The following is a 144179-nucleotide window of genomic DNA, read 5'->3' on the forward strand; positions in this document are numbered from 1 at the left end:
GTGAACGAGGGTCCAAGTGAATGTCTTTTAGAGGCATAAGGTGTGAAAGCTAGAAATAATGAAGGAAGAACTGATGGTTGCATGTGTAAGTCGGAAATTTGCACTAGTTGACCTGAACTGGAGAAATCAGGACATGTTTGTCAGATGCTGATTGGGGAACATGAAGTAACAAGCATCCATAGTATGAACATTATCCATCAACCCAGGTTGCTAAGCACACACCATTAAATTTAACATTCAGAATTAGCAAGTCATTTTCCCAAATGTTGATAAGGTAATTGAAAAAAGCAGCCAAATGATGAAATTGTGTTCTATCCTAATTCTAAATGTCTGCTTTATGAAAATGTCAATAGCCTCCCCATATGGGGATGCCCAAGCCAAAGTATGCTAATATACTAAAGGTCCCTCCCCACAAAAGGAATGGCAGTCAAACTACACCCTCACTTTCTTCATCTTAAAATTCATTTTTTGCTGCATCCATTTCGGCACATTATGGATGAAGGGACATCCCTGTTCCTGATGGTGCTTGTGTGTAGTGGGAGACCCACTTAGCCACCCTTCCTACCTCAGTGTGTTACCCATCCCCTGCCACAGTCAAATGCAGTGGTACAAGGCACAGGTCCAGATACCAAGATTGTATAATTGCCTCCTAGTCCTTTCTGAATGCATTTTTCCAAAGAGGTGTCTAGCTGCATTGCTTCTGAGCTAAATCAGTGGTCTGGATACAGGGATGACCAATCATCCATGAGGAGCCAAGATAAGGGGGTGGATGTGAGTGGGTATTTCTTTTGATTTGGCTACCTCCCATATAAGGGGGAAAATTATATGAATAGGAAAAAGGCCGTGACCACAATTTCTTTTTTATACCAACCTCAATTATACTTCTGCCATACACACTGGGGGTTGCTGCCTTTTTCAGCCAAGTCTAGCTTTACAAACCTTGAAGGAATGACTTGTCTGATTAACCATTCATGGACTTTGAGCACAACAATTTTAATGTTTAACAATTAAAAAAATTCAAGTGTCAGTTGAAACGAGCTGAGGGCTGCCATTGTTTATGAATAGGGTACTGTGTATTCGGTTGCAGCATGTGAAACTACTCCACACCCAAACAGCAGCAGGAAGTGTATACTACAGGTTGTCTTATCATTGTAACTTTACAGTTTCAAAAGCATATACAACCAATTAACCCCCACCCCAAAGCGTATGGTGTACATACTGTCCAAGGACCAAGGACATTATAGGTACCTGGTTGTGGTTGTTCTAGCACTGCCCATTATCAAAACCCATTTTGTGGAAGCTTCATTCTAGACATCAGTAATATTGATCACTCCAGACAACCATGAATAGAAAAGAAAATACCAAACAGAGAAATTAAAAGGCTACCCTTCCATTGGAAAATGACCCTAAAATTCTAGGCCTCAAATTCTGAGGCTCGTATGACCAACCCACATGTCAAAAATCTGACTGAATATTAACAATAAAATAAAATCTATCAAAAGAATTAGTTTCAGACCAAAGAAAAAATGACTTGTCTTCAAACTGTAATAACAATCCTTGACTAGGCTTTCACAGCATGGTTCCAATCAATCAACAGAACAAGCATTTTGTACATATATCAAAGGTAGCCAAAAAAACAAAGGCATAAAATACACTCCCACCCATTCCATCCCCACATACTCCACTCCCATTCACACCTCTCCCTTTGAGTTCCTGGACGACGGGTCTGCATCTTGCTCACCGACCTGGATCGGAAGCAGTGTTGCAAGACAGGGCACATCCAAAGCAAGGCCTTTTCATTAGATCGGCGACACCCCTCTCTGTCTCCTCATGCAGAAAAAGAGAAGATGGGAAGAAATCACTTTGGAGCTACAGGGAGAAGGATACCTAGTCCTTTCTCCATCCCAATTTTGTCCCTTTTACGACTCGAGTCGAAAGGCTTGGTGGCAGCATTCTTTTCCCCCACCACAGGGTTCGGCAAAATGAGAAAATGAATATTCAGAGAAGTGGTACAGGACAGCATAACGGAGGGACAGTCGCAACACAATAAAGTATCATCACCTGTCTAGGAATAGAGATGTCCTCTACCACACAAAATGATGTGTGGGTCCGGTCCATAGGGCCGCCCCACATAGAACCTAAAGTATCAGCTGCATGCTACTGAGGTTTTAACACCACAATAACATGCAGCCAACAACCCAGACAGGGTATTTTATAAACTACAAAATAAAGCACTAAGAGTAATAACGGGATGCTTACACAATTTATGCTAGAGCCCTCAACATCACAACCATCTCGTGTCACAAGCACTACCAGCTAAATCTAATCAAAAAGATGATCCAAAGAGCTTCCCACTTGAACGGGTGCTGCTCTGTTCAGATGGCAAGAAGACTCGCGCACGCACGCACACACACCATACAAGAATTTAAGAACAAACTAGATACAAAAATTGGTCACTACGAGCATAGCTCCCCTTCCCGTATAATACAACTAGGTAAACACACACACACAAGAAGGACGACTTCTAAGAGCTGCACATTAAATGGGTACAACAACCCACTCCTCAAGGAAGTGCTAAGTCTTATGCAAGAGAGGCCAGGTGCAATGGATTGATTGATTGATTACTTGAACATATACAACCTACCACCTGTACCGGAATACATCCACTCAAAAAATACATTCACACCTAAGTCACTTGCAAACTCTTAAAGACAGACCACTAAACTAGACACTTCAACATGCCACCAAACACCAGGAATAAAAATCCTCAACAAGGATAAACCTGGCCTTGACTATGCAAGTTTTGGTCTTTGTATTATAGAATGGATGGATATTCATTACAATCGGTACAGAGAATGACCAAATTATACAAGGTATTAGAAATTTATCATTAAAACACGGTTTTAGGCATCTGAACTTAATCTGGAAAGACGAGTGCAGGTTAATCTAATGGATGTGTCAAGGGAGAGGCAGGCAAGGTCATCAAGTAATGGATTTAGGTTGGACAAGAACTGGTTTACCAATAACAGTGGTTATTGACTTAGTAACCATGTAGTGAGTACTGAAACAATTGCTTGTTTTAAGAGATTAGATAACTATGAGTAAGGATAATAGGTGGTAATGGACATAGAACTGCCTAGTGTAGGCCTTATGGTCTCTTCCAATCTCCCCCGTTTTTTGTTCTTGCATAAGAACCACATTGGACTGCTAACTTTGAAGGATCGAAGAGAAAGAGGTGATGTGATTACAGTATTCAGGTCGCCAAAGGGGATAGACTACATTGAAAAAAAGAGATCACTTGATGAAGGGTGGGAAGGCTTTAAGAGGTCTTACCTTTCTCGCCCGACGCCTGATAGAGCCTTGTCAGCTAGCGAGCCTCGTCCCAGATTTTTTCTCCATTCCTCTCTATTTTGATACCTTTCCTCTTCTACCAATTGCAGATCTTCACCTCTTTCTAGCACTTCCCCGACACCCTCAATCCCTCTCTTTCTCTGGGTGTACCAATTGGTAGACCTTTAAGAGGTCATAAGAACAAATTAAGGAAGACTACATGTCTAAAGGATGTAAAGAAATACATTTTTCCATATAGATGCATAAATACTTGAAATATATAAGAACAGCGTTTCTTAACCTGGGTTGGAAAGCTCCGAATTGGTGGTAAAATATAAATCCCAAGCTCTTCTTTTTCTCGGGTTTTCTTATATTAACAATAATGACTTGGATTTAGTTTTGAGGTATCAACAAAATAAATCACCAATTAGCAGTACTTCACTTTCCTCTATCCATCAAGTAATCAGATCTTAATCAGAGACGAGGGTTGCCGGACTCCCTAAATCTGACAGGTGCAAGGGTCGGAGGTTAAGAAACGCTGATTTGGGTGATAAAGTCCAAGCTGGAACAATACATTAGATATAATAGAATATAATCATGATAACTGGAAATCAAGTATATACTCAGGGGTGCAACTGTTTATAAATTTGAGGCTTGGTATGATATACTGGAGAGTAGGAGATCCAACGAGTATTGCTCCTTTCTTGTATACTACAATTAAGGCAAAAACACACACACAATTTGAAGTAAAAACTATGGAGTATAGACCAAGTCGGAAGTGTACATGAATTTGAGGTTATGATAAATTGGATGAGCTTACGAGCATTACTCCTTTCCTGTATTAGGTAAATACACACACACACACACACACAATGGACATTAGTGTGTACAAAAACCATAAGAGCAAACCACCACGAGATAAAGACGGGATACCACGATCATAGCTCCCCTCCCGTAAGATACAACTAGGTAAATACATATACACAAACACAGTTGGCAGTCATTCAGTAAAGACGCCTTCAAAAAGCGCAGTGATGTAGTGTTATGGAGAAGTAATAACAAGGGGTCCCTTCAAACGATAGTTAAGATGGAAAGACGCAATTAACGTGTAAGAGTCGTGGATGATACTTAAAACGAACAACAGACAAAGTAGAGATAATAATATATATGAATAAGATGTGACAGTAAACAAAATAAGAAACTATAGATTTAACAAAACAACAAAAGACAAGTGAAAATTTTGTTATGAGGCAACATCAAAGTAATCTAAATTGGTTGTTGTCAAAGAACATCAAGAAGACGAATGTAACAATTTATTACTGGAATCAGGAGATACAAAACAAGGGAAATCAAGAACTAAGTAAATGAACGAAGCATAAAAAATATAGTAGACGAGATAAAGAAGACAAAAGAAGAAATTGCATCAATGAGATGACACAAACTAAATTTAATTTGAATGAATCAATAATTACGAAAAAAAAACATTGCAATTAGATTTAGAAGAATTAGAGAAGGAATAAAAAATTAAAATAGGAGAAAAAGAATTGAAAGATACTGTAAAGCGAAACAATGAAGAAACTGAGAAAATATAGAAATTCAACAAGGGGAAAAAGGGTGGTTATCGCCAAAACAAATACTGATAAGAAAAACTATAGAGAAACAAAAAGAAGAAATATATATTGAAAAGGTGATAATGGTACTGAAATCTAAAGATATTGGGATAAAAGAAGCAGCTGACAAAAATTCTATTATGGCAGTTTGATGGCCGGAAGAAGACATACCGAAAAGAAAGGAACAAAAAATAAAAGAAAAACAAGCCATAGAAATAGCACAAAACTATGATGGGAAATAAGGGAGATACAAGTGAAGGAATAGAAGTTTATAGACTTGGTAGGCATGAACAAGGTGATGCAAGATATAAAATAACAAAATTTAAATATCAAAATACGGCATTCAAAACAACGAATAACACGGGAATTAGCGAGTATAGAAAAATTATGAAGATATGGGTAAGAAGGTATAGAGGAGAAGAGAGAAAATAAGAATAATAGTACAAGAAACTCCACCCTCCAAAAAAAAGTAGGCCTACCTAAAGAGAAATTAAATCAAATAATTTTATTGAAGAGTAGTAGATTAGAGTTTCGTGGTTATTTCAAGGGAGGGGGCATCCATAATGTGGTTAGTCGAAATAAAAGGAAAACATTGAAGCTCATATAGACGGAAGAGGAAAAATAAAATGAGTAAGTGTCAAACATATATCAAACTAAGAAATGATCATGTAAAAATACGCAGAGATGAAAAGAGAAAATATGAAAAGGACATAATAGAAAAATGCAAGGAACAACCTAAACTATTTTACAGGCATGTAAATGGTAAACTAAAAGACAATATACAGTATATATATATATATATATACATATATATATATATATATACATACATATATATATATGTGTGTGTGTGTGTGTGTGTGTGTGTGTGTGTGTGTGTGTGTGTATTACAAAGGATTACAAAGGAGGAGCATGCCGACAGGAGACCTTTTGGTCCATAACTAGCTCGGATGCGGAAAATATGATAATGATAAATAAATAAACAAACAAATGAATAAATAAAAATCATAATAATATAAATAATGATAAATGAAATAGACAAATAAATGTATAGGTATAGTTAGATAATAAACGAACAGGTAAATAATAATAGAGTGCAGATAACTAATAATAAATGGAAATCAAGCAAATAATAATAAATAAACAAATAATAATAAACAAATAATATGAAATAAATGGCAGGCATTGCAGCATCTTGCTTAGATGTTTATCTGAATAAATCTTAAGATTCGAACTGAACTACATTGCACTGTCTCTGCAGGAAGTTTATTCCAAATTAAATTGAACTACTCCTTTCACTGAATTGGGTGTATTGAGTTATCGTTTCCATGAACTATATATACATACATATATATATATATACATATATATATATATATATATATATATATATATATATATATATATATATACACATACATATACCAGAGGCTTTTTTCCTCCTTACACGGGAGGTAGCCAAAAGACAAAGGCATAGAAACCACTCCCACCCATTCCATCTCCTACATATTCCACTCCCCTCCACCCTCTTCCCTCCCTCTCATCTTGGCACCTCCTGGATGACGAGTTATCCCTGCATCTTGTCCACTGCCCTGGGTCAGAAGCAGTGTCGCAAGACACAGCACATCCACAGCAAGGCCGCTTCGTTAATTCGGCGACCCCCCCCCCCCCCACTCTCCGTTCCCTCATGCAGAAAAGGAGAAGACGGTGGGAAATCCCTTCGGGCAGCGTCAATTTATGCCTCATACATACTCCCTCACCAAAATCCCCTTCCCACTCCCCCTTTTGCATCACAGCATCATCCATACACAACCTTTTTCCATTCACCCCTGTTGTCTGTCCTCTCCCGTCCTTCCTCAACAGACATTCCCCTCTTTCCCAATGCCCCTTTTACCCCATCCATCCATCTCATCCTTGGTCACCCCCTCATGTTTATTTCTTCTACCTCTGCCTTCCACACCTCTTTTACTAATCTTTCTTCACTCATTCTTTCCATGTGTCCAAACCATCCCAATACTCTTTCATCAACCCTATCTTCCAACTCCCTTTCCACCCCTATTCTCCCCTCACCTCCTCATTTCTCACTCTATCTAGCCTAGTAATCCCTATCATACTTCTCAAGCATTTCATCTCAAATATATTCAAACTCCTCCTCTCTTATGTTCCATATTTCTGCACCGTTCAGTGCTGTTGGCACAATCACTCCTTCATACAATCTCCTCTTAGCATCCATTCCCAAATATCTATTCCTCATTACACTTTTTAATCCCCCAAGGTATTTACTCGCTTCTCTCAACTACATTCTACCTCCACCCCTACTCCTCCTTTTCCTGCCACATTCGCACCCAAGTATCTAAAACTATCCACTTCCTCCAGCCTCTCTCCCTTAATACTCACTTCAAGCCTGCTGCCATTCTTTCCCCTTGTACATCCCATCACCTTAATTTAACCCACATTTATCTTCAATTTCCTTTCGCACACCTTCCCAAACTCTGTCACTAACTTCCTCAATCCCTCCTCTGATCCTGCTACAAGCGCAGTGTCGTCAGCAAACAACAACTGGCTTATCTCCCACTTTTCTCCATTTTCTTTAACCATCTCCAATCCCTGACCCACTACCCTTGTATTCACCTCTCGCATCACCCCATCCATGTATAAATTGAACAGCCAGGGTGACATAACACATCCCTGACGAAGTCCCACCTTTACCTCAAACCACTCACTCTCTCCATTTCCAATCCTAACACAAGCTCTACTACTTTCATAAAAACTCTTGACTGCTCTTAACAGTTTTCCTCCTATCCCATATATCTGCAAAAAAATAAAATAAAATAAAATAAATAAAACCACAGTGCCTCCCTGTCTAGCCTGTCATAAGCCTTTTCCAGATCCATAAAAAAACACCCTTACCTTTTCCTATAGGTTTCTCACATATCTGTGTTATCACAAAAATCTGATCGACATAATCCCTACCTGTCCTAAACCCACACTGTTCTTCACCAATCACTCCCTCTCTTCCTCTCCTAATCCTCTCAATCAAGACCCTCCCATAAACCTTCCCAACTACACTTAACAAGCTGATCCCTCTGAAACTACTACACTCACACTTGTCCCCCTTTCCCTTGTAAAGTGGAACTATACGGGCACTCCTTCAGTCCTTCAACATTCTGCCCTCTCTTAAACAAACGTTAAATAACCTCACCAACCAGTCCACCATAACTGTGCCTCCTTTTTTTCAGACATTCTGCATGGCGTCCATCCAAATCAGGTACCTTACCTGCTCTCATCATCTTAACAACTGCCTTTACTTCAACTTTCTTTATTTCTCCTCCATTTTCCTCACTCATCACTCTCATTTTCTTAGCGCTTCCCACTGCAACTACCTTTCCCTCCCTATCCTCATTCACATTTAGTAACTCCCTTCCTCTTACTGCCATCTCTTCCATTATCATCTCTCCATCTGCACCTTTTACCTTTTCTTCTCTACTTGATTCGCCTCCTCTTCCTCTTTTAATATATTTCCTCATCTTTATTTTGTACCTCTCATCTGATTCCCTCGTCCTAATTTGTAACCAATCTATGTAAGCCTGCTTCTTCTCTTCTACGCCCTTCTTTGCTTCCTCATCCCACCACTCACTACACCTCCTCCTATTTCCTCCCATCCTCTTTGTTCCACACACCATCTTTGCACACCTTATGACTCCCTCCTTGAACCATCCCCATTACTCCTCCACTCCTAGTTCTACTCTATCCCTCACTTCCTCCCACTCCTCTCTCAGCTTCTTCTTATCCTCCTTCTCCTTTTCTTTCTCATTTAAGCAGTTCACTCTAAGTACCTCCCTACCCTCTGCCCTTTTCCTCTTTCTCCACCTATTTTCCACTCTCAATTTACCTTCCACCAAAAAATGATCTGATATTCCCCCACTCTCTCCCCTTAGAATATGTACATTCTTAACTCTTCCTACTATACTCCTGGTTACCACTATATAGTCCATTAACGCTCTATCTGCCACCCTTCCATCCACCACCCTCTCCAATGTGTACTTATGCTTGATTTTCTTCTTTAACACTGTATTTGCTACCATCAACTCTCTTTCGAGACACATCTCCACCATCAATTCTCCACTACGATTTTTTCCTGGTACTCCACACTTCCTAATCACTCCGTCTATTGCTTCGTTTCCTACCCTAGCATTAAGGTCTCCCAATACAACTACATTGACATTTTTCCATAATCCCTCTATGCACTCATTTAAATTAATCCAAAAAGCCTCCCTTTTCTCTACGCTCTTCTCACTACCAGGCCCATATGCATTTACAAAAACCCACATCTCCCTTCCCAGCTTCACCTTCATCCACATTAACCTTGAAGAAACCTCCTTCCACTCCACTACACGCTTACCTATCTCTTCACTTACTGGTATAGCCACCCCTTCTCTCCTTCGTCCTCTCTTCACTCCTGAGAACCTCCCAAATACACTCCCAAACTCACACTCGCCCCTCCTTTTCAGCTTAGTTTCACCCAATGTCAACATATCCATCTTTCTTCTCACAAACATACTACCTATCTCCTCCCTTTTACTCTCATCTGTACCACATCCACGCACATTAAAAGTCCCAAACCTTAGGGTACTGGTTGGAAAACTCCTAGACCCTCTTATGCTTTTACTTTTTTTTTTTTTTTTAGGAATGTCCGCTGTGGGGCTACAGGTAGCAGGATTCCTAGTCCTATCCCCCGTTTTTTTTGTCGCCTCGCACGACTGAAGTGGGAAGCTTGGTGGCAGCATTCTTTTCCCCCACTACAGGGTAGGCGAAAAAAGGAAATGAATATTCAGAGAAATGGTACAGGACAGTAACAAGGGGTGAAGGGACAGCATAACGGAGGGACAGTCGCAGTATAATAAAGTATCATCATTTCTCTATGAACACAGATTTCCTCTATCACAGACAATATGATGTGTGGGTCTTGTTCCTAGGGGCCCCCATATAGAACCTAAAGTATCATCTGCATGCTACTTTGCCATGATAACATGCAGCCAATACCCCAGACGGGGTATGTATGTATATATATATATATATATATATATATATATATATATATATATATATATATATATATATATATATATATATATATATGTATTAGTTTACATCCTAACATTATATATGTCGGTGGTTCGGAGTTGTATACTGGTCATATCACGTACTGCTTGGTACTCGTTTGGTTAGTGGCATGAGTGCACACCACCTACTGCTCATACCATAGGACTACTGACTGTTTATCGACCAGCAGCTCGTGACAGTCTATGGGTTCCAGACTCGAGTAGTGAGTCACGAGTGAGTCAAGGCGACTTGCAGTAGAGCTCGACTGACTCAGGCCGCGATGGACTAATACCGCGGTGGTCCGCCTCACCCCGTACGGCTGGAGAGAGGTTTGAATGTGAATTACCAGGCCTTGGTATGTGCATTACTGTGAGCATACACCATCTCATACCACAGGACCACTGGCCTCCAGACTGCGTACTTCGACCTCAAGTTTGTGGCTCATGTAATGAGAGTGACAAGATGTCGTAGTGACTCAAGCCGCTCAGGGCAGCGTTTTTTTTTTTCGTTTTTTTTTTTTTTTTTTCATACGTGCTTTTTCAGTCGGACCAATCAGCGCTTATGTTGTTATTTCACATGTCGTTGTATATATATACATAAAGGATTACAAAGGCAAATGATCATTTGCCATTCCACACAGTTTTGTATCATCAGCAAATTTTGAAACAGTAGATTTTAGTCCATGGTTTATATCATTCATATATACTATGGACAGAAGTGGCCCAAGAACGGAACCCTGAGGAACTCCACTTGTAATATTTTTCCATCCAGAAGTTTTTCCATTTAGAACAACTCTCTGTTTCGATCATTCAACCACACACACACACACACACACACACACACACACACACACACACACACACACACACACACACACACACACACACACACACACACACACACACACACACACGATTCGGTGGCGCAGTTGGTAGAGCGATGAACTACTAGCATGGTGGTGCGCGTAGTGCTTGGTTCGAATCCTGCCCAGGGCCGAAATTATTTCGGTACAGCTGCGCTTCGGGTCGTTACTCTGACTCTCGTGGGCGGGAAGTTGGGTGTGTGTGTGTGTGTAAGGTCATAGCATTACCCATAGATCGGACCTACGAGCTCTGAGCTCTCTTCCAGGAGGGAAATAGCTGTCGATCACGAGTCCAGCACGTGATCCAAAGACCAAAGACCAAGTGAATACACACACACACACACACACACACACTCACGCATATATATATATATATATATATATATATATTATATATATATCTATGTATATATATATACATATATATACACATTTCAACAAACACAATGCACTTTAATTCTAAGCCATCAACATCGGGAGATCCGATGGAGTAGCCACATGTAGAAATTGAAATGCAGTACTACATGCTAGCTTCCATGTAGCCACATGTAGAAATTGAAATGCAGTACTACATGCTAGCTTCCATCGGATCTTCCGATGTTGATGGCTTAGAATTAAAGTGCATTATGGTTGTTAAAATGCATCTCTAACCACTGGGACCCATTCAGTGTTGTACACTGTACATACATACACTTTCCTAACTTAAATTCACTACTTGAATTTTCCATATCATTTGACCTCATCCTAAAACTTTTGCCTAATGTCAATATATTCATCAGTATTTCTATTAAAGATGTAATGAGTCGGTAATGTTTTATGTGGTCATTCATGCCAGAAGCCGATTTTGCGACCGTACTTCGTAGTGTAAGACAGTTTTTCGAATTGTATGAAAATTCCAACTGGAGAAAATATTGTAAACACTGCATGTAAACCAATCATTGAGTGGACGCCACGAACATCAATTTACAATAAATTTCGAGTTCTTGGTAAGAATAATGATTGATGTTTATATCTACTTATTGTGGTTTTATACGCAAGGTGTACTTTTTATGTATGTCATGCTTTTGATAAATCATGAGACATTACTATTAAGGGGATGATAACGGAAACAAGTCAGGCACTGCACAATCTTAGATGATGCCAAGTTACACTTTAAAGATAAAGGTAAAAAAAATAAGTGCCATTGGAATTCAATATGGATAAATGCAATAATAAAGTTGAAGGGTTTATTTTGTACTTAAATGCATGAGTTGTTTTCTTTTTCTTTTCTTTATTCATGCCAAGGCTATTTTTTTCCAAGGAAATTATTTTCAGTAAATGTAAAATGGTGCAAACAAGTAACAATAGCATAATTAATTTTGTAGGATAATAAAATTGATTATTTGTCATTGTCTGCAATATAATGTTTGAAATACCTTGGATTACTACAGATTCACAAATTAATTAGTTTATATTTGAGAACAGTACGTGTCCTAAAGACTACCGATATTATTTTTTTCAAGTTCTGATGTACTGGCAGGCATAACATCCTAGCCTCTAGTTTCAATATCCTACCCTCCATATCACACACTAGTATGCCATAAACACGGGAAGTCAATATGAAGTGATTGTAATGTATGATATCCATGGCATGCCCTGGTATTTCAAGTGTATAGCAGTCTTGGCTGTGGAAGGGTCAAGTCACAAGTGTGGTATTTTATTGATTATGTTAGGGTGATCATAGAATGCTGAAATGATGAACAAGGAAGAGAGAGGATATGATATAGATGTAAATCAAGAGTGGTCATAAATGAAGAAATGATGTGGCCCTATCATAGGGATTTCTTGTCTATTGCATATATTTCTTGAGTGGATGTGGGTGGAAGTAGTCACCCTATAATGATATGGTAGGAGTAAACTAGCTCTGGCTGTCTGGTCTTGCTGTGGAGGTGCTGTCTTTCTGCATTGCCTCTGACCTGATCAGGTGGTGGGAGACGAGGATGATTTCTTCCTCCATGCGGGGTATAGATAGGAGGGACAGTGAATGTGGTTTGAAGGAGGAGTGCAGGGGTTGGTGATGTATGATTTGATTTGGCCACCCTTCCTTTAATGGGGAAAGGACATTTTTGTATAAGTATGTATGTTAATCAGATTGATGATAATGATTGTTACCTCAAGTTTCACTGGCTGGAAACCTACAGCTCCACAGTGGATGGCAATAGTCTGTGGGCCTTCTTATTGATCTTTATTGTCTATTGTGGTATATGTAAGACCACAAAGTCAAAACCACAACCCTTCAGGCATTTACAAGGAAAAATAGGCATATAGCAATTTTAGAAAGTACTTTGCCTGGTTAATGCCGATCTATCATGTGCTAATGAAACTAGGTCTCAGTTTTCTGTAAAATTCACTGAAACAAGGTGGGTACTATATAATCTCATATGTACTATATTTGGGATTTAGTGCCTTACCTTCTGCACATTAAGAATGTACCATAGCTGTTGCCTGTATTCTATCAAATCTGAGACAACATTAAAGACATGGACAACTGACATTTTCATAACAGTGATGTGTTTTTAGTATCACATAATCATGAATTAATAGTGTTATTCTATCAGTTGTGGTTTTTGGATGTTTCAGATTGATGACATTACAGCCTGAGCATGGAAGCTATTTGCAGTCTGAAGAGGCTTCACCAGGCAAATTTTGAAGAATGTTTCATCAGTCAAGAGAGAAAAACTGAAAGATTAGTAGATATTGGAGAACTAGGGCTTGAGATGTTAAAATATGCTTCCCAGACAAGAGATAAACTGCTTAACACATTCAACAGGCCTACAATCAATTGAATCCAAGCAGTGTCATCATCAAAAGTCAGTCTTGGCACAAATCATGTTTTTCATCCTTCACAGGCAGGTTTGAGATTCAAAAGACTACAAAACTGCAAACTTAGCACATCAGTCATAAAGCTGAGAAGCTCAACTACATCGGTCATCTGGGATTTTAGTATCTTCTGCCAGGACCCAGAAATGAAAGGAACATTATGTGTGTCAACACATTCAAGATGAGTGACTAGATTCTAGATTGATCCCAATATGACCAAGTCTCATTCATGACTAGCTGGTGTTGGTGATCTGTGATCTGATCACTACAGAAGGAAAATATCATCCAAACTGCTTTAAGAAGTTCCAACAAAATGCATTGAAAACTAAACAAATTTCAGAAAAAAAAGCATGTTAGACCAGAGAATCAGCAAATGAGGGACATGTCATTCATTTGAATGAAGTGTGGAACAGATACTATGAATTAACAGTGAAAGCAGATGTAGAAGTACCAACATCATTTCAAACTAGAAGAGTCACATTCATAGAGCAACTTCAAAACTATGCACAGGACTTTGAAATTATTACAGTGCCCAGAAAATTTGAATATATACACATTACAGAGCTCATTTCAGAGGGAGATGAGTCTTACATAATCCCTACATATCAGTCCTCAGAAAAGAGATTTCTAGAGTTGATCCATGTAACATTGAAAAAGAAAGGAGACATTCTGGTGCACCCAGTACACTGGTTTGTTGTCAGTGAAGATGAAATGATAATGTGTGTTCCTGAGAGTCGCTTCACATTCATTTACTTGATGTTTGATGGACAGCTTGGAAAGAGGCCCAGAAAATTAAGAAATTTTATTTGGCAGGAAGGAAGCTGACACTCAGGATGATTGGTGGTAAAAACTGGACTCCCAAATATGTGAGGCTGGCACCTTACACCAAACAACACAATCAAAGCTGATGCACTTGTTTTTCAACATGAAAGAATGTAGCATAATGGAATTTGGAAAAAGTACAAATAAAGTGTCGGGACAGTACAAAATTGGAAACAAAGAAGTCAAAAAAGTTGATTCAGAAAAGGACCTGGGAGTAATCATCTCAAGTGAGTTGACACCAGATAAACATGTCAATAAATTATTTGAAGAGACTTGTAACTTACTGAGGTCAATGAAAGTGGCCTTTGACTACATAGATGAGGAGATGGTGAGAAAAATAGTTTTACACTGAGAAGACCTAAACTAGAACATGCTGCAACACTATGGGCACCTAGTGCAAAGAAGAACATAAGAAAGTTATAAAGAATACAAAGAGCAGCGACAAAGTTGGCGCCTACACTGACAAACCTGATATATGAACAAAGATTGGAAAAATTACATCTGTCATTACTGGAACAGAAAAGAGAAAGGTGATTTGTTGACCATTTTCAGAATTATGAAAGGGATGGAAATTCTCAACAGACGACTTATTAAAGTAGGACAGAAGAGAAACAAGAGGACAAGAAAAGAAAGTAAAGAAAGACAGCTACAGAAGAGACCTGAAAAAGAATAGCTTCCCACATAGAGTGATTGATGTATGGAACAAACTGAATGGAGAAACAGTGATTGCCAAAACTATACACAATTTTAAGAATAAACTGGATGTGGAGAGATATGAAAACGGGTCACTATGAGCATAGCTCTTGTCCCGTAAAATACAACTAGGTAAATACAAGAGACGCCATCACTGGTTGTTGCAGATTGACACTGCTGTGGTAGAGAAAAGGCTGCAAACCATGGATGCAGAAACTGGAGCAGACTCTAACAGACTTTATTCATGGGAGATTCATCCATTTTACATGCAACAGCATCAGCATACATGACAAAACTGGGCAACAAAATCACTTTTCATGCCATGCAGAAGACAGGGTGGCAATGTGGCCCAAAAGACAACATGATGGTCTTGAAACCATCAAACAAGGAAATCCCTTAGATGCCAAATGGGATGGAGAAGCTCCTTCATGCTGTAGTTTTACAAGGAAAGGCCTGTTCAAAATCAGTAGAAAACACAAGAAAGGAATGGCTCAAAAAGTCAAATGAGAATGGATGAGCTGCAAAAGCTACTGTCCAACACATTGCATTTGTTGTGAAGCATCAGGATGAAGAAAACATAAAGGAAGGCTGGACAAGTTTCAACCAAAGACACCATGAAATGTCACCTGAAATGATAATCATTAATTACATGACCATTATTCAGGCACCTCCTCATGACCTAGATGCATTGAATACTGATATGATGAGATGCAAGCATGTGGCCATAAAATTAGGATAGCATCATGTTGTTAGTGGATAAAGCATTGTTTTCTAAGGTGATGAAACTTACATAGGCAAAAGTTGATAACAATCAACTCTTGATATTTGCAAGGGTTAGGGGACACAAATCCCCATGAATGTTAAAAAAAAACATGAATAATTGCAGCTTTCTTTAAAAACACCCCAGGACCATCCATTTACATATACAGGGTGTATAACATTATATATATATATATATATATATATATATATATATATATATATATATATATATATATATATATATATATATATATATATATATATATATATATATATATATATATATATACACACACTTTAGAAGCTCGCTGGCTGAGCGAGTTAGGGAGTCGTTACTTGCAGCGAAGGTCGAGGGGATGGCGTTTAGAATCCTGCCACTGGCGAAGTTGAACAAAGGGCATGGTTCATTAAATTCCATGCTACAAAGCCCTCTGTAAGGGGCACAGCCCTAGCCTTCTGATGGGAGGAGTTTGTGACGTTAAACCATATCATCATCATATACACTTTGTAGATCCTTTGAACATATTTATGAAAATAGATACACATTAAAAAGATGAGGTGGTAACATGAGTGGGGGTTGTCTTGGATGGCAAGTGAGCATTGCCTCTTGTATCTCCATGCTTCCTGCACCCCTCTCCACTCACCACTTCCTGCTGCATGCTCTATTGACTGCTGTAAACAATTACAGCTGATATTGGCTTGTATTGTACAGTATGGTTCTGGCACTTAGGGGCTGCTCCAGCAGGTAATTTAGTCACCTTTTGGGGGGCTATCATGAAAGATATGCAGGGTAGATATCACAGTACATACACAAGATACAAACACTATGGTGGTCAGAGCTTAAGTGAGGGAGAGCAGTAGTGGCCTGGAAGCACGTGAAGGCAGCGTAGGGTAAGTCAGCCTACAAATAACTACAGTACTACCTCTCATTAATGGACGTTAATTAGCTGTGTTTGCGGTGTTTTCGCTGTGTTTCCGGTGTTTTTGTTGCTGTTGTTTAGTGCTGTGCAATCACTATGCCACCCAAAAGCCACTCCAAATCAATGGATTATTCACATCAACAGACACCGTTACCCCCCTTTTAGTCCATTAATTAGAGGTAGTACTGTATATTTAACGTTTGTTGATATTTGCAACCTTGCCCATGGTTTTACCTTTTAGTAATCAAATCTGTAATTGTTAAACCTGAGAATATTCATGGTTGACTGTACCAGGATTGTCTTATTGTCATGCTATGTGGGCTGCACAGTGCCATGAACTTCATGCAAGTCCGTATATATGTCTAATCATCAGGACTTGGGAGCCTAAGTATAAGGTAGCCTATTGGCCCCAAAACTTCTGAGCAAGTTATGGAACATCTTACACCAAAGGAATGAAAGGACATAAGATCACTCTCCAAGCTCTGTGGAAGATACTTCAGCTTCGGCTGGTTAGCTTCATGGAAGACAAAAATCCAGACCTTAAAGACATGTTTCTTGATACAATGGCACTATCAAAGAACTTGTTATATGCTTTGCTACAGGAGAATTTGATGTGGTCATGCAAGCTCTCATTGCAGCCAACAAGAACCCAAACTTCATGTTTTGGTGGGGCTATATACAGATGATCCACATACTCCTGTTGTTCGCTTGTGCTCAGAGGGATGGAATCTGGGATATGCATCTCCATGCTTTCCTGCAAATGTTGCCATATTTCATGCACTATAACCATGTGGATTTTTCTCATTGGGGAACCGTCTACCTGAATGAGTGGCATCAGTTTCCACATGAGATCAAGAAGGAGTTTAAAGCTGGCAACATTGTTTTGAAATGGACCCAGACCAGGAGTGGCTTGGCTGTATTGGCAAGAAATGGGGTGGTATCATTGGTATCACAAAAACCACCTCAGCCCTTACCAGATGGGATCTGCCTTTCAATCTTTGAAATCAACTTACCCATGAACATGTTCCTTTTGGTCCTCCAAGGTTCCATGACACAACAAAAAGCAGAATGAAGTAGGATTCGGATGAAGATTGATTGCTCACTGTCTTGCAGAGATTTGCCCAGTTTGCAGCTAACCTGCCCAAGGCACTGCAGAACATTGCACACCAAAATTATCTGTTGACAGCTGCAAAGAAAGGGTAAGATCACTTTGATGCCTTTGTGGAGGAGAGGCTACTGTCAGCTGAAGAGAAAAGTTTGACTTAAAGGGACAAGCTACTGCAAAACAAATATCCGATTTTAGCTTCTCTGAGTGAAACAATTGGATATGTTTGTTTGAAAGATTATTTTTTTGAAGGAATTTGGAAATTGTGTGCATTCTTGTTTTTTTGTGATGATTAAAGATGATCCACTCACATTCACAAAACTTAGACTACTGTCACAATTATATGTGGTTTTTCATAATTGACTTGAAAATTTTTGAAATGCATGGATTTGTTTTAATGAGGCAGGGAGTGAAATTTTACCACCCATATTATTATTCATTCTTTGTGTTATATGCAGGTAAGTTAGTTTTCGGATGCCATTTTGTAGTTTTCATTTTGTGATGAAACGTTGAATTTTACAGCTTGGCACATGGCAGATTAGATTCAGAACCCTAATATAATACAGAAATAGTTTTTTTTTTTTTAATATCTGACTGGATTTCATCCTAGGTGATTTTCACATTTTCTCTCTTGAGTATTAGTGTGGTACTTATTCTCTGTCACTAACTGAAAGTAATAGAAGGAGAGCAATTACATGTAAAAAGGTGGAAGAAATATTGTTGAAGCTGAAAGAGGGAGCTTGAGCTTGGTCCACAGACTTGAAGTATCAACCACTTGGGGCAGAATCTCCAGATGGAATGAGTGGGTCAATACTATTTGAGGATGGGCAGCAGGAAGAGGATTCTTTCTGCCATCCATCTTTCAGGACTACCACCATCACAAGCTACAGGTACTGTCAGTCATTGGTCCCTGTTAGGTTAGGTTAGGGTGAATTAAAGTATCACTGTCATTGATACCACTGTCATTTCACAAGTTCTCTAAAGCTTTTCATTATGTTAATGAAAAGTTATGTGAGAAATATGTATCTGGAAATGGATGCAAAGAGAAGACTATATGATTGGCTGATTATGTGTATGACACTCTATGGGGTGGAGACTTGGAATTCACAGGAGGCGGAAATGCGAAATCAGAAATTGTTTGGGAAGTATGTTGGGGTTTATGAGGATGAATAGAGAGAGAAATGAGGAAGTGAGAAGGAGAGGGGGTTGGAAAGAGAGCTGGTAGATAAAGTTGGTGAATACTAGGATGGTTTGGGGATATGGAAAGAATAAGTGAAGAGAAGAAAGACTAACAAAAAGGAGTGGAAGGCAGAGGTGGATGGAGTGAACTTCAGGAGAAGGCCAAGACTGAGATGGATGGATAAAGGGAAGGAGGCCTGGGGTAAAAGGGAAATGTGTTGAACAGGGAAGGAAGAAGGCAAGAGATAGGTATAAGTGGAGACAATAAGTTGATGCGACCCAAAGAGATTTTTCCTCATCTTCTCCATTTATACATGAAAGGATAAGGAGGGAGAGTTGCCATGTGAATGAAACAGTCAGGGTAACCCAACATAGGCTGTCTTGCTACGCTGCTTCTAACCCAGGGCAGTGGACAAGATGCAGGGATGACCCATCATCCAGGAGCCAAGATAAGAGGGGGGGGGCAAGGTGGGTGAATAGGAGTGGAGTATGTGGGAATGGAATGGGCGGGAGTGGATTTTATGCCTTTCTTTTTTTGTTACCTTGTTTGTAAGTGAGAAATAGCTAATGGTATATGTGTGTATGTATGTATATATATATTTTTATACTAATTATTATATAAACATTATATGTACTGCAGTAAAGTATTATTTCACTGTTTTTGTTATTTCTAATATCATTTTCTCACATATCTGTCTTACCACAAAAATCTGATCCATGCAACCCCTACCTGTCCTAAACCCACACTGTTCCTGACCAATTCCCTGTTCCTCTCCTAATCCTCTCAATCAAGACCCTCCCATAAGCCTTCCCAATTACACTTCGTCCCCTTTTCCCTTGTAAAGTGGAACTATACAGGCACTCCTCCAGTCCTCTAGCACTCTACCCTCTCTTAAACAAGCATTAAATTATCTCACCAGCCAATCCATCACTGTACCTCTTTTTTTTTTAGACATTCTGCATGACACCCATCCAACCCAGGTGCCTTACCTACTCTCATCTTCTTAACAACCGCCTTCACTTTATCTTTCCTTATTTCTTCTCCATTTTCCTCACTCACCAGTGTCATTTTGCTTCCCATTACAACTACCTTTCCCTCCCTATCCTCCTTTACATTTAGCAACTCCCTAAAATACTCTGCCTATCTTCCTCTTGCAGCCAACTCTTCCATTATCATCTCTCCATCTGCACCTTTTACCTTTTCTCTACTTGATTTGCCTCCTCTTCCTCTCTTAATTTCTTTCCAAAACATCTTTTTATTACTTTCAAAATTTTCTGTCATACTCTTACCCCATTTCACATCTCTCCTTTTTGCCTCCTATATCTTATGTTTTACTTCTCTTTTCTTTGTAATTCTGCACTGTATGGGCAGAAACATGGAACATAAGAGAGGAGGAGTTTGAATATGTTTGAGATGAGTTGCCTGAGAAGTATGATAGGGGTTACTAGGCTGGATAGAGTGAGAAATGAGGTGAGGATGAGAACGGGGTGGAAAGAGAGTTGGAAGATAGGGTTGATGAAAGATTATTGAGATGGTTTGGACACATGGAAAGAATGAGGTGTGGAAGGCAGAGGTAGAAGGAGTGAACATGAGGGGTGACCAAGGATGAGATGGATGGATGGGGTAATAGGGGCACTGGGAAAAAGGGGAATGTCTGTTGAGGAAGGATGGGAGAAGACAGAAGATAGGAGTGGATGGAGAATGGTTGTGTATGGATGATGCTGTGATACATGAAAGGGAGTGGGTGAGGGAATATGTGTTAAAAATAAATTGACACTGCCCGAAGGGATATCTCCCTGTCTTCTCCATTTCTGTGACACTGCTTCTGACCCAGGGTAGTGGGCAAGATGCTGGGATGACCCATCATCCAAGAGGAGCCAAGATAAGATGAAGGGATGGGAGTGGAGTTTATGGGGATGAAATGGGTGGTAGTGGATTTTATGCCTTTGTATTTTGGCTACCTCCCTTGTAAGGAGGGAAAAAGTCTTTGGTATATGTATGTATGTAATATTGTTTTCAGAAATTCTGACTTCAATTTCTTCAGAACTCTCCCCCAGTAGTCAGACAAACTGATGGTCAACATATAGTAATTTTGTTTCCATAAATACTGTAGTAGGTGTGTATGTAGTTCTCAATCTATGAACATTTTATTTATATATATTTTTAACATTACTTCACAATTCATGAATTACTGCAGTATGTTTGAATTATTGAATTCTCACTCTCATTTTTAAATTCGTTTTTCTTGATTAGTGGTATTAAATAAAAGTACTGTTTTCAACAAGTGTGATATTTATCCTTTATGATCTTCAGGGTGACCAGATTTTGAAAACTGGAATTACGGGACACCTAAATTGGAGAGGTATATGGACAATGTGTACGAGCTGTATGAAACACACAAAACAAGCTCACAGCTCCAGGACCTGCTTCCTTGACTTCTACATTTTTTATTATTTTTTTTTTTTTTTTCACTTGCTTTAAATGGAGGGGAGTGGAGTGTATTTAGGGATGGAATGGATGGGAATGATTTTATGCCTTTTTCTTTTTGGCTACCTCCCTTGTAAGGGGGAAGCCTTGGTATATGTATGTATGTATGCTTTAAATGGGTGTGTCCATTGAACATTTTGTTTCAAGCAGCAATGTATTACATATGTTGAAATATTACAACTTTGGATTAATGTATATCTTGCAGGTTTAAAAGGATGGTAAAAGTAAAAGTCACTTACCATGATATATTGAGTTTATTGCAGAAAAAATGCAGATAATGAAAACATTTTCATAATTCTATTTGTCAAATTGTTGCCTTTGAATTAATATACCTGTAAAATGTAAAACTTTCTCAAATTTTCATGTGAAGTGTCTAAAATCTTGAAAATATGGAATAAAGGCATCCCCGGGGTGTTGATACAGGACATGGGACAAATACTTTGAATACAGGACAATCCCATATAATATGGGACGTCTGGTCACCCTGATGATCATGATAACCCCCCACCACCCCACTATGTCATGTCAGGAAGTCCTTCAAAAGATTGCCATTGGGCAGTGATGTTAAGGTGTTGTTGATATTTATGCAAGAGAACCATGATGCAAATCTTCAAGTTGCTAGTGCTCCATCTTGATGTGTGACTGAAACATGGACACTAAATTACTTGAAGAGGCATCTTGACATTTTTAGTACCAAGTGTCATCAGAGACTCATGGGGTATTGTTGGTATGAGGGACCAGTGATAGGTACCTGCCCTTCTTCAAAACCCATCAACTTCCTTTTCTCCAGGAGGAACCCTGAGGGGGCTGACACTTGGTGTCTGGACTGGGCCCAAATTCAACTGTATTTATTACACTTTCGCAAATGGGAGCTGACTAACGACTGCTCTCCTCTTCTCACCACTTTCAATTGTTGACATAGAAAAAGATTATTTTATTCAGCTTTGGATAACCTCTGGAGTATTAAAAGATTGAAAAGCTATTGGGATGAACTCTTTACTGCCTAGCATGATGAATGTGGCACAGTTGATGATTCTATTCTAACACCAGACAGTTTTATTCAGCTTAGATAAGGAACCTGTGGGCAGTAAGGTGTGAAATGTAACTTTTAGTAGTATTGGGGCTCACCAATGCTTTGGATTTTTCCTTCAGCAGAATTGGAAAAAATTGGGTTTCTAATGGTGTTATTTTCTGATTTCATTGGAACATTGATAATTTACTTAATATCCCAGGTGATTGTTTTGATGCATAGTCTTGGGTAAATACAATAGAATAGTCATATTCATAAGAGAAGAAGTGTTTTGGTACTCAAATACCTGAATAAACTTGGCTGGTACTCTAGACTTACTTTATGTCTACCTGTTGCAGGTGAACAAGATGGAGAGCCATGTGTACACTTTCACAACAAATTCAACACAGTCATCATCACAGAATGCAGATCCTTCCACAATGAAAGAAGCCAAGGTAGAGGAACAGGAAGAGATGCAGTTACCATACAGCAAAACTGAGTATCCTGGACCAGATGGTGAAGTTGAAGATGAGTATGAGGATGAATACTCTTCGTCTCATAAGAAGCTACGGAGATCCTCCAAAATGCAAGGGAAGGCAAAGATTCAAGGACTGGGTTTCCAGAGAAGGCAGAAGCGAAAAATCACCCGTTCGAAAAGAAGATTAGGGAGCTATGATCCTCCACCTGTGGAAGTGTTACTACAAGAAATTAATGAAAAAATTGACTTTTCTAATGTATTGACTATGATTCAGGGAACTCCCATCATCAAACTACACAGTAGGAATCGACTATACCTTCAGTGCACGCGAACAGATGGCTCAGTCATTAAAAGGCATTTTGCTTGCAATGATCTCGGTGTTGAGGATCCTCAAGCATTGCAGACTATTCAAAACTTTGTTAATAGTGAAAAGGCGATAGCTTGGTTAGATACTGCCAGAAAAAAGGAGTTGAGTTTCAAACCAATAGAGGGTTTAGTTATTGGAACTCCAGTTTTAGCAAAAGGTTCCAAGTCAACACTCAGATTAAAGTGCATGTTAAAATCGGGTAAGGTAATTTCCAAAATTTTTCCTTGTAGTTACTTGGGTTCAAAAGATAATAATGCAAGACAAATGATTCAAGAGTTTATAAATAGTCCATCTTGCAAAAGTTGGTTACAAGAAGGAAATTGGATTAAAGTGGCTGAAGTTAAAACAGGTGTTAGTGCTAAAAGATATATAAGCAATGAAATTCCATTTGATGTTAATCAAGAGGTCTTTTGTACAAAGAACATTGTGGAAATTATTAGGGATGAGGACTGCTTAGAGTCATCAACTGTTACTTCAAAGTGGGGGAGCACACATCGAGCAGATGACCATTTCCAACTAAAGGAGGATGTAGAAAAGATTGGAGATAAAGTGGTGGTGACTATGTATCTCTATTGTGCATCTTTGTCTGATCAGTGTCAAACTCAGTGTGGACAGTTTATCAAAGATGTCACTCTTACATCTGATAAAGTTTTTACTTGCTGTGGACTAAAGAAAGAAACAAATCATATTTGTATCAATTGCCACACTGACAATGCTAAACAGTGGCACAATAATGGGGATGGGACCCACCTTTGTTACACATGTTACAATTATTATCTTAAACACAAAGTCCACAGAACACCCAAGCTTTCAGGAATACACAAGAGCAGAATTCATCATCCACACACAACGTGCCAATGGAAAATGAAATTTGAACTGAGATCTCTGGATATGACAACCTGGAATGTATATCAACACAGTTCCAATAATAAAAATCACAACATCAATAGCTCTGGTAAAATCAGGCCTACACTTGAAATGAAGGACCGATGGGATAAAATGAGAGTGTACAATAAATTGACACCTAAGAAGATATTCTCCACAGAAACCAGATGTGGATATGACAATAATTCAGGGCTTAAAAAGCCTATAACCATGAATACAATTAAAAGAAGAACTCGAACAATTAAAAAACATGAACTTGCTAGAAGTAATGCAGTTCCACAAAGTGAGGTTCCCTTGATATCTGCTGCTGATATTGGATGGGATACAGAGATAATTTTGGATGACACCTTCACAAATAATTGTCAGTATCAGCAGGGTGACCCTAGACTTAAGGGTCAAGCACCACAATCCAACAATATTCCTCAACCACCCAAACACAGAAAGCGGGATGACATCCTACATGGCCTCCCAATCTTGTGCACTGTGTGCATTGAACTAGGTTTCCCACCAGAGCAAATATTTAGACACAGCAAACTCAGCATCATTAACAAACATATGCGTGAGGTCCACTTTGGTTATGCTTGCTACACATGCTTCATGGAGAGAGGTCTCAATACAAAGTTCAGTCCATCAGAGTTAGTGCAGCACCAGGAGATCCACAATGCAGTTTTTGGTTTGCAAACTCAGCAAGTTCATCATGGTCCATGATCTTCAGAGTCTGTGCCTCAGGCACAGAGTATTACTTATACACACCATCAAATTCCTCGCCCTGCAGTAGTTTATCAGAACTTCCAAAACTCGTTCCCTACCAGCAAGGTCTAACTTGCTTTGTAGTTGGAACTGAATGAAATAGAACAATGGTCTAGATAACTTATTGTTATATTTTATCTATCAGTTTAATAACTTTTTTTATTGTAACAAATGTAATGGGTATGACACCCTAAAAAGAGGAAGGTAAATAAGGATTTACTGCAAATAGGAAGACTTTACCAAGCCTTTCCTTTGTTATAGAGTGCTTGGACAGTTCTGAAGTTAACCAGTGTCTTAGAAAAAAATTCTTGATCTCCAGGTTTGCACTGAGACAGACAGACAGGGAAGTAGCTTAGCAGTTACAGGAAGGCATTTGAGTACATCAAGGTGCACCAATGCTCTCTAGACTATGAAGCGCTTAATGGTGACCTTGGAACATTGTAGACTACTATAGTGTACACTATCATTTCATCGCCATTTCATCATTTTTGTGTGCATATATCATACACATCAAAGTCATCTCAGGTACTTACATTATCAAAGCAAGTTGTGAACAGCTATTTCTCATATAAGGAATAACATTTTCAGACTTGTAGAACCTCTTTTATAATTAAATTTTATGAAAACAGAGGCACTTAGTCATCTTTTACCACCAATCTGTAAGCACGGAAGTGAAATATGCTTAAAAAGGGCATGAATGAATTACTAAAGTGGTAAGTTGCAATGGTTGTGGGTATATATTTCAAAGCACAGCTCTACATGGACCAAATTAAATGCCTGTGTTAGCTGTGTAGATATTGTTACCAATTTCATACTAATTTCAGATCAGTTAAGTCTAGATGGACTAGGGTTCAAGGTCATAATCAAGATGAAGGGTTACATGAATCCCATGAGAGCCAATGGGTGGTAACTGTTGGGTCATTTGGTCTTAAATCCTCATGAAGCTCTGACTAAAAAGGCATCCATTGCCATGTCACCTCATAGGGTGGGTAACATCTAAAAAGTTTAAAAAATTATTTACCAAGAGGCTTCTTCCTCCTATTAGGGGAACAGATCAGAGGGGTTTGGTCTTAATATAAGAATGGATAATAATAATTACCTCAGATTTCACAAACTGGAAGCTCACTGTCTCACAGTGGCTGGAAACAATCTTTGAGCCATTCTATAAATATGGGAAGAAACTATGGACTGTTGTCTGTGTTGTATTAATGTGAGACTTTCTAGGTCATCAGCTGAAAGTAGGAGGAGGGGAGCACTTGCCAGTTATCAGCTCTCCATACATGAAAAATGTGGAAGACATACAGTTGAAATTGGTAAATATCTTGGGCCCAGTCCAGAGTCTTGATTCTCAACCCTTCATGGTTACAGCTGCAGTAGGAGGTGAAGGGGTTGATGGGTTTTGAGAATGGGCAGCAGGGAGGTGATTTTCTCCACTGACCATCATGCAGGGCCAGTACAATCAGGATCCTGTCATTGCTATTATGAGAATGGATGATGATATGAGTAGACCTCCTTGGAGAATGCACAAACTCATGTTACTAGGAGTAAGAACAAACAGTAAGCCAAGGAGAAGGTAACTGGATGGGGTGAACAAGGTCATAAGAGCTTTTGAACAAGTGTGGGTGAAAGAGTTGAACCAAGAACAGAGGCAGTATAAAATAATGTGCATTTTTCAAAGTTTAACTAAGAAGAAAAAGTGAAAACAGGCTATTAAAGGAGTGAGGAGGATAATGTTTTCCCATGCCTAGCCACTTTGCTTTGTAAGCAAAGTTGCTCATTGGTTGGAAAGAGAGAGAAAAAAAAAGGAAAGCAAAGAAAAATTTAATATTTGGACGGAGTAAACATAGCAATATCGTTGAAGAAAACATATCTGTATTCATTAGGTCCAGCAAAGTTTGATGTCTTCTGACCTGTTTTGATGAGGGGAAAAATTATACAAATACAGCGCAGACAAATAACCGTCATGACTTGTCATTTGCTGTATAGTTAGCAACAGTAAAGCTGGGTTCACATGAGCAACTTTTTGTGGTCTATGGCCGCCACACAAAATTGTCACCACAAAAAGATGGTGAGTAGGAGTACAGTGTAGCCACTCAGTAGTGGCCACAAATGAGATCAATGTCATTATGGATTTCATGGAAATGGCTATCTGTGCTCCCTTAGTGAAGATAAAGCACTGGGTGCATCTAGTAACAGTCTATTGCATGGTGCATTCCCCAAAATTTCTTTAATGTTCTTGTCTGTATTCCTTCACATTCAAATCATAAAGTGTTGGTCTCTTCTCCATCTCTGCAATCAATATTAGACAGTCAAACAACTCAAAAGCCATTCTTCCAACATACTGAAAAGAGTATTTGACATGATTGACAAGATATGACCGCACAAAAGCAGCAAGAGGCAGGGTGGCAGCAACTAATAGTGGCTCGTGTGATTCACCATGGTCTTGGATCACGTGTTGGACTTGTGATTGACGGCTATTTCCCTCCCAGAAGAGAGCTCAGAAGACCAATCTATGGGTAATGCTGTGACCTTATGCACACACACCCAACTCCCTACCCACGAGAGTTGGAGTAACGACCCGCAGCGCAGCGATACTGAATTTATTTTAGCCCTGGGCGAGATTCGAACCTGACCACCGTAGTGGCAGTCGAGAGATCTACCACTGCGCCACGAGTATGTATGCTGCCATTTGAAATAATGGTTTCTATCGCTGACCACAGTGGTGTGGTTGGAAAAATGGCTCTGCGTCCGCTACAGCTAGCAACTTTTTGTGACTGCTACAAAAAAGTTGCCCGTGTGAATGGAGTTGTATAGTTTATTTGTATGGTTTTCTATTTATTTATTGGTTTTATTATCATTGTTATTTTTATTTATTTGTTTATTTTGCCATTGATCGCAAAAAGTTGCTCTCGTGAACCCAGTCTAAATCATTAAATGAAGGTCTTGATATTTCCACATGACTGTACCCAGGAAACACCCGTATTATTCATTATGTGAAAATAAAATAATAAGTGTCAACACGAGATAAAAAAAAAAAAAAAACTCGTTCCACTTTTATTTTATAATTCACTTCCATGCGCTCCTTGTATCCAGCTAATTATATATATAATGTGTAGGGTATATATTTCACGTGCAACCACTGATTAAGATGAAATACTTTGCATTTATTTGTTCATTTACGTAACGTAAATTATTAATTTCATCTTTATTCGTAATTATACTATTTGGGTAAAGATTTGGTATTTTATTTGGATTTTTCTGATATACATCGATGATTCGAGCGAGTACAGTTTTTATGAATCCGTACCCCCTGCTGCTCCATTAATCCCGGTTTTATGTGTGTGAAGAGTGGTGATTTTGTGATAACTAAAGGTGGAGGCTAGTGCTGGGCAAATACCGCTAATTTCAATACCGGAATTACCGGTAAACAACAATGCCGTTACCGGAATAACCGGTAAAAGACTCGTGAGGTAGTAGTGACGTCCCAAGTTCGAGTCGCCTTTATGACTTAAATCTAAACAAATTTCATCCTACTATGGTGTGTAGTCACAACTCAAGTTTTGTAACGTCGTCACTATAAAAATCCTGCGCTCCGAGTCGTTACTCCAACTCTCGTGGGCGGGGAGTAGGGAGGGGGTGCGTGTAAGGTCACAGCATTACCTCCTCTCCCTCAGTGCATAGGCCTACGCACCAATCCCTCCCTCCCCCTCTCACACTCCACTTCCGTCTCTATGCAAGTGCAATTTCATACAAAGAATATATTTTTCACATAGAAACACAATTTCATAAAAGAAAAATAATTACATGCATCATTTTTACACATTACACATAAAAATTCATTTCCAAAATCACCCATTTTTCATTTAGTCAGGACAGTTTTTTTGTACAATTGAGGTTTTAAAGGTTTTGTGTGAGATGAATTGACATATGTAGGTCATTTTCATAATGTTTTTTTTTTACCAAGTTCCTCTTATATTAGGCTCAGGAACACACAATCTCAACCCTTTGAATTTGTCAGTTTTTTTCAATTGTTCATAGTTGTCATTTTTTATATTGGAATTACGTTAATTTTGTATTAGCAGGACTCTACGATCCCTATATTTATATTATAGTACCTTTAAATGGACAAAAAAAAACACGCATATATTTTATTTTAATTTTTTATTCTGTGTATCCATTTGGATACATGCCCACCGGAATCGCGAGCGCGCGCCACCTCCACCAATCTAGGGTAAGGCTCGCAAATATTAGTTACTTAAGACTACGCGAATAATAATTACATGCGTATCACTAACAAAATATGATTTTTGAATAGGACGTTACCTTGCGTCGTAGAGGCCACTTCAATGGGCACAGTGTTAATCCACCAGAATCTTTGATCGTCTCTGCCCGCTTATTCTTGTTTCTTCTTTCCGTGAGTATGTTGTGGTATACTGTATTCCCTGACCCAACCCATAGCTTATATATATATCCTTGTCAGTCATCACTCGTGCGAGCCTGATAAGTGTATTTGTGAACTTGTTTGTGATTAACTCCAATACAAGTACAGTACAAATAGATTGTAACATGCAGATGGTGTCTTTCATGAGCAACTGCGTACATTTATGTAAATATGCATATATTAATAAACATTAAATATAAAGTTAAATATGAAGATCTGGTAAGTGTGGAAACAGTGTCTCTCCAATCTCCCTGTTCTGTGAGCTTTCATGTCCGTTCTACAAACCAACGTGCCTTATTTCCATCCTCTTTCACTTCCGCTAACCATTTTTTAAACAGGGGATCCTTTAACCAGGCAGACTGAAAAGTTTTCGAGTAGTTTGACCACCTCTTCATTTCTAGATCACATAGGCTGACTAATCGAATACATACATTTTGCACTGAACCTCTGCGGGCCGAGATGCAAACAAAACGATCTAGCACGTCTGTTAATTTTCATATTCGAATACGTACATTTCGTACTGTGCATCTGTGGGCCGAGAAGGGAGCAGGACGATCTAGCACGTTGAATACGTTCCTGTTAATTTTCATCCTACGTAGGGCCGTCAGTACTGTCACTCAGTACCACCAAGCCGAAACCTGCTTACCGCTCTCTGAGTATTATGGAATAGCTTATCGGTTAACGGAGCCTAAACGGTAGCAGATTTTTTGCTGGTAAGCTACCGTCAAGGTTGTTACCGATAAAACCCGTAACTACCGGTAGCTGCCCACCACTACCGTCACTCAGTACCACCAAGCCGAGACGTGCTTACCGCTCCACGAGTGTTTAGTATAGCTTATCGGTTAACGGAACCTTAACGGTAGCAGAATTATTGCCGGTAAGCTACCGTCAAGGCTGTTACCGATAAAACCGGTAATTTTACCGGTAGCTGCCCACCACTAGTGGAGGCACACTAGTCATTTCTCGTGAGCATGCTACTCGCTTTTGGTATCTGCTTTGCTAATAAGCTCTTGCATACTGTACCCATGACACATGGAATGTTTTGCTGATGACTTTTTGGGTAACGACTAACGAAAACAATAAGAAAATTTCCCGTCAAGTATTCTGTTGATTAAAGTCTATTACTGTAGTCAAATGAAAAAATAACGCCTATTTCATATTGTCTTGCTAATAAGTGTACAGTGACAAAGATCAAGGATAGAAAAAAATATAATGCAATAATCATAATAATAATACGGGTGTTCTGTCCCAAAATCCCTAGACAATGGAAGAAGAAAAGGTGTAAACCAACATAAGAAATTCTCATACAGGGAATTAGAGAAGGGAGATAGCTACAGTTGGGAACTGAAGTCTAGGAAACTTCGGGAACAAGTCGGGACCGTGAACGCCCCTTCAATATAAAGACGTTGTTTCGAAAGACCAGAGAAGTAATACTTCTCAGAAAGAGAGTAGTGTAATACGTATAACGGGGAAAAAGGATAGAAGTGAAAATATGTGTGAATTGCTCATGACGTGAAGCGCAGACCCTAACCTATTTTTTTTTTACCATAACGAACAGAACTCGCGTTACACATACACTAGAAGTTATACAATGTATTTGAATTTTGAGTTTTCGCAGAGAGATCCACAACAAAAAATCAAGAGATACTTTCGACATTTATTACAATTCAGTGTCTCCACAATAATCAAATACTAGAGTAACACAATCAAGTGGGGGAAAATCCTACAAACATGTATTTCCTTAGAGAAATTGGTGAGAATTCCCAGATACAAGATTTGAATGTTTCTCATGTTATAAATGTACATGGTTGGAGACACCCGCCCTAGACTAATCCTGCGCGCACTGGTACATAAAGCTAAAATAAAAATGATACCTCACATCGCAACACTCCTATCCATTCTGATGATGTAGCGCTGGCTTGGTAGAATATCTTGATGGAGTACACTTGATAGAGGAAGATACTCTTGATGACCACGGATTTTGCTAGTCACATTGTTGGGGATGATGGGACCTAAGCTACGTCTGTTGTAAGTTACCCCAGAGTTCACGCGGGGTAAATCCATATATCTTGAGCACGGTTTACAATGTATGCAGTCTGTCCACACATATGCACTTTAGGAGTCATTTAACATGGGGACACGGTCCCCACGGCACAGAATCACTGGGATGCGACTTGTGATGACAGGCAGCTGGATCACTCCATCCGGAGTGTGTTTGGCGAGACGGTCGAGTACCAATTGACCAACGCCACGCTCGACACAGTAGCAACAGGGCATGATACAGGAGTTGGATGCAACTTTAGGAGTCTTGTGAGATAATTGTTTTAAGGAAAGGGACAGATGATTCTAAATAACCTAATTTTAGCTAGCTAAAATAAGTGGGAGACGCGCAGGGGTATGGAATGACGCGGGTTCTACAACAAATAAAGATGAAAACAAATGGTGATACATTGGCAAAAATGTATTAAATATAATAAAAGTGTAAAGGTACAATAATAATATAATATAGTGAATAAACTAAAGCCAATTGATAAATTGAGACATTTTGAAATATCATAGGAACCTTTGTCTGTTGGCTCCCAGTATGAGTGGCATGTGAAGACAAACTTTGGATGAGGTGAGATCATGTCCTGACTAATGGGAGAGAATGTGTACATTATTCTCACCTAATAGAGGAAATCGAGGATGCTTATACTCAATAAGGCATTGTCAACCGATTGGCGCTAAACTTTCGCAACAAAATGCTGCGGGGAAAATTGGACTCGAGTAATTTTGCTTTGCCTGAAAAGGCTTAGCAAAAATATAAAGAAGTAATCATTGGGTGCTTTAAGACTTTCAATGTCTTTACTGAGCGAAGGAAAAGTAGCTGAAGGGCCCAAAAGAAAGGGGTGCTTACTAGTCTGCATGTAAAGCGGAGACCAAAGCCTAAAAGGAAATGAGAAAAAACTAGGTAATGTGTCGCAATTCCGAAATTGTGACACGTTCAATTATATTTATACTTTACATATACAGTAAACCCAAAGGAATGGTGGCTCATTTGAGCACCTAGATGAGGAGGAAAACTTGCCATTGGGTCTTCCCAGCAAGTTTATTACTTTTCCCAGCAGCAAGTCAGTAACACGCTACTCACTTTGGATACCAAAAATGAAAGTGAGTAGCAAAATCAAGTAGCATGCTAGGAAGAAATGTCTTGTGTGTCGCCACATTAATGTCAGATTTGTTTAGATAGACAATATAAGTACTGGTAAAATGCTCTTCACCCTAGCCTAACCAGAACAAACTCATCTATAAATCATAACTTTTGTACTGTCCTCTATGTAAGCGTGAAATATGCGTGCGTACGTGTTTGGTATGTTGTGAACGGTGTTTAATATGTTTTGAACTGCGCATAGTAATGTTAGTAAGTTTGCGGACGACACTAAAATAGGACGCCTAATTAGCTCAGGAGATGATGCAGAGAGCAGGATGATCGTAACAAATTGTTCACATGGTCGGTGAAATGACAAATGAACTTCAATATCTCTAATTGTAGCGTGTTAAATGTAGGGCTACACAACCCCGAAAATATATACAGCTTAGATAACACGCTTTTAGAGTGGGAGTTCTAGTGAGTCCGGACCTTAAAACCAGGAAACAGTGCATTAGCGCCAGGAATAAAGCTAACAGAGCATTAGGTTTCATTGCTAGGACGGTAACGAATAGAAGTGCAGAGGTAATTATCAAACTCTATCTAGCGATAGTTAGACCCATCCTTGACTATGCGGTACAGTTTTGGTCTCCGTCCTACAGAATGAACATCAATTCACTAGAATCAGTACAGAGAAGAATGACCAAAATGATACATGGACTCACAAATTTGCCTTACGAAGAGAGGCTTACGCACCTTAACTTACACTCTGGAAAGACGCAGAGTGCGGGGTGATTTAATAGAGGCGTTCAAGTGGATCAAAGGCTTTAACAAGGATGATGCAAATAAGGTCATCATTTTAAAACAACAGGGCAGGGCTTGCATTAATGGTTTTAAACTGGACAAATTTAGATTTAAGAAGGAAATAGGCAAGAATTGGTTTACTAATAGGGTGGTCGACGAATGGAATAGACTTAATAATCATGTAGTAAGCGCTGAAACTATCAGTTGTTTTAAAAAACGATTAGACAACTTTATGGATGGGGATGACAAGTGGTGATGGATACGGAGCTGCCTAGTGTAGGCCTTATGGTCTCTTGCAGTCTCCTTCATCCTTATGTTCTTATGTTATGTCATGGAACTTTGCTGATTGCGAAATTTCTTCGCAAGCCACTTTTTTCCCCGTGAGATCTACTCCTCATGAGTGCAGGTGAATAATGCCTGTGTACCTGTTTTGTGTCCTGGATGGTTAGTCAACTGCACATGCGTGTATATGCTCGTGATCAATATATTGGCGTTTTTTTTAATGTCAGCGCGTTGTACCAATGTTACTACCTGTGTTAATGGTTAAATAGAAAATTACACATCTCTCTCTCTCTCTCTCTCTCTCTCTCTCTCTATATATATATATATATATATATATATATATATATATATATGTATATATATATATATATACATACACACACACACACACACACACACACACGATGCAAAACTACTGAAAAGAGTGAAAACTGAAGAAGATTGTGAATCACTACAGAGAGATCTAAATAAAGTACAGGAATGGAGTAAGAAGTGGGAGATGGAGTTCAATACAAAAAAGTGTAGTATAATGGAATTTGGAAAAAGCAAAAACAGAATAACAGGATCATATAATTTGGGAAAAGAAGGAATAAAAAAAGTAGAAAATGAAAAGGACCTGGGAGTCATTGTTATGAATAATATGTCACCTGAAAAACATATAAATAAGATTTTTGGAGAAACTTATAATTTAATAAGAACAATCAAAGTGGCATTTACATACCTGGATGAAGAAATGGTGAGGAAAATCCTAATCACCCTGATAAGACCAAGATTAGAATATGCAGCAACAATATGGTCACCAAGTACAAAAAAATGTATAAAAAAACTTGAAAGAATACAAAGAGCAATTACAAAACTGGCACCAACACTCTCAAAACTATCATATGAAGAGAGACTACAAAAACTTGGACTACAGACACTAGAGCAAAGAAGAGAGAGAGGAGATTTGATAGCTATTTACAGAATCATGAAAGGCATAGAAATTACTGATAGAGAGAATCTGATAAAATGGGATGACAGAAATACAAGAGGACACGGAAAGAAAATAAAAAAAGACAGCTATAGAAGAGATTTGAAAAAGAACAGCTTTCCACACAGAGTAATAGACAGTTGGAACAAGTTAGATGAGAAAGTGGTGTGTGCAAAAACAATACATGAATTTAAAAATTGTTTAGATAAAATGAGAAATGAAGACGGGACCCCACGAGCATAGCTCCCCTTCCCGTAATATACAACTAGGTACAACTAGGTAAATACACACACACACATATATATATATATATATATATATATATATATATATATAAATGTAGTAGCACATTTGTAAATGACACACGGGAAACCCACAGTCGGAGAAAATAAACTTCGAATAAAGAAGATTCCTATATTTCGGCTATCAACTGATGTAGCCCTCTCCAGGAAAGTACTTTCCTGAAGAGGGCTACAGTTTATACCCGAAATATAGGATTCTTCTTTATTCGAAGTTTATTTTCTCCGACTGTGGGTTTCCTGTGTGTCACATATATATATATATATATATATATATATATATATATATATATATATATATATATATATATATATATATATATATGTGTGTGTGTGTGTGTGTGTGTGTGTGTGTGTGTGTGTGTGATTCACCTTGGTCTTTGGATCGGATCACGTGTTGGACTCGTGATCGACAGCTATTTCCCTCCCGGAAGAGAGCTCAGAGCTCGTATGACCGATCTATGGGTAATGCTATGACCTTACACACACACCCAACTCCCCGCCCATGAGAGTTGGAGTAACGACTCGAAGCGCAGCGGTACTGAAATAATTTCAGCCCTAGGCAGGATTCGAACCAGGTACCGCCATACTGACTGTCTGGGACTTTACCACGCGCCACCGTGTGTATGTATTCTTGAAAATACTACTGGGCTGTTCTTGGTCCTTGAAGAAAAAATATAGTATTTTTTATGTTTATAATGGTTATGCATTTGTTTTATATACTCTTCTAACACCCAATCTAAAAATAAAATGTTTGACATCTATCGAGTCAATATGTGTGTATGGCAAGATCAGTAGGGTCGATGACATTGGAAATGATTTATCACTTAAAGTTCATATCCATATTGAGGGTAGCTGACTGGTGACATACTGTCCACTCATTGCTTATCATTAAAATTTATCTTTGATGAATTTCTGAAGGTGGCGGTCACGGCTTGGTTTATAATCAATTATTGATAAGAAGGACTAGGAAAGCTTTCCTCGACCTCCTTACTATGTCTCCTAACGTATATTCCTGGTAGGCCTATTTGTCTTTCTCGGTCATACACTCATCAATTTTGATCCTAGGTTTTTGATTTTCAACGGAGAATTCAGTCATGCTTTAAGAATAACTACTTACTAAATTGAAAGGTAAAATACCATTGAACCAAAAGAAAAATTGATAATCCTAGCTTAAGATATTGAGAAAAAATGAATTCACCGACTTCACAGCCACTACAGGAATTTAGTTCTTCGCTAATGGAATGAAATTCGTGCAGACTAACCCGCTCTAGGGTTGAGAGGACAGGAATTGGATGTGGGTGGTCATCAGTGGGCACAGATTCACCTATGAAGTGTTTGCCTCATATGTGTATGTCTTTTTTCGAGTTCTCGATGGTAAAATCTTCCCACACGCTCAAACACGTCGGTGACATTTTTCCAAGTCCAAATGTGATTTGGGAAAGCGGGCCCATGTAACCCTTCATATGCAGTCCATCCATAGCAGCAGCGTTTTGTGGCCGGCATTTTGAAAAGATAAATTACGTCGGATTCCGTCAAAATAGCCGATAAATATGTGTCAAGAATATAGGGGATGTGGGCCTGGCTGAAGGTAGACTCTGGAAAAGCTTGTTAATTTATTATAAAGTTGGATGCTTAAGAACAGGTAAAAGCTCGCTTCTGGCCCCAAGAGGAGCGGAGGGGGGGGGGGAGGACACGGCGATACTCGTCCGGTGATCCTCCAAGGTGGTCTGTCATCGACGGGTGAAATCCCGGTGGGTGAGTGCACGGCCTGGGTCTTCGACGGGTAGTGCGGAAGGTGGCGAGTGTCACGACGTGGTAGGTGGCGGGAGATTTCATCCCCCTTGTTCCCGAGGTCGTCTGTCAGACGTGACAGAATTGATACTCGCAACGTGGTGCTCCGAGGTGGTAGGTCAGTTGATGCACGACCTGAATCCCCGACGGGTAGTACAGAGTCGTCAATGGTAAGGCGTGGGAGGTGTCGGGAGATGGCTCCCTCAATTCTCGAGGTCGTCTGTAAAGTCCCAGCGGAGCTAGCCGATTTAGGGACTGGCTTATAATTTATAGAGGGCACTTAGCCCATGTAGGGGTGCTTACTGAGCCGTGGTGGGCTTGTGTACAGGGGAAAGAGTGGTTGTGTTAGATTTTTTTTATATGTGTGCATGTTTTTTTCTAGGATAGGTGAGGATAGAGATAAATGTAGAAAAGTTAAAGTGGTATCCCCATGGGAGGGTGCGACTTCCACGGAAGTGAGGGGTTGAGGTCGCCGGGCTTGGGTTTTCCGCCCTCGTCGGAGTTTTTGGAGTCTTGGAGGCTAACGCGAAGTCCCTGTCCTTCGTCCATTCCTCCTTCGGGTGGGAAGCCCATTGTTCCCTGGCGACTAGCAGAGGCTCCGAAAAAGGGGTGTATCGCTGGTTCTTAACCTCATGCGCAATCTTGCGGATTCAGGCCAGCGGTTCTCAGAAGCTGGCCCTGCTGCTTCTCCGACAAACAGATTATCAGCCATTCCCCGGATGGTGTTTGACGAATGCCGTCAACAGGCCCTACAGCATCCTTAACCAGCTGAGCCCGGCGTCAGGATCCTAACATGATGAATTGGGCTGGGTTCTCAGCATGGCTGAGGAGGACTGGGTACTTCGCAGGGCCTGATTCGGGGCGGGGCTTCCTGGGACGTTGGCGGAAGTTGGTGACAACACTCCACTCTCCCTCCCTAGAGAAAGTAATGACAGCAGTGTACGAAAGACGCGACGGTTCCTCACCCCCTACTCCTTCCTTCTGATCTACGTGGGAGGCTGAAGCAGGTGTGGGAGGCGGGAGGGGAGTCTGCCTAGTAGCCGGGTCAACGGCTGGGAGACGGTTGTTCACAGATGGGTCGGAGTCAACTTCTGGCTCCTGTGGAAGATCCCAGGAGGTGGTAGCCCCGAGGACGCTTGCGATGATGATGGTCGGAAGGTGTCTCGGGGGAAGTGTCCTCGTCTTCGGTGGATGAGAAGATGCTTCTTGGTTCATCCATGCTTGTATGAGTGTCCTTGACGGCAGGGCCTCGCACACTAACGAAAAATGTTTGTGAGTTTTTTTTTATCTGCTGTCTGAGTTCGAAAATGCGCGTTATCCACTGCACTACACTGTACCACAATCACTATACGTTTGTCTGAACGGCATTGCCAAAATCATGTCGACACCATGTTGGCATTCCGCGGCGTCACAGAACAGGGCGCGAACCGGCTGTGTCCCCATGAATGTTGAAAGACCTTGACACTTCCACAGCAATAGATATTCTAAAATACATATCATTGGTGAACTCCCGGTGACCCTTATATTCACCGGGATCAGGTCATGACCCTCGAATTAACTGTCACTTGGGAGACGCTCAGCACAGCTGGGGGCTACATGTGTTCCACAAGACTCGTTTTGTGGCGGGTTGGACCTCAGGGGCCGGTTTTGTCCGACCGGAAGCGGCCGGGTCATGACCTCAGGGCAGCCGGTGACTACCAGGTGTTCAGTCCCTGGGGACCCTCAGAGGCGCCGACGTATCGATGCTGATGAGTACGCGTCGCCAGTGAGTGCAAATGCCTCACAATGTGGATATTTTTATCACAAGAAAATGAATAGACCATTACGAGTGACGTAATCACCAAAAGTATATATACGCATTTACAAAAACCCACATCTCCCCTCCCAGCTTCACCTTCATCCACATCAACCTTGAAGAAATCTCCTTCCGATCCACTACACGCTTACCTATCTCTTCACTTACTAGTATAGCCACCCCTTCTCTCCCTCATCCCCTCTTCACTCCTGAGAACCTCCCAACTACACTCCCAAACTCACACTCGCCCCTCCCTTTCATTTTAGTTTCACTCAAAGCCAGCACATCCATCTTTCTTTTCACAAACATACTGCATATCTCTTCCCTTTTACTCTCATCTGTACCACATCCATGCACATTAAAGGGTCCAAACCTTAGGGTACTGGTTGGAATACTCCCAGACCCTCTTATGCCTCTACATTTTTTTTTTTTTTTTTTTTTTTTTTTTTTTTTAGGAATGTCCCCTTTGGGGCTACAGGTAGCAGGACTCCTAATCCTATCCCCCGTCCCGTTTTTTTGTCGCCTCTTACGACTCAAGTGGGAAGACTTGGTGGTAGCATTCTTTTCCCCCACCACAGGGTAGGCGAAAAAAGGAAATTAATATTCAGAGAAATGGTACAGGACAGTAACAAGGGGGGGGGGACAGCATAACAGAGGGACAGTCGTAGTATAAAAGTGTCATAATTCCTCTATGAACAGAGTTTTCCTCTATCACAGACAAAATTATGTGTGACTCTGGTCCGTAGGGGCACCCCATATAGACCCTAAAATATCAACTGCATGCTACTTTGCCACAATAACATGCAGACAATACCTCAGTTCCCTGTTACTCCGAGTAATAATAAACACAGAAAATGTGATCAAACCAGTTCACAGAATCCGGAGGTAATTCATGTGGTTGACATTATTTCAGAAAGAATAGAAGACTTGCAAGATATGCTGAGTGATCTGAACAAGGAAAGTCTCAAAGTAGGTTTAAAAATGAATAAGGCTGAAACCAAAGTAATGTTCAACACGAAAGTTCAAAGTAAAGAGATTATAATCGATGGTGAGTCTTGGCTTAAATCATCATAGAACGACTCAATTTCATCATCTGAACTCTGTGAAGTTGGTGCATAAACCTGAACTATTTTTAGAATGTATCTTTTGCACAGCCTAATCACAATCAAAGCTGCCCTGTCCGATAAACTACCGAATTTGACTACGTTACTAGCAACCTCTCGATTTATCAAGAATCCTAATCCACTAGATCTTTCTTTGTCCTTACCTCTATAGTTGAACAGGTGGTGACCATCTTGGAAATTGTATAAATTTTCTTCCGCTCTTTGGACTTTGCTCAGTCCTATGATGTCCCACTTGTTGTTGTCTAGTTCTTCCATTAAATTCTCCAGCCTGTGGTCTTCTGAGAGAGTTCTCACATTGTAAATATAAATCTTCATTTTCTTCATGCTGTTTAATGTCTAAGACTTGGATCTGCTCGGACAGTGCTTACTCACTTTCGGTGGCACACTGCCCGTAAGCACACAAGGCAATACGGTTTGACCTTTAGGAGACGATGATCCAATAGGAACGCCCGGTTTTGTTTTGTTTGTGTTATTCATAGTTGCTATGAAGGGGTTTTGGCAGTAATCTCACCTCCGTGCCAACTGGTTTCTGGTGAGATATTTCTCTGGTGTCACCTTATTCATCATATTCGGTGAAGCCCTAATATATCTACAGGGTGCCCAATGGTCCACGCCGTCATTATGACGGTACCCCATATATCTATATATAAGGAATTTCCCTGTTCACCATTAGGGACGTGCAAGTTAGCAGTGGGTCCTGCGACTGTGTGAGCTGCTCTTTGTCTGATCTTTCTTACGAAACCTGTTCGATATGGGTGACCCTGCAGAGATTTCCTCTCTATCAACATAGCTTTTGTAATAATTAAAATTCTCAAGCCTATCCACCATGTCAAGGTGTCAACTCTGTGTGTATATATATATACACACACACACACACGCCACGGCTCGGTGGCGGATTGGTAAAGCACTGGCCTCACAAGCCAGAGAACCGGGGTTCGATTCCCCGGCCGGGCGGAGATAAGTTGGGTTTGTCTCCTTTCACGTGTAACCCCTGTTCACCTAGCAGTGAGTAGGTACGGGACGTTAGTGAAGGAGTTGTGACCTTGCTGTTCCGGTGTGTGGTGTGTGAGTGGTCTCAGACCTACCCAGAGATCGGCAAATAATGAGCTCTGAGCTCACTGCCGTAGGGTGGTGTCTGGCTGTCTCGACAGAGACTGCAGCAGATCCGAGGTGAATATACATACACACACACACACACACACACACACACACTTCAGCGAATGGACGGCTTGGATGACGTTCTGAAGAAAACTGAAGTCTGTGGATCCCAACGCAAAGAGAAGTGCCTAGTGTTTTTACAGGGTGGGGGGGAAATTGCTCGTGGAGTAGTGGGAAAGTAGGGAAAGAGGAAAAGGGGAGGGATTACTGAGGGAAATGGAAGGAAATGAGGAGGGAGTAGACTTGGCCCAGCCAGACAAGCGAAAGGTAAACAAAAGGCTGAGTGAGGATGAAATGTCTAATAAAAATGTAAAGATTAGAAGTATAGAGAGGAGCAATACAGTAGAAAGTGACGAGAATATGTTCCAGGGATTTAAAGAGGGTGGGGGGGACACAACCCCTCCCCCCCGACTGATAAGACTAGAGGAGAGAGTTGATAAGGTGATAGAGGACTTGGAACGTAAGTTAGGTAATGTTGACTCCATTTTCCAAAGAATTGAAAGGTTGGAACAACTAGAGAAGGCAAACAGAAACTTAACTGAAGAAATAGAGGACCTAAAAAGACAGTTAGGAAATGTAAAGGAGGAGAATGAGAAATTGAAGAAGAATAGTAATGAAAACAGAGAGAAAATAGATACAGAAGCTAAAAATTGGAGGACAACCCAAGAAGGGAATAAGGTCTCATTCACTGACATAGTCAAACAGCAATTGAAAGAACATAATGAAGACTCAGTTATTAAAGTGATGAGACAGAAGGAGAATATAGTAAGAGAATTAGCTGACAAAAAGAAATGTATAATTATATTAGGAATGGAAGAGAAACATAACCCAGATAGAACCGCAAGAATCAAGGAGGAAAATGAAAGAGTAAGCAGTTTATTAAAATTAGTCCAGGAAGATGAACCAGAAATTATAAAGGAAATTGAGGAAAAATTCAGACTCGGAAAATATAGTACAGATAAGACCAGACCAATTAAGATTAAATTCAGGTCACAAACAACGGCAGAGAAAATTCTATCCAAAACAGGGAAACTAGCAACAAATGATCAATATAAAAAGGTATGGATAAAAAGAGAAATGAATAAGGGGGAAAGAGAGGCAGAAAAGCAGAAAAGACTTGAAGCTAAGGCAAAAAACGAGGAAAGAACGGAGTCAGAGAAAGAGAGATTCTATTGGAGAGTAGTGAACATGAAAATAAAGCAGTTCGACATACAAAAGAAAAACATAAGGGAAACAGAGAACACAATGGAAGTGGCAGAAAACTAAGAGCGTCTTACACAAATATAGATGGATTGATAACAGGATTGAATGAACTGAATGATTATTTGAAAGAAAAAGAACCGGACATAATGGGAATTGTAGAAACAAAATTAAAAGGCCCACTACCACCCAACAGTGTAGGACATGATGCATACAATTATTGGATTAGAAACAGAGAGAAAAAACAAGGGGGTGGAGTTATGTTCCTGACTAAGAAGGATATAAACGTGAAAGGTGTCATATATGGAAAGAATACAGTAGAGATGATTATGATAGAAGTGGAAGACGGAGATAAGAAGAGAAGAAAATTTGTGATCAATTATGTGCCTCCGAAAACAGCCTCATGGGAGGAGAGTGAACATAAAAGTATGTTAGAGGACACAAAGATAGCATTAACTAAAATAATGGAAGACGGAGGAAGAATAGTTATGATGGGCGACTTTAATTGCAAAGAAATCTGCTGGGAAGAAATGACAGTAAAGAGTGGTGATGACTCATGGGGAAATGCTCTACTTGAGATGATTACTGACCATTCAATGACACAATGGATACAAGAGAACACTAGGTATAGAAATGAAGAAGAACCATCGAGGCTAGACTTAATAATTACATCTGAACCTAGAATAGTGGACAAGATTGAATATAAAACACCAATAGGTAAAAGTGACCACATATTGATTGAACTGGAACTTAATGAAGAAAAATATATGAAAAGAAATGAACAATATAGAAAAGGAAGAATGATGTATGAAAAAACAAACTTTGATAAAATAAGAGAATTCTTTCAACAAGAAAACTGGGAAGAAATATACAAAGAAGAAACATCAGTGGAAGAGAAATGGAATATTTTGACAAAAATTTACAAAAAAGGAGTGGAAAAGTATGTCCCAAGACAAAAACAAGAAAAAGAATATGTAAAATGCTGGTACAACAAAAGTTGTAGGGAGTTAAAAGACAAAAGAGACAAAGCCTGGACCAGATGGAAAAAAGACAGAAGACCTGAAAAATGGAAAATATATACTGGTTATAGAAATGAATATGTACAAAAGTGCAGAGAGGAAAAAAGAAAATATGAAAAAGATGTTATAGAAAAGTGTAAAGATCAACCAAAACTATTCTACAGATTTGTAAACAATAAACTGAAAACCAAACAAGACTTGGAGAAATTAAGACAAGGAGGAGTTGAATACACTGAGGAAATGGAAATGGCAGAAATTATGAACAAACATTTTAAATCAGTGTTTACAAGGGAAAATATACAACCTGAAGAGATTGAGTGGAAAGAAAAAGTCCCCCCTATGGAAGAAATAGAAGTAACAAAGAATGAAATATTGACACACTTGGGTAATTTTGATGTCAGAAAATCGCATGGGCCAGATGAAATAGCAAACTGGATTCTGAAAGAATGCAGGAATGAACTGGCAGACAAAATACATAGCATAATAAGCAGTTCCTTAAAAGAAGGAAAAGTTCCAGAAGATTGGAAAAAAGCAAATATAGTACCTATATATAAAGGAGGAAATAAAGAAGAACCTACCAACTATAGACCAGTCTCTCTAACAAGTACAATAGCAAAAATATGTGAAAGAATTATCAAAAGTAGATGGGTAAAATACTTGGAAAAAAACAACGTACTAAATCCAAGACAATTTGGATTCAGACAAGAACGATCATGCGTCACCAATTTAATATGTTTCTATTCAAGGCTAATAGATATAATACAAGAAAGAGATGGATGGGCTGATTGTGCATTTCTAGACCTAAAAAAAGCTTTTGACAAAGTACCACATAAGAAGTTGCTTAAGAAATTAGAATATGAAGGAGGAATACAAGGTAAATTGCTAAATTGGATGGAAGACTTTTTGCAAGAAAGAAAAATGAGAGTAGTGATAAGAGATCAGCACTCAAAATGGAATGAAGTAATAAGCGGTGTCCCGCAGGGAACAGTTCTGGCCCCAATAATGTTTGCTATATATATTAATGATATGGATGAAGGAATTGAAAGCTATATGAGCTTCTTTGCAGATGATGCAAAACTACTGAAAAGAGTGAAAACTGAAGAAGATTGTGAATCACTACAGAGAGATCTAAATAAAGTACAAGAATGGAGTAGGAAGTGGGAGATGGAGTTCAATACAAAAAAGTGTAGTATAATGGAGTTTGGAAAAAGCAAAAACAGAATAACAGGATCATATCAATTGGGAGAAGAAGGAATAAAAAAAGTAGAAAATGAGAAGGACCTGGGAGTCATTGTTATGAATAATATATCACCTGAGAAACATATAAATAAGATTTTTGGAGAAACTTATAATTTAATAAGAACAATCAAAGTGGCATTTACATACCTGGATGAAGAAATGGTGAGGAAAATCCTAATCACCCTGATAAGACCAAGATTGGAATATGCAGCAACGATATGGTCACCAAGTACAAAAAAATGTATAAAAAAACTAGAAAGAATACAAAGAGCAATCACAAAACTGGCACCAACACTCTCAAAACTATCATATGAAGAGAGACTACAAAAACTTAAACTACAGACACTAGAGCAAAGAAGAGAGAGAGGAGATTTGATAGCTATTTACAGAATCATGAAAGGCATAGAAATTACTGATAGAGAGAATCTGATAAAATGGGATGACAGAAATACAAGAGGACACGGAAAGAAAATAAAAAAAGACAGCTATAGAAGAGATTTGAAAAAGAACAGCTTTCCTCACAGAGTAATAGACAGTTGGAACAAGTTAGATGAGAAAGTGGTGTGTGCAAAAACAATACATGAATTTAAAAATAGTTTAGATACAATGAGATATGAAGACGGGACCCCACGAGCATAGCTCCCCTTCCCGTAAAATACAACTAGGTAAATACAACTAGGTAAATACACACACATATATATATATATATATATATATATATATAAACACACATACACAGTAACGCGGACCACTCAAAGGAAATCAAAATAGGTAACGCATTGACGGAAATGCACCCAGATTTTTCGGTAACGCACTACCTGTCCGGCGGTAATGCGCCCAGCTCTGTCTATGAGACGAGATCTGCACAACTTGGCCTGCAGACATTAGAAAACGGGAGGGCGAGAGAAGATGCAATAGAAACATACAAGCTCATCCAAGTTTACGAGGCTGCCCCTTTCGCATTTTCAAATGAACAGGAATAACTTAAGAAGCCATTCCCTGAAACTATCAAAACCGAGTCACTGGGGGACATCAAAAGGAAACGGGTTCGCTTATTGAAGGCACTATCAAATTGTCGTAACTGCTTCCAAAAATAGGCTAGCCGTTTACAAAGCACGTGGCGACAAACACTTTGGTTTGAACTATAGTGAATAGATAAGATACTGACTGAATGTCTCAAGAGGTGGTAACATTGCAGGAAGTCCTCTTCATAATTCCCCACTATCTATTCATAGGTAAGCATTATTATTCTGTTCTCTGAAACATTATTTGTGGCGAAAACAATATAAAGAGGACCGCTGATAGAGGACCACAATGGAATGTGACATTCTACTGTGGCCCTCTATCAGCGGTCCTCTTATAGTTACAAAATTACATTGTATAAAAATTGCGAGGCTAAAGTACATGACATTCAATGTCATGTACTTTAGCCTCGCAATTTTTATACAATGTAATTTTGTAAATGTATAATTGCAAAAGAAATAAAATAAGATAGATAAATAAATGTGAAATGGGATTATGTACGCCACAGAAACCTCTTTTAGAAGAAAGCTTCTTTCACTCATTCTTTATTTTGAATCTGTTCAGTAATACGACATAATTAACTTACTGAAACGTTTCTCATCATGATTTACAGTGATCCTGCACTGAAAGATTCGTGTGGACGACAGGAGTTACTCTTATTTGAATCAAGCCTCTCGGTGAGTGGGTAGAACGAGCCCTTAAGATTTGAATTCATGTATTGTTCAAGCTTGGGCTATCTCACGCTATTCCATGTACTATATTTATGCATCGGATCAATTCAATATTTGGCACCTAAATTCATGAATAAGCACCTGAGATATGTTCAATTAATAGACACCTGAGTTTTGTTCAGTTCAAGATTAGGCACCTGATTTTGTTCAATTCAAGATTAGGCACCTAAGTTTTGTTCAATTTACGATTAGAAACCTGAGTTTTGTTCAACTCAAGACACCTGAGCTTTGTTCAATCCAAGATTAAACACCCGAGTTGTGTTTAGTTCAATATTAGGCACCATTTTTGTTCAATTCAAGACTAGGCACCTGAGCTTTGTTTGATTCACCATCTAATATTTAAACAGTACCAACACATAATAGACCTAGTCTATTCAAACTAACTCAGATGCATCTGCAAAACAGGAAACAGAGCACCTTATACCAGTGCCCCACACTAACAATTCCAAGACACCAACAAAATATATCTTCCCTAAGTGACTAGTTTGTTCTTAAGTTCATGCATGGTGTTTGCACACACTATTGTTTCATCTAATTTGTTCCAAACCACCACATTGTGGGGAAAAGCTTTTTTTTTCAGATCTCTTCTATAACTGTCCCTTTTGTGTTTCTTTTCATGTCCCTTTTTTTCTTCTATCCCAATTTAATAAGTCTTCTCAGTCAAGGACTTCCATGCCCTCATGATTCTGTAAATGGCCAACAGATCACCTCTTTCTCTTCTTTGTTCCAGGGTTGGTAGTTCCAGTTGAGACAATCTTTGCTCATATGTCAGTTTTGAAAGTGCTAGGGCCTTCTTTGATGTTGCTCTTTGGATTCTTTTTATTTTCCTTATACAGTATTCTTTTTTGTACTGGGTGTCCATAGTGTAGCAGTGTACTCTAATCTTGGTTTTTCCAGTGTGACTAGTATTTTCTTTACCATTACCTCATCCAAGTAATTAAAAGCCACTTTTATTGATCTTAATAAATTATAGGTTTCTCCATCTACTTCGTTTACCTGGTTGTCTAGGGACATCTTTGGTGATGATTAGTCCTAGGTCCTTTTCGGAACCAACTTTCTTTATTTCCTTTGCACTGATTTTATATTGTCCTGATATTCTTTTTTTACTTTTTCCCAATTCCATTATACTACATTTCTTAATGTTCAAAGCCACTTCCCATTTCTGACTCCATTCCTAGACCTTGTCCAGGTCTCTCTGTAGCAGTTCACAATCTTTTTCTGTACTTACTCTCTTTAGTAGTTTTGCATCATCTGCAAACAAGTTCATGTAACATTCATATATGTGTGTGTGTATGGAAACATATATATATATATATGTATTTACCTAGTTGTATTATACGGGAAGGGAGCTATGCTCGTGGTGACCCGTCTTTGTATCTCTCAGCAAGTTTTTTCTTAAAATCTTGAATAGTGTTTGCACACACTGTTTCTTTATCTAATTTGTTCCAAGTATCTATCACTCTGTGTGGGAAGCTGTTTTTTTCAGATCTTTTCTGTAATTATCTTTTTTTAGTTTCTTTTCATGTCCTCTCATTCTTCCACTATTCCATTTCAATAAGTCATTCTTATCTAAGATTTCCATTCATTTCATTATTCTATAGATAGTAAGTCTCCTCTTTCCCTTCTTTGTTCCAGAGTTGGTAATTCTAATTTGGACAGTTTTTGCTCATATGTCATTTCGGAAAGAGTTGGTGCTAGTTTTGTTGTTGCTCTTTGTATTCTTTCTAATTTCTTTATATTCTTTTTGGTACTGGGTGTATATAAACACACATACACAGTAATGCGGACCACTCAAAGGAAATCAAAATAGGTAACGCATTGACGGAAATGCACCCAGATTTTTCGGTAACGCACTACCTGTCTGGCGGTAATGCGCCCAGCTCTGTCTATGAGACGAGATCTGCACAACTTGGCCTGCAGACATTAGAAAACGGGAGGGCGAGAGAAGATGCAATAGAAACATACAAGCTCATCCAAGTTTACGAGGCTGCCCCTTTCGCATTTTCAAATGAACAGGAATAACTTAAGAAGCCATTCCCTGAAACTATCAAAACCGAGTCACTGGGGGACATCAAAAGGAAACGGGTTCGCTTATTGAAGGCACTATCAAATTGTCGTAACTGCTTCCAAAAATAGGCTAGCCGTTTACAAAGCACGTGGCGACAAACACTTTGGTTTGAACTATAGTGAATAGATAAGATACTGACTGACTGTCTTAAGAGGTGGTAACATTGCAAGAAGTCCTCTTCATAATTCCCCACTATCTATTCATAGGTAAGCATTATTATTCTGTTCTCTGAAACATTATTTGCGGCGAAAACAATATAAAGAGGACCGCTGATAGAGGACCACAATGGAATGTGACATTCTACTGTGGCCCTCTATCAGCGGTCCTCTTATACAGTTACAAAATTACATTGTATAAAAATTGCGAGGCTAAAGTACATGACATTCAATGTCATGTACTTTAGCCTTGCAATTTTTATACAATGTAATTTTGTAAATGTATAATTGCAAAAGAAATAAAATAAGATAGATAAATAAATGTGAAATGGGATTATGTACGCCACAGAAACCTAATTTGCTAATCTTTTAGAAGAAAGCTTCTTTCACTCATTCTTTATTTTGAATCTGTTCAGTAATACGACATAATTAACTTACTGAAACGTTTCTCATCATGATTTACAGTGATCCTGCACTGAAAGATTCGTGTGGACGACAGGAGTTACTCTTATTTGAATCAAGCCTCTCGGTGAGTGGGTAGAACGAGCCCTTAAGATTTGAATTCATGTATTGTTCAAGCTTGGGCTATCTCACGCTATTCCATGTACTATATTTATGCATCGGATCAATTCAATACTTGGCACCTAAATTCATGAATAAGCACCTGAGATATGTTCAATTAATAGACACCTGAGTTTTGTTCAGTTCAAGATTAGGCACCTGATTTTGTTCAATTCAAGATTAGGCACCTAAGTTTTGTTCAATTTACGATTAGAAACCTGAGTTTTGTTCAACTCAAGACACCTGAGCTTTGTTCAATCCAAGATTAAACACCCGAGTTGTGTTTAGTTCAATATTAGGCACCATTTTTGTTCAATTCAAGACTAGGCACCTGAGCTTTGTTTGATTCACCATCTAATATTTAAACAGTACCAACACATAATAGACCTAGTCTATTCAAACTAACTCAGATGCATCTGCAAAACAGGAAACAGAGCACCTTATACCAGTGCCCCACACTAACAATTCCAAGACACCAACAAAATATATCTTCCCTAAGTGACTAGTTTGTTCTTAAGTTCATGCATGGTGTTTGCACACACTATTGTTTCATCTAATTTGTTCCAAACCACCACATTGTGGGGAAAAGCTTTTTTTTTCAGATCTCTTCTATAACTGTCCCTTTTGTGTTTCTTTTCATGTCCCTTTTTTTCTTCTATCCCAATTTAATAAGTCTTCTCAGTCAAGGACTTCCATGCCCTCATGATTCTGTAAATGGCCAACAGATCACCTCTTTCTCTTCTTTGTTCCAGGGTTGGTAGTTCCAGTTGAGACAATCTTTGCTCATATGTCAGTTTTGAAAGTGCTAGGGCCTTCTTTGATGTTGCTCTTTGGATTCTTTTTATTTTCCTTATACAGTATTCTTTTTTGTACTGGGTGTCCATAGTGTAGCAGTGTACTCTAATCTTGGTTTTTTCCAGTGTGACTAGTATTTTCTTTACCATTACCTCATCCAAGTAATTAAAAGCCACTTTTATTGATCTTAATAAATTATAGGTTTCTCCATCTACTTCGTTTACCTGGTTGTCTAGGGACATCTTTGGTGATGATTAGTCCTAGGTCCTTTTCGGAACCAACTTTCTTTATTTCCTTTGCACTGATTTTATATTGTCCTGATATTCTTTTTTTACTTTTTCCCAATTCCATTATACTACATTTCTTAATGTTCAAAGCCACTTCCCATTTCTGACTCCATTCCTAGACCTTGTCCAGGTCTCTCTGTAGCAGTTCACAATCTTTTTCTGTACTTACTCTCTTTAGTAGTTTTGCATCATCTGCAAACAAGTTCATGTAACATTCATATATGTGTGTGTGTATGGAAACATATATATATATATGTATTTACCTAGTTGTATTATACGGGAAGGGAGCTATGCTCGTGGTGACCCGTCTTTGTATCTCTCAGCAAGTTTTTTCTTAAAATCTTGAATAGTGTTTGCACACACTGTTTCTTTATCTAATTTGTTCCAAGTATCTATCACTCTGTGTGGGAAGCTGTTTTTTTCAGATCTTTTCTGTAATTATCTTTTTTTAGTTTCTTTTCATGTCCTCTCATTCTTCCACTATTCCATTTCAATAAGTCATTCTTATCTAAGATTTCCATTCATTTCATTATTCTATAGATAGTAAGTCTCCTCTTTCCCTTCTTTGTTCCAGAGTTGGTAATTCTAATTTGGACAGTTTTTGCTCATATGTCATTTCGGAAAGAGTTGGTGCTAGTTTTGTTGTTGCTCTTTGTATTCTTTCTAATTTCTTTATATTCTTTTTGGTACTGGGTGTATATAAACACACATACACAGTAATGCGGACCACTCAAAGGAAATCAAAATAGGTAACGCATTGACGGAAATGCACCCAGATTTTTCGGTAACGCACTACCTGTCCGGCGGTAATGCGCCCAGCTCTGTCTATGAGACGAGATCTGCACAACTTGGCCTGCAGACATTAGAAAACGGGAGGGCGAGAGAAGATGCAATAGAAACATACAAGCTCATCCAAGTTTACGAGGCTGCCCCTTTCGCATTTTCAAATGAACAGGAATAACTTAAGAAGCCATTCCCTGAAACTATCAAAACCGAGTCACTGGGGGACATCAAAAGGAAACGGGTTCGCTTATTGAAGGCACTATCAAATTGTCGTAACTGCTTCCAAAAATAGGCTAGCCGTTTACAAAGCACGTGGCGACAAACACTTTGGTTTGAACTATAGTGAATAGATAAGATACTGACTGACTGTCTTAAGAGGTGGTAACATTGCAAGAAGTCCTCTTCATAATTCCCCACTATCTATTCATAGGTAAGCATTATTATTCTGTTCTCTGAAACATTATTTGCGGCGAAAACAATATAAAGAGGACCGCTGATAGAGGACCACAATGGAATGTGACATTCTACTGTGGCCCTCTATCAGCGGTCCTCTTATACAGTTACAAAATTACATTGTATAAAAATTGCGAGGCTAAAGTACATGACATTCAATGTCATGTACTTTAGCCTCGCAATTTTTATACAATGTAATTTTGTAAATGTATAATTGCAAAAGAAATAAAATAAGATAGATAAATAAATGTGAAATGGGATTATGTACGCCACAGAAACCTAATTTGCTAATCTTTTAGAAGAAAGCTTCTTTCACTCATTCTTTATTTTGAATCTGTTCAGTAATACGACATAATTAACTTACTGAAACGTTTCTCATCATGATTTACAGTGATCCTGCACTGAAAGATTCGTGTGGACGACAGGAGTTACTCTTATTTGAATCAAGCCTCTCGGTGAGTGGGTAGAACGAGCCCTTAAGATTTGAATTCATGTATTGTTCAAGCTTGGGCTATCTCACGCTATTCCATGTACTATATTTATGCATCGGATCAATTCAATACTTGGCACCTAAATTCATGAATAAGCACCTGAGATATGTTCAATTAATAGACACCTGAGTTTTGTTCAGTTCAAGATTAGGCACCTGATTTTGTTCAATTCAAGATTAGGCACCTAAGTTTTGTTCAATTTACGATTAGAAACCTGAGTTTTGTTCAACTCAAGACACCTGAGCTTTGTTCAATCCAAGATTAAACACCCGAGTTGTGTTTAGTTCAATATTAGGCACCATTTTTGTTCAATTCAAGACTAGGCACCTGAGCTTTGTTTGATTCACCATCTAATATTTAAACAGTACCAACACATAATAGACCTAGTCTATTCAAACTAACTCAGATGCATCTGCAAAACAGGAAACAGAGCACCTTATACCAGTGCCCCACACTAACAATTCCAAGACACCAACAAAATATATCTTCCCTAAGTGACTAGTTTGTTCTTAAGTTCATGCATGGTGTTTGCACACACTATTGTTTCATCTAATTTGTTCCAAACCACCACATTGTGGGGAAAAGCTTTTTTTTTCAGATCTCTTCTATAACTGTCCCTTTTGTGTTTCTTTTCATGTCCCTTTTTTTCTTCTATCCCAATTTAATAAGTCTTCTCAGTCAAGGACTTCCATGCCCTCATGATTCTGTAAATGGCCAACAGATCACCTCTTTCTCTTCTTTGTTCCAGGGTTGGTAGTTCCAGTTGAGACAATCTTTGCTCATATGTCAGTTTTGAAAGTGCTAGGGCCTTCTTTGATGTTGCTCTTTGGATTCTTTTTATTTTCCTTATATTCTTTTTTGTACTGGGTGTCCATAGTGTAGCAGTGTACTCTAATCTTGGTTTTACCAGTGTGACTAGTATTTTCTTTACCATTACCTCATCCAAGTAATTAAAAGCCACTTTTATTGATCTTAATAAATTATAGGTTTCTCCATCTACTTCGTTTACCTGGTTGTCTAGGGACATCTTTGGTGATGATTAGTCCTAGGTCCTTTTCGGAACCAACTTTCTTTATTTCCTTTGCACTGATTTTATATTGTCCTGATATTCTTTTTTTACTTTTTCCCAATTCCATTATACTACATTTCTTAATGTTCAAAGCCACTTCCCATTTCTGACTCCATTCCTAGACCTTGTCCAGGTCTCTCTGTAGCAGTTCACAATCTTTTTCTGTACTTACTCTCTTTAGTAGTTTTGCATCATCTGCAAACAAGTTCATGTAACATTCATATATGTGTGTGTGTATGGAAACATATATATATATATGTATTTACCTAGTTGTATTATACGGGAAGGGAGCTATGCTCGTGGTGACCCGTCTTTGTATCTCTCAGCAAGTTTTTTCTTAAAATCTTGAATAGTGTTTGCACACACTGTTTCTTTATCTAATTTGTTCCAAGTATCTATCACTCTGTGTGGGAAGCTGTTTTTTTCAGATCTTTTCTGTAATTATCTTTTTTTAGTTTCTTTTCATGTCCTCTCATTCTTCCACTATTCCATTTCAATAAGTCATTCTTATCTAAGATTTCCATTCATTTCATTATTCTATAGATAGTAAGTCTCCTCTTTCCCTTCTTTGTTCCAGAGTTGGTAATTCTAATTTGGACAGTTTTTGCTCATATGTCATTTCGGAAAGAGTTGGTGCTAGTTTTGTTGTTGCTCTTTGTATTCTTTCTAATTTCTTTATATTCTTTTTGGTACTGGGTGTCCATAGTGTTGCTGCATACTCAAGTTTTGGTCTTATTAATGTAGTTAGAATTTTTTTTTTATTATTTCCTCATCCAAATAAGCAAATGCCACTTTTATTGACCTCAATAAATTGTAGGTTTCTCCGACTATTTTATTAATATGCTTATCCGGTGTCATGTCCTTGCTGATTATCACTCCAAGATCTTTCTCCGAGTTTACATTTTTGACCTCTTCTTCACCAATTTTGTAATCTTTCGATATACCGTTTTCACTTTTTCCAAATTCCATTATACTACATTTCTTGATATTGAATTTTACTTCCCACTTTTGAGTCCATTTCCAGATCTTGTCCAAGTCTTGTTGTAATGAGTTGCAGTCTTTCTCCGTTTTTACTTTCTTTAGTATTTTTGCATCATCTGCAAAGAAATTCATGTAACACTCTACTCCTTCATTCATGTCATTTATGTATATGGCAAACATGATCGGGGCCAGTACTGATCCCTGCAGGACACCACTTATTACTTCTTCCCGGTTTGAGAATTTGTCTCTAATTACTACTCTCATTTTCCTCCCAGTCAGAAAGTCTTTCATCCATTCCAATAATTTTCCTCTGATGCCACCTATTGACTCTATCTTCCAGAAAGGCACAGTCTGCCCACCCATCTCTCTCTTGTTTTATGTCTATTAATCTTGAGTAGAAGCAGATCAAGTTTGTTGTACATGATCTTCCTTGTCTGAATCCAAATTGATTTTGATTCAGTATCGTTTTTTCTTCCAAATGCTTAACACATCTATTTTTGACGACTTTTTCACAAATTTTTGCTACTGTGTTTGTTAGGGAGACCGGTCTGTAGTTTGATGGGTCTTCTTTGTTTCCTCCCTTATAAATTGGTACAATGTTTGCCTTCCTCCAGTCCTGTGGCACTTTTCCTTCTTTAATTAAGGGGGTTGCTTCTCATTTCGGTGAAAAATATTCAATTTTGTCAAACTTCGTGTGTGAACTGGTGTGGTGTCCCTGAACACCGCGGGACTGGTTTCCAGACGTATAACGCCACCCTTCTCAGGTAATGGTGGGTTTAAAGGGCCAGAAATTTAAAGGTCTGCCCGTCAGCCACGCCTCTTTCTTTGCTATGGTTTGTTTTCCTTGTATTTTGTCATTTTTTGTTGTTTTTGAGAATTTTATACTCTGATATTGTTGTACGATAGCTCGGGCAGCAGTCACCACACTCAGTGCGATCGAAAAAGGGTTCAGCGTATGCGTGCGTCATTTCTCCACGTGCTGTATCCTGTTTTATACATTTCTTGTTTATAGATTCACTACTCCATAACTAAATATGTCAGATGTGATAGTTGCCGAAGTATTTTGCTCCATTCTGAACCTGAGAAGTTCAAGAATACTCACCTTAGCAAAGGGATTGTAATGCATGTGTACCATTCATTATGTGAAGGATATGGAAGGTTAGGATTGTCACGATTCTCAGCTGGCATGGGTACAAATGAAATGTAATGAACATCTGCTGCTTACTTCCAAGAAATGGTTAAAGGATTATATAAGTAGATATGTGCATTTGATACTCTTTGGAGGCACTTTTATGGAGTAGTGAATATATAAACATAAAAATGCTAATTTCTCAAAACTAGTTTTTTCGCACAAAAGTAACTATAACTTCGTGTGTAAATGAGCAATTTTGATCATTCCTGTTGGAAAATGATCGTGATACTTATATCTAACAAAACTAGTAAATTCATTCTTAACCTACTTGATATATATTTTTTGACAATTTTTTTTTTTTTTTTTTTTTTTTTATATATAATTTGCTGTAAGGCTGACTTTGTTCTTCACTTATAATTATGAGTAAACTAGTTTAGGTACATTTGGATGTCTACTAACTGTACACCAAAAGAAATTATTATTCTCCTCATACTTTTGGAAAAATAAACGTTATTTCAAAAATAACTCAAAATTGCAAGTAAATCGTCTGTTGAGTAACAATTTCTCAATAGATTTCAATGAAATTTCTGTCACAGATGCATCCCATTTCCCTGCACATTGTGTTAAATTTCCATTGTCTTACATAAAAAAATAAGGTTGGGAGGACCAGAAATGCATAATCCGATCGAGCGAATCATCAAAATGAGAGTCAACCCCCTTAAGTGAGAATTTAATTATATTGTATATTTTGTCTGTTAAGTCTTCCATGTATTCTTTCAGCATCCAGTTTGGAATTCCGTCCAGACCATGTGATTTTCTGACATCAAGGGTTTTAATTTGGTCGCTGATATCCTTGTGTGTTACGATTATTTCTTTCATTGAGGGGGATATCTCTCTATTTCCTCACAGTTAGGTGAGTTTTCTATTGTGAATACTGATTTGAAATGGTTGTTCATGATTTCAGCCATTTCCAGTTCTTCTGTATATTCATTTTTACCTTGGCGCAGTTTTTCTAATTATTGTTTGTTCTTCAGTTTGCCATTTACATACCTGTAAAATAGTTTGGGTTCTTCCTTGCATTTTTCTATTTTTTTTTTTTTCATAGTTTGTGTGTGTGTGCAGAAAACAATGGAAAATATCAAACTATAGATTGAATGCTTTCATCTATTCAGACATCTTCAGGGTATGGATATATATACATAAACATTTTACTTTAACAACTTGTTTATTCACTTAAGAGGTGTTAAAAAGGTGCTGTACCACAAAAATTAATGGCTAGCATTTTGTTTGTTTGCTTGTTACATCTACTCAATAAGTGGCAGTTAGTTTCCTTAGGACCAATAGTCATCAATTATGGGTAATGACATACAAAAATATAACTACCAGTAACAAATGCCTAATGCTCACTTTTCATATGGTTATATGAAGAACCAGACTGTATTCACACACAACTGCCACAATATGTTCACTTGAAACACTAGCTGACTCTTTGCTTGAGATTATTAGTTCAACACACGTATGGGCAGTTGGCACTCCTGACCTGAGGGAGACTAGGCATCCACAGGGACCAGCATGGGTCAGAGATGCAGAGGATTAAGAGAGGAACAGAGGGAGTAATTGATGAGGAACAGAGTTGGTATAGGAAAGGTAGGGGTTGCATGCATCTGATTTGTGTGGTAAGAGATATGTGAGAAAGCTTAAGCAAAGGGTAAGGATGTTTTTTGGGCCTTTATAGATTTGGAAAAGGCTTATGACAGGGTAGACAGTAAGGCACTGTGGGAAGTTTTGCAGATATATGGGATTGGAGGAAAGCTGTTATGGGCAGTCAAGAGAAATAGTGCCTGTGTTTGCATTAGAAATGGAGAGCGAGAGGTTTGAGGTAAAGGTAGGACTTCACCAGGAATGTGTCCCATCACCATGGCTGTTCAATGTGTACATGGATGGGGTGGTGTGAGAAGTAAATGCAAGGAATAATGGGCAGTGGACTGCAGAGTTAAAGAAAATAGAGAAAAGTAGGAGGTAAGCCAGTTGTTTGCTGATGACACTGTGCTTGTAGCAGGATCAGAGGGATTATGAAAGTTAGTGACAGTTTGGGAAGGTGTGCAAGCGGAGAAAGTTAAAGGTAAATGTGGGTGAAAGTAAGGTAATATGATGTACAAGGGGAGAGGATGGCAGCAACTTGGAAGTGAGTATTAAAGTAGAGAGGCTGGAGGAATTGGATAGCTTTAGATACTTAGGGTCCCATATGGTAGGAAAAGGAGTGAAGGTGGAGATAGAATGTAGATTGAGAGAAGCAAGTAATTGCATCAGCAGATTAAAAAGTGTATTGAGAAATAGACATTTGGAAATGGATGCTAAGAGATGATTGTATGAAGGAGTGATTGTACCAACAGCACTGTATGGGGCAGAAACATGGGACATAAGAAACGAAGCATTTAAATGTGAGATGAAATGTCCAAGATGTATGGATAGAGTGAGAAACAAGGTGGTGAGGAGGAGAGCAGGGGTGGAAAAGGAGATGGGAGATAGGGTTGATAAAAGAGTACTGGGATGGTTTGGACACATGGTAAGAATGAAGAAAGATTAATAAAAGAAGTGTGGAAGGCAGAGGTGGATGAAGTAAACATGAGGGGGCGACCAAGGATGAGATGGATGGATGGGGTAAAAGGGGCATTGAGCGGCCTTCCTGTAGATGTGCTGTGTGTTGCTGAATTGCTTCTAATCCAGGGCAATGGGCAAGATGCAGGGATGACCAGTCATCCTGGAGGAGCTAAGATGAGAGGTAAGGAGGGAGGGAGGGGTGGTGAATGGGAGTGGAGTGGGTGGGGATGAATTGGGAGTGGAATTATGACTTTTGAATCTGGCTACCTCCCTTGTAGGGGGGAAAAAGTCCTTGGTATATCTATGTATGTACTAACATGACCTTAAGAACAAAGTGCATTGTTCCGACACTATAACCTCACATGTGCAGAAATGCACTCAGTTGCAGCAGTTTGCATCCCTGAGCCATCTGTAAATGTGCCCTGGCATTATCTGTTGGATATATAATCAAGGACAAAAATTCACTTTCATACACAGCCCTCAAGAACATTATTTCTACTGCCTCTACATGGTTTTTCTCTTCCATCCATCAACCAGATCTCGCATAACAATCGGCACAACTGCTTCACATATTCCTTCTACTATCCTTTATTGCTCCATGCCATTCTTAAGGTACCTCCTGCCTTCTCTCACTATGGCTTATCTCTTCCTCCAGTTCTCCATTTTTATATACATTTATTTCCAGACATCTATAACTTCCTAATTGTTCCATATAACTTCTCCCCATACAACTATATATCAACTTTGTGCCCTCCATTCATGGTTACTGCTGTTACCTTACACTTTTGATGTTCAAACTTCCAGTTTTCTCCAACAAATCCTACCATATTCACTCACCAATCTCTTGAAGCTCTTTCATATCTCTGCTAGGAATGTCATCCATATGTACTGTACTAAACATTTTCATTTTACACTACTTTTGACCATTTTCTTCCGACTTCACTCCTTGCTCTCAAATTTTGTGAATAGTTTCATCTGTCCATCCACATGTAGGTTAAACAGCCATGATAACATTAAACATCCTTTCCCCAAACCACCATTTATTTCAAATATGTGAAAATAGAATTCTACTATACACACCAAATCCAATATTTCTCCAAAAACTGTTCTTAATCTTGCACACTATTAAGTTAATGTATAGCTAAAAGAATATACGTGCTCCATAGTTTACTGAAAACCAAAGTACAGTTTGGCAGTGGATGGTTTCTGAACCGGTTTGCTAGGCTTCTGAAAAGTTTTGAAACATACTGCAGATCTCCCTCTAATGGTAGTTCTGTGAGACATAAGCAAGTTCTTGGCAGGCAACATTCCATAAATGTGTACAGTACTGGCTTTGATAAGCACAGAACACCAGGTCTTAGCTTCTGTATGAAAATATAAATTTACTACAATTCTACAGGTGTTTTCTTTTTGACTGCTCAGCAGTTTTGCCATACACCATAAATGGCTGCCATGATAGCAGTAGAGTGCACAGATAGCAGTAGAGTGCACAGATACATTTCCTGCATAAAAATAATGTTACCTGATATGGCATTTCCTGTTGGTTATCCTGTAATCCTGTAAGGATTACAGGATAACTGTTCACTAAGTTTTGAATGACATATTTCCTTATTTAACAATCATCTTTTTTTTGTAACAGAATGTGTCAGAACCTCCTGGGTCTCCATACTACTGCCGCAGAGGCAACTTGCTTCTTGCTCTCATGTAAACTAATCCCAGTCACTTGAATTCTGTCCTTAACCCCAAAAGGACATTAAAACTTGACTTCATATCCTTTGTCAGTAATTTATGAGCTAGCACCAGTTACTAGTACCAATTACTAAAGTCTGTGTGTTCCAAGGAATCCATTCAGGGTGGGACAGAAGTGGAAATTCCCAAATGCAAGTGCCAATTTGACCACTAATTGTTGGATCATCACTCTCACCTGACCCATCTCCATCCCTCCTGTTTCATCTGTGACACCTCAGCATAGCAACATGGTTTAAAAAACACTGCCACAAGTCATAGCACTTATTCAAATCATTGTTACAATCCTAAAAAGTTGTACTCATTGTACTATACACAGGAGAAAAAAATCAAATAGCACAGAGATGGGAAATAAGAAAGTGACATGTACTAAGGTTGATTTGGCAGAATAGCTAGTGGTAAGTCACAATGTATGCCACAACCTGAACAGTCCTTGGAGTGTAGTACAGCAACAAGTTCAGGATGGAGTACAGTCTCATTAATGACATACAAGTCTATGACCCAGGTATTACCAATACTCATTCTACATGCACCAGTAGTCACAGTTCTATTCATCACTTGTTCATTCTCCAGTACTGAATACATTGGGAAAAATTGGGTATTCCTAAACTCTACTGCACTTCCAGTGTCTGAGTACAGAACAGGAATGATGCATTTTATAATGCAGTCCTTAAGACCTCAGAATCCTTCAATGTCTATCAAATCAATTAAATGAGTTTTTGAAGGTGATATATGTGTAAAGCTTCTGTTGAAATTTAAGTCAACATCTGATGTACACATGAAGGGCCAGGGCCCAGTAAGCTTAAAAATTTCTTGGGTGTGATGCCTGACTGCCCAGGATGCTGACTCACTAGATGATCGTATATTTGTCACATAAGCACATCAGCAAAGATCTTGTCAGGAATACTAAACAATGTTAGACTTATGTAGTTGGAGCCACGTTGCTTATACTTTCCAGACTGGGGTGACATAACCACACCTCCAAGTTACAGGATACCTGTCTACCACACAGTTACAAGCACTATACAGTAGAAAGGTTGAAGGACATAACACCCCAAGCCCTAATGTCTGATAAAGATATTTTTCATATGTCATACAAACTATGATGATTGGGTGGTAAATAGCATCAACATTTACCACAAGAATTATAACTCAAAATTGTTGGACAGACTTGGGCACACGATGTTCCAACAGGTAACCAAAACAGTACATGACTATTCCCCACATAGATGACACCTCTCCATTTACCCCATAGCAAGATAGATTCATTATTTGTGAAGAAGGCCCACTGTAGCTAAAACAAGAAAATTATTCAAGTGTACTACTGAAGATTTTGAATGTATCTAATCCATCCATCCATATACCAGTAGACTTCTCCCCCCTTATAAAGGAAGTAGCTAGCCAAGGCATGCACATACCCCCACCCATCACTCATTGCCCCTTTATCTTAGCTCCTTGTGCTTGAAACATCATCCCTGTCCCCTGCCCCACTGCCCAGGTCAGAAGGAATGCAGTAAGATACAGTACATCCACAGTTGCCACTTTATTTACATACAGTACATCCACAGTTGCCACTTTATTTACATGGCAACCCTCCCTCCTTGTCCCCCTTGTGCAAATACATCTCTTACCTTCACTAAATGAGTTCGGGCATCATTACTTGTTGTGAAGGTCCAGAGGATGGCAGTTTGAACCCTGCTACTGGCAAAGTTGAACTAAGGGCATGGTTCATTCAGTGCCATCCTACAAAGTCCTCTGCAAGGGGTACCATCCTAGCCTCCCAATAGGGTGGAGTTTGTGACATTAAACCATATAAAATAAAAAAAGATAATACCATATCTTCTACCAAAGTAACAGGAGATGCAGGTCTTGAATACACTTAAGTTTTTGTATTGTATAATAGGTTTTCTTCTTATCTATGCCTTATCTTCACTCTTGTGTTTCTTCACTGACTTTCCAATGGGTTCTTTGTTCCCTTCCTAACAATTCCTTTTCAGCTGCTTCCCAGCTGTCTCTATGCAGAGGCTGTCAAATGAATAGATGACTGGATAGTTGAGTTTGTCTTCATCACTGAGGGGAGCAGTGCCATCACGCACAGAAAGAACCACCTTCATCCCTGCTTCCCGAGCAGCTCGTGCCTCAGCCTCAACATCTGTCACAAACAGAACCATGGAGGGCATGTAACCAATAGCCTTGGAAATCTTCTTGTAGCTCATTGCATCATGTTTTCTCCCAGTAGTGGTATCAAAGTGCCCTTGAAAATAGTGTAGGAGATCCCCAAAGAGCGAGTGTCTGAAGAGGAGCTTCTGTGCCTCAATACTACCTGAGGAGTAGATGAACTTCTCAAGACCTGCCTCGTCCCAGCTCTCAAGGGCTGTCACCACATCATCATAAACATGGCCCTTGAGATGTCCATCTTTATAACCTTTCTTCCATATATGACCCTGCAGAGTCTTAAGAGGCGTCACCTTGCGGTCACAATCCATGAACCCCAGTAGGGTGGCCAGCACAGCCTCATGTAGAGACTCATCATCGCCTTCAGGAAGTACCGAGACACCATTGATGATATCCTCTTTCACCTGGTCTCTGAGGGCCATTACCACTGCTTGCGTAGCAGGAGAGGACCAGGTCTTCTGGAGATGGTCACCCATCTGACGGCGTGCATATGGAAACAGCTGGTCCTTCACAAAGGAAATGGAGGTTGTGGTGCCCTCAATATCAAGGAGCACTGCCTCTACTCCATCCATTAGGTCTGTATCAGGACGTTCACCAGTGAACGAGGGTAGTGGGTTCTCAGTTGGTTGGTCTGCCATAGAGGTGATGTTAAAGTGCCACTTCTGGATTATACTGATACAGCTTCCCCGTATCAGATGGTGCTCAGTAAGTCTTGTGTTCCCTTGCCTGGTCAGTCTGTAAAGCAAAACAGTTGAGATGGTAAGAAACTTAACAACTAGAGTCAAAATATTCAGATTTTTGTCTGTCTACATATCTGGGTTTGATTCCAGTGGTTAATAATGACCACTACTTGCCCTTACATTCAAAAGTTGTGGGTGAAACAGTCTTTCCATAAAAATAAAAACTGTCTTTCTACTTTATGGACAAGGAAATTATGAAATATATATACATATATATATATATATATATATATATATATATATATATATATATATATATAATGCCTGATACACTGACATACCACTGTTGCAATGTCTCAGCACAAGTTGAAAGATAAACAAGATTGAAAGGATTCAAAGAACAGCAACCTATTCAGTTTCCAGCCTTGCAGATACAATGTATGAAAGGCAAAAATTAAAAGCAATGAACCATCTATCAATGAGATCTTTATATAAAATTGACAAAGAATTTCTAGCCTGCCCTATATCATTCTTGAGTAGATAATGGGTTCACAATATGAGATGATTATATACAGAAATGAAGAATCTTACATTGGTATAAATGTGACTTATGATGGGGAAAAAATTAAAGTCCAGCATTTTATAATTCCATATTACATTTTTTTTTTTTCAAAAGCTGAGCTTTTGAGTAGCAATTTGTGAAATAAATCTTAGCTTGCAACTATTATTAATGGAGATGAAAATTTTTGTAAATGTTTTGTCTAGTTTGGTAAGGTTACAGTATGTCAAGCTAGATTAGGTTAGGTGTGGTTTTAGTTAAGTAATATTAGATTTGGTTCAATTAAGTTAGGTCAGATTGAGTTTGGTTAACTTAGTTTACATTAATTTAGATTGGGTTTAGTCACATAATTCAGGATAATCTAAGTTAGGTTAACTTTGGTTAGGGTTGGTTAGTTAGGTTAGGATGAAAATAAAAATCGTGATTAGATTTTTTCTTAGGTTTTATCTTAATTCAGTGGTTCTAAGTCAATTCCGAAGTCAGTTGCAGAACAAAATCCCATCATTTGGAAAATTAAATGACAAACAAAATCCCGTCATTTGGAAAATTTAATGACAAAGTCCATAAAATGCAAGAGCTATAATATCACACCCTTTCAGCTTTTTCAAAGAACCACCCGGCAGCAGTTACACTACGATAAATTAAGGCCTTAAGCTTTCTCACATATCTCTTACCACACAAATCAGATGCATGCAACCCCTACCTTTCCTATACCAACTCTGTTCCTCATCAATTACTCCCTCTGTTCCTCTCTTAATCCTCTGCATCTCTGACCCATGCTGGTCCCTGTGGATGCCTAGTCTCCCTCAGGTCAGGAGTGCCAACTGCCCATACGTGTGTTGAACTAATAATCTCAAGCAAAGAGTCAGCTAGTGTTTCAAGTGAACATATTGTGGCAGTTGTGTGTGAATACAGTCTGGTTCTTCATATAACCATATGAAAAGTGAGCATTAGGCATTTGTTACTGGTAGTTATATTTTTGTATGTCATTACCCATAATTGATGACTATTGGTCCTAAGGAAACTAACTGCCACTTATTGAGTAGATGTAACAAGCAAACAAACAAAATGCTAGCCATTAATTTTTGTGGTACAGCACCTTTTTAACACCTCTTAAGTGAATAAACAAGTTGTTAAAGTAAAATGTTTATGTATATATATCCATACCCTGAAGATGTCTGAATAGATGAAAGCATTCAATCTATAGTTTGATATTTTCCATTGTTTTCTGCACACACACACAAACTATGAAAAAAAAAAAAAAAAAAATAGAAAAATGCAAGGAAGAACCCAAACTATTTTACAGGTATGTAAATGGCAAACTGAAGAACAAACAAGAATTAGAAAAACTGTGCCAAGGTAAAAATGAATATACAGAAGAACTGGAAATGGCTGAAATCATGAACAACCATTTCAAATCAGTATTCACAATAGAAAACTCACCTAACTGTGAGGAAATAGAGAGATATCCCCCTCAATGAAAGAAATAATCGTAACACAGAAGGAAATCAGCGACCAAATTAAAACCCTTGATGTCAGAAAATCACATGGTCTGGACGGAATTCCAAACTGGATGCTGAAAGAATGCATGGAAGACTTAACAGACAAAATATACAATATAATTAAATTCTCACTTAAGGGGGTTGACTCATTTTGGTGATTCGCTCGATCGGATTATGCATTTCCGGTCCTCCTAACCTTATTTTTTTATGTAAGACAATGGAAATTTAACACAATGTGCAGGGAAATGGGATGCATCTGTGACAGAAATTTCATTGAAATCTATCGAGAAATGTTTACTCAACAGACGATTTACTTGCAATTTTGAGTTATTTTTGAAATAACGTTTATTTTTCCAAAAGTATGAGGAGAATAATAATTTCTTTTGGTGTACAGTTAGTAGACATCCAAATGTACCTAAACTAGTTTACTCGTAATTATAAGTGAAAAAGAAAGTCAGCCTTACAGCAAATTATATATATAAAAAAAAAATAAAAAAAAATCAAATTTAATTTTTTTTCAAAAATATACATCAAGTAGGTTAAGAATGAATTTACTAGTTTTGTTAGATATAAGTATCACGATCATTTTCCAACAGGAATGATCAAAATTGCTCATTTACACACGAAGTTATAGTTACTTTTGTGCGAAAAAACTAGTTTTGAGAAAATAGCATTTTTATGTTTATATATTCACTACTCCATAAAAGTGCCTCCAAAGAGTATCAAATGCACATATCTGCTTATATAATCCTTTGACCATTTCTTGGAAGTAAGCAGCAGATGTTCATTACATTTCTTTTGTACCCATGCCAGCTGAGAATCGTGACAATCCTAACCTTCCATATCCTTCACATAATGAATGGTACATATGCATTACAATCCCTTTGCTAAGGTGAGTATTCTTGAACTTCTCAGGTTCAGAATGGAGCAAAATACTTCTGCAACTATCACATCTGACATATTTAGTTATGGAGTAGTGAATCTATAAACAAGAAATGTATAAAACAGGATACAGCACGTGGAGAAATGACGCACGCATACGCTGAACCCTTTTTCAATGGCACTGAGTGTGGTGGCTGCTGCCCGAGCTATCGTACAACAATATCAGAGTATAAAATTCTCAAAAACAATAACAAAAAATGACAAAATACAAGGAAAACAAACCATAGCAAAGAAAGGGGCATGGCTGACAGGCGGACTTTTAAATTTCTGGCCCTTTAAACCCACCATTACCTGAGAAGGGTGGCGTTATACGTCTGGAAACCAGTCCCGCGGTGTTCAGGGACACCACACCAGTTCACACACGAAGTTTGACAAAATTGAATATTTTGCACCGAAATGAGAAGCAACCCCCTTAATTAAAGAAGGAAAAGTGCCACAGGACCGGAAGAAGGCAAACATTGTACCAATTTATAAGGGAGGAAACAAAGAAGACCCATCAAACTACAGACCGGTCTCCCTAACAAGCACAGTAGCAAATATTTGTGAAAAAGTCGTCAAAAATAGATGTGTTAAGCATTTGGAAGAAAAAAACGATACTGAATCAAAATCAATTTGGATTCAGACAAGGAAGATCATGTACAACAAACTTGATCTGCTTCTACTCAAGATTAATAGACATAAAACAAGAGAGAGATGGGTGGGCAGACTGTGCCTTTCTGGACCTACAAAAGACATTTGATAAGGTACCACACAAAAAACTAATAAGGAAGATAGAGTCAATAGGTGGCATCAGAGGAAAATTATTGGAATGGATGAAAGACTTTCTGACTGGGAGGAAAATGAGAGTAGTAATTAGAGACAAATTCTCAAACTGGGAAGAAGTAATAAGTGGTGTCCTGCAGGGATCAGTACTGGCCCCGATCATGTTTGCCATATACCTGTACATAAATGACATGAATGAAGGAGTAGAGTGTTACATGAATTTCTTTGCAGATGATGCAAAAATACTAAGAAAGTAAAAACGGAGAAAGACTGCAACTCATTACAACAAGACTTGGACAAGATCTGGAAATGGACTCAAAAGTGGGAAGTAAAATTCAATATCAAGAAATGTAGTATAATGGAATTTGGAAAAAGTGAAAACGGTATATCGAAAGATTACAAAATTGGTGAAGAAGAGGTCAAAAATGTAAACTCGGAGAAAGATCTTGGAGTGATAATCAGCAAGGACATGACACCGGATAAGCATATTAATAAAATAGTCGGAGAAACCTACAATTTATTGAGGTCAATAAAAGTGGCATTTGCTTATTTGGATGAGGAAATAATAAAAAAAAAATTCTAACTACATTAATAAGACCAAAACTTGAGTATGCAGCAACACTATGGACACCCAGTACCAAAAAGAATATAAAGAAATTAGAAAGAATACAAAGAGCAACAACAAAACTAGCACCAACTCTTTCCGAAATGACATATGAGCAAAAACTGTCCAAATTAGAATTACCAACTCTGGAACAAAGAAGGGAAAGAGGAGACTTACTATCTATAGAATAATGAAAGGAATGGAAATCTTAGATAAGAATGACTTATTGAAATGGAATAGTGGAATAATGAGAGGACATGAAAAGAAACTAAAAAAAGATAATTACAGAAAAGATCTGAAACAGCTTCCCACACAGAGTGATAGATACTTGGAACAAATTAGATAAAGAAACAGTGTGTGCAAACACTATTCAAGATTTTAAGAAAAAAACTTGCTGAGAGATACAAAGAAGGGTCAACACGAGCATAGCTCCCTTCCCGTATAATACAACTAGGCAGTGAGAAGAGCATGGAAGAAAGGGAGGCCTTTTGGATAGATTTAAATGAGTGCATAGAGGGTTTAGGAAGAAATGTCAATGTAATAGTACTGGGAGACCTTAATGCTAGGGTGGGAAATGGGCCAATCGATGGAGTGGTTGGGAAGTGTGGAGTTCCAGGAAAGAATCGTAGTGGAGAGTTGATGGTGGAAATGTGTCTAGAAAGAGAGTTGATGATAGCAAATACAGTGTTTCGGAAGAAAGTCAAGCATAAGTACACATGGGAGAGGGTGGTGGAGGGAAGGGTGGTAGATAGAGCGCTAATGGATTATGTAGTGGTAAATAGGATTATGATAGGAAGAGTTAAGGATGTACATGTGCTAAGGGGAGAGGGTGGGGGAATATCAGATCATTTTTTGGTGGAAGGTAAGCTGAGAGTGGAGGATAGATGGAGAAGGAGGAAAGGGACAAAAGGTAGGGAGGTTCTTAGAGTGAACTCCTTGAATGAAAAGGAAAAGGAGAAGGAGTATGAAAAGAAGCTGAAGGAGGAGTGGGAGGGAGTAAAGGATAGAGCAGAGATGGGTGTGGAGGAGGAATGGGGATGGTTCAAGGAGGGAGTCCTAAAGTGTGCAAGGATGGTGTGTGGAACAAGAAGGACAGGGGGAAATAGAAGAAAGGGTAGTGAATGGTGGGATGAGGAAACAAAGAAGGTTGTAGAAGAGAAGAAGCGAGCATTCACAGATTGGTTACAAAAGAGGACAGGGGAGTCATATGAGACGTACAAAGAAAAGAAAAGAGAAGTAAAGCAAAAGGTAAAGGAGGCATAGAGGAGAGCAGATGTGAAATGGGGTAGGAGTATGACAGAAAATTTTGAAAGTAATAAAAAGATGTTTTAGAAAGAAATTAAGAGAGGAAGAGGAGGCGAATCAAGTAGGGAAGAAAAGGTAAAAGGTACAGATGGAGAGATGATAATGGAAGAGATGGCAGTGAGGGGAAGATGGGCAGAATATTTTAGGGAGTTGCTAAATGTGAAGGAGGATAGGGAGGGAAGGATAGCTGCAGTGGGAAATGCGAAGAAAATGAGAGTGATGAGTGAGGAGAATGGAGGAGAAATAAGGAAGGATGAGGTGAAGGCAGTTGTAAAGATGATGAAAGCAGGTAAGGCACCTGGTCTGGATGGATGCCATGCAGAATGTCTGAAAAAGGGAGGTTCAGTGATGGTGGACTGGTTGGTGAGGTTATTTAATGTTTGCTGGAGAGAGGGTAGAGTACCGGAGGACTGGAGTAGTGCCTGTATAGTTCCTCTTTACAAGGGAAAAGGGACAAGTGTGAATGTAGTAATTTCAGAGGGATTAGCCTGTTGAGTGTAGTAGGGAAGGCTTATGGGAGGATCTTAATTGAGAGGATTAGGAGAGGAACAGAAGGAGTAATTGGTGAGGAACAGTGTGGATTTAGGACGGGTAGAGGTTGTGTAGATCAGATCTTTGTGGTAAGACAGATATGTGAGAAAGCTATAGGAAAGGGGAAGGATGTTTTTTGGGCTTTTATGGATCTGGAAAAGGCTTATGATAGGGTAGACAGAAAAGCACTGTGGGAGGTTATGCAGATTTATGGGATAGGAGGAAAGCTTTTGGGAGCTGTCAAGAGTTTTTATGAGAGTAGTAGAGCATGTGTTAGGATTAGAAATGGAGAGAGTGAGTGGTTTGAAGTAAAGGTGGGACTTCGTCAAGGATGCGTTATGTCACCCTGGCTGTTCAACTTATACATGGATGGGGTGGTGCGAGAGGTGAATGCTAGGGTAGTGAGTCAGGGATTGGAGATGGTTAAAGAAAATGGAGAAAAGTGGGAGGTGAGCCAGCTGTTGTTTGCGGACGACACTGCGCTTGTGGCAGGGTCAGAGGAGGGATTGAGGAAGCTGGTGGCAGAGTTTGGGAGAGTATGTGATAGAAGAAAGCTAAAGATAAATGTGGGTAAAAGTAAGGTGATGAGATGTACAAGGGGTGAAAGTGGCAGACTGGAAGTGAACATTAAGGGAGAGCGACTGGAGGAAGTGGATAGTTTTAGATACTTGGGTGCAAGTGTAGCAGGAAAAGGTGGAGTGAAGGTGGAGGTAGAATGTAGATTGAGAGAAGCGAGTAAATGCCTTGGTGGTTTAAAGAGTGTAATGAGGAATAGACATTTGGGAATGGATGCGAAGAGGAGACTGTATGAAGGAGTGATTGTGCCAACAGCACTGTATGGGGCAGAAACGTGGAACATAAGAGAAGAAGAGAGAAGGAGTTTGAATGTGTTTGAGATGAGGTGTCTGAGAAGTATGGTGGGGGTTACTAGGCTGGATAGAGTGAGAAATGAGGAGGTGAGGAGGAGAACAGGGGTGAAAAAGGATTTGGGAGATAGGGTTGATGAAAGAATATTAGGATGGTTTGGACACATGGAAAGAATGAGTGAAGAAAGACTAGTAAAAGAGGTATGGAAGGCAGATGTGGAGGGAGTGAACATGAGGGGACGTCCTAGGATGAGGTGGATGGATGGGGTGAAGGGGGCTTTGGGGAAGAGGGGAATGTCTGTTGAGGAAGGAAGGGAGAGGACGGAAGACAGAGGTGAGTGGAGAATGGTTGTATATGGATGATGTTGTGACTGCATGAGGAGGAATGGGCAGGGGGGTGGGGGGTGGGGTAGTATGTGTGAGTAAATTTTGACGCAGCCTGAAGGGATTTCTCCCCGTCCTCGCCTTATATGCAAAGGGGGACGGAGAGGGGGGGTCGCCGATTAAATGAAGCGGCCTTGCTGTGGATGTACTGTGTCTTGCGACACTGCTTCTGACCCAGGGCGGTGGGCAGGGTGCAGGGATGACCCGTCATCCAGGAGGTGCTCAGATGAGAGGAAGGGTGGGAGGGGTGTGGAGTGTATTTAGGGATGAAATGGGTGGGAGTGTTTTTATGCCTTTCCCTTTTTGGCTACCTCCCTTGGAAGGGGGAAAAAGCCTTGGTATATGTATGTATGTAAATACATATATGTATATATATATATATATGTTTCCATACACACACACATACCTATATGAATGTTACATGAACTTGTTTGCAGATGATGCAAAACTACTAAAGAGATTAAGTACAGAAAAAGATTGTGAACTGCTATAGAGAGACCTGGACAAGGTCTAGGAATGGAGTCAGAAATGGGAAGTGGCTTTGAACATTAAGAAATGTAGTATAATGGAATTGGGAAAAAGTAAAAAAAGAATATCAGGACAATATAAAATCAGTGCAAAGGAAATAAAGAAAGTTGGTTCCGAAAAGGACCTAGGACTAATCATCACCAAAGATGTCCCTAGACAACCAGGTAAACGAAGTAGATGGAGAAACCTATAATTTATTAAGATCAATAAAAGTGGCTTTTAATTACTTGGATGAGGTAATGGTAAAGAAAATACTAGTCACACTGGTAAAACCAAGATTAGAGTACACTGCTACACTATGGACACCCAGTACAAAAAAGAATATAAGGAAAATAAAAAGAATCCAAAGAGCAACATCAAAGAAGGCCCTAGCACTTTCAAAACTGACATATGAGCAAAGATTGTCTCAACTGGAACTACCAACCCTGGAACAAAGAAGAGAAAGAGGTGATCTGTTGGCCATTTACAGAATCATGAGGGCATGGAAGTCCTTGACTGAGAAGACTTATTAAATTGGGATAGAAGAAAAAAAAGGGACATGAAAAGAAACACAAAAGGGACAGTTATAGAAGAGATCTGAAAAAAAAAGCTTTTCCCCACAATGTGGTGGTCTGGAACAAATTAGATGAAACAATAGTGTGTGCAAACACCATGCATGAACTTAAGAACAAACTAGTCACTTAGGGAAGATATATTTTGTTGGTGTCTTGGAATTGTTAGTGTGGGGCACTGGTATAAGGTGCTCTGTTTCCTGTTTTGCAGATGCATCTGAGTTAGTTTGAATAGACTAGGTCTATTATGTGTTGGTACTGTTTAAATATTAGATGGTGAATCAAACAAAGCTCAGGTGCCTAGTCTTGAATTGAACAAAACTGGTGCCTAATATTGAACTAAACACAACTCGGGTGTTTAATCTTGGATTGAACAAAGCTCAGGTGTCTTGAGTTGAACAAAACTCAGGTTTCTAATCGTAAATTGAACAAAACTTAGGTGCCTAATCTTGAATTGAACAAACTCAGGTGCCTAATCTTGAATTGAACAAAACTCAGGTGTCTATTAATTGAACATATCTCAGGTGCTTATTCATGAATTTAGGTGCAAAGTATTGAATTGATCCGATGCATAAATACAGTACATGGAATAGCGTGAGATAGCCCAAGCTTGAACAATACATGAATTCAAATCTTAATGTAATTGGAAATCAAGGATATAAATTAGATAGGGACTGTCACTCTATGAATTTGAGGTTAGGGGGGTCTCACTAATTGCAGAGAAAACAGAGAAAATACAAAAAAGGACGGGTTTTGCTCAAATGCACACTTCTATATATGTATGGTTGCATTATTTGAACTATTTTCTTTAAAGTGTGTGATTTCCATGTAATATGATCAAAGAGAACTTACGTTTTTATCATCTGCAATTTTACCAACCCCGGCTACGACTCGTCCAGCACGCCGTCTATGATTACTGGTGGTATGGATCAAACTACATTTTTAATTTTAAGTTTCTTATTGTTGTGTTATTAGTGTAATAGACTACATATAGTTGAATTATTTAAAATCTTTTCTTTAAAATGTGTGGATTTTAATGTAATTTGACCAAAGAGAAGTTATGTTTTAGCCTCTGCAGTATGACCGACCACAGCTACATATACCGTGACAAATTAGCATATGGTTGCATTATTTGAACTATTTTCTTTAAAAGTTATGATTTTCATGTAGTTTGATCAAAGAGAAGTATCGTTTTTACCCTCTGCAAAATTACCGACCCCAGCTACGATTCGAAGTTATGATTCATGGTTACCGCTAGCCTGCCATCTATGTTCGGCGAATGCAGATCATCACTGAGCGTCAGAGTTGCCAGATTGGCGTTTTTAATGCCAAATTTTGTATCTTTGGAATGTTTTTACTGTGTTTGGCAGGAAATTTTGTTGGGTGGCATTTTTGAGAATTTGGCATTTTTGGGGGGCGTTTTTAAATACCCGGTCGTGATTAGAGATCACTCTTTTACTTGTATCAAGAATTAAATGATGATGTATATGAATGATATAAATTTATCTTGGTTATGTGGGAAATGTAAAGATTTTGTGCCTAGCCAAAGGATGTTTCAGCTCTTCTTTAGTGAAAATATGTAATAACGCAGTAGTGCATCAAACATTTCTAAATCTGATGATGCTTTTGATTATATTTAGACACAATAGAAAAGTCACAAATGTATTTTCTGTTTATGTACATCAGAGTCTCTAGGAGGTTGTTTAATAAACTGGTTTAATTTATTGTAGAGGATACAATGGAGTAATACATTTTATTTTAGTTATTGGTATTTTATTTTAGTTATTGGTATTTTAGTTATTGGTATTTTTTCTTTCTCACATAATACGGAGTATAATATATTCTATTTTGGAAGTTAATATCTTTCTTTCCTTTTCACACAGTCTTGAAGTAGATTTATTTCAGAGGATGGTGGTTTATTACAGTACCACTAGAATTAAATGATGATGTACATGAATGATATAAATTGATCTTGGTCATATCATGTGACATTGTTTTACATTGGCTAGTCAACAGTAGAAAAATATTTCATATTGTAATTGTAGTTATTCACATTATCTTTAACTACTTGATCTTGGTTATATCATGTGGTATTGTATTATATTGGCTAGTCAACCGTAAAAACTATTTTTCATATTGTAATTGTAGTTATATACATTATTTTTAACTACACATGTAAAACCAAAATACAAAAAAAAATCTTAGAAAATGTAATGGTTGGCATTTTTGGGGCATGTTTTAAAAACATTTTTGCAGCATTTTGTCAGAATTTGGCATTTTCCGGGTAGAAAACCTGGCAACCCTGCTAAGCGTGGTTGATGGAGTTGGCCAAAAACATAATAATTTTAGAATTTCTTGTGAGGTTCGAACATGTGGGGCATATTTGCATACTAACTTGAATAAAGGTAGAGTGAACATTTTTATTTTAAAAACTGTTGTTGTTTATTTCTTTACAATACAAAGATTACATAAATATTGCATACAATTAAATACAAAATTTTCATTAAATTTTATTTAAAATGCGCTATACAAAATTTATAAGCTATGAAATATGATATTGCGTACATTGTATTACGCAAAGTAGACCACTTGAAAAAAGAAACTAACGAAGCAGAGCGCTTTCGTATGTTACATATTCAATGCAAAGAGGACATAGTTGAATAGAAATACATATTTTATATATACATAAAAAAGGAATACAAAAACTCCATTAAATATTGACGTCAACTTCGCCGTGTTCCATCATGCCAACCAAGAAGACCACAGAATGGACTGGGATAGCGCACCAATTATATTCAAATCCCATTGTAGCTTTCAAAGTGGTACCATCGCAAATGCCAAGATATTCCGCAAACTACGTTCCAAGAACTCGGTGAGATGTCCCTTGGGTACTGGTGCAACTCTTGCGTAACGAACGGGTGCTTCGAGGATAAACTGTTGCTTTTTTGTATAACCATAGTAGTTTGTTGCAGGAAGCGTAAAAAGGGAACAAATATTTTTGTGTAATACACCAAGTACATCAACACCTATAACCTTAGGCAAGTTTGAAGCTCATCTGGAACCTGATACGAATGCCGTTGCAGTCCTTGACAAGTGTGGTGGTGTGAAGAACCGAACGATTCATGTAACCGGGGATGGAATTGCCATTCCAACTCTTTTTCGGTAGCACTGTGCGGGCATTAGCACCTAGCCACGAATTTACGAGTGCGGACAACAATCTATAAAGGCAAGAACAACGACTCTACGTGGGATGTTCTGTGGGTATCCAGACATTTGGGCACAGGATATTTGGGCACAAGACATTTGGGCACACGACATTTGGTCACAAAGTACTGGGTGCGACATTTGGGCACAGCATAATTCGTGCTGTATATTACGATCTCAAACCAAGAAAAAATAATAAAAGATGATTCTTTTGAACAGCAGGCATGAAAATGTTAAATTAGGCATGAATAATTTATATTAGTTGGGTTTTACTATGTCACGTGACGAATACAAAAAGATGATAAATTACTTAGTTTCCTGCCATCAACTTTCAGACATACATATGAGAATCACACAGCATCAGACATGCATTGTTTCTGATTCTCTATGAATAAGAAAGGGAAAAAACCCTGAAAAATATATAATGATGAAATAAAAATAATCCAAATAACTAAAATGTTAAAGAAATGTTATGTGTAAGTCAGCAAAGAATCAATGATTTTATACGAATATCAATTTATTTTTGGATAGTTTCACATAACCAAGACAAAGAGCAATGAAGGACTATCAGTGTTACAATTATAAAGGGCACACAGAAGGGTTTCACCCGAACTTTATGTTTTTGCATAGGTGTGTGCAGGGACTTCATCTAGTAATTGGTTGAATGATCGAAAACAGAGAGTTGTTTTAAATGGAAAAACTTCTAGACGGAAAAATATTACAAGTGGAGTTCCTCAGGGTTCCGTTCTTGGGCCACTTTTATTCATAGTATATATAAATGATATAGACAATGGACTACTGTTTCCAAATTTGCTGATGATACAAAACTGTGCGGAATGGCAAATGATCACTAACCAATTAGATATTCAAGAAGATTTAGATGAATTACAGCAATGGTCTGAAAAATGGCTAATGAACACAAGTAAATGCAAGGTAATGCACATAGGTAAAAATAACAGTAAGTACGATTACAAGTTATTTGGAAATTCGTTAACAAAAGTGGATAGTGAAAAAGATCTCGGCGTAATTATCAGTAACGATCTCAAATCAACCAAGCAGCGTATTTCAGCCTCTGAGAAAGCAAATAAGATTCTAGGACTGATTGCGCGATCTTTTGACTTCAAAAGTCCATCACTCATTAACAAGCTATATAAATCGTTAGTTCGTCCACATTTGGAATATACTGTTTCCGTATGGTCACCGAATCTCAATAAAGGCATTGACAGACTGGAAAAAGTACAACGGCGAGCCACAAAACTGATTTAAAAAAATCTGTTTTCCCTAAAAAAGGGTAGACTCAGAGGTGACTTGATACCGGCCTTTAAAATTCTAAAGGGAATTGACAACATCAAAAGTGACCAAATTTTCACATTGAATGAGAATCAGACAAGAAACAATGGTCTCAAACTGTCCGGAAATAGATTCAATTTGGAAGTAGGTAGAAAAACTTCGCCAACCGTGTAATTAATGAATGGAATAAACTTCCTGCACAGGTAGTGCAATGTAGTTCAGTTCGAAGCTTTAAGAATCATTTAGATAAACACCTAAGCAAGATGCTGTAATGATTATGATTTATTTTATATTATTTGTTTTTGTTTTGTCATCATTTGTCTGTTTGATTTTCATTTATCATTAGTTATATGTTAATTTATTATCATTTACTATTTACCTGTTTGTTTATTATTTAACTATACCTATGCATTTATTTATGTATTTTATTTGTTGTTTACATTATTATAGTTTTTATTTATTAATTTATTATTATTATGATTTTTTCGCACCCGACCTAGATATGGACCAAAAGGTCTCCTGTCGGCATGCTCCGCCTTTGTAATCCTTTGTAATCGTACCAGAAGGGCTTCACCCGAATTTCTGCTTGACTGTAGGTACTTCACTTTTTGGGTTAGGCTGATTCAACATGGAAGTTTGGCATATAGTAATTGGAGTCAGATATATCTTATTTTATTTTATTTATTTATCTATCTATTTTATTTTATTTTTGAAAATCGGCTTAATTACTATATGCCATTACAGATGGCGACCAGGTACTGATATAGGATTCTATACTCTACTGTACGTATTGTTTACAATATCATTCCAAAATGTCCATGACATTTAAAAATCATTTAGGTAAACACCTAAGCAAGATACTGTAATTAATCTTTTATTTTATATTATTTGTTTTTGTTTTATCATTTGTCTGTCTAATTGTCATGTATTATTAATTATATGTCAATCTATTATTATTTACTATTTACCTGTTTGTTTATTATTTAATTATACCTATGCATTTATTTATGTATTTTATGTTATTTGCATTAGTATTTATTTATTCATTTATTATAATTAAGATTTTATCGCATCCGACCTAGATATGGAGCAAAAGGTCTCCTGTCGGCATGCTCCGCCTTTGTAATCCTTTGTAGGTTAAAATCCTAAATCGTCAAGTGAGCAAAAATCACCAGACACCATTGGTGCACAGATCAAAGAGTTTATTGTTTGATTTTCATTGATTCCTTTGATTAACAATTTCTATATAGAATTGATTATTCCTTTGATCTACCATACTACCATAATCCTGAATGACAAAGTCCTCTAATGATACTTTCTATGGGATTCTATACTATACATATTGTTTTTGTTTTGTTATCATTTGTCTGTTTGATTTTCATTTATTATTAGTTATATGTCAATTTATTATTATTTATTATCTACCTGTTTGTTTATTATCTAACTATACCTATGCATTTCAAAAGTCCATCACTTAACAAGCTATATAAATCGTTAGTTCGTCCACATATAGAATATGCTGTTTCCGTATGGAGGTATTATGGGTGGTTTAGGAGGTATTTTGGGTGGAGGTATTTTGTCATGGATCCGTGGACAAGTGGCTGCCCTTTACAGCCCACGCCGCCCACCTGAGGGAAAGGGCCCACGCTCTCACCTTCCACCCACTAGGGCACGATAACTCCCCCACTGGCGTGCTGTTACCCGCATTGTATATAAATTTATATATCCATGTACATAATTTATACAATAAACCTTTATTAATTGATTAACCATTGTCACATTTAGTCTTCGGACATTTAGTCTTCGGACATTTAGTCTTCGGACTAAAATTTAGTCTTCGGACTAAAATTTAGTCTTCGGACTAAAATTTAGTCTTCGGACTAAAATTTAGTCTTCGGACTAAAATTTAGTCTTCGGACTAAAATTTAGTCTTCGGACTAAATTTAGTCTTCGGACTAAAATTTAGTCTTCGGACTAAAATTTAGTCTTCGGACTAAAATTTAGTCTTCGGACTAAAATTTAGTCTTCGGACTAAAATTTAGTCTTCGGACTAAAATTTAGTCTTCGGACTAAAATTTAGTCTTCGGACTAAAATTTAGTCTTCGGACTAAAATTTAGTCTTCGGACTAAAATTTAGTCTTCGGACTAAAATTTAGTCTTCGGACTAAAATTTAGTCTTCGGACTAAAATTTAGTCTTCGGACTAAAATTTAGTCTTCGGACTAAAATTTAGTCTTCGGACTAAAATTTAGTCTTCGGACTAAAATTTAGTCTTCGGACTAAAATTTAGTCTTCGGACTAAAATTTAGTCTTCGGACTAAAATTTAGTCTTCGGACTAAAATTTAGTCTTCGGACTAAAATTTAGTCTTCGGACTAAAATTTAGTCTTCGGACTAAAATTTAGTCTTCGGACTAAAATTTAGTCTTCGGACTAAAATTTAGTCTTCGGACTAAAATTTAGTCTTCGGACTAAAATTTAGTCTTCGGACTAAAATTTAGTCTTCGGACTAAAATTTAGTCTTCGGACTAAAATTTAGTCTTCGGACTAAAATTTAGTCTTCGGACTAAAATTTAGTCTTCGGACTAAAATTTAGTCTTCGGACTAAAATTTAGTCTTCGGACTAAAATTTAGTCTTCGGACTAAAATTTAGTCTTCGGACTAAAATTTAGTCTTCGGACTAAAATTTAGTCTTCGGACTAAAATTTAGTCTTCGGACTAAAATTTAGTCTTCGGACTAAAATTTAGTCTTCGGACTAAAATTTAGTCTTCGGACTAAAATTTAGTCTTCGGACTAAAATTTAGTCTTCGGACTAAAATTTAGTCTTCGGACTAAAATTTAGTTTTCGGACGTTTAGTCTTCGGACATTTAGTCTTCGGACATTTAGTCTTCGGACATTTAGTCTTCGGGCCATTTAGTCTTCGGACAATTGGTCTTCCTTTGCAAAATAACTGGTCTTCAGGCATTTAGTCTTCTGGACAATTAGTCCTCATCTTCAAGTTATAATAGGATAATCAGCTTAAAATATCTATATTAAGAAAAAAAGATAGATTGAAATTCATGTCTATACAATTCTTTATTATTTATAGACACATATGATATGCATTATTTTCAATACAATGTAATACAATAATTCAAGAACGATTGAAATTTATGTATAGATAATTCTTTACTATGTATAGACACATATGATATACATTTTTCAATACAATGTAATATAATCATTCACTTTAATAATTTTACAATTATGTAAGACGAGTAGAATTACGGGTATTTGTCAACGTTCTAGCACAGATATCATCATGAGAAACACAGTTTATTGAAACTTTTAGTTCATGATCGCAGACTTCTTCCAACACGACGAAGGAAATCATTGACATCTGATATGCCATCGCGATGCTGCTCGCAAAGTATTTAGTTTATTCTGAAGCTGGACATGTTTACGCTTAACTCGTTTCTTTGTTTACTTAAAATTTAGAACACCAAAATGCCATTATTATTTTTTGAGCACCAACATAACTACTTTGGTCATTCTTTATTTATACTTTATTTACCTTTATTTATTTATTTATGGATGAATGGATGAATGAACATAAAAAAATCCTTTTGGTGCCAAATAAGTCGCTTAACGCACGAAACCTGTTTATTATCTAACTATACCTTTGCATTTATTTATGTATTCTATTTGTTATCTACATTATTATAGTTTTTATTTATTTATTTTTTACTATTGTGATTTTTTCTCGCATCCGACCTAGATATGGGCCAAAAGGTCTCCTGTCGGCATGCTCCGCCTTTGTAATCTCGCAACAATTATCGAACACGAGGCCCGAGTGCGCCTAAACGCGTGAGACCGGGACATAATCCTGCCAGGGCGAGATTTCTCAAGAAGGGGGAAGTCTCGGGTAGCAGTACTTTCGGTAATTGCGGTGTGGTTAGCACGTCAATCAGAGATAGGGACTAGGGTAAATGACAGGGCGTAATTGATGTGATGAGCAATCGAGCGTGAATGTTCTCCATTCAGAATCTATCATATCTCTGCGGATAAAAACGTAACTTCTCTTTGATCATATTATATGGAAATTACACCTTTTAAAGAAAATAATTCAACTATATGCAGTCTATTACACTAAAAATACAATAGTGTTTCTAAATAGAGTGAAGTTTGATCCATACCACCCAGGCACGGATCCAGGATTGTTATGGGGGGGGGGGGGGCGATAACAAATCTTAAATTCAAACTTGCCCAAGGTTATAGGTGTTGATGTACTTGGTGTATTGTGCAAAAATATTTGTTCCCTTTTTGTGCTTCCTGCAACAAACTACTATGGTTATACAAAAAAGCAACAGTTTATCCTCAAAGCACCCGTTCGTTACGCAAGAGTTGCACTAGTACCCAAGGGACATCTCACCGAGTTCTTGGAACGTAGTTTGCGGAATATCTTGGCATTTGCGATGGTACCACTTTGAAAGCTACACTGGGATTTGAATATAACTGGTGCGTTATCCCAGTCCATTCTGTGGTCTTCTTGGTTGGCATGATGGAACACGGCGAAGTTGACGTCAATATTTGATGGAGTTTTTGTATTCCTTTTTCATGTATATACAAAATATGTATTTCTATTCAACTATGTACTTTTTGCATTGAATATGTAATATACGAAAGCGCTCTGCTTCGTTAGTTTCTTTTTTCAAGTGGTCTACTTTGCATAATACCATGTATGCAATGTCATATTTCATATCTCTGCTTCGTTAGTTTCTTTTTTCAAGTGGTCTACTTTGCATAATACCATGTATGCAATATCATATTTCATAGCATATAAATTTTGTATAGCGCATTTCAAATAAAATTTAATGATTTTTTTTATTTAATTGCATGGAATATTAAGCAACCTTTGTATTATAAAGAAATAAACAACAATAGTTTTTAAAATAAAATAAAAATCACTCAACCTCACAAGAAATTCTAAAAGTATTATGTTTTTGGCCAACTCCATCAACCACGCTTAGCAGGGTTGCCAGGTTTTCTACCAGGAAAAATGCCAACTTATGACAAAATGCTGCCAAAAACTGCCAAATTGTTTTTAAAACATGCCCCAAAATGCCTACCATTACATTTTATAAGATTTTTTCTTTTTTGCATTTTGGTTTTACATGTGTAATTAAAAATAATGTGTATAACTACAATTACAAAATGAAAACTATTTTTTACGGTTGACTAGCCAATATAAAACAATACCACATGATATAACCAAGATCAAGTAGTTAAAAATAATGTGTATAACTACAATTACAATATAATTTTTTTTTTTACTGTTGACTAGCCAATATAAAACAATGTCACATGATATGACCAAGATCAATTTATATCACTCATGTACACCATCATTTAATTCTAGTGGTACTGTAATAAACCACCATCCTCTGAAATAAATCTACTTTCAAGACTGTGTGTGAAAAGGAAAGAAAGATATGAACTTCCAAAATAAAATATATTATACTCCGTATTATGTGAGAAAGAAAAAATACCAATAACTAAAATAAAATGTATTACTCCATACATTACGTTTAAGTTCCTAAGTAAACTTTTTACTTACAACTACAATAAATTAAACCAGTTTATTAAACAACCTCCTAGAGACTCTGACATACATGAATAAAAAATACATGTGACTTTTCTATTGTGTCTAAATATAATCAAAAGCATCATCAGATTTAGAAATGTTTGATGCACTACTCCGTTCTTACATATTTTCACTAAAGAAGAGCTGAAACATCCTTTGGCTAGGCACAAAATCTTTGCAACATTTCCCGCATGATATAACCAAAATAAATTTATATCATTCATATACATTATCATTTAATTCTTGATATAAGTAAAAGTGATCTCTAATCACGACCGGGTATTTAAAAAACGCCCCCCCCCAAAATGCCAAATTCTCAAAAATGCCACCCAACAAATTTTCCTGCCAAACACAGTAAAAACATTCCAAAGATACAAAAAAATTTTGGCATTGAAAACGCCAATCTGGCAACTCTGAGGCTCAGTGATGATCTGCATTCGCAGAACATAGATGGCAGGCTAGCGGTAACCACGAATCGTAGCTGGGGTCGGTAATTTTGCAGAGGATAAAAACGTCACTTCTCTTTGATCAAATTACATGAAAATCACACCTTTTAAAGAAAATAGTTCAAATAATGCAACCATATGCTAATTTGTCACGGTATATGTAGCTGTGGTCGGTCATACTGCAGAGACTAAAACATAACTTCTCTTTGGTGAAATTACATGAAAATCACACATTTTAAAGAAAAAAAGTTTAAATAATTCAACTATATGCAACCATACATATATAGAAGTGTGCACTTTAGCAAAACCCGTCCTTTTTTGTATTTTCTCTGTTTTCTCTGCAATTAGTGACACCGGGTTAGGGATAATAAATTGGAGAATAGGAAACGACCCAACGAGCGTTGTTCATTTCCTACATACTACATTTTGAAAAACATTCATTGCCAAATAAAAATATTATTATATGAATTGATCTAATTTACCTTGTACTATACATATAAGCAACATATGTGAGGTCCTATCTCACATCATACTCAAATAATCATACATAGCTTCAAATTCACATGTTCCATCTTGAACTATATCCATATTCTTTAGTTATCATATTTAAATTCATGCATTGTTCTAATTTAGGTTAGGTCGTGCTGTAAGATATTAGTACTTTTGCATTATCAAGGTAGAGAAGGGAAGAAAAAAGTACTACAAATTAAAGCGAAATTGCAATTATTTGTTAAACCTAGCGCTTTTGTAGCTTAGCCGATAACGTGACAATCGAATGGAGTGCATAAAGCAAACAAACCAAAGACTATATAATCTTTGAAACAAACGATAAGGGTCTCACTAAACCCCGACCAAAGTCGACCAAAGCCGACTAAACACAAACAATGGCAGATTTTGCTCAAATTCACAATTTTGTGCAAAAATAAGCATATGGCTGCATTATTTGACTTATTTTCTTTAAAATGTGTGATTTCCATGTGAAATTATCAAAGAGAAGTTACGTTTTTATCCTCTGGAAAATAACCAACCGGCAACCAACGCCGACCAAACCCAAACAATGACGGCTGTTGCCTAAATGTATAATTCTAAATAAAAATTAGCATATGGTTGTATTATTTGACCTATTTTCTTTAAAATGTGTGATTTCCATGTGAAATTATCCAAGAGAAGTTACGTTTTTATCCTCTGCAAAATTACCAACCGTCGACCAAAGCCGACATATGCTATTTTTTATATATTAATTATGCATTTGAGTAAAAGCCGTCATTGTTTGTGTTTGGTCGGCGTAAATATCTTGGGCCCAGTCCAGAGTCTTGATTCTCAACCCTTCATGGTTACAGCTGCAGTAGGAGGTGAAGGGGTTGATGGGTTTTGAGAATGGGCAGCAGGGAGGTGATTTTCTCCACTGACCATCATGCAGGGCCAGTACAACCAGGATCCTGTCATTGCTATTATGAGAATGGATGATGATATGAGTAGACCTCCTTGGAGAATGCACAAACTCATGTTACTAGGAGTAAGAACAAACAGTAAGCCAAGGAGAAGGTAACTGGATGGGGTGAACAAGGTCATAAGAGCTTTTGAACAAGTGTGGGTGAAAGAGTTGAACCAAGAACAGAGGCAGTATTAAATAATGTGCATTTTTCAAAGTTTAACTAAGAAGAAAAAGTGAAAAGAACAGGCTATTAAAGGAGTGAGGAGGATAATGTTTTCCCATGCCTAGCCACTTTGCTTTGTAAGCAAAGTTGCTCATTGGTTGGAAAGAGAGAGAAAAAAAAGGAAAGCAAAGAAAAATTTAATATTTGGACGGAGTAAACATAGCAATATCGTTGAAGAAAACATATCTGTATTCATTAGGTCCAGCAAAGTTTGATGTCTTCTGACCTGTTTTGATGAGGGGAAAAATTATACAAATACAGCGCAGACAAATAACCGTCATGACTTGTCATTTGCTGTATAGTTAGCAACAGTAAAGCTGGGTTCACATGAGCAACTTTTTGTGGTCTATGGCCGCCACACAAAATTGTCACCACAAAAAGATGGTGAGTAGGAGTACAGTGTAGCCACTCAGTAGTGGCCACAAATGAGATCAATGTCATTATGGATTTCATGGAAATGGCTATCTGTGCTCCCTTAGTGAAGATAAAGCACTGGGTGCATCTAGTAACAGTCTATTGCATGGTGCATTCCCCAAAATTTCTTTAATGTTCTTGTCTGTATTCCTTCACATTTAAATCATAAAGTGTTGGTCTCTTCTCCATCTCTGCAATCAATATTAGACAGTCAAACAACTCAAAAGCCATTCTTCCAACATACTGAAAAGAGTATTTGACATGATTGACAAGATATGACCGCACAAAAGCAGCAAGAGGCAGGGTGGCAGCAACTAATAGTGGCTCGTGTGATTCACCATGGTCTTGGATCACGTGTTGGACTTGTGATTGACGGCTATTTCCCTCCCAGAAGAGAGCTCAGAAGACCAATCTATGGGTAATGCTGTGACCTTACGCACACACACCCAACTCCCTACCCACGAGAGTTGGAGTAACGACCCGCAGCGCAGCGATACTGAATTTATTTTAGCCCTGGGCGAGATTCGAACCTGACCACCGTAGTGGCAGTCGAGAGATCTACCACTGCGCCACGAGTATGTATGCTGCCATTTGAAATAATGGTTTCTATCGCTGACCACAGTGGTGTGGTTGGAAAAATGGCTCTGCGTCCGCTACAGCTAGCAACTTTTTGTGACTGCTACAAAAAAGTTGCCCGTGTGAATGGAGTTGTATAGTTTATTTGTATGGTTTTCTATTTATTTATTGGTTTTATTATCATTGTTATTTTTATTTATTTGTTTATTTTGCCATTGATCGCAAAAAGTTGCTCTCGTGAACCCAGTCTAAATCATTAAATGAAGGTCTTGATATTTCCACATGACTGTACCCAGGAAACACCCGTATTATTCATTATGTGAAAATAAAATAATAAGTGTCAACACGAGATAAAAAAAAAAAAAAACTCATTCCACTTTTATTTTATAATTCACTTCCATGCGCTCCTTGTATCCAGCTAATTATATATATAATGTGTAGGGTATATATTTCACGTGCAACCACTGATTAAGATGAAATACTTTGCATTTATTTGTTCATTTACGTAACGTAAATTATTAATTTCATCTTTATTCATAATTATACTATTTGGGTAAAGATTTGGTATTTTATTTGGATTTTTCTGATATACATCGATGATTCGAGCGAGTACAGTTTTTATGAATCCGTACCCCCTGCTGCTCCATTAATCCCGGTTTTATGTGTGTGAAGAGTGGTGATTTTGTGATAACTAAAGGTGGAGGCTAGTGCTGGGCAAATACCGCTAATTTCAATACCGGAATTACCGGTAAACAACAATGCCGTTACCGGAATAACCGGTAAAAGACTCGTGAGGTAGTAGTGACGTCCCAAGTTCGAGTCGCCTTTATGACTTAAATCTAAACAAATTTCATCCTACTATGGTGTGTAGTCACAACTCAAGTTTTGTAACGTCGTCACTATAAAAATCCTGCGCTCCGAGTCGTTACTCCAACTCTCGTGGGCGGGGAGTAGGGAGGGGGTGCGTGTAAGGTCACAGCATTACCTCCTCTCCCTCAGTGCATAGGCCTACGCACCAATCCCTCCCTCCCCCTCTCACACTCCACTTCCGTCTCTATGTAAGTGCAATTTCATACAAAGAATATATTTTTCACATAGAAACACAATTTCATAAAAGAAAAATAATTACATGCATCATTTTTACACATTACACATAAAAATTCATTTCCAAAATCACCCATTATTCATTTAGTCAGGACAGTTTTTTTGTACAATTGAGGTTTTAAAGGTTTTGTGTGAGATGAATTGACATATGTAGGTCATTTTCATAATGTTTTTTTTTTTTACCAAGTTCCTCTTATATTAGGCTCAGGAACACATAATCTCAACCCTTTGAATTTGTCAGTTTTTTTCAATTGTTCATAGTTGTCATTTTTTATATTGGAATTACGTTAATTTTGTATTAGCAGGACTCTACGATCCCTATATTTATATTATAGTACCTTTAAATGGACAAAAAAAACACGCATATATTTTATTTTAATTTTTTATTCTGTGTATCCATTTGGATACATGCCCACCGGAATCGCGAGCGCGCGCCACCTCCACCAATCTAGGGTAAGGCTCGCAAATATTAGTTACTTAAGACTACGCGAATAATAATTACATGCGTATCACTAACAAAATATGATTTTTGAATAGGACGTTACCTTGCGTCGTAGAGGCCACTTCAATGGGCACAGTGTTAATCCACCAGAATCTTTGATCGTCTCTGCCCGCTTATTCTTGTTTCTTCTTTCCGTGAGTCTGTTGTGGTATACTGTATTCCCTGCCCCAACCCATAGCTTATATATATATCCTTGTCAGTCATCACTCGTGCGAGTCTGATAAGTGTATTTGTGAACTTGTTTGTGATTAACTCCAATACAAGTACAGTACAAATAGATTGTAACATGCAGATGGTGTCTTTCATGAGCAACTGCGTACATTTATGTAAATATGCATATATTAATAAACATTAAATATAAAGTTAAATATGAAGATCTGGTAAGTGTGGAAACAGTGTCTCTCCAATCTCCCTGTTCTGTGAGCTTTCATGTCCGTTCTACAAACCAACGTGCCTTATTTCCATCCTCTTTCACTTCCGCTAACCATTTTTTAAACAGGGGATCCTTTAACCAGGCAGACTGAAAAGTTTTCGAGTAGTTTGACCACCTCTTCATTTCTAGATCACATAGGCTGACTAATCGAATACATACATTTTGCACTGAACCTCTGCGGGCCGAGATGCAAACAAAACGATCTAGCACGTCTGTTAATTTTCATATTCGAATACGTACATTTCGTACTGTGCATCTGTGGGCCGAGAAGGGAGCAGGACGATCTAGCACGTTGAATACGTTCCTGTTAATTTTCATCCTACGTAGGGCCGTCAGTACTGTCACTCAGTACCACCAAGCCGAAACCTGCTTACCGCTCTCTGAGTATTATGGAATAGCTTATCGGTTAACGGAGCCTAAACGGTAGCAGATTTTTTGCTGGTAAGCTACCGTCAAGGTTGTTACCGATAAAACCCGTAACTACCGGTAGCTGCCCACCACTACCGTCACTCAGTACCACCAAGCCGAGACGTGCTTACCGCTCCACGAGTGTTTGGTATAGCTTATCGGTTAACGGAACCTTAACGGTAGCAGAATTATTGCCGGTAAGCTACCGTCAAGGCTGTTACCGATAAAACCTGTAATTTTACCGGTAGCTGCCCACCACTAGTGGAGGCACACTAGTCATTTCTCGTGAGCATGCTACTCGCTTTTGGTATCTGCTTTGCTAATAAGCTCTTGCATACTGTACCCATGACACATGGAATGTTTTGCTGATGACTTTTTGGGTAACGACTAACGAAAACAATAAGAAAATTTCCCGTCAAGTATTCTGTTGATTAAAGTCTATTACTGTAGTCAAATGAAAAAATAACGCCTATTTCATATTGTCTTGCTAATAAGTGTACAGTGACAAAGATCAAGGATAGAAAAAAATATAATGCAATAATCATAATAATAATACGGGTGTTCTGTCCCAAAATCCCTAGACAATGGAAGAAGAAAAGGTGTAAACCAACATAAGAAATTCTCATACAGGGAATTAGAGAAGGGAGATAGCTACAGTTGGGAACTGAAGTCTAGGAAACTTCGGGAACAAGTCGGGACCGTGAACGCCCCTTCAATATAAAGACGTTGTTTCGAAAGACCAGAGAAGTAATACTTCTCAGAAAGAGAGTAGTGTAATACGTATAACGGGGAAAAAGGATAGAAGTGAAAATATGTGTGAATTGCTCATGACGTGAAGCGCAGACCCTAACCTATTTTTTTTACCATAACGAACAGAACTCGCGTTACACATACACTAGAAGTTATACAATGTATTTGAATTTTGAGTTTTCGCAGAAAGATCCACAACAAAAAATCAAGAGATACTTTCGACATTTATTACAATTCAGTGTCTCCACAATAATCAAATACTAGAGTAACACAATCAAGTGGGGGAAAATCCTACAAACATGTATTTCCTTAGAGAAATTGGTGAGAATTCCCAGATACAAGATTTGAATGTTTCTCATGTTATAAATGTACATGGTTGGAGACACCCGCCCTAGACTAATCCTGCGCGCACTGGTACATAAAGCTAAAATAAAAATGATACCTCACATCGCAACACTCCTATCCATTCTGATGATGTAGCGCTGGCTTGGTAGAATATCTTGATGGAGTACACTTGATAGAGGAAGATACTCTTGATGACCACGGATTTTGCTAGTCACATTGTTGGGGATGATGGGACCTAAGCTACGTCTGTTGTAAGTTACCCCAGAGTTCACGCGGGGTAAATCCATATATCTTGAGCACGGTTTACAATGTATGCAGTCTGTCCACACATATGCACTTTAGGAGTCATTTAACATGGGGACACGGTCCCCACGGCACAGAATCACTGGGATGCGACTTGTGATGACAGGCAGCTGGATCACTCCATCCGGAGTGTGTTTGGCGAGACGGTCGAGTACCAATTGACCAACGCCACGCTCGACACAGTAGCAACAGGGCATGATACAGGAGTTGGATGCAACTTTAGGAGTCTTGTGAGATAATTGTTTTAAGGAAAGGGACAGATGATTCTAAATAACCTAATTTTAGCTAGCTAAAATAAGTGGGAGACGCGCAGGGGTATGGAATGACACGGGTTCTACAACAAATAAAGATGAAAACAAATGGTGATACATTGGCAAAAATGTATTAAATATAATAAAAATGTAAAGGTACAATAATAATATAATATAGTGAATAAACTAAAGCCAATTGATAAATTGAGACATTTTGAAATATCATAGGAACATTTGTCTGTTGGCTCCCAGTATGAGTGGCATGTGAAGACAAACTTTGGATGAGGTGAGATCATGTCCTGACTAATGGGAGAGAATGTGTACATTATTCTCACCTAATAGAGGAAATCGAGGATGCTTATACTCAATAAGGCATTGTCAACCGATTGGCGCTAAACTTTCGCAACAAAATGCTGCGGGAAAATTGGACTCGAGTAATTTTGCTTTGCCTGAAAAGGCTTAGCAAAAATATAAAGAAGTAATCATTGGGTGCTTTAAGACTTTCAATGTCTTTACTGAGCGAAGGAAAAGTAGCTGAAGGGCCCAAAAGAAAGGGGTGCTTACTAGTCTGCATGTAAAGCGGAGACCAAAGCCTAAAATGAAATGAGAAAAAACTAGGTAATGTGTCGCAATTCCGAAGTTGTGACACGTTCAATTATATTTATACTTTACATATACAGTAAACCCAAAGGAATGGTGGCTCATTTGAGCACTTAGATGAGGAGGAAAACTTGCCATTGGGTCTTCCCAGCAAGTTTATTACTTTTCCCAGCAGCAAGAGTCAGTAACACGCTACTCACTTTGGATACCAAAAATGAAAGTGAGTAGCAAAATCAAGTAGCATGCTAGGAAGAAATGTCTTGTGTGTCGCCACATTAATGTCAGATTTGTTTAGATAGACAATATAAATACTGGTAAAATGCTCTTCACCCTAGCCTAACCAGAACAAACTCATCTATAAATCATAACTTTTGTACTGTCCTCTATGTAAGCGTGAAATATGCGTGCGTACGTGTGTTTGGTATGTTTTGAACTGTGTTTAGTATGTTTTGAACTGCGCATAGTAATGTTCAAGATCTAAGAATATAAGGTCTAACCACTTCCGACCGAATTTCGAGGGAGTTGGCGCAGCGGGCCCGTGAACGTCACCTGGCTGCTCAAAGTGGGGTTAGCGGGTCCTATAGCTGTCAGTTGAAGCTGGTCCGTCGTTCAAAAATGACGTTGCCTTCGCTCGCACTGCTCCACGCAATTAGTTATATTCTGACAAATATTATATAAAATATATATAAAATATTATAGTTCCTGTCTATATATATGAATATATAATATATATGATATAATATATATATATATATATATATATATATGATATATAAAATATTATAGTTCCTGTCTTCCTTGGCGTTTCACAGTTTTCTTCAGTGTATCACAAAGAGAAAATGGACTCAGCCAAATGACGTCAGAAGCTGCGCAGAAGAATGTATATTTAGACCTTGGTAATGTTAGTAAGTTTGCGGACGACACTAAAATAGGACGCCTAATTAGCTCATGAGATGATGCAGAGAGCAGGATGATCTTAACAAATTGTTCACATGGTCGGTGAAATGGCAATTGAACTTCAATATCTCTAATTGTAGCGTGTTAAATGTAGGGCTACACAACCCCGAAAATATATACAGCTTAGATAACACGCTTTTAGAGTGGGAGTTCTAGTGAGTCCGGACCTTAAAACCAGGAAACAGTGCATTAGCGCCAGGAATAAAGCTAACAGAGCATTAGGCAAGATCTAAGAATATAAGGTCTAACAACTTCCGACCGAATTTCGAGGGAGTTGGCGCAGCGGGCCCGTGAACGTCACCTGGCTGCTCAAAGTGGGGTTAGCGGGTCCTATAGCTGTCAGTTGAAGCTGGTCCGTCGTTCAAAAATGACGTTGCCTTCGCTCGCACTGCTCCACGCAATTAGTTATATTCTGACAAATATTATATAAAATATATATAAAATATTATAGTTCCTGTCTATATATATGAATATATAATATATATGATATAATATATATATATATATATATAATATATAAAATATTATAGTTCCTGTCTTCCTTGGCGTTTCACAGTTTTCTTCAGTGTATCACAAAGAGAAAATGGACTCAGCCAAATGACGTCAGAAGCTGCGCAGAAGAATGTATATTTAGACCTTGGTAATGTTAGTAAGTTTGCGGACGACACTAAAATAGGACGCCTAATTAGCTCATGAGATGATGCAGAGAGCAGGATGATCTTAACAAATTGTTCACATGGTCGGTGAAATGGCAATTGAACTTCAATATCTCTAATTGTAGCGTGTTAAATGTAGGGCTACACAACCCCGAAAATATATACAGCTTAGATAACACGCTTTCAGAGTGGGAGTTCTAGTGAGTCCGGACCTTAAAACCAGGAAACAGTGCATTAGCGCCAGGAATAAAGCTAACAGAGCATTAGGCAAGATCTAAGAATATAAGGTCTAACCACTTCCGACCGAATTTCGAGGGAGTTGGCGCAGCGAGCCCGTGAACGTCACCTGGCTGTTCAAAGTGGGGTTAGCGGGTCCTATAGCTGTCAGTTGAAGTTGGTCCGTCGTACGAAAATGACGTCGCCTTCGCTCGCACCGCTCCAATCAATTAGTTATATTCTGACAAATATTATATAAAATATATATATAAATATATATAAAATATTATAGTTCCTGTCTATATATATGAATATATAATATATATGATATATAATATATATATATATAATATATAAAATATTATAGTTCCTGTCTTCCTTGGCGTTTCACAGTTTTCTTCAGTGTATCACAAAGAGAAAATGGACGCATCCAAACTACGTCAGAAGCTGCGCAGAACTGATACAGCGGTTAGACCTGTTTACTTAGACCTTGCATAAGACGATTTCATCGTAAGTCGATCCCCAATTTGTGTATCACTCTGTTCCGTGGTCACTGTACCTAGCCTACCTGTATATTAACCACCAGAGATACTGAATATAGCCTATTAAACATGTACAGTAGTTTATTTAATTATTTTTATCCTTTTTACCATATTCAAACACTATAATATGTATTTTCAGTACGGAACTTAAATCTCGCGGGCAGCAGCCAATGCCAGCCGTACGACGTGTCGTAATAATACTCGCATCATAAAATATAGTCACCGCTTATATCAATCGTTCTCTCTTTCACCCGCGAATTTTGAAAACCACAGAGAATGGGATTCAGGGCGCATTTGAGAGAATGTAAAAACACAGGGGCGACTACAATAAATATAATCAAGACGCCGATATGGCAGTGTCGCGAATCCTATTGCTCCTCATGACGCCTACGTGTGCGGCACCGTATGGAAGGGGTTAAATTATCATATCGTCGTCGTCGTCATCGTAAAGTCGAACAATCGTAAGTCGCGGCCATCGTAAGTCGACGTTTACCTGTATATATATATATATATATATATATATATATATATATATATATATATATATGTATTTGTATATATATATATATTTCATAATTTCCTTGTCCATATAGTAGAAAGACAGTTTTTAATTTTATGGAAAGACTGTTTCACCCACAACTTTTGAATGTAAGGGCAAGTAGTGGTCATTATTAACCACTGGAATCAAACCCAGATATGTAGACAGACAAAAATCTGAATATTTTGACTCTAGTTGTTAAGTTTCTTACCATCTCAACTGTTTTGCTTTACAGACTGACCAGGCAAGGGAACACAAGACTTACTGAGCACCATCTGATATGGGGAAGCTGTATCAGTATAATCCAGAAGTGGCACTTTAACATCACCTCTATGGCAGACCAACCAACTGAGAACCCACTACCCTCGTTCACTGGTGAACGTCCTGATACAGACCTAATGGATGGAGTAGAGGCAGTGCTCCTTGATATTGATGGCACTACAACCTCCATTTCCTTTGTGGAGGACCAGCTGTTTCCATATGCACGCCGTCAGATGGGTGACCATCTCCAGAAGACCTGGTCCTCTCCTGCTACGCAAGCAGTGGTAATGGCCCTCAGAGACCAGGTGAAAGAGGATATCATCAATGGTGTTGAGGGAGTCTCGGCACTTCCTGAAGGCGATGATGAGTCTCTACATGAGGCTGTGCTGGCCACCCTACTGGGGTTCATGGATTGTGACCGCAAGGTGACGCCTCTTAAGACTCTGCAGGGTCATATATGGAAGAAAGGTTATAAAGATGGACATCTCAAGGGCCATGTTTATGATGATGTGGTGACAGCCCTTGAGAGCTGGGACGAGGCAGGTCTTGAGAAATTCCTCTTCTCCTCAGGTAGTATCGAGGCACAGAAGCTCCTCTTCAGACACTCGCTCTTTGGGGATCTCCTACACTATTTTCAAGGGTACTTTGATACCACTACTGGGAGAAAACGTGATGCAATGAGCTACAAGAAGATTTCCAAGGCTATTGGTTACATGCCCTCCATGGTTCTGTTTGTGACAGATGTTGAGGCTGAGGCACGAGCTGCTCGGGAAGCAGGGATGAAGGTGGTTCTTTCTGTGCGTGATGGCACTGCTCCCCTCAGTGATGAAGACAAACTCAACTATCCAGTCATCTATTCATTTGACAGCCTCTGCATAGAGACAGCTGGGAAGCAGCTGAAAAGGAATTGTAGTGAAGGGAACAAAGAACCCATTGGAAAGTCAATGAAGAAACACAAGAGTGAAGATAACGCATAGATAAGAAGAAAACCTATTATACAATACAAAAACTTAAGTGTATTCAAGACCTGCATCTCCTGTTACTTTGGTAGAAGATATGGTATTATCTTTTTTTATTTTATATGGTTTAATGTCACAAACTCCTCCCTATTGGAAGGCTAGGATGGTACCCCTTGCAGAGGACTTTGTAGCATGGCACTGAATGAACCATGCCCTTAGTTCAACTTTGCCAGTAGCAGGGTTCAAACTGCCATCCTCTGGACCTTCACCACAAGTAATGATGCCCGAACTCATTTAGTGAAGGTAAGAGATGTATTTGCACAAGGGGGACAAGGAGGGAGGGTTGCCATGTAAATAAAGTGGCAACTGTGGATCTACTGTATCTTACTGCATTGCTTCTGACCTGGGCAGTGGGGCAGGGGACAGGGATGATGTTTCAAGCACAAGGAGCTAAGATAAAGGGGCAATGAGTGATGGGTGGGGGTATGTGCATGCCTTGGCTAGCTACTTCCTTTATAAGGGGGGAGAAGTCTACTGGTATATGGATGGATGGATTAGATACATTCAAAATCTTCAGTAGTACACTTGAATAATTTTCTTGTTTTAGCTACAGTGGGCCTTCTTCACAAATAATGAATCTATCTTGCTATGGGGTAAATGGAGAGGTGTCATCTATGTGGGGAATAGTCATGTACTGTTTTGGTTACCTGTTGGAACATCGTGTGCCCAAGTCTGTCCAACAATTTTGAGTTATAATTCTTGTGGTAAATGTTGATGCTATTTACCACCCAATCATCATAGTTTGTATGACATATGAAAAATATCTTTATCAGACATTAGGGCTTGGGGTGTTATGTCCTTCAACCTTTCTACTGTATAGTGCTTGTAACTGTGTGGTAGACAGGTATCCTGTAACTTGGAGGTGTGGTTATGTCACCCCAGTCTGGAAAGTATAAGCAACGTGGCTCCAACTACATAAGTCTAACATTGTTTAGTATTCCTGACAAGATCTTTGCTGATGTGCTTATGTGACAAATATACGATCATCTAGTGAGTCAGCATCCTGGGCAGTCAGGCATCACACCCAAGAAATTTTTAAGCTTACTGGGCCCTGGCCCTTCATGTGTACATCAGATGTTGACTTAAATTTCAACAGAAGCTTTACACATATATCACCTTCAAAAACTCATTTAATTGATTTGATAGACATTGAAGGATTCTGAGGTCTTAAGGACTGCATTATAAAATGCATCATTCCTGTTCTGTACTCAGACACTGGAAGTGCAGTAGAGTTTAGGAATACCCAATTTTTCCCAATGTATTCAGTGCTGGAGAATGAACAAGTGATGAATAGAACTGTGACTACTGGTGCATGTAGAATGAGTATTGGTAATACCTGGGTCATAGACTTGTATGTCATTAATGAGACTGTACTCCATCCTGAACTTGTTGCTGTACTACACTCCAAGGACTGTTCAGGTTGTGGCATACATTGTGACTTACCACTAGCTATTCTGCCAAATCAACCTTAGTACATGTCACTTTCTTATTTCCCATCTCTGTGCTATTTGATTTTTTTCTCCTGTGTATAGTACAATGAGTACAACTTTTTAGGATTGTAACAATGATTTGAATAAGTGCTATGACTTGTGGCAGTGTTTTTTAAACCATGTTGCTATGCTGAGGTGTCACAGATGAAACAGGAGGGATGGAGATGGGTCAGGTGAGAGTGATGATCCAACAATTAGTGGTCAAATTGGCACTTGCATTTGGGAATTTCCACTTCTGTCCCACCCTGAATGGATTCCTTGGAACACACAGACTTTAGTAATTGGTACTAGTAACTGGTGCTAGCTCATAAATTACTGACAAAGGATATGAAGTCAAGTTTTAATGTCCTTTTGGGGTTAAGGACAGAATTCAAGTGACTGGGATTAGTTTACATGAGAGCAAGAAGCAAGTTGCCTCTGCGGCAGTAGTATGGAGACCCAGGAGGTTCTGACACATTCTGTTACAAAAAAAAGATGATTGTTAAATAAGGAAATATGTCATTCAAAACTTAGTGAACAGTTATCCTGTAATCCTGTAAGGATTACAGGATAACCAACAGGAAATGCCATATCAGGTAACATTATTTTTATGCAGGAAATGTATCTGTGCACTCTACTGCTATCTGTGCACTCTACTGCTATCATGGCAGCCATTTATGGTGTATGGCAAAACTGCTGAGCAGTCAAAAAGAAAACACCTGTAGAATTGTAGTAAATTTATATTTTCATACAGAAGCTAAGACCTGGTGTTCTGTGCTTATCAAAGCCAGTACTGTACACATTTATGGAATGTTGCCTGCCAAGAACTTGCTTATGTCTCACAGAACTACCATTAGAGGGAGATCTGCAGTATGTTTCAAAACTTTTCAGAAGCCTAGCAAACCGGTTCAGTAACCATTGTAGCCAAGCCCTTTCTTACTTAATTATTGTATATATTTATTGTATATGTATCTCCTTTATTGTATATGTCATACTTCATTATTATACATGAGTGCTTGATATCAACATATATCTATTGTAAATGTTTTGTATAAGTGGGCCTATGTAGTCATTGCAATATAAGTGTCCTATACATAATTGTATAGCCGAATGTATATACGTCATTAGGCGTACGCTAAACGCGTATGCGTCTATGCCAATTGTACACGTCGTAGAATTAAGGAACTAAATATATGTTAGCCTTAACCATTTTGCATGCATATTCATCATTATATATAGTTGTTCTCTTGTTGCTGTATATTTCTATGTATATACCTAGATATGTTAGTATGTATTGTTTTGCTCAATCTTTTTCCCGCTTAGCAACAATGTAACAGAAAGTAGGCCACGGGCGCGTCTTATGCCCAGCTAGGCCCCCCAAGCATTCGCTTGTGACAGATCACTTCCTGTCTTACTTGTGTGTAGATCTCCGCAATAAACTCCTACCAAAATACTGCGTGTTTGGCACTTACCACAGTGGTGACCCCGGAGTGACAGTGCCCAAGTGACCCTAATACCCAGTGCTCCATACCTAAGTGATTTAGGGTCATACACATTACGTGGTTAAGTGCCTATGCGTATTCATAAACTGTGACTCGGCACGCGCATGGAACTACGCATTTACGAACTTCAAAGTGCGCAAGAAATAATCGGAGTGTGCGGCATTGTTCAGTCCTGATCTACACGCAACACGTATACGATACGCAACACGTATACTGGGAAACATCCGACAACAACAACATGAATTCCCCTTCTCCGCCTACAACCACTGTAGCCACTTCAACAACGACAGCAGCAGCAGCAGGAAGCACTTCTTCCTCTACGCATTCCACGACTTCCGCCGCCGTCGCCGTTCGACCTCCACCATTCGACGAAGCATCGCCGGCAAGATGGTTTTCGTTGCTAGAGGCGCAATTTGCATTAGCTAACATAACCATCCCCCAAACTAAGTTCAACCATGCACTTGCGAACTTAACCATCCCTGTGCTCAACCAGCTCGACGACGATGTCGTTACTTCCGGTGACTACGACCGCTTGAAGAAGGCGCTAATCGACGTCCTTACCAGGTCTCCGCCGGAACTCTTCGATGCCTTGGTCCACCAGAACAATATCATGTATGATAAGCCGACGACCTTCCTACGAGAACTTCGCACCATAGGTAAGCAACTCGGTGTCGACGACGACTTCATCCGCCTAAAATTTTTACGTGCAGTGCCAAGTGACATACGACCACTACTTGTTACACATGCAGGTTCCCTTGATGAGTTGGCCCGTGTTGCTGACACTCTCATGGCCCATGGCCACGGAAACAAAGGGATAAGTGCGTCATCGGTGAACAAGCCTGTGCCAAGGGCTCCGCGTAGTGATAGTGTGCCAGTGTTTCGTAGTGGTAACCCCACTACACGTGTTTCAACACCCACTACCTTTCCACTCGGATTAACTCCCTTCTACGACGGTCAAAGACCACGAGTGTGCCGTTACCACCTCTTCTACGGCAACAGTGCTAGAACTTGCAAACAATGGTGCATATTGTCCCACACTAGTGCTAACGTGTTGCCCAGTTCACGACCTAACTCACGTTCTTCATCCCCAGGACCTCAGCTTAACACGTCGGGAAACTTGATGGGCAGTCTGTAGAAGTATCCCTTGCAACCGCAGGACTGCCTCTCGTCATTAGTGCCACTATAGGTTGCAAGAACTATGAATTCCTTATAGATACCGGTTCTCAAGTATCGCTCATTCCCTATGACCCAAGTTTAACTCCACTGCTCCGTTCCACGGTAGTACAACTTACTACTGCTTCCGGTACCCGTATTCGTACGTACGGCGAAGTCGACGTGGAACTTGGGATTCGACGTATCAGACGTTCTCTCCCATGGTCATTCGTCGTTGCTGATGTTGTCCGCCCAATTCTTGGTACCGATTTTTTAACCCATAATTCACTAGTAGTTGATTGTAGAAATCGCCTCCTCTCTGATCCTTCCACTGCATGCACCATTCCCCTTAAGGCTTCTCCTCTCCCTATCTCTTCACATGCAGTACATTATGGGGATATTGATTCAAGAGCCATTGCTCTTCTTTCAAAATTCCCCGTACTTACCGCACCCCGACAACTGTCTGATCCTCCACCATTAGAAACTACAACCTATCATCATATTGATACAGGTGATTCTTCCCCTATATCCTTTAAAGTAAGGCCATTGACAGGTGAGAAGCTCAAAGCTGCTAAGGATGAGTTTCAATTTTTGCTTAATGCAGGGATCATACGACGCTCCAACTCACCTTGGGCGTCCCCACTTCATTTGGTTCCCAAGAAAGAACCACATTCCTGGAGACCTTGCGGAGATTACCGAGGTCTCAACAATGTAACTGTAAATGACAAATATCCCATACCACACTTGCGCTCTCTCACCATGTCACTTAAGAATAAGGTTATATTCACTAAGTTAGACTTACAACGTGCATATCTGCAGATTCCTGTAGCTGAACAAGATATTCCTAAGACTGCGATATGCACGCCATTTGGTTTATTTGAATTTTTGTACATGCCCTTTGGATTGAAAAATGCCGGAGCCACATTTCAGCGCTTTATAGATACCCTCTTAGCTAACGTAAACAACACGTTTACGTACCTTGATGATGTACTGATTGCTAGTGAGACCCTTGAAGAACATATTTCAGATGTTCAAACTGTTCTCTCTATTTTGGCTCAGCATAACATGCGACTTTCTCTTGACAAATGTCAATTCTTCAAGTCAAATCTTACCTTTCTCGGTTACGAGATTAGCTCACAAGGGATTAAGCCACCTAAAGACCGTACCACGGCCATTTCCGATTTCCCTTTGCCTCAGACTTCACAGGCTTTGCGCCGTTTCATGGGTATGATCAATTTTTTTCGGCCCATGATTCCTAATTTTGCAACCGTAGCCTATTCCCTTACTGAGCTTCTTAAACAATATCCTTCTTCAAAGTGTCTCACTTGGACTGACGCAGCAAAGGACTCCTTCAATAATTTGAAGCAAGCCTTACTGGACTGTCCAACCTTAGCTTACCCTTCCCTATTACCGACAAACTACCAACTCGTGACTGACAGTTCAAGCCTAGCCGTTGGCGCCGCTCTCTATCAAGTTATAGACGGCGAGCCAACGCCCCTAGGATTCTACTCGAAGAAACTCTCTGACGCACAACGCATCTATTCCACCTACGACCGCGAGTTATTAGCTGCTTACCTCGCAGTTTTGCATTTCAGGACTCTCATTGACGGACATACAGTTACCCTATTTCTTGACCACAAACCCCTCGTAGCTGCCTTTTACTCTAAATCTCTTGCTAAAACTGACAGGCAACAACGACAACTCTCTGTGCTCTCTGAATACGTTTCTTCAGTCGAGTACATTCGTGGCGAAATCAACGTCGTCGCTGATTGCTTATCTCGCACATCATGCGCTGTTACACTCGACGCTTTTGACTTAAGTGGCATAGCTCAAAGTCAGACAACAGATGACGAACTGGAAACTTTCAAGCCTAGACTCTCTAAATTCACTTTACCCTCTGATTTAACACTCTGGTGTGATACCTCTACTAACACTCCTCGACCTTTTGTTCCATTACCCTTACGTAATGACGTAGTCTCTTCTTTGCATAACCTTTCTCATCCTGGTGTTCAGTCCACCTCTAAGTTGGTCAAACAACGTTACTTCTGGCCACACATTGACAGAGATGTAAAGACATTTGTAAGACAATGCCTTAGGTGTCAACAGTCTAAGACTACCCGCCACACTTCCTCTCCTGTTTCTCCTATATCTACTCCTACTGACCGCTTCCAGTCAGTACACATCGACATTGTAGGACCGTTGCCCCCTGCTACTCTTCCTAACTATCCTTACCCTCTCCCTTACAAATACTTGTTGACTTGCATTGATCGAGCTACTCGTTGGACTGAAGCAATTCCCCTCATTGACACTACTGCCACTTCTGTAGCAATCTCTTTTGTGAATGGCTGGATATGCCGTTTCGGTGTTCCACTTCATGTCATCACGGATAGAGGTTCCCAATTCGAGAGTGAACTTTTCTCTAAGCTTTCATCTATCATTGGTTTCCACCATATGCGTACTACTAGTTATCACCCTCAAGCTAACGGCATGATTGAACGTTTCCACCGTTCTCTGAAATCAGCTCTCCGCGCTAGGCAAGATAACTGGTTTTACTCCTTACCTATCGTCCTTCTTGGCTATCGCATGACACCTCACGTCACCAAATTTTCCCCATTTACCGCCGTTACTGGCGCTCATATGTTATGCCCTTCTGTCGCCATTACTCAGGAACACACCCACTCCTCGGATGACACAACCATCCTTCGTCTTATCAAGGAAATGCAGTCTGTCAATTTCCAAGATCTTGCATCCGGTGACTGCCATACACCACCTCCACCCTATCTCCCTCACAACCTTCACTCTTGCTCTAAAGTTTGGTTACGAGTCGACAGAATTCGTAAGAGTTTGGAGGCTCCGTACTCTGGTCCATATGACGTCATTCGACGTGAACCTAAGTACTTCATCCTTAACCTACCTCAAGGCGAAACCTCAGTTTCCATTGATCGTTTGAAACCAGCTTTCCTCCCTGTTTCTCCTCGCCCTAAGACCCGTCTCCATGTAACCCCAGACATACCCTCAACACCTTCCACTCCTCCTGTTCCTACTTCATCCACTTCTGACACTTCAACTGTCATCCCACCGAATCCCATACCACCCACAAGTGCCAATGACCTTGGCCACCCTATCACCTCTTCCCATCCCTCCCACCCTCATACTTCCGCTCTCCCATACAAAAGTCGCTCAGGCAGGGCAGTCAGATTTCACAATAAATCTGATTTTTACTACTACTAAAGACTTTCTTTACTGACGCTACACTCTCAAGGGGGGAGTACTGTAGCCAAGCCCTTTCTTACTTAATTATTGTATATATTTATTGTATATGTATCTCCTTTATTGTATATGTCATACTTCATTATTATACATGAGTGCTTGATATCAACATATATCTATTGTAAATGTTTTGTATAAGTGGGCCTATGTAGTCATTGCAATATAAGTGTCCTATACATAATTGTATAGCCGAATGTATATACGTCATTAGGCGTACGCTAAACGCGTGTGCGTCTATGCCAATTGTACACGTCGTAGAGTTGGGGAACTAAATATATGTTACCCTTAACCATTTTGCATGCATATTCATCATTATATATAGTTGTTCTCTTGTTGCTGTATATTTCTATGTATATACCTAGATATGTTAGTATGTATTGTTTTGCTCAATCTTTTTCCCGCTTAGCAACAATGTAACAGAAAGTAGGCCACAGGCGCGTCTTATGCCCAGCTAGGCCCCCCAAGCATTCGCTTGTGACAGATCACTTCCTGTCTTACTTGTGTGTAGATCTCCGCAATAAACTCCTACCAAAATACTGCGTGTTTGGCACTTACCACACCATCCACTGCCAAACTGTACTTTGGTTTTCAGTAAACTATGGAGCACATATATTCTTTTAGCTATACATTAACTTAATAGTGTGCAAGATTAAGAACAGTTTTTGGAGATATATTGGATTTGGTGTGTATAGTAGAATTCTATTTTCACATATTTGAAATAAATGGTGGTTTGGGGAAAGGATGTTTAATGTTATCATGGCTGTTTAACCTACATGTGGAATGTGGATGGACAGATGAAACTATTCACAAAATTTGAGAGCAAGGAGTGAAGTCGGAAGAAAATGGTCAAAAGTACAGTAGTGTAAAATGAAAATGTTTAGTACAGTACATATGGATGACATTCCTAGCAGAGATATGAAAGAGCTTCAAGAGATTGGTGAGTGAATATGGTAGGATTTGTTGGAGAAAACTGGAAGTTTGAACATCAAAAGTGTAAGGTAACAGCAGTAACCATGAATGGAGGGCACAAAGTTGATATATAGTTGTATGGGGAGAAGTTATATGGAACAATTAGGAAGTTATAGATGTCTGGAAATAAATGTATATAAAAATGGAGAACTGGAGGAAGAGATAAGCCATAGTGAGAGAAGGCAGGAGGTACCTTAAGAATGGCATGGAGCAATAAAGGATAGTAGAAGGAATATGTGAAGCAGTTGTGCCGATTGTTATGCGAGATCTGGTTGATGGATGGAAGAGAAAAACCATGTAGAGGCAGTAGAAATAATGTTCTTGAGGGCTGTGTATGAAAGTGAATTTTTGTCCTTGATTATATATCCAACAGATAATGCCAGGGCACATTTACAGATGGCTCAGGGATGCAAACTGCTGCAACTGAGTGCATTTCTGCACATGTGAGGTTATAGTGTCGGAACAATGCACTTTGTTCTTAAGGTCATGTTAGTACATACATAGATATACCAAGGACTTTTTCCCCCCTACAAGGGAGGTAGCCAGATTCAAAAGTCATAATTCCACTCCCAATTCATCCCCACCCACTCCACTCCCATTCACCACCCCTCCCTCCCTCCTTACCTCTCATCTTAGCTCCTCCAGGATGACTGGTCATCCCTGCATCTTGCCCATTGCCCTGGATTAGAAGCAATTCAGCAACACACAGCACATCTACAGGAAGGCCGCTCAATGCCCCTTTTACCCCATCCATCCATCTCATCCTTGGTCGCCCCCTCATGTTTACTTCATCCACCTCTGCCTTCCACACTTCTTTTATTAATCTTTCTTCATTCTTACCATGTGTCCAAACCATCCCAGTACTCTTTTATCAACCCTATCTCCCATCTCCTTTTCCACCCCTGCTCTCCTCCTCACCACCTTGTTTCTCACTCTATCCATACATCTTGGACATTTCATCTCACATTTAAATGCTTCGTTTCTTATGTCCCATGTTTCTGCCCCATACAGTGCTGTTGGTACAATCACTCCTTCATACAATCATCTCTTAGCATCCATTTCCAAATGTCTATTTCTCAATACACTTTTTAATCTGCTGATGCAATTACTTGCTTCTCTCAATCTACATTCTATCTCCACCTTCACTCCTTTTCCTACCATATGGGACCCTAAGTATCTAAAGCTATCCACTTCCTCCAGCCTCTCTACTTTAATACTCACTTCCAAGTTGCTGCCATCCTCTCCCCTTGTACATCATATTACCTTACTTTCACCCACATTTACCTTTAACTTTCTCCGCTTGCACACCTTCCCAAACTGTCACTAACTTTCATAATCCCTCTGATCCTGCTACAAGCACAGTGTCATCAGCAAACAACTGGCTTACCTCCTACTTTTCTCTATTTTCTTTAACTCTGCAGTCCACTGCCCATTATTCCTTGCATTTACTTCTCACACCACCCCATCCATGTACACATTGAACAGCCATGGTGATGGGACACATTCCTGGTGAAGTCCTACCTTTACCTCAAACCTCTCGCTCTCCATTTCTAATGCAAACACAGGCACTATTTCTCTTGACTGCCCATAACAGCTTTCCTCCAATCCCATATATCTGCAAAACTTCCCACAGTGCCTTACTGTCTACCCTGTCATAAGCCTTTTCCAAATCTATAAAGGCCCAAAAAACATCCTTACCCTTTGCTTAAGCTTTCTCACATATCTCTTACCACACAAATCAGATGCATGCAACCCCTACCTTTCCTATACCAACTCTGTTCCTCATCAATTACTCCCTCTGTTCCTCTCTTAATCCTCTGCATCTCTGACCCATGCTGGTCCCTGTGGATGCCTAGTCTCCCTCAGGTCAGGAGTGCCAACTGCCCATACGTGTGTTGAACTAATAATCTCAAGCAAAGAGTCAGCTAGTGTTTCAAGTGAACATATTGTGGCAGTTGTGTGTGAATACAGTCTGGTTCTTCATATAACCATATGAAAAGTGAGCATTAGGCATTTGTTACTGGTAGTTATATTTTTGTATGTCATTACCCATAATTGATGACTATTGGTCCTAAGGAAACTAACTGCCACTTATTGAGTAGATGTAACAAGCAAACAAACAAAATGCTAGCCATTAATTTTTGTGGTACAGCACCTTTTTAACACCTCTTAAGTGAATAAACAAGTTGTTAAAGTAAAATGTTTATGTATATATATCCATACCCTGAAGATGTCTGAATAGATGAAAGCATTCAATCTATAGTTTGATATTTTCCATTGTTTTCTGCACACACACACAAACTATGAAAAAAAAAAAAAATAGAAAAATGCAAGGAAGAACCCAAACTATTTTACAGGTATGTAAATGGCAAACTGAAGAACAAACAAGAATTAGAAAAACTGCGCCAAGGTAAAAATGAATATACAGAAGAACTGGAAATGGCTGAAATCATGAACAACCATTTCAAATCAGTATTCACAATAGAAAACTCACCTAACTGTGAGGAAATAGAGAGATATCCCCCTCAATGAAAGAAATAATCGTAACACAGAAGGAAATCAGCGACCAAATTAAAACCCTTGATGTCAGAAAATCACATGGTCTGGATGGAATTCCAAACTGGATGCTGAAAGAATACATGGAAGACTTAAAAGACAAAATATACAATATAATTTAAATTCTCACTTAAGGGGGTTGACTCTCATTTTGATGATTCGCTCGATCAGATTATGCATTTCTGGTCCTCCCAACCTTATTTTTTTATGTAAGACAATGGAAATGGGATGCATCTGTGACAGAAATTTCATTGAAATCTATTGAGAAATTGTTACTCAACAGACGATTTACTTGCAATTTTGAGTTATTTTTGAAATAACGTTTATTTTTCCAAAAGTATGAGGAGAATAATAATTTCTTTTGGTGTACAGTTAGTAGACATCCAAATGTACCTAAACTAGTTTACTCGTAATTATAAGTGAAGAACAAAGTCAGCCTTACAGCAAATTATATAAAAAAAAAAAAATAAATAAATAAAAATAAAAATTGTCAAAAAATATGTATCAAGTAGGTTAAGAATGAATTTACTAGTTTTGTTAGATATAAGTATCACGATCATTTTCCAACAGGAATGATCAAAATTGCTCATTTACACACGAAGTTATAGTTACTTTTGTGCGAAAAAACTAGTTTTGAGAAATTAGCATTTTTATGTTTATATATTCACTACTCCATAAAAGTGCCTCCAAAGAGTATCAAATGCACATATCTACTTATATAATCCTTTAACCATTTCTTGGAAGTAAGCAGCAGATGTTCATTACATTTCTTTTGTACCCATGCCAGCTGAGAATCGTGACAATCCTAACCTTCCATATCCTTCACATAATGAATGGTACACATGCATTACAATCCCTTTGCTAAGGTGAGTATTCTTGAACTTCTCAGGTTCAGAATGGAGCAAAATACTTCGGCAACTATCACATCTGACATATTTAGTTATGGAGTAGTGAATCTATAAACAAGAAATGTATAAAACAGGATACAGCACGTGGAGAAATGACGCACGCATACACTGAACCCTTTTTCGATCGCACTGAGTGTGGTGACTGCTGCCCGAGCTATCGTACAACAATATCAGAGTATAAAATATTCAAAAACAACAACAAAAAATGACAAAATACAAGGAAAACAAACCATAGCAAAGAAAGGGGCGTGGATGACGGGCAGACCTTTAAATTTCTGGCCCTTTAAACCCACCATTACCTGAGAAGGGTGGCGTTATACGTCTGGAAACCAGTCCCGCGGTGTTCAGGGACACCACACCAGTTCACACACGAAGTTTGACAAAATTGAATATTTTTCACCGAAATGAGAAGCAACCCCCTTAATTAAAGAAGGAAAAGTGCCACAGGACTGGAAGAAGGCAAACATTGTACCAATTTATAAGGGAGGAAACAAAGAAGACCCATCAAACTACAGACCGGTCTCCCTAACAAACACAGTAGCAAAAATTTGTGAAAAAGTCGTCAAAAATAGATGTGTTAAGCATTTGGAAGAAAAAACGATACTGAATCAAAATCAATTTGGATTCAGACAAGGAAGATCATGTACAACAAACTTGATCTGCTTCTACTCAAGATTAATAGACATAAAACAAGAGAGAGATGGGTGGGCAGACTGTGCCTTTCTGGACCTACACAAGACATTTGATAAGGTACCACACAAAAAACTAATAAGGAAGATAGAGTCAATAGGTGGCATCAGAGGAAAATTATTGGAATGGATGAAAGACTTTCTGACTGGGAGGAAAATGAGAGTAGTAATTAGAGACAAATTCTCAAACTGGGAAGAAGTGATAAGTGGTGTCCTGCAGGGATCAGTACTGGCCCCGATCATGTTTGCCATATACATAAATGACATGGATGAAGGAGTAGAGTGTTACATGAATTTCTTTGCAGATGACGCAAAAATACTAAAGAAAGTAAAAACGGAGGAAGACTGCAACTCATTACAACAAGACTTGGACAAGATCTGGAAATGGACTCAAAAGTGGGAAGTAAAATTCAATATCAAGAAATGTAGTATAATGGAATTTGGAAAAAGTAAAAACAGAATATCGAAAGATTACAAAATTGGTGAAGAGGTCAAAAAAGTAAACTCGGAGAAAGATCTTGGAGTGATAATCAGCAAGGACATGACACCGGATAAGCATATTAATAAAATAGTCGGAGAAACCTACAATTTATTGAGGTCAATAAAAGTGGCATTTGCTTATTTGGACGAGGAAATGATAAAAAAAAAATTCTAACTACACTAATAAGACCAAAACTTGAGTACGCAGCAACACTATGGACACCCAGTACCAAAAAGAATATAAAGAAATTAGAAAGAATACAAAGAGCAACAACAAAACTAGCACCAACTCTTTCCGAAATGACATATGAGCAAAGACTGTCCAAATTAGAATTACCAACTCTGGAACAAAGAAGGGAAAGAGGAGACTTACTATCTATAGAATAATGAAATGAATGGAAATCTTAGATAAGAATGACTTATTGAAATGGAATAGTGGAAGAATGAGAGGACATGAAAAGAAACTAAAAAAAGATAATTACAGAAAAGATCTGAAAAAAACAGCTTCCCACACAGAGTGATAGATACTTGGAACAAATTAGATAAAGAAACAGTGTGTGCAAACACTATTCAAGATTTTAAGAAAAAACTTGCTGAGAGATACAAAGACGGGTCACCACGAGCATAGCTCCCTTCCCGTATAATACAACTAGGTAAATACATATATATATATGTTTCCATACACACACACATATATGAATGTTACATGAACTTGTTTGCAGATGATGCAAAACTACTAAAGAGAGTAAGTACAGAAAAAGATTGTGAACTGCTACAGAGAGACCTGGACAAGGTCTAAGAATGGAGTCAGAAATGGGAAGTGGCTTTGAACATTAAGAAATGTAGTATAATGGAATTGGGAAAAAGTAAAAAAAGAATATCAGGACAATATAAAATCAGTGCAAAGGAAATAAAGAAAGTTGGTTCCAAAAAGGACCTAGGACTAATCATCACCAAAGATGTCCCGAGACAACCAGGTAAACGAAGTAGATGGAGAAACCTATAATTTATTAAGATCAATAAAAGTGGCTTTTAATTACTTGGATGAGGTAATGGTAAAGAAAATACTAGTCACACTGGTAAAACCAAGATTAGAGTACACTGCTACACTATGGACACCCAGTACAAAAAAGAATATAAGGAAAATAAAAAGAATCCAAAGAGCAACATCAAAGAAGGCCCTAGCACTTTCAAAACTGACATATGAGCAAAGATTGTCTCAACTGGAACTACCAACCCTGGAACAAAGAAGAGAAAGAGGTGATCTGTTGGCCATTTACAGAATCATGAGGGCATGGAAGTCCTTGACTGAGAAGACTTATTAAATTGGGATAGAAGAAAAAAAAGGGACATGAAAAGAAACACAAAAGGGACAGTTATAGAAGAGATCTGAAAAAAAGCTTTTCCCCACAATGTGGTGGTCTGGAACAAATTAGATGAAACAATAGTGTGTGCAAACACCATGCATGAACTTAAGAACAAACTAGTCACTTAGGGAAGATATATTTTGTTGGTGTCTTGGAATTGTTAGTGTGGGGCACTGGTATAAGGTGCTCTGTTTCCTGTTTTGCAGATGCATCTGAGTTAGTTTGAATAGACTAGGTCTATTATGTGTTGGTACTGTTTAAATATTAGATGGTGAATCAAACAAAGCTCAGGTGCCTAGTCTTGAATTGAACAAAACTGGTGCCTAATATTGAACTAAACACAACTCGGGTGTTTAATCTTGGATTGAACAAAGCTCAGGTGTCTTGAGTTGAACAAAACTCAGGTTTCTAATCGTAAATTGAACAAAACTTAGGTGCCTAATCTTGAATTGAACAAAATCAGGTGCCTAATCTTGAACTGAACAAAACTCAGGTGTCTATTAATTGAACATATCTCAGGTGCTTATTCATGAATTTAGGTGCCAAGTATTGAATTGATCCGATGCATAAATATAGTACATGGAATAGCGTGAGATAGCCCAAGCTTGAACAATACATGAATTCAAATCTTAATGTCATAGGAAATCAAGGATATAAATTAGATAGGGACTGTCACTCTATGAATTTGAGGTTAGGGATAATAAATTGGAGAATAGGAAACGACCCAACGAGCGTTGTTCATTTCCTACATAATACATTTTGTTAAAAACATTCATTGCCAAATAAAAATATTATTATATGAATTGATCTAATTTACCTTGTACTATACATATAAGCAACATATGTGAGGTCCTATCTCACATCATACTCAAATAATCATACATAGCTTCAAATTCACATGTTCCATCTTGAACTATATCCATATTCTTTAGTTATCATATTTAAATTCATGCATTGTTCTAATTTAGGTTATGTCGTGCTGTAAGATATTAGTACTTTTGCATTATCAAGGTAGAGAAGGGAAGAAAAAAGTACTACAAATTAAAGCGAAATTGTAATTATTTGTTAAACCTAGCGCTTTTGTAGCTTATTAGACGATAACGTGACAATCGAATGGAGTGCATAAAGCAAACAAACGATAATGTTTAGGCGGGAGTGAGGCAGTACGTGTTTTAAAGTACTTTTATGTGTGAATTAACGCTGGTTTGACTTCCATTAATTATGGGTTCCAAACGAAAAGCAAGTGCTGAAGAATTGTTTGCACCAAGTCCCAAGAGAAAACATTTGAGTATTCCTCAGAAGTTGGACATAATTGAAAAAGTGGATGATGGTGTTAGTGTCGAACAAATAGCGAAAGACTTGAACATTAGTAAGGAAACTGTTAATGTAATTTACAGTTCAAAGTCGAAATTCACTGCCTTTGAGTGGAGTGGGATTAAGAATGCAAAATCCACACGTGAGGTGTTGGACAGCAAAGTATATTCATGGTTTCGGCATCAGCGTTCTAGAGGAAAAATCGTTCGTGGAGTTGCCCTAACTAGGAGGGCAACACTACTGTCCAAAAAACTAGGATTAACAGGAAGATTTACTGACGTTCAAGAATGGTTGGAACGTTTCACAAAAAAATACAAAATAGAATTGAAATTACAGATAAAAAGATTGCCTCAAAATATATTGGATCGTTTGGTGGCTACAGAGAATTTCATGAAAATTCCATCAGATTTAGAATTAAATGAATCTTCTGACCTCGGGCTTGGAGGGATAAGTGTCACTGAAGATAGTGAGGATGTTGAAGAGCCTTCTCGACATTCACTCAGTGTATGTTCAAATTTCATTGTGTATTTTATAGGTAGTGTCTAGGAGTAGGCCTATGGGGGTAGAGGTACAAGCATAAATGATTCAAAATTTTTTAACCCTTAAATTCTTGTTGCATATGAAAAGCAATTGGTAAAATTTTAGTAGTACACACCAATGCAATATAGTTTTTGGTGGTTGAATGATATGCCATGTTTGTTTTGATAGGTGCTGAGGCTGTAGAAATGAAAGGATGGTAAATTAGTTTATTCTAACCTAACTTAACCTAACCTAACCTAGCTAACCTACATAACCTAGTCAATGTTTAGGAATTCAGTACTTCAAATTCTAAAGATCATCTGGTTTGTCATCTTTGGCATGGATGCTGACTGCCTGATTATTATTGTATCTTTGGCAATTAACAGATGACGACAGAACTTTATGTTCTCTCATAAAGTTGCAGCGGTTGAATGATGCACCATGTATGTTTTTATAGGTGCTGAGGTTGAAGAAATGAAAGGATGGTAAATTAGTCTTTTCTAACCTAACCTACCTAACCTAACCCAAACAATGTTTAGTACTTATATACCTCAAATTCTAAAGATCATCCAGGTTGTTGTCGTCGTCAGGGATGCTGATGGCCTGATTATTATTGTACTCTTATTAAATCCAAGGAAGCCCTATTGTATTTGTAACAAGGCTTATTAGTGTCACTTGGAGTTGGAGACCACCCGGTCCACAACGTGAAAGCCATCATCTGATCAGTGCTGTGGAGGCTGAGTCGGAGTCGGAAGCAAATAAGGGGTCTCTGGAGTCAGAGTCGGTAAAATTACACCAACTCCAGTTAAATTTACACATTTATAACTGAAAAGCGATTAATTGGTAAGACGAAACAATATTCCCCCTCTTAAGTTTTACTATGAACTCATTTTTCCTCAAAATTATATACGTGTACTTTTAATAATGATGAATTTGATAAACGTATAAAGCCCCTTTAATTTGACACATTTATGGAATCCATTTATTCTTGACTTTAAGTGCATGAAATTGAGAAAATTAGCTATAGTTAGATTTAAGGGGACACTATATTTTCTTCTTGGCATATGGCTGATAGTCCAATATATATCATATGTTTTAACTTCAAATGTTACAGATATTTAATCAGTTATCCTATTTTTTTTATTTCCCTTTTCAGGAAATATTTAATTTTTTCACATTTAAAAAGTTAATGAAATTTGAATCATAAATCCCCTTCCAAAAATACAAGAATAGCAAAAAAAAGTTCCAACACAGCTGGCAGTCTTAGAATACTGTACAGTCACAGCAGATGGAAAATATTGTCAGTGTATCAGAGATGACGATGGTGGAAAATTATGTGAATCGAAAATCAGTAGTTTCACTGGTTCTGGAAAAAGTGCTCCTTCAAGAGCATCAAACCTGAAAAGACACTTGCGACGCTATCATCCTAAGGAGCTAGAAGAAGTAAATAGGAAAGATAAAGAAGACAGTAATGTAAGCATTCCATCTACTTCAGTTAAGAAGGATGAGAAATCTTCTGGAAGACAATTCCAAATATCAACTTTCTTTACTACTGATACATACATACTTATACCAAGGCTTTTTCCCCCTTACAAGAGAGGTAGCCAAAAAGGAAAAGGCATAAAGTCATTCCCACCCATTCCATCTCTGAATACACTCGACACCCCTCCACCCTCCCTCTTCCCTCTTATCTTAGCACCTCCCAGATGACAGGTCATCCCTGCATCTTGTCCACTGCCCTGGGTTAGAAGCAGTGTCGCAAGACAGCACATCCACAGCAAAGCCGCTTCATTAAATCGGCGACCCCCCCTCTCCGTCCCCCCATGCATAACAGGAGAAGACGGGGAGAAATCCCTTCGGGCTGCATCAAATTTTGCTCACGCATACTACTTCACCCCCCATCCCCCCGTCCATTCCACCTCGTGCATCACAACATCATCCATATACAACCATTCTCCATTCACCCCTGTCTTCTGTCCTCTCCCGTCCTTTCTCAACAGACATTCCCCTCTTCCCCAAAGCCCCCTTCACCCCATCCATCCATCTCATCCTAGGACGTCCCTTCATGTTCACTCCCTCCACATCTGCCTTCCATACTTCTTTTACTAGTCTTTCTTCACTCATTCTTTCCATGTGTCCAAACCATCCTAATACTCTTTCATCAACCCTATCTCCCAACTCCCTTTCCACCCCTGTTCTCCTCCTCACCTCCTCATTTCTCACTCTGTTTAGCCTAGTAACCCCTATCATACTTCTCAAACACCTCATCTCAAACACATTCAAACTCCTTCTCTCTTCCTCTCTTATGTTCCATGTTTCTGCCCCATACAGTGCTGTTGGCACAATCACTCCTTCATATAGTCGCCTCTTAGCATCCATTCCCAAATGTCTATTCCTCATTACATTTTTTAATCCACCAAGGCATTTACTCGCTTCTCTCAATCTACATTCTACCTCCACCTTCACTCCACCTTTTCCTGCCACATTTGCACCCAAGTATCTAAAACTATCCACTTCCTCCAGTTGCTCTCCCTTAAAGCTCACTTCCAGTCTTCTGCCAATTTCACCCCTTGTACATATCATCACCTTACTTTTACCCACATTTATCTTCAGCTTTCTTCTATCACACTCTCTCCCAAACTCTGTCACCAACTTCCTCAATCCCTCCTCCGATCCTGTCACAAGCGCAGTGTCGTCCGCAAACAACAGCTGGCTCGCCTCCCACTTTTCTCCATTTTCTTTAAACATCTCCAATCCCTGACCCACTACCCTTGCATTTACCTCTCGCACTACCCCATCCATGTAAAGATTGAACAGCCAGGGCGACATAATGCATCCTTGACGCAGTCGCACCTTTACCTCGAACCACTCACTCTTTCCATTTCTAATCCTGACACAAGCTCTACTACTGATAAAGTTAATGTAATAAGACATCACAGAGGTTTAACCCCTTCCATACGGTGCCGCACGCGTAGGCGTCATGGGGAGCGAGTGTATTCGCGAGGCTGCCATATTGGCGTCTTGATTATATTTATTGTAGTCGCCCCTGTGTTTTTACATTCTCTCAAATGTGCCCTGAATCCCATTCTCTGTGGTATTCAAAATTCGCGGGTGAAAGAGAGAATGATCGATATAAGCGGTGACTATATTTTATGATGCGAGTATTATTACGACGAGTATTATTACGACACGTCGTACGGCTGGCATTGGCTGCTGCCACTGAGATCTAAGTACATGACGCCTACGTGTGCGGCACCGTATGGAAGGGGTTAAGAGTTACATCATTGAAATGGTGGTGAAAAATAGTGTACCTATATAATTTTTCTCACAACCAGCCTTTTTCGGTTTAAATGGAGAAATGGCTAGATAAGTTGGAGTTTCACTTGATTGATATAAGGAGACTTGTAATTGAAGAGGTTAAGAATAAGAAAGACGAACTTAGAAAAAGTCTAAAGGCATGCTTTGTGTATATAAAAATGGATGCATGCACATGCCACATAGTCAACTATTTTGTCATTAATGTGAGGTTTGTTGACAAGAATGATAGGGCAGTGACATGGAGATTGGGAGTAAAAGATATTCAGGCACATCACACTAGTGAATATCTTCATAAGTTGGTAGAAGATGTATTAGAAGATTTTGAAATTAAAAAAAGAGCAAGTTCTATGTATTGTAACTGATAATGCTTCAAATATTCTGAGCACAATTGAGAAAATGAATAAAGCAACTGAAGAAAATACAAAAACGTGTGATGATGAAGAGGACATTCCTGAAACCTCAACAGAAGAGCCAGAGGAGGAGAACTGTATTGTTTTAGATATTATTGTTGAAGAAGTAGCTGAATTATTTACAATTCAACATATGCGTTGTGCTTTACATTCACTGCAAGTAGCAATGAGAGATGGATTGAAGGATCAACATCTCATTGGAAAGCTGAGGCAAGTAGCAGTTGCAGCCAGAACACTAAAAGACGAGCTGGAAAAGGGGCTTTTTTAGATCAAGCAACACACTGGGGTAGCACCTATTTGATGATCAAACACTTACTTGAACTAAAAACTTTCCAGGAGGATCTAGATAACCAGAATGTTTCACTAACTGAAAACCAGTGGGCACAAGCACAAGAACTAGAAAGTTTGCTTTATCAGCCTTATGTCATTACCAAGAATTTTTAGTCTGAGGAATTAACCCCTGGTGGATTCTTTTTGGAGTGGAAAAAGTTGATATATAGCCTGAACAAAAAAGGAGGATTAATTGCTGATGAGATTGTTCTTTCAATGAAGAGTCTCTCTCTTAATGGACAGTAAATTTTTGCAAGCTTGTATTTACATTGATCCAATGAACCAAATCCTACTAAGCAGTGAGCAAACTGATCTATGAAAACAAGCACTGATTGAACTAGCATGTCATATGAAAATACCTAAGAGACTACCTGAAGCTGAAACTAAAGATGATGCTCACAATATCAGTAACTTAAAACTTGAAGGAACTTCTTCAGAATCATATGAAGAATTAGATTTTGAAACTGTTTTGGACAAAAAGGTGAAGTGACAGCGAGTGATTGTACAACAAAATACCGTACAACCAGTAGATGTTCTAAAAAGAAAATATTGGCAAGATGTTCTTAGTGCCTTAAAGAAGTGGAACAGTATGACCGATCATTGAAACTTACTGTAGAGGAAGCCATCTCACTTTATCCAGAGATTATCTGGGATATAGCAAGAACTTTAACAGCAATGCCACCCACCCAAGTCAGTGTTGAAAGACTGTTCTCTGCTCTAAAGATAATCAAATCTGATTTGAGGTCTTCAATGAAGGAGGACTTGGCAGAAGCCATTCTATTTTTAAAAACAATGTGATTAGTTTAAGTAAATACTTTACTTTCATTTTATTTTCGTTTCTTAGGGCATTCCTAATTTCTTTATCAAACCATATTTAAATGTTGTTATTACAGGTATTTTTCAAATTTTTATGTACAAAGGTATATATGTAAAAATTCTTACATTTTAGAATTTTTATTTATTTGTTTTTTATTTCTACTATATATTCACTATTCCTTTTAAAGATTGACTATTTCATGTAAAGAAATTCATCAGCTTTTTTTTTTTTGTTTTTTTTAGTTATTTTGAATTGCAGACCTATATCTATATATGTAAAATTGTAGAATTTCTATTTTTATTGTCTTTTACATCTTATAAAACATTATATTTCAACTTCTGTTATAATTTTATTTTTGTTTTGTACTTATTTTTTATTTGTAAAGATACACTTGTAAAAATCCTTACATTTTAGCATATCTTTCTGTTGCTTTTCTTCTATACCCTTTCAAAAATGTTGTCTTATACTTCTGTTAGAAAATATTAAAGAATGAATAGGGATAATATTCAAAAGCCACATATCCTTATTCTGTGATATAAACCAGTTATAAGGATAAAGGTTCACTCAAGTTAGGAATGCACGCATAGGCTTTATGAGATATGTAAGCCATAATTACTTAATTACAAAGAGAGGAGTCAGGTTTTGTGTTCGGACTCCACAGCCCTGCATCTGATAGTGACTGGACTGACATGGTGTCCGTACTGTATCTTAGCAGCTTTTTGTTAGTAAATTTGCTTGCAGCAATGTTTTTTGTTATTTTATTTCCATCAAGAAAATTGCATATTATGTTCATGTATTATAATTTACAAAATTAATATTTGATTTTCTAATACAACCACTCCTCGTTTAACGACCTACTCGGTTAGCGACGACACGGAGTTACGACGGGCTTTATGACAGACCAGTATTCGTTTAACGTAAATCTACCGTAGTTACGACGTCGTGTACAATAATTAAGTTGGCTGAGACAAATTTGTATGATGTTATAATTGAACTTTTACGGTGGATATTAGCTGTGAGGTAAAGTGCTTAGGTCTACATTACCATCCTGCAAGCTGCAAGCTGCAAAAACTACCTGGGGTACAGTATATACCGGTAGTGGTAAATTTTTAGTTTCGACCATGGGCACAATATAGCAATAGAAAATTAATTATTAATCTTGTAAATTATAATGTATCAAAGTAATATGCAATTTTGTGAGCGGAAATAAAAAAAAAGGTGCTAAAACAAATTTTGTAAGTAACGAAGTCATGTTGGACGAATGGTACACCATGTTTGTTATGATAGATGCCGATGTCGAAGAAATGAAAGGATGATATATTCGTCTAACCTAAACTAAACTAACCTGACCTGTGTTTGATAAATCATTACCTGCAAATTAAATGTCATCCGGCTCGTCCTCATTGTCATCGTCGTGAGAGACGTCGGCAGACGACAAGATGGCGTCCCAATCCTTTGCTACTGACTTCGTTCATTAGCATATTTTCTTGTAGCATGGTATTTTTTACTTTCATTTCCGCCCACAAAATTGCATATTACGTTGATACATTTTAATTTACAAAATTAATAATTAATTTTCTATTGCTATATTGCGCCCATGGTCGAAACTAAAAAAATACCCTGGTATTCAATATGGAATGTCAGCATACGCGGATTTGGTCAAATATGGTAATTTTAGGAACCTAACCACCGTAAATAAACAGTAAAGCTTTAATGTACTGTATAAAAGAGGGAAAATACACAAAAATAAAGATACATGTATTGCTGGACATTGTACATACAGTACATGTATGTATATGTATACACTTTCGCTTAACAACCAATTCAGTTAACGACGGCGCGCTGGTCCCAATTGTCATTGTTAAACGAGGAGTGGTTGTACTGTATCACATAGGTATGCACAACTAAAATAATACCCTTCATTTGTTGGTAAATTTGCTTGTAGCAAGTTTTTTTCCGCTGAGAAAATCACATATTACGTTCCTGTATTATAAATTACAAAATGAATACTTAATTTTCTAATGTTATATCGCGTAGCTGTGCACAACTAAAATTATACCAAACATTTTCATTAGAAGCAAAATGTTAAAAAAAAAAAATGAAATACCTTGAAGAGTAAAGGAGATAAAATTATTTATTTAATATTATTATTTTTTATTATCCCAAACTTTGGGTTAGACTACTATAACAAAGGGTTAGAATTAAGGGTGGTAATTTGGGTATTATTTTAGTTGTGTACACTTACCCAATATAGCATTAGAAAATTAAATATTAAATTTGTAAATCAAAATACATGAAAGTAGTATGCAATTTTCTTGGTGGAAATAAATAACAAAAACGTTGCTATGAGCATATCTACTAATGAATGAAGCTGCTAGGATATGGTCCATATGCTATGCTTTTTTCTGTCCAGCCCAGTCACTGTCTGTTAGGTGATGGCTCATGTTGTGGACTGGTGACATTAATAAGTGCTGTTACAAATACAATAGGGCTTTTTTGGACTTTATGAGAGAACACTGGGTTCTGCTGTCATCTGTTAATTGCCTGAGGTACAGTAATAATCAGGCTGTCAGCATCCGAGATGATGACAACGACCTGGATGATCTTAGAATTTGAGGTACCGAATTCTCTAAATATAGGTTAGAATAGACAAATTTATCATCCTTTCATTTCTTTAACCTTGGCATCTATCAGAACAAACCGCCGCGACTGTTAGAAAATTGGTTTTAGCAACTTTTTTGTTATTGATTTCTGCCAAGGAAATCACACATGATGTTGATGTATTGTAATTTACAAAGTTAATTTTCTGTTGCTATATCGCGTAGGTGTGTACAACTAAAATTTTACCATAATTTGTAAAGATTATGGTAAAGAAATACATAAACTCAAAACCACTGGTCCAATTTTATTGAAATTTCCATACTTGGGTATTTATGTCATCAAATCACCTGAGCCTGTCAAAAACAATGTGGCACATCTCCATCATACTAAATTTGCCTTTTCATGGCAACTATTAAGTTGTCAGTTTATTAGAGATCAGCAATAAAATCCAAACCACCGGCCCAATTGACATGCAACTTAGCATGTGAAGGTTTTATGGGTCAACAAATCACCTGAGCATGTCAAAAACAATATGGGACATTTGCGTCATACCAAATTGCATTTTCATGGCAACAATTAAGTTGTCAATTTAGAGATAATCATCAATAAAATCCAAACAGCTGCCCCAATTGACATGCAAGTGGGCATCATCATCCATTCACAATCATTCTTCACTCACCTCTATCTTCTCCCTTCCTCAACAGACATCCTCTTCTTTCCCAACACCCCTTTTATCCCATCCATCCATCTCATCCTTGGTTGCCCCCTCATGTTCACTCTCATGTTCACACTTCTTTTCCTAATATTTCTTCATTCATTCTTTCCATGTGTCCAAACCATCCTAATACTCGCATCTACCTTATCTCCCAACTCCTTTTCCACCCCTGCTCTCCTCACCTCTTCACAAGTGATTTTTTAATATTAGATCCAGGCCATAACAGCAAGGTACTCACACAGATGGCCTGATAGTAGTAATGCAGTATAGCAACCACAAAATAGTGGCTAAGAACACTCGAACTTGAACATTGGCTTAGAAATAATAGAATGAAAACCCCTCAAAGGTCATTAGTAATGCTCACTTCAAATAACCATGAATCAGAGATACATCTAACAGTACAATTAAATGGCCATAATCTTCCATTGGAAAAGAATGAAAAAATTTTGTCCTTGTTTTTGGTACTTACATGATCTTCAGTGTGCACATCAGCTCTGACTGTCAGTGTAAATCAACAAGAAAATAAACATAGGCTTTCAACAGCAGAAGGAAACCTTAACCACTACAATTCATAAGAACCACACATGACTGCTTCCACAACATGGTACCCAACAGTCCGGAAAATCAGCGCAACTTGGAAACTATAAGAAATAAATTATTGAAAATTATAAGAATAGGATGGACCAAAATCACCCCAATAGAACACCTGCACACAAACCAAAATCATCCCCTGAGATCACCATTGATATGATGGTACCATGCTACATCCACACAAAAACATATTCATATTTAGATCATAAAACAAGTTCTTCAAGACAGACCACCAAACTTCCTCTTTGTCAAACCCCTCAGGATATCAACATCACAACACTAAGACAGTGCCAGTACATACTAGGCCTAGCTACAGAAGCAAACTGCTCCAGATGTAACAATCTTATAGAGGATACTGAACACCTCATCTTAACTAGCTATTCCAGATAAAAACACAATATTTCTTTCCTGAATGACTTATGAGCCAGTCTGGTGGCTATTGCTGGTTACCTGGAAACTGGTCTCCTGTAAAAGAGACCTGGGGCTGTGGATTGATTGATTTCACATAAGAATGGTAAAGCCCATTGTAATGATCATATTGAATCCATGAAGAAATGATATAACTGTACAACAACCAACATTCTTGCACAGTGGGGTGGGTTGCTGATATTTATTATAAACACAATCAATCCCTATTGGGGTAGTATATTATGTGAGCAAATTGATATATAATATAATAATGATTCCCTACTCTTGCCTCACCTATGATTGATCTTTCAATCAGTGTGTGAATAAAGGTAGAATTTTTCCTCGATATCAGTATCATTTTACATGTTTGGGTTTGTATACCTACATTATTGTGTGTCTGTAAAGTTGTTGTACAAATATGTTTCTGTAACACAAGAAATATTACTCAGAATATGGGGACTTTGGTCATGTTACAGGTATCACTACTGTTTCCTGAGAAAGTAAAAGTGAAGGAGTGCAGGGTAGTCAAACTGCATGATTAAGTTTTATTTACTTGCAGAGCTGTGATGACATGCTAGTGAAGGAGGAAGTTGAGGTGAAGGAAGAACCTGTGTCAGATTTTGACATTGCTGATTTGAACCTGGGACCTGTGAATGATGAATATTACCCATCCAACCCAGAGATTGAAGGTCAGTTTGGCATCTGCAGGTGGTGTTGAGTAATGAGTGTTGTCTACAGTGGTCCACAGAGCCTCTGGTAGATCCCTGTGGGAAGGAACATTGGCATGTAGGCTTTGTCATGTTAGTATGGGTGTATTTTTGTCATGTTAGTATGGGTGTATTTTTTGTCATAATGTGAAAAGGCAGAGAAAAAAATAATTTAGGTTGTTAGAGAAAGATCTTGGGCCTGGTCTGGAGACCAAGCTGCTCCTGTGAATGAAGGTGAGTGTTAATGAATTTTTCAAGACATAACAATTGAAGTCTTTGACGTCCGCCATGAGATCACATTTGGGCACCCATCATAAGAAAATTGTTGTGGCATGTTTAAGTATCATTGAAAGTGGTAAATCGGCTATTTGAAATAAATACTTTGTGTCCAGACAACTCCGCAATATTTTTCAGCTTTGTTTGATAGAAAATGTTATCAAGAGATGGTGTTATAGTCCTTCATCTGGGCAGGACTTCATCAGTTTTAGTGCTGCTGGTTTGGGAAATTTTGCTGAATCTTTCACTCATCATAATATGAAATCAAGAAGAAAGTTATTGTAACCCATGGGGATGGAAGACCAGTATAATGTCACCAAAGTGATATGCTACTTCTGTGGTACAATGATGTTAACAGAACTGCAATACATTTTCCTGCTTTCTGATTTGTCAAGAACTTAATGGACTATGGAGTCAACTAATAATCGTTACATCAAGATGGCTAATTCCAGTAAATACTAGGCAAGTAATTAATATGTATATATATATATATATATATTTTTTTTTTTTTCTTTTTTTTTTTCTTTTCTTTCTTTTTTCTTTTCAAAGCATGGTGACAAGGATTAGATGAGGGGAAATCCTCACTCCTTTGACTCCCATTATGCACACAACCCATTCATTCTTTTCCTCTTAAACCATATATAACCATCTTGTATTCACACTATCATTATCATATATTCTGTGTTGCTAACAAGTTTAATTTTTACCTATCATGAATAAATGCTGAGACAGGAGGAGTGGCTGAATGCATTTTATTTATTTGTGTGTGTGTGTGTGTGCTATGACTCAATCATGTCCTACAAAGGGAAAAGATCATTTGGTATATAGGAAAGGATAGATTAAAGAATGCTGAGGAGGTGTATGTGTGTGGAATGAACAAGGGAAGACTGAAAGGTAGTGGAAAGCAGAAGCCAACAGAAATGAGCTTTACAGGAAGATTCAGTATGAGATGGATAGTTATGGTGAAAGGAGCTTTGAATGTGGTATATTACTGATAGGGAAGAGAGATTGGCAAATAGAGGAATGAAAGGAATAAGGTAAATGGATGAAGGGACAACATAGCCTGAAAGGGTGTTCTCATCTGCTTCATGAATAATTTTGAGTGGATGAGGATGGGAAGAGGGTAGCCATATAATGAAGTGGGGTTAAATCATTTCTGGCTGTGGGACCTTGCTGTGGAAGAATTATCTTGTTGCATTGTCTTTGGTCCAGGCATTGTGAAGGGGGATAGGGATGACCCTTTAAGTCAAAGGTGCTGAGATGGAAAGGTTGGTTGAATGTGTTTTAATTATGTATGGTGTGTGTGTATTGACTTGGCCACCACATTTATATAGGGGAATGGGCCTGTGGTTTGTGTATTTACCTAGTTGTATCTCTACATATCAAAGGCCTCTTTCCCCATATAAGGTGGTAGCTAGTCAAGGCATGCACTCACCCTCCACCCATCCCACACCCATTTGTTTTTCCTTTCATCTGGCTTCTAGTAGATAAAAGGTCATCCTTGTTCCCCTCCTACTGGTCGGGTCAAAAGCAATGTAGCAAGACATAGTACCTTAGTAGGGCCTGACAGCCAAAGCTGGTTTACCACCACCATTTTGTTACATGACAGCTCTCCTTCCCATTCCCCTCATGAGTAATTAGAGAAGACAAGGAGAACTCCCTTGGGGCTGCATAACTCTAATTTATTCCCAACAGTTCTCCACTTATATATCTCTTGCCCTCTCCTTTCCTTGCTCAGTAAAATTTCCCCTTTTCACCCACGGCTTCCTTTGCCCTGCACATCCATCATATTTTTGGTCTTTCTCTCAAGTTCACTCCATCCACCTCTGCCTTCCACACCCTTTTGCTAGTCTATCCTCATGTATTCTTTCCAAGTGCCCGACCCATTCCAACATTCTTTCATCAACTCTGTCTCTCTTTCCTTCCCCATTCTCTGCCTCACCCCCCCATTTCTCACTATCCATTCTTGTAATTCCCACTATAATGACACTTTTCATTCCGAGACATTTACTCACTTCTCTCACTGTACACTTTATGTGCACCTTCACGCCTCCATTCCCTGGCACATGTGACCCTAAATACATTTCCTTTAGCCTGTTATCTGTAAGACTCCTGTTCACTACCACCTACACCTTGTGTATGTGTGTATATCACCTTACATTTACCCACATTTTCTTGAAACTTTTTCCTTTCACATACCCTCCTAAACTCCATTATTGCCTGAGACCCTCCTCTGATCCAGCCATAAGTGCAGTGTCATCAGTAAACAACAAATGGCCCACCTTTCACTTCCCTCCACTCTTGCTAACCATCTCCAGTCCTCTACCCATCACCCTGGCATTGACTATATCACCCCATTGATGTATATATTGAAAACCATAGTGATTTACTCAACCTTGACACAACCCCACCTTCACTTCAAACCACTCACTCTCACCATGTCCAATGAACACAAGCTGTACAACGTGTGTAAGAACTTTTGACTGATCATAACAACATTATCCTTATCCTATGCATATGCAACAGCTCCCACAATGCTCTCCTGTCTACTGTCATAAGCTTTCTCCAAATCCATAAAAACCCAAACTACATTCTTATCTATTGTCAAAAACTTCCATATCTGCCTCACAACAAAAAGTTTATCCATGCATCTTATACCTTTCTACCACATATTTCTTCTCAAATTACTTCCTCTCTTCCTATCTTATTTCTCTCAAATAACACCCATATGCTCAGCCAACTGATCCCTCTAATACTTCTACATTCATATTTGTCCCCTTTTCCTTTGTAAAATGGAACTGTACAAACCCTCCTCCAGTCCTCTGGCATTTTCTCCTCCCTGAGGCATACATTAAACAACCTCGGTAGCCAGTCCACTGAAACAGTGCTACCCTTTGTTAGACACTCCACATGACACCCATCAAACCTAGGCACCATACCAGTTTTCATCACTTTCAGTGCCTTTTTTATCTCATCTTTTCCTTCAGCCCTATAATTTTCTTCTTTCATCACAGCCCTTTTCCTAGTCCTTCCCACTGCTACAATCAGTTTCCCTATCCTCCTCCACATTCAGCAATTCTTTGAAATACTCCATCTGTCTTACTTTTACTACCTTTACTTCCATCCACAGCAGGGGCTGATGACCAGAGCTGGCTTACCCACACCTCTATTGCATGGCAAACCTCCTTCCTGCTCACATGCACCCAAGAAATTGACAGGCCATCCTTGTTATGTGTGTTATTTCCTTATTCACGTACAACCACATTCTATTTCTTTGTATCTTTTGCTCAGCAGACATTCCTCCTGCATCATATCATCCCTTCAGTATTTTTCTCTTGTGCATTAACAATTCCAAAAATAATGATAACAATAATAATGATAATAATAATGATGATGATGATAAAGAATTATCATTCACAGGATCAGAGATAGCTATGTTGGACTTGTTGATTCAAGTAACCTAAAGCATAAAGATGAAGTCTTGTAATGGAATCCTGAGATGAATGAATGATAACAAGCATATACTTCATCTTACTTGGATTGAGAAGGTGAACCTGAACCAGAAGAACCTTTTATATGAAGGATACAAGGTTTATAGATAGCACTTCTCAGTATTTACATAATGAAAATCTAGTTACTCCTCAACCTTTGAACCCAATTGACTGTTACATTGATTACATAGATTCAAACAGATTTATATTATCTTGGAAGGCTGTGTACAAACAGTGAAATTATTGGAGATCATAAGTGTCTCCCTTGATACAAACAGCCAGGAGATAGCAACTTTTGTAGGTTTAGATTAAACATATTAGTAGTTAATAAAAAAAATGTACTAGAAATATACTACCAGATTGTTTTCTTTGTCATTTGTTACCTAAGTGGTGCGAGAGGTAGACGCAAGGGTAATGAGGTGGGGAATGTAGATGGTTAAAGAAAATTGGGAGATAAGGCAGTTGTTTGCTGACAACACTGCACTTGTGGCAGGATCAGAGTGGGATTAACCCCTTCCATACGGTGCCGCACACGTAGGCGTCATGAGGAGCAAGTGTATTCGCGACGCTGCCATATCGGCGTCTTGATTATATTTATTGTAGTCGCCCCTGTGTTTTTACATTCTCCCAAATGCGCCCTGAATCCCATTATCTGGTTTTCAAAATTTGCGGGTGAAAGAGAGAACGATCGATATAAGTGGTGACTATATATTATGATGCGAATATTATTACGACACGTCATACGGCTGGCATTGGCTGCTGCCCGCGAGATTTAAGTCCCATACTGAAGTGGTTAAGGAAGTTAGTGACAGTGTGGGAAGGTGTGCGAAAGAAGGATGTTGAAGGTAAATGTGGGTAAAAGTAAGATGATGAGATGTACAAGGGGAGAATCTGGCAGCAAATTAGAAGTGAGTATTAAGAGAGAGAGACTGGAGGAAGTGGATAACTTTAGATACTTGGGTGCCAATGTGGCGGGAAAGGGAGGGGTGGAGGTAGAATGTAAATTGAGAGAAGCAGATAAGTGCCTTGGGAGATTAAAAAGTGTAACAAGAAATAGACATTTGGAAATGGATGCTAAAAGGAGATTGTATGAAGGAATGGTTGTGTCAACAGAAACATGGAGCATAAGAGAGGAGGAGTTTGAATGTGAGATGAAATGTGTGAAAAGTATGATAGAGGTTACTAGGCTGTATAGAGTGAGAAATGAGGAGAACAGGGGTTGAGAGGGAATTGGGAGATAGTGTTGATGAAAGACTATTGGAAATAATGAGTGAAGAAAGATTAGTAAAAGGTGTGGGGAGTGAACATGAGGGGGTGACCAAGGATAAGATGGGTGGATGGGGGTAAAAAGGGCATTAGGAAAGAGGGGAATGTCTGTTGAGGAAGGAAGGGAGAAGAGAGAAGATAGGGGTGAGTGGAGAATATGTATGGATGATGTTGAGATGCATGAAAGGGAGTGGGTGGGGATGGGAGGAGGGAGTATTTTTAAATGATATGTTTGATGTAGTCCAAAGGGATTTCTCCCTGTTTTCTCTCTCTTTGTATGAGGGGAGGTTGAGGGTGGGTCGCTGATTAAATGAAGCGGCCTTGCTGTGGATGTGCTATGTCTTGCTACATTGCCTCTTATGCCTTTGTTTTTGGCTACCTCTCTTGTTAGGGGGGGAAAAGCCATTGATATATATATATATATATATATATACACACACACACACACACACTTCAACGAATGGACGGCTTAGAAGACGTTCTGAAGAAAATTGAAGTTTGTGGATCCCAACGCAAAGAGAAGTGCCTATTGTTTTTACAGGGTGGGGGGGAAATTGCTCGTGGAGTAGTAGGAAAGTAGGGAAAGAGGAAAGGGGGAGGGATTACTGAGGGAAATGGAAGGAAATGAGGAAGGAGTAGACTTGGCCCAGGCAGAGAGGCGAAAGGTAAACAAAAGGCCTCCCGACGACGACGAAATGTCTAATAAAAATGTAAAGATTAGAAGTATAGATAAGAGCAATACAGTAGAAAGTGATGAGAATATTTTCAAGGGATTTAAAGAGGGTGGGGGGGACACAAACCCCCCCCGACTGACAAGACTAGAGGAGAAGGTTGATAAGGTGATCGAGGACTTGGAGAGTAGGTTAGGTCATATGAACACCATTTTACAAAGGGTTGAAAGATTGGAAGAACTTGAAAAGGCGAATAAAAACTTAACTGATGAAATAGAAGACCTAAAAAGACAGTTAAGAGAAGTAAAGGTGGAGAATGAGGAATTGAAGAAGAATAGTAAAGAAAACAGAGAGACAATAGCTAAAGAAACTAAGAATTGGAAAACAACCCAAGAAGGAAATAAGGTTTCATTCACTGACATAGTCAAACAGCAATTGAAAGAACATACTGAAGACTCAGTTATTAAAGTGATGAGACAAAAGGAGAATATAGTAAGAGATTTAGCAGACAAGAAGAAATGTATAATTATATTAGGAATGGAAGAGAAACACAACACAGATAGAACCACAAGAATCAAAGAGGAAAATGAAAAAGTAAGCCAATTACTAGAATCAGTTCAGGAAGATGAACCAGAAATTATGAAACAAATCGAAGAGAAATTTAGACTCGGAAAGTATAGCACAGACAAGACCAGACCAATTAAGATTAAATTCAAGTCACAAACAACGGCAGAGAATATCTTATCCAAAACAGGGAAACTAGCAACAAGTGAACAATATAAAAAGATATGGATAAAAAGGGAAATGAATAAAGAGGAAAGAGAGGAAGAAAAGCAGAAAAGACTGGAAGCTAAGGCAAAAAACGAGAACAGAACAGAGTCAGAGAAAGAGAGATTCTATTGGAGAGTAGTGAACATGAAACTAAGGAAGTTCGACATACAAAGGAAAACATAAGGGAAACAGAGAACACAATGGAAGTGGCAGAAATCTAAGAGTGTCTTACACAAATATAGATGGATTAATAACAGGATTGAATGAGCTGAATGATTATTTGAAAGAAAAAGAACCGGACATAATGGGAATTGTAGAAACAAAATTAAAAGGCCCACTACCACCCAACAGTGTAGGACATGATGCATACAATTATTGGATTAGAAACAGAGAGAAAAAGCAAGGGGGTGGAGTTATGTTCCTGACTAAGAAGGATATAAACGTGAAAGGTGTCATATATGGAAAGAATACAGTAGAGATGATTATGATAGAAGTGGAAGACAGAGATAAGAAGAGCAGAAAATTTGTGATAAATTATGTGCCTCCAAAAACAGCCTCATGGGAGGAGAGTGAACATAAAAGTATGTTAGAGGACACAAAGATAACATTAAATAAAATAATGGAAGATGGAGGAAGAATAGTTATGATGGGCGACTTTAATTGCAAAGAAATCTGCTGGGAAGAAATGACAGTAAAGGGTGGAGACGACTCATGGGGAAACGCTCTACTTGAGATGATTATTGACCACACAATGACACAATGGATACAGGAGAACACTAGGTATAGAAATGAAGAACCATCAAGACTAGACTTATTAATTACATCTGAACCTAGAATAGTGGACAAGATTGAATATAAAACACCAATAGGTAAAAGTGACCACATATTGATTGAACTGGAACTTAATGAAGAAAAATGAAAAGAAATTAACAATATGGAAAAGGAAGAATGATGTATGAAAAAACAAACTGATAAAATAAGAGAATTCTTTCAACAAGAAAACTGGGAAGAAATATACAAAGAAGAAACATCAGTGGAAAAGAAATGGAATATTTTGACAAAAATTTACAAAAAAGGAGTGGAAAAGTATGTCCCAAGACAAAAACAAGAAAAAGAATATGTAAAATGCTGGTACAACAAAAGTTGTAGGGAGTTAAAAGACAAAAGAGACAAAGCCTGGACCAGATGGAAAAAAGACAGAAGACCTGAAAAATGGAAAATATATACCGGTTATAGAAATGAATATGTACAAACGTGCAGAGAGGAAAAGAGAAAATATGAAAAAAACGTCATAGAAAAATGTAAAGATCAACCAAAACTATTCTACAGATTTGTAAACAATAAACTGAAAAACAAACAGGACTTGGAGAAATTAAGACAAGGGGGAGTTGAATACACTGAGGAAATGGAAATGGCGGAAATTATGAACAAACATTTTAAATCAGTGTTTACAAGGGAGAACATACAACCTGAAGAGATTGAATGGAAAGAGAAAGTCCCCCCTATAGAAGAAATAGAAGTATCAAAGAATGAAATATTGATACACTTGAGTAATCTTGATGTCAGAAAATCGCATGGACCAGATGAAATAGCAAACTGGATTCTGAAAGAATGCAGGAATGAACTGGCAGACAAAATACATAGCATAATAAGCAGTTCCTTGAAAGAAGGAAAAGTTCCAGAAGATTGGAAAAAAGCAAATATAGTACCTATATATAAAGGAGGAAATAAAGAAGAACCTACCAACTATAGACCAGTCTCCCTAACAAGTACAATAGCAAAAATTTGTGAAAGAATTATCAAAAATAGATGGGTAAAATACTTGGAAAAAAACAACGTACTAAATCCAAGGCAATTTGGATTCAGGCAAGGACGATCATGCGTCACCAATTTAATATGTTTCTATTCAAGGCTAATAGATATAATACAAGAAAGAGATGGATGGGCGGATTGTGCATTTCTAGACCTAAAAAAAGCTTTTGACAAAGTACCACATAAGAAGTTGCTTAAGAAACTAGAATCTGAAGGAGGAATACAAGGTAAATTACTAAATTGGATGGAAGACTTTTTGCAAGAAAGAAAAATGAGAGTAGTGATAAGAAACCAGCACTCAAAATGGAATGAAGTAATAAGCGGTGTCCCGCAGGGAACAGTTCTGGCCCCAATAATGTTTGCTATATATATTAATGATATGGATGAAGGAATTGAAAGCTATATGAGCTTCTTTGCAGACGATGCAAAACTACTGAAAAGAGTGAAAACTGAAGATGATTGTGAATCACTACAGAGAGATCTAAATAAAGTACAAGAATGGAGTAGGAAGTGGGAGATGGAGTTCAATACAAAAAAGTGTAGTATAATGGAATTTGGAAAAAGCAAAAACAGAATAACAGGATCATATAATTTGGGAGAAGAAGGAATAAAAAAAGTAGAAAATGAGAAGGACCTGGGAGTCATTGTTATGAATAATATGTCACCTGAGAAACATATAAATAAGATTTTTGGAGAAACTTATAATTTAATAAGAACAATCAAAGTGGCATTTACATACCTGGATGAAGAAATGGTGAGGAAAATCCTAATCACCCTGATAAGACCAAGATTGGAATATGCAGCAAAGATATGGTCACCAAGTACAAAAAAATGTAAAAAAAAAACTTGAAAGAATACAAAGAGCAATTACAAAACTGGCACCAACACTCTCAAAACTATCATATGAAGAGAGACTACAAAAACTTGAACTACAGACACTAGAGCAAAGAAGAGAGAGAGGAGATTTGATAGCTATTTACAGAATCATGAAAGGCATAGAAATTACTGATAGAGAGAATCTGATAAAATGGGATGACAGAAATACAAGAGGACACGGAAAGAAAATAAAAAAAGACAGCTATAGAAGAGATTTGAAAAAGAACAGCTTTCCTCACAGAGTAATAGACAGTTGGAACAAGTTAGATGAGAAAGTGGTGTGTGCAAAAACAATACATGAATTTAAAAATTGTTTAGATAAAATGAGAAATGAAGACGGGACCCCACGAGCATAGCTCCCCTTCCCGTAGAATACAACTAGGTAAATACACACACACACACAAGTGTATAAGAGAGATTGTGAAAAGAATATGGTATAGAGGGGTGGTCTCATTTGCTTCATAAATATTTTGAGTGGATGAGGGTTTCCATATAGTGAAGCAATGCTATTTTTATATTGTTTTAGCCTTATTTCTAATTCTTTTCTTATTTTATCAACAAATATAGTGTTTGCCAGAAACCCACCAATACTAATGCTTGTATTCATTATTATTCTGCTCTCCATATTGGAGTTAAACAATCAGCAGTTCCTTCCATGTTCTTTCGTGGAGTGCAATTATAGTATCCAAAATTCTTTTTTGCCAATCATTTAAAACATGCTGAAAGTTTTATAAAACTGAGTCAAAGCAAATATTTGAGAACAAGAATTACATGTACTTCCTTATCATGAAAATTTTGTTGAAATTTTTAAAGTGATGAAAACTTTCAATGTAAATGTTACCTCCAAAAATAGTTTCAGTAAAGAATCTTATAAAAAAAAAAAAAAAAAACTCCCCTGATAAATCAGTGGGATGTGTGTATAAAATACCTTGTAGTAAATGCAATGAATATTATGTTGATCAGACAGGAAAAGAATTAGAAGTAAGACTAAAATAATGTAAAGATAGCATAAAGACAGGCCGGGAATCAAGTTTGACCAACTTATCAACTGGGAAAGGAAAATGCTTCAAAAATCGTACTTAATAATATGATAGAAATATTATAGAATCAGGAATTATCAGACATGGTTATGACAAACTTCTTTGTAACAGTTTAGTTTTATATAAACTTGACCCATTTATTGTTAATGATATCAATAATAATTGTTTTGATATTGACATACCAAGTGAACAAATGTCTTAACTTGAACAATCACTCTACCCAAGTGTCCTACTTGATCCATATATATATATATTAGGGGACAGATAGGGGGTCGCCGAATATATGAAGTGGCCTTGCTGTGGATGTGCTGTGTCTTGTGACACAGCTTCTGACCCAGGGCAGTGGACAGGATGCAGGGATGACCTGCCATCCAGGAGGTGCCAAGATAAAAGGGAGGGTGGAGGGGAGTGGGATATGTAGAGAATGGAATGGGTGGGAGTGGTTTCTATGCCTTTTTCTTTTTGGCTACCTCCCTTGTAAGGGGGAAAAAGCCTTTGGTATATGTATGTGTGTGTGTATATATATATACATATATATATATATATATATATATATATCATATTATATATATGTGTATCTATATATATATGTATATATATATATATATATATATGGTACAGTTTAACGTCATAAGTTCCCCCATATTGGAAGGCTAGGATGGTGCCCCTCACAGAGGACTTTGTAGTGTATTATTTAATGAACCATACCCTTGGTTCAACTTTGCCATCCACTCAACCTTCGCCGCAAGTAATGATGCCCTAACCCACTCAGCCAGTAAGCTTCATATATATATGTATGTGTATATATATATATATATATATATATATATATATATATATATATATATATATATATATATATATATATATATATATATTGTACCTTACTTTGTACCTCCTAATTCTTTTGTCCTTGGTAATGTGAAAATATCATGAAAGCACTCAGACTCCCATGTTTTTCCTTTCCCTGTGTTATTCTGCATATGTAGGGGTGACCGGGGAAGCCAAGAAAAGAGGGAGGAGAGGTGGTAAATGTGAGTGGAATATGTGGGGCTATAGTGGGTGGGAGTGGATTTATGCCTTTGGCTGGCTACCTCCCTTGTGAGGGGGGAAAAGACCTTGGTATGTCTGTGTATTCCACATGTATACTATGTGTGTGTGTGTATATATATATATATATATATCAGCTGTTTTCATTCAATCAGTAAGAATTCTTGCATCTGCAACTCTTTTACAAGATAAATTTTCACACTTTGCTCTGTTGCTACTAAATTGTAAATACTGTACTGTGTTTTGTACCAGTCTAGCAGACTTGTTGGCACAGTGATTATGCACTCCATTTTCCTTTTTCTCCTCATTCGAGGTGGTCAGTGCTGCATGATGAGGTATAATTCTGTGAGATGTACATCATAAATTTTGTTTTGCAAAAAACTGTCGTACTTGTGAGCTGTAACATAGAATAACTGTTACTTTTAGGCTAATGTAGCTACTGAGTGCTATTTTTTTGTTAAGCCTAGTATTATAGGTGATAATGTGACATAGTAAGGTTGGCCTTTTTGAGCATGTTTGGTCTGTAGGCTGAGACAAGAAACAATGATCACACTAACCACAGTGACTGTTTCTGGTTGGTTTCCATCTTGTTGCTGCTCTTCCATTTGTTTCTTGTGTATGAAATATGCCTCATGACACCTATGTATGCGTCATTGTACTGAAGTGGTTAAGGGTACAGAGAGGGAGGGGCTCGCTGATTAAATGAAGCAGCCTTGCTGTGGATATGCTGTGTCTTGCAGCACTGCTTCTGACCCAGGACAGTGGGTGAGATGCAGGGATGACCTGTCCTCCAGGAGGAGCCAAGATGAGAGGGAGGGAAGAAGGTGGATGGGAGTGGAGTTTGTGGGGGATGGAATGGGTGGGAGTGGATTTCATGCCTTTGTTTTTTTGCTACCTTCCTTGTAAGGGGGAAAAGTCTGCTGCTATATGTATGTACAAGTAGGCACTACCCTTAGCTGTCTGTCAGAGGGGGAGTATAACATTAAGCAAAGAAACTGAATCTTTGTCAGTATAGTGAATGTGTTTTGTAGATAATTTTAGGATTCCAAAGCAGTTTTATGCAATTGGGATAGGATAAATGGAATGTCAGTGATTAATGCTTCAGAAATCCATACCTGTCAAGTAGTGGTGTCTTGCTGGAAGATTTTGTGTTAGAGACCATAAGTTTGTGTATAAAACAGTAATTAAACCATAAGAAAACCATATTTTTTTTATCATTCAATATTTGTTTCAAAACAAATGCCGAATGAAAACAATGTAAAGACATGACAGTATGCACACCACATAATGAAAAATAATAGTTCACAAAAGTTTTTTGAAAACGGTACTGTTTTTCATTATGTGGTGGTCATACTGTGTCATGTGTTTACATTGTGTTTTCATTCTGCATTTGTTTTGAAACAAATATTGAATGATAAAAAATATGGTTTTCTTACTGCAGCTCACTGATGCTCTTTGTTGTACTCAGCAGTACAAGACCTAGCTCTCATTAGCATGCTGGCAGTCACACAGAAGTCATTACATCGCTCATCTGAGTTCAGTTTGATCTGCAATAAAGCAGTCAATGTGTCTGCCCCCAAGCTTCTCCTGGCCTCAGTGTGGATCTTCCTGACCATTGAGAAGATCCTCTCACTGTTAGTGTTGCTGTGAGGGAGGCAGAGAAGGGCAGGCAACACTTTGCCCATCAAAGGGAACCTTGGTGCTCCAAAAAGGGTTTTCTTCTTAAGTATGTCCTTCCTGGCAATATCAAGCTTCTTGGTTTGCCTTTCTTGGTCCACAGAAATCACCACCTGATAGAAGGGGTGAACTTTGTTGCAAGGCTCACAATGTGAGTGTACAGCACCTCCACCCTTTTGCTGGGGTTCAAGATCTAGAGGTCAGATAGGAACCCATTGTCAAATGGGAACTTGCCCAGCATATTCTTCACACATGCCATGTAGAACTGACGGACATCGAACATGAACTTTGTTGAGTGGCTGGTGCAGTTTCCTTGCAGTTTGCAAAAAATGTATGGCAATGCATGCCGATGGCCAGCCAGCTGGTTCAGCCTGTCTGAAAAGTCAATTTCAGTCAGGTCAGTGCTCTTGATCACTTGCATCTTGACGAACTTGCACATGAACTTCCTCAGCAGTCTTGTCATCTCTGGAATCAGTATGCCAACCTTTGACTTGTAAGCCTGGAAGACTTTGTTGAAGTTGTTGAGAAGTGGCAGTGTAAACTTGAGGAAAGTGAAGGTCATAGGGTCTTCCAGGTGCTCTAAGATCCTCTTCACCATGCCTTGCTCACCATATTCAGGGTGACTTCTGAAGTAGCTGAGGAGGGCTGGATACTGCTGCGGTAACCTGTTGACCACCCTCTCCAAGCTCAGCCATTGGGAAAGGCAGTGCTTGAGAATGACCCTGTCTTCCACTTTGGTGAACAGCTGAAACTCCTTAAACTCGATTCTCCGCTTGGAACTGTAAACACACAAAAGAAGAATATAATTATGTACCCGAGAGAGAGAAAAAAAAACAGGCTAATACTAAATTAGACTGGTTGGCACGACCTCTGCAATACTGAAAATAAATAAGAAATAAGAAAACAACATACCTGTGTTGAAAGAAGTAGCAGATGTCAATCAAAATCTCATCTACTGGAACAGACATCGTCTTGACTACAGATTTGGCGCAGAGGTTGGCCAGATGGCGGATACAGCCCAATGTGAAGATGCTTGGGTTCTGCAGACAGGTCAAGACAGAGTCATTCTTACCTATCATCACACTGCTGTTGTCACTGGTGAAAACCACCATGTTATTCCAGGGAATTTTGTGCTTTCTTTAGAAAGAGGGAAAAATCAGTTAAGAAAACTAAAAAAAAAGAGTATACCAATTTTTTAAATCGTTCATGAAAGCTTTGTTGATGTATTAAAATCAGAGAATATGATGTTCCTTTGAGCTAAATGATCCCAAGGAAAAAAAATTACTAACTCAATCACTGCAGCGACTGCAGCAAACACTTTCTCTGCTGATCCTCAAGACAGCACTTGAAGGTCAAGAATTGTGGTGTTCGTCCCAGACTCCAGATTGAAGAGCCGCACCAGCACAAGCGATTTCTCATAGTTCTTGTCATTACTCTCATCAATCAGTAATGAGAATGGTCTGTTTCTGCAACAAATGTAAACATTGAATAATTAAACACTTACCTCAATGCTACTCTATTTAAGTTATACTGCAGAAAGTCGGTATTATATTCAAGTTCACATTATGAAAATTAAAATTCACAACCATCAACCTGCTGAGCACAGAAGCTGTTAGCTCTGTGGCGAGGTACTTTTTGATGATCTTTGTAGCCTTTGTTCATTTACAGGCTGGCTTTCGAGTCAGGAAACATTTTGCATATCAGATCAGTGAAGTGGTCAGCTATCATTGATGGCAAATTATGTTTTGCCAAAAACTGGCAAAACAGGATTTCTGATTCAGTTATGTTCTTTTCATTGTCAATCTTGTTGACTTGCTGGCAAAATTGCTGAACAATTGCTACATATTGTTTGGCCATTTTGAACGCAAGCTTGTGTTTTTCGGATTTCATGTGCCACACAACATCAAATTGGCCTGAGGCTGATGTCTTCACAGACTTTCTGCATGCCTTGCAAAATGCATATTCACATTCTTCTTCCGACTTCGTGATGTGATTGTGAAACTTGAAAAGAGGAATTTATTTATTATTATTAAAAACAAACAATCTGTTGCCCACTTACAGTGGTAAATGAAGCAGTGATTTAATGAAGCGGCCTTGTTGTGGATGTGCTGTGCCTTGCAACACTGCCTCTGACCCAGGGCAGTGGACAGGATGCAGGGCATAGAAATCACCTCCAGGAGGTGCCAAGATAAGAGGGAGGATGGAGGGGAGTGGAGTGTTTTAGGGATGGAGTGGATGGGAATGGTTTTTATGCCTTTTTTTTTTTTGCTACCTCTCTTGTAAGGGGGAAAAAGCCTTTGGTATACAGTATGTATGTAAAAACAAACATTAAAAACACATCACATGCAGAGAAAAAGCATAAGAGTTTCAATTTAAGCTGTAAGACTTACAAATCATAGAAGTTATGTAAGACTTATTAAAAAAAATGTAAGGCTTGACAGGTAAGGATATCCTGCCTGAGATGAATGAAAATTTATCAAATATCTCTAAGTCCAGCTAATTGGATCTGAATCAAGCACTGGATCTCTCATGCAGGAGACCTATGCCCCAGAGAAATCCAACCTTAGTCTTATGTGGTAGTCTGTAGGTCAAGAAATATTTTTTGTAGCATTTTCTTGAATGAATTCAGGGCAGTTTAAAAATAGTGTCTTTTGTAATTGTGTAGCTATTGTACTTGGGGCACTTTGGGTCTGGTCAATGCTTCACATCTGATAATTATATGATTTTCAGTCCACACATCTGAGAAAATAAACCTACTTAAGTCCAACATTAGCACTGACTTTTGATAACAAAAAAAATGCCTGCCTCCAAGCAATTCATAATAACCACCCTTGACTATACCTCCACAATATGGTTCCCGACAATTAACAATATTAAGGCAGTCAACTGCTGCCAGGCCAGTTGTGTTGCTTCAGTTTAATGCTGGGTAGTGACCTGATTTTAGGCATACTGGTGCTAGTATTGTTCTTATGTCTTGGGAGTGATATCCGAGTTGATATCTGGGGGTGCTTAATGAAGTAATTGGTCTAGCTAAGAGTGAAATACTTCAGAATGGAAAATTAATTTGAAGAATTATCTTGCTCCTTCTTAGGTGATGTTGTTAGGATCCCCAAGACTAGGGTGAAAGGGGCATTGGATGCATTAGAAATGTCTGTCAAGCAGGGAAAGGAGAAAACAAAAGAAAGGTGTGAGTGGTTGTGAAGGGATGAAGAACTGATGTGGCCTGAAGAGCTTCTCTGCTCTGTAGTTTTTTTAAGTGGATGAAGGGGCTGGGGTGAACCATGTCCAATAATTAAGCCCTGCTGTGGAGGTGTTGGCTTGCTGCATTGCATCTGACTCGTACAGCTAATAGAGGAACAGGGAATACTCTTCATTTATGAGGAGCTAAGATGGGAGGGACACAATTAGGTTTTTGGATGGTGATGGGACAATTGTAAGAATGTTGTATGCTTTGATGTGGCCACCCCTTATTAGAAGGGAAAGGCTTTTTGGTGTGTGTATATAAGATTAAGTATATGGAAGAGATTATCACTGATACCCCTAAAATTCCATTATGTTGTTTGTCTTTAATGTAATCCTGTCAGGCAGCGTCAGAAAATATTTGATATATACTATTAGCTTTTATAAATATAGGTTAGTACACATTCAAGTAAAATCACAAATACCTGTCACTTTCCAGGTTCTGTGTTCTTAATGCCAGTGGATAAAATGGAAAAGAAGAGGATGGTCAGTTGTCAGAAGAAATTGGTAGAGAATGAGCAAGAATCAGAATCACTCTCTGAGAAGTTTGGGACTTCCTTAAGGACGGTCCATTACATCAGAAGTTCCAGTGCTCGGTGCAAGATGTTCATGTATGATTTTTGTAGTAAAATGAGGCTCAGAGCAGCTAGACAGGCATGCCTCAAAGAACTAAATGCTTACATGGTGAAATGGATTCTTGAAAAACAGCATCAAGGTGAAGAACTCAGTTGGAATATTGTGCTTGAAAAGGCAAAACTTGTTTACAAAGAGTTAGGAGGGGAGGGTGAGTTTCATGGAAGTGTTGGTTGGCTGCATAGATTTAAGAAACGGCATAATTTTACATGGATCAAACACAGAGGTAAAAAAGTGAATGAGAGTGGTGATGGTGATGAGAGTGGTGGTGGTGGTGAGGTGAGTTCCTTTCCTAGAAAGGTAAAAAAACTTATTCAGATGCACAAGTTAACCCCAGAACAGGTATACAGTTGCAATAGAACTGCCTTTCCATGGAGAGGAGTGCAGACTGATGGGAATAACCAGGATTTACCAGATTTTAAGCGAAGCAAAGAGAGAATTTCAGTAGTTTTCTGTGCCAATGCCTCAGGAAACCATAAATTAAAGCCTTTAGTTATTGGAAGGTCAAAGAAACCACGTGCCTTCAAGAACATGACGAACTTGCCAGTTACATACAAGAATGATAAAACTTTGTTGATGAATACTGCAATGTTTGATTCCTGGTTCCAGCATGAGGCTGTTCCTGCCATAAAACACCACCTGAAGAGTCAGAAATTGGAGGAAAATGCCATCATTATAATGGAAGATGACCCTTCAAATGGTGTCTGTTTTCCATCTCGTCAGAAGTCAATTTGTGGAAATGTGCAAATAGTTTTTTGGCCAGCAAGTGCTGGGGATCTCAGTCAGCCTTTAAAGCAGAGAATCATTGATATATTTAAAGTGAACTATTATCAGAAACTTCAGTGTCATTTAAATAAAGATAAAGGACTAACGGGGGAGTCCTACTGGTCATTGACTATGAAAGATGCTGTGTATATAACAGAAGAAGCCTGGAATGATATTTCACCAAGTACCATCCAAATGAGCTGGACCAAAATATGGCCTGCAGTTATAGATAATCAGTTCAAAGGTTTTGAAGATAGTTCATCACCTGCACTTGAATCACTGAAAGAAATTGTGTGTACACTCATGGGTGTATCAGCTTGGAATAATGAGCACAGTGATACTCAAAAGAATTTAAGTGATGTTGTTCTCTTGAAATCTGTAAAACAAGAGAAAGAGCAGGAATCTTATGAGGGAGAACATAATGAAATTAAGTTAACCAATTGTAAGAAAAGTCAAAAGATCTGTAGGACTTTTGTTAAGGTTGTACAAGACTTGAAAAACCTGAAAATGCTCCCCTGGCATGAACAGATAGCATTGTTTAAAATTGCAGAAAAGTTGACGAAGAAACGACTTTAAACATCTGACCAATGACATATTCACGTCACCATCTACTCAAAGGAAGATAGTTAAATATGGTGTGATGGTCCATCATATGTCTTTGCATCCAAATGTTACTACCGTTACCTCAGGTTTTCAATGAGAACTACAAATTTTCATCCCCCTGTTATGTCACCACTCTTGATTGCCTTTTATCTTCTGAAGACTCCTTTGAGGACCAAACTTGGGCCTTGTATTAATACATACATATACCAACAGATTTTCCTCATGCAAGGGAATTAGTCAAAGGCATAAATCCACTCCTACCCATTTCATCCAGGACACCATCCAACATTAAAACAAGACCAACACAGGATAGGACTAATCACAGATTTAAACTACCCTTGATACAACCACCACACAGAAAATGCAGAGCACCTCATTCTATAATGCCCCACACAAACATTCCTTAGACATCAACACAATATTACTTCCATGGGTGACTTAAGGACCTAGCTAGAGGTTGTTGCTGGTTATTTGAAGGGCACAGGTCTCCTGAAAAAGATACTAACCTTTAAGGAAATCAGACCTGGGACTGCAATATTTCCAATACCTGACAGACTGTTCTCAGCTGCTATGATGTCACAAGAGAAATGTCATTGTAGTTAAACTGACACAACTTGGGCACATTCCAGTAGAAGTTATGTATTCTATTTCATAAACTACACCAACAATTGTACCCTCATTTCAGATTGAATGAATTATTTTCCCTTAAGGGAATCAAAGCAGGGACTGCAAAATCTAAACCCTGATGGAGTGTTCTCAGCTGCTGTGGTGCCACAAAAGTGTCGTTTTAGGTAATATAACATTTCCTATGTATGTATGAGCAGCCCAAGGTTACATAATATATTTCATCAGTTCCAGAGTAATCATTGACAATTATACAATCATTTCAGACTTGAGAGATTCCAACCAAGAACCACAAAATTATATATCCAATTCCTGATAGAGTTCTTGCAGTCACTATGGTGCCAGAAAATTCTTCTGGTAGTTAACCAGATTTGGAGTTTATTGAAGAAATCTCGGCTGCTTGTGTGCCATGGAGGTGTCGTGTTAACTATTGTAATACTTCTTTTGTGGCTTCATAGTGGTGAAGGGGACTCCATCAGGTATTAGAAATATTGCTGTATCCAGGTCAATTAACTCATGAGTCGGTCACTTAATCATTTGTTGCCTTCAGTTCGTGTGCCATGGAGGTGTCGTATTAACTATTTTAATACTTCTTTTGTGGCTTCATAGTGGTGAAGGGGACTCCATCAGGTATTAGAAATATTGCTGTACCCAGGTCAGTTAACTCGTGAGTAATTTATTCACTCGGTCACTTAATCATTTGTTGCCTTGAGTTCGTGTGCCATGGAGGTGTCGTGTTAACTATTTTAATACTTCTTTTGTGGCTTCATAGCGGCAAAGGGGACTCTTATCAGGTATTAGAAATATTGCTGTATCCAGGTCAGTTAACTCGTGAGTGATTTATTCACTCGTTCACTTAATCATTTGTTGCCTTGAGTTTCCCTAACTGGAAATCCACAGCCAGCAGCCAGTAATGACCCTTGGGCCTTCCCATAGATCTCTGTAGGGATGTCTGTACTATATTAGTTTGGGTCTTTCTGTGTCATGGGCTGAGAGTAGTAGAGCAAGGGGAGTGGTCAGTGATTGTCAGCTCTCCCTATGTTTAAAGGTGGAGAAAATATAGACAAAGTTAATAAAGAGATCTTTGGTCCTGTCTGAAGACAGTGCCATCCTCTCAGAGCTGCACCTCCAAATGGAAGTGAGGAATTTGATGGGGTTTGAAGATGGTTGGGAGGGAGATGGCTAATGTTCTTGCAAGAGCACCTAGTGCAGCTACCCATCATTGGTGCTAGAATTGGTCAGGGAGTGTATCAAAGAATGTATATATAAACATGGGTGACAAAGTGATTTTGAGAAGAATGGATAGACTTAAGTGACGATCTGGTCCTTGAGAGGAGTGCATAAGAAATGAACTAGAAGAATTACTGGCAAAGAAATTATGTATATATATCAATCAATCACTGCAGAACAAAGGTTTCTCTTGTACCATTCCATGATTTGCACAACTGTGCCACATCATCCCTACAAACTTCTCTATCTCATCTCTCTACCTTCTGTCAGATCTCCCTCTTGCACTCTTTATATATCATGGTATCCACTCAGTAACACACTTGCTTCATCTCTCATCATTTGTTTGTGCTAACTTAACTACCCAATTCCACTGCCTCTCTTTTACCAATCTGTCTATATACCAAAGGATTTTTCCCTCTTATAAGGAAGGTAACCAGTCAAGGTACACACCCATTCCACCCTCATCCACAACCCTGGTTTCCCTCTCATCTTAGTTCTTCATTGATAAAGGATCAGTACATCCACAGCAGGTGGATGTACGGATGCAGGGATGACCTGTCATCCATGAGGAACCAAAATGTAAGGGAGAGAGGGGTGGTGGATGGGAGTGGAATAAGCCTTTTGACATTGGCTATCTCCCTAATAGGGGGAAGACGCCTTTGGTATGTGTATGCACATCCACAGCAGGGCCACTTCACTTACACGATGACCCTCCCTCCTAGTCCCCTCTTGCATAAAATAGAGATGTGTAAGGGAAGAAAATGTCTTGGGGAATTGAAAAGTTTCATGAGAAATATGCACGTAGGAATGGATGCCAAGAAGAGAAGATTATTCGAAGGGATGATTGTGCCTCCGACATTGTTTGGAGTGGAGACTGAATTAAAGAGGGGCAGAAAGAAGTTTAAACGTGTTTGACGTGAAATGTCAGGAAAGTATGGTAGGGGTTACAAGGTTGGATAGAGTGAGAAATGAGGTGAGGAGGAGAGCAGGGGTAGATGGGGGTCTTGAAAGATTATTTGGATAGTTTGAGCACATGGAAAGAATGAGTGAAAAAAGATTAGTAAGAATAATGCAGAAAGCAGAGGTGGGTGGAGTGAATTTGAGGGGATGACCAATGATGAATGGATGGGGGTGAAAGAGTGGAATATCTGTTGACTAGGGAAAGGAAAAGACAGGAAATAGATGTGATTGGAAATTAGTTTCGTATGGATGATATTTTGATGTAGGCCAAAAGGAATTCTCCATGTCTTCTTTATTTTCCATAAGAGGGGAAGAAATGGGAGGGTTACTGTGTAAGTGAAGCAGTCCTGCTGTGTCTTGCTGCATTGCTTCTGACCTGGGCAATATCTCTGGTGAGATATTTCTTTGGTGCCACCTTATGGAGCTCTATATATCTATAGAACACCCAGTGGTCCATTCCATCATTATAACATTACCTTGTATATCATCAGGGACGTGCCAGTTAACAGTGGGTCCTGGGACTCGGTGTGTGAACTGCTCTTTGTCTCACCTTTCATACAAAACCTGTATGTTATGGGTGACCTTGCAGAGATTTCGATCTCCATTGACATTGCTCTTGTGGTCATTAAGATATTCAAACCTATCCACAACATCAAGGTGTCAACTCTCAGATAGGATATGTATATTTATATAAACATATGAAAGATCTCCCTTGTGAGGTGGCTGAGTCAGAGCATATACCAACTTCATATGCCATTAACCCCTTCGTTACCGACCTGTCAACCTTATGTAAACAAACGTTTCAAACCATCCCACGAATGGCTGGAGCCTTATGTTTGTAAACACAGACACTTGCCACCACGTGGGTAGAGATAACCCAGAAACCGAGGCCTTGAGAGCCCCCAATACACACAGCTTATAACTGTGACACGTTCGTGTCACAGGGAGCATGCTCGGTTCCTGGTGGGTGCACTCAGCTGTGACACGCAGGCGTCACAAAACACACATCCGGTACTCAAGGGGTTAAAACTCATTTAAGATCCCTTCTATCTTGTCACCTTGTAGATGTCATCCTTGTCCAGAACTGGTAAGGACAATACAGTTAGATACAGCAGGGCCCAATATCTGCAGCTGGTTTTCCTTCATATGGCAACCTCTTCTTGTCCATTCGGAGTAATTTATGAAGCAAGTGTGAAAAACACCCCTTCTGGTTGCAGCATCCCTTCATCCATCCACATTATCCATCCATTCACTCATTTCCCTATTTCACAGACACTCCATGTACCTCCAAAGCTCCATTCACCCCTTTCATCCATCTCTTTCTCAGTCTTTCTCACAAGCTCATTTCATTCACTTCTACTTTCTACAGTCTTTGGACTCATCTTGCCTTCATTCACTTTTTCCATATGCCGACCATTTCAGCATTCTTTGGTCTCTTTTGAAATGCATATTTTCTCATGATTTTAGTAGGAAGGAGAAAAGAATGTGATTATGGAAAGGGTTAGGATGTTCCCCTCTTGTGCCTAGCCACCTCAGTTCAAGTTGAGAGTGCCACAGTAATGGAAGTATTTGTTTTGGATGTGTATATAGCATGGTATATGATTTAGATGAGCTTATTTGGCTTGATTATCTTGGTAAGATAAAATCTCATTTAAATATTGTCATTATCATTATATATATTTGTGTGATACTGCTGGTTGGGGTGTTGATGAATTATATGTAACAGCTGGAGAACTAGCATTTATAAATATGTATACTTTTTTGCTCAGTTTTTAGGGAAAGTGACCATATAGTCAAAGGAACATGGTTTGCTCTCCCTCATCTTTGTATATGTTTTTGGTAAATTAAAAGTTTAAGGACTTGAAAGACATTTTCATCTTGAGTAAGAGGCATTGTCCTAAGCAGAATAGTCACTAGATGTTAATTTAAACTAAATCAATAAATTATGTTATAATGAAAGTGTTAAGAAGACAGTTTTAACCTTGTTTTGTTGAAAGCTGAGTGAAACTATATAGCATTATCTAGAACAAAATCCTAAACAGGGTAATTGCAATAAATGGGTAGACATCTGTATCAGTACAGTTTTACTGAGGATTGTATACATTTTGATGATCTTGGAAGTCCTATTTTTATTGACTTCTGTGGAGAAATGAATGAATAAAGAGTTATAATTTCATAGTATTGAGTCCTTTATTTTCATTTTGTTTTGGATGGGTGTGGGGTCTATATGCTTTGATTCAGCTACTCTGTATTGAGGAGGAAAAGGTCCTTCTGTATGTGTGCATTTATCTAATTGTAGTATACAGGAAAGGAACAGCACTCATTGGATCTTGTCTCTTATTCTCTAATTGTTAATCATGCCTAGCCTCAAATTCATATACAGTTCCAACTTAATCTATATTCATGATTTCCAATTATCATACAGATTGATCTCTCATTAACGAACTAAAAGGGGGGTAACGGTGTCTGTTGATGTGAATAATCCGTTGATTTGGAGTGGTTTTTTGGTGGCATAGTGATTGCATGCACTAAACAACAGCACCATAAACACCGAAAACAAAGCGAAAACGCCACAAACACAGCTAACTAATGTCCGTTAATGAGAGGTAGTACTGTATCTTCTGTCAGTGCAATCTATTCCCTTTAGTGACCTGAATACCTTAATCATATCGCCTCTTTCTCTTCAATCTTTCTAAGCTGGTAGAGCCAGTGTTATTAGTCTTTCCTCATGTGGTTTATCTGCCAATCTGGGGACCAGTTTGGTTACTGCCCTTTGTGTTCTCTTGAATTTGGTGACATCCTTCATTCTGTGTGGTGACCATACTATTGGTACATGTTTCAGTCTTGGATGGACCAGGGTTTTGATGAGTTTTTTCATCATCTCTTCATCCATGTAGTGAAATGCCAGTTTGATGTTCTGCAGTAGTCCGTATGTCTCTCCCACAATCCTGCTGATATGTCTGTCAGGTGACAGGTTGTCATTTATCATTACTCCCAAATCTTTCGTGTGTTTTGTTTTTGTAATGGGTTCACTTCCCAAGGAATAGTTTATGGATGATCTTTTGCCACTATTGCTCATTTCTAGTACTTTGCATCTTTTGATATAGAGCTTCATTTTCCATTCTTGTCTAGATCTTTTTGCAATAGTTCATCTTCCTCATTTTTCACTATTCTCAAGATTTTTGTGCCATCTGCAAACATGTTGGCATAGCTTCTTGTTTTTTCCATTATGTCAGTGACATATACAAGAAGCATTATTAGTGCAAGCACTGAACCTTGGGGAACACCACTCATTACTGCTCTCCATCTTGATATCCTATCCTTTACTACTGTCCTCACGTATCTTTCCCTCAAAAAAATCCTTCGTCCATTCTAGTAGTTTGCCACACAGTTTTCAAAGTTGCTCCAGTTTCCACAAAGTCGACTCTGAGGTACTTTAATAGATACCCTCTCTAGGTTGAGGTACACACACTCCACCCACCCCTCTCATGCAGCACATCAATCACTCTCAAGTAAAGATTAAAAGATTCGACACACACAACCTTCCAGGTCTGAAACCAAATTGACTGTCAGTTAGAATGTTCATCTTTTCAAGATTTTTGGTCCATTGATCTTTGACAATTCTCTCACATGATTTCATTCTTGTGGTGGTCATTAATACCAGCCTATATTTTAGTGGTGTCTCCTTGTTTCCACCTTTGTGAATTGGTACCACATTTGTCCTTTTCCAATCAAGTGGCACAGTGCCCTCTTTGAATGAACTTGTAATAAGACTGAATCGTGTCCACTAATTGTTCCCAACATTAAGTATCTAGTTTGAGATCCTGTCAGGTCCTGAAGCTTGTGTCACATCCAATGATCCCAAGAGATTGAGCAGTTTCCTCACTTCTACTGTTATATCTTCTGAACATTTGTTTCTATTTAGTTACCTGGATCAACAAATATACAGTTGTATAAAGTTCTTGAGGATTGTGTATCCAAGAAAGTGCCTGGGTTAGCTAGCATACATTGGTTGTCCTGTTTGGAGGCAGTATTATCTTTAATGAGTGGGACACCCTAAAACTGTATTTTGAAGTGTGCAAAACAAGTGAGCATCGCTACACAGCAAAATAACTAATCCAAGCATACAATAATCTTCATAATAAGTTCTACCTTTTATATGTTTGCAAAGTACTTAAGTAGGTGGTGCAAGTAAACAAACTTTTCCAAGGGCAAAATGTTGAGGAAGCTAAGCTTACTGAAGACCTAATCGATATGGATCATAATAT

The 144179-nt window shown here is 38.4% G+C and overlaps 3 protein-coding genes across 7 annotated transcripts; 2 read left to right on the forward strand and 1 right to left on the reverse strand.

The window, feature by feature from the left end:
- Positions 1-11812: 11812 nt before the first annotated feature.
- Positions 11813-25852, forward strand: LOC143035357 (uncharacterized). Of its 3 annotated transcripts, XM_076202351.1 has the most exons (3): positions 11832-11891; positions 18824-18956; positions 23102-25852. In XM_076202351.1, the coding sequence occupies exon 3, from the start codon at positions 23111-23113 to the stop codon at positions 25178-25180; it is 2070 nt and encodes a 689-aa protein (XP_076058466.1). In that variant the 5' UTR covers positions 11832-11891; positions 18824-18956; positions 23102-23110; the 3' UTR covers positions 25181-25852. The 3 variants fall into 3 exon arrangements, with proteins under 3 accessions (XP_076058464.1, XP_076058466.1, XP_076058465.1); XM_076202349.1 differs by lacking the exon at positions 18824-18956 and having other exon boundaries at positions 11813-11891; XM_076202350.1 differs by lacking the exons at positions 11832-11891; positions 18824-18956 and adding an exon at positions 16321-16932.
- Positions 25853-50852: 25000 nt separating this feature from the next.
- LOC143035359 (enolase-phosphatase E1-like) lies at positions 50853-95209 on the forward strand. Of its 2 annotated transcripts, none has more exons than XM_076202355.1 (2): positions 50853-51307; positions 91790-95209. In XM_076202355.1, exon 2 carries the CDS (start codon positions 91887-91889, stop codon positions 92790-92792), a length of 906 nt encoding a protein of 301 aa, XP_076058470.1. In that variant the 5' UTR covers positions 50853-51307; positions 91790-91886; the 3' UTR covers positions 92793-95209. The 2 variants fall into 2 exon arrangements, with proteins under 2 accessions (XP_076058470.1, XP_076058469.1); XM_076202354.1 differs by lacking the exon at positions 50853-51307 and adding an exon at positions 85571-85689.
- Enoph (enolase-phosphatase E1) lies at positions 58760-71880 on the reverse strand. Of its 2 annotated transcripts, XM_076202353.1 has the most exons (3): positions 71592-71880; positions 63468-63588; positions 58760-62260 (listed from the first exon to the last, which is right to left on the reverse strand). In XM_076202353.1, the coding sequence occupies exon 3, from the start codon at positions 62161-62163 to the stop codon at positions 61330-61332; it is 834 nt and encodes a 277-aa protein (XP_076058468.1). In that variant the 5' UTR covers positions 62164-62260; positions 63468-63588; positions 71592-71880; the 3' UTR covers positions 58760-61329. The 2 variants fall into 2 exon arrangements, with proteins under 2 accessions (XP_076058468.1, XP_076058467.1); XM_076202352.1 differs by lacking the exon at positions 63468-63588 and having other exon boundaries at positions 71592-71879.
- Positions 95210-144179: the final 48970 nt, after the last annotated feature.

Source organism: Oratosquilla oratoria, chromosome 18 (genome assembly GCF_046742065.1).
Source record: "Oratosquilla oratoria isolate Oo_2021 chromosome 18, ASM4674206v1, whole genome shotgun sequence".
Classification (NCBI taxonomy): domain Eukaryota; kingdom Metazoa; phylum Arthropoda; class Malacostraca; order Stomatopoda; family Squillidae; genus Oratosquilla; species Oratosquilla oratoria.

Bases quoted from the DNA above. Each gene is read 5' to 3' on its own strand.
- LOC143035357 (XM_076202349.1), top strand. From the start codon at position 23,111: ATGGAGAGCCATGTGTACACTTTCACAACAAATTCAACACAGTCATCA.
- LOC143035359 (XM_076202355.1), top strand. From the start codon at position 91,887: ATGGCAGACCAACCAACTGAGAACCCACTACCCTCGTTCACTGGTGAA.